The 124,240-nt window shown below is 37.7% G+C and overlaps 6 protein-coding genes and 1 long non-coding RNA gene across 7 annotated transcripts; 2 read left to right on the top strand and 5 right to left on the bottom strand.

Annotated features, from left to right (window-relative positions):
* Nucleotides 1-1,390: 1,390 nt before the first annotated feature.
* On the top strand, nt 1,391-3,052 carry LOC136247161 (uncharacterized). The gene has a single exon (XM_066038800.1). The coding sequence runs from the start codon at nt 1,391-1,393 to the stop codon at nt 3,050-3,052; it is 1,662 nt and encodes a 553-aa protein (XP_065894872.1).
* LOC136266255 (uncharacterized) lies at nt 3,052-6,533 on the bottom strand. The gene is made up of 2 exons (XM_066061268.1): nt 6,254-6,533; nt 3,052-6,151 (listed from the first exon to the last, which is right to left on the bottom strand). The coding sequence occupies exons 1-2, from the start codon at nt 6,436-6,438 to the stop codon at nt 3,163-3,165; spliced, it is 3,174 nt and encodes a 1,057-aa protein (XP_065917340.1). The 5' UTR covers nt 6,439-6,533; the 3' UTR covers nt 3,052-3,162.
* A 14,049-nt stretch (nt 6,534-20,582) lies between these two features.
* Nucleotides 20,583-40,862, top strand: LOC136266376 (serine-rich adhesin for platelets-like). The gene is made up of 18 exons (XM_066061396.1): nt 20,583-20,969; nt 26,277-26,343; nt 26,403-26,702; nt 27,940-28,221; nt 28,866-28,948; nt 29,368-29,605; nt 30,057-30,482; nt 30,718-30,843; nt 30,906-30,945; nt 30,998-31,067; nt 33,480-33,518; nt 33,576-33,602; nt 33,751-33,789; nt 34,538-34,576; nt 35,377-35,427; nt 36,971-37,012; nt 38,700-38,812; nt 40,662-40,862. The coding sequence occupies exons 2-18, from the start codon at nt 26,280-26,282 to the stop codon at nt 40,681-40,683; spliced, it is 2,001 nt and encodes a 666-aa protein (XP_065917468.1). The 5' UTR covers nt 20,583-20,969; nt 26,277-26,279; the 3' UTR covers nt 40,684-40,862.
* Nucleotides 40,863-47,213: 6,351 nt separating this feature from the next.
* Nucleotides 47,214-47,941, bottom strand: LOC136250721 (uncharacterized). Its single transcript, XR_010698681.1, has 3 exons — nt 47,532-47,941; nt 47,390-47,482; nt 47,214-47,340 (listed from the first exon to the last, which is right to left on the bottom strand). It is a non-coding gene; the product is annotated as an uncharacterized lncRNA (long non-coding RNA).
* Nucleotides 47,942-65,601: 17,660 nt separating this feature from the next.
* LOC136266433 (uncharacterized) lies at nt 65,602-74,306 on the bottom strand. Its single transcript, XM_066061455.1, has 7 exons — nt 73,914-74,306; nt 69,178-69,247; nt 68,802-69,098; nt 68,391-68,672; nt 67,661-67,737; nt 67,043-67,280; nt 65,602-66,545 (listed from the first exon to the last, which is right to left on the bottom strand). The coding sequence occupies exons 2-7, from the start codon at nt 69,242-69,244 to the stop codon at nt 66,535-66,537; spliced, it is 972 nt and encodes a 323-aa protein (XP_065917527.1). The 5' UTR covers nt 69,245-69,247; nt 73,914-74,306; the 3' UTR covers nt 65,602-66,534.
* Nucleotides 74,307-82,077: 7,771 nt separating this feature from the next.
* Nucleotides 82,078-88,405, bottom strand: LOC136266395 (tripartite motif-containing protein 3-like). Its single transcript, XM_066061414.1, has 5 exons — nt 87,898-88,405; nt 84,498-85,039; nt 83,131-84,176; nt 82,844-83,081; nt 82,078-82,790 (listed from the first exon to the last, which is right to left on the bottom strand). The coding sequence occupies exons 1-3, from the start codon at nt 88,354-88,356 to the stop codon at nt 83,321-83,323; spliced, it is 1,857 nt and encodes a 618-aa protein (XP_065917486.1). The 5' UTR covers nt 88,357-88,405; the 3' UTR covers nt 82,078-82,790; nt 82,844-83,081; nt 83,131-83,320.
* Nucleotides 88,406-94,695: 6,290 nt separating this feature from the next.
* LOC136266413 (uncharacterized) lies at nt 94,696-112,541 on the bottom strand. Its single transcript, XM_066061434.1, has 17 exons — nt 111,873-112,541; nt 111,351-111,736; nt 110,498-110,884; nt 109,574-109,699; nt 109,472-109,511; nt 109,156-109,225; nt 104,987-105,025; nt 104,894-104,920; nt 104,700-104,738; nt 104,517-104,555; nt 103,668-103,718; nt 103,051-103,092; nt 100,017-100,127; nt 98,929-99,045; nt 97,670-97,782; nt 96,166-97,617; nt 94,696-95,018 (listed from the first exon to the last, which is right to left on the bottom strand). The coding sequence occupies exons 2-13, from the start codon at nt 111,565-111,567 to the stop codon at nt 100,035-100,037; spliced, it is 1,170 nt and encodes a 389-aa protein (XP_065917506.1). The 5' UTR covers nt 111,568-111,736; nt 111,873-112,541; the 3' UTR covers nt 94,696-95,018; nt 96,166-97,617; nt 97,670-97,782; nt 98,929-99,045; nt 100,017-100,034.
* Between the last annotated feature and the right edge of the window lie 11,699 nt (nt 112,542-124,240).

Here is a 124,240-nt window from a genome sequence, read left to right on the forward strand (position 1 = left end):
TGGTCACGGGGCTTACCCTTGCTCTGGGACTTTACCTGTTCAGACACCCTAGCCCCATCTAATTTATCTACTTCTGCAAGTGGTGCCAGTCGGCTGGCAAACTCAGCAGAGTCAGCTAAGTGCAGAAAGTATTCTTATCTGATTCCATCATTTCACTTCTCCCCTTTATGTGTTGAGACCTTGGGTGCTTGGGGATCATGTGCATGCTCATTAGTGAGGCGGATAGGTTCCTGGGTGATGGAACAGTCTGGTGATAATAGGGCCACCCAAATTTTTGATTCAGAAGATTGCCAATGATATTCAACGTGGCAATGCTGCTTCTGTAATGGCAAAAATACCATCATCCCAGGACTGGGCAGAGTTTGCCTCTCTGTCCACTGTTTAAGTGTTTATTTATATTATCATTGTCTTAGTATCTTAAAAATTTGTGAATTGGGCATATTTACGGATTTTTCATGCGTCACGAAAATTTACGAAACTGGACCATGACTGGACGTATAAAACTTGGCAGTCAATATACAAAATGTGCAAAAGCAGCTCTGTCAGGTACTCTTATATATTAAAGAAGGTTTAGAATTGGTTGCTAATGTTTTTAAAAGCTTTCTAGCGACATATTTAGCGAGAAAATTCGATAAGAGGGTGGCTTTGCTCGTACTCATGCCTGATACGGACATTGGCATAACAGCCTTACCGTTAAAGCTTCGGAGCTCAAACTCCCGACACAACATTGCTGTGAGCTGGTTAACAACAAGACGTGTTCAGTTACAAAATCGCGTTACTTGTTCAGTAGAAATCTTGACTTCAATATCACCGTGCATTTCCAATGGCGAAATTGAAGTCGAGGTTTCTACTGAACAAGCAGCCCGATTTTGTAATTGAACACGTCTTGTTGTTAACCAGTTCACAGCAATGTTGTGTCGGGAGTTTGAGCTCCGAAGCTTTAACGGTAAGGCTGTTATGCCAATGTCCGTATCAGGCATGGGTACGAGCAAAACCACCCTCTTAGCGAAGTTTCTCTCTAAATATTTCGCTAGAAAGCTTTGAAAAACATTAACAACCAATTCTAAACTTTCGTTAATGCACAAAAGTAACTCATAGGGCTGCTTTTTCACGGTTTGTCCAGTTACCTCATAAATTTATACGTCCAGTTTTGGTTATGTTCCGTATACTTCGAGTATGCGCAAATCACGGAATAAAGGAATCGCGAGGAATCGCTGGCAGAATCAGAGGAATCAGAGGATTCAACGTTCGGAATCTAGGAATCAACTGGAATTACGCGGTGATTCCGAATCACGTCGATCATAATCCTGAGTGGCGGACCCCCCGGACTTTAATAGTTTCGTTGGATTAATTGTGTGTTTGTGAGAGTGAAATCGGACTGCATTTTGTTATGGATGCGTATAATTGTGTCTTATCTGATTCTACATCTGAGAAGTGTTTCGACGGAGTTCCCCAGCCGTTTTTGTGTGAGAATTCAACCGAAGAAAACAAGTCAGTTCCGAGCTCAATTCTCGACTCAGTTGAAGAGGGTCCTAGACCAGGTGTTTCTCGAGGTGGTCATCGCCACTATACTGCTAAGCAAAAGGCTTGGCGCGGACAATACTGCTGTGTGCCCTTATGCCATAGTTCTTCTGGGGAGAAGGCAGAGAGGGAGCGTTTAGGGATGCAAAGATTATCTTTTCATTCGTTTCCTGATGTCTCTAGCGACAAAGGGAAAATGTGGATAGCAAAGATTCGTCGAGATCCTGGACCAAATTTTGTGATAAATAGTAATACGAAAGTCTGCTCTCTTCATTTCACTCTCGATGACTACATTAGTGGTGACGTATTACACTCTGCAAGACGAGTATTAAAGGCAACTTCTGTACCATCCGTGTTTCCTTGGACTAGGGAAATGCAGCAGCGAACAACAACTACATCTCGCTTAGCTGCCTCTGTGTACCAAAGAGCAGACATGATTGAAACTCGTGGTGAAGGGCAAGGTACACCAGTGGATAGTGACTGGTCAGAAGAAAATTTCATGGAAGTTGGAGGAAATAGTATTGATGTTGCTGAAATGCAAAGGAGGATAGATGAACTTCAGGTAAAATTGTCCGAAGTGGAGAATGCTTTTCAAAGATCTTTATTCCGTTTGGAAAACATCTGTGACAATGACGAATTCGTAAAATTTTACACCGGGTTTTCCGATTACAACACTCTGATTGCATTTTACGAGGAGGTTTTGGAAAGTGATGCAAAGGTAATGCGGCAATGGGAAGGAAAGAACAGTAAAGATGATTATGATGATACAAAAACTGGCCGAACATGCAAACTTCCTCTTTTGGAACAGTTTTTTTTAACTTTAGTTCGCCTTCATTTGGGACTGCTAGAATTGGACTTGGCCAAGAGGTTTAGAATTTCAAAATCTTCTGTATCCAGAATTGTATCTACATGGATCAATTTGATGTTTCATAGTTTGAAAGCCCTTGAGCGTTACCCACGATGGCACATAGTCAAAAAATACATGCCAGAAGTTTTTAAGAAGGATTATCCTAACACAAGGCTGATCATTGATGCAACAGAATTTCCAATTGAAAGACCTTCGTCATTGCTATCACAGTCCTGTACGTTTTCCTCGTATAAAAACAGAAATACAGTCAAGGTTCTTGTTGGAATTATGCCAAGTGGAGTTGTAACATTTGTTTCTCCAACCTATGAAGGGTCTATCTCAGATAGGAAACTAGTGGAAGTTAGTGGGCTGCTAGATTTGCTTGAAACAGGTGATGAAATCATGGCAGACAAAGGATTTCAGATACAAGATTTATTGGCACCACTGGGTGTTAGATTAAACATTCCCCCATTATTGAGCTCGAATACACAGATGCCAGTAGATGATGTTTTCCACACAAGAAAAATTGCTCATTTACGGATACATGTAGAGAGAGCTATCGGACGTGCAAAGCAGTTCCATATTCTACAACACACTCTACCCGCATCAATGTGGGACTCAATAAATGAACTTGTGTATGTTTGCTTTATGTTAACAAATTTTAGTCCACCTTTGGTAGCATAGTGTATGTAGTTATTTATTATTCACAATATTATTATTGATCATGAGTTGTACATAAATAATGGATTTTGAAAGCAATGATGTAGTACTGTATATTTACATTAATGTTATATTTACATTGATAATGAAATAGTTGAATCATAATGATTAACACCATTGAATATAATGACTAACGGAGTGGGGGTCATAGTCCATTGTACGCATAATTCTTTACACTTGATAGGAATAAATATACCTCCCTTCATCTTGGGTAAAGGAGGTGGTTGGCATGGGAATCTTCTTGCGTAGCTGCCATCGCTGGAATTGTCAGTGATCACAATAACGTCTCGGTGTAGTGCAATGGCTAATAATCGCACTTCCATGTCACCACCCCATTCAGTTGGATCCATCACACGTTCCTTCTTTTCCAGCCATTGGACTACAGACAGACCTTCTTCCAAACGGACACAAGGATGCTCATTCATCGTTTTGTGCGCCACCTGTCTTAAATGCTTACTAACCAACTTGTCGCCACAACTTGACTTCGCAATAAAACCAGCCTGGTGTGCAATAGAATGGTAGAGGCAGCTACCGTCTCCATACACAGAGTGCCTTGCCAAATTCAGATTTTTAAGCACTGTATACAAGGGCATCCTCTTTTGCTTAAGTGAGTCAATTTTTTGAAACACTACATCATCACATACAGACTGCTCACTATCACACCGCTTCACACTAACAGATTGCTTCCCACCAACAGACCTCTTCTCACCAACAGACTGCTTCACACCAACAGATTGCTTTACATCAACAGACGGCTTTACATCAACAGACCTCTTCTCACCAACAGACTGCTTCACACCAACAGACTGCTTCACACCAACAGACTGCTTCACATCAACAGACGGCTTCTCACTAACAGACTGCTTCACACCAACAGACGGCTTCTCACTGACCGACTGCTTCTCACCGACCGACTGCTTCTCACCAACAGGCTGCTTCACACCAACACTCTGCTTCTCATCAACGGACTGCTTCACACCAACAGACTGCTTCTCATCAACGGACTGCTTCACAGTAGCTGATGATGGCTCATCATTGCTCGATGAATTCATAAGCTTGGAATTATCTGCCACCTGGACTAAAGTCAATGGTTCGATGTTTCCATTTTGTTCAATACTACTTCGTATGATTACACAGGGAGCCATTGCTGGCAAATAAGTATTGAAATAAAAAGAACGTGCTTTAGAAATAGCTGCTAGCATAAATTGCTCCTTGTACAGAATACGCTGCACAAACAACTCACCCACTGGTGACCAAACAACAAAGTCGCACCAAGGGAGCTTAGCCACATGCATTTGAGTCTGGATCTGATAATAATATGCATGAGATTCTGACAAACCAAATTTGCCATTCTTTTCTTGAATACAAAATGAGGTCTTCTCTCTGCAAACATCTACAATCGACTTCTGCTTACACAACATTGGACATTTCACTTCTAAACACCCTTTACTATAACCATTGCTCTGAGAAGGCTCAAAAATAATCCCATCAGGGCTAGCTGCCAGCCAAGGTTCAGAAGAATCCACAAACAGACCACATGGTTCAACAGTTGTTTCTGCTCCATTCAGTTTACGGTGGTTCTTATAGGATTCAATGGCATATTGTTCGTGCCTGATACCATAACGCATGGCTGCACTGATAGCAGCAGTAGGGGAAAGCTTCTTCAAAAGGAAAGATTTGCAGCTAGTACTATCTTTTCTATGGCAGACTTCCTTCATCATAGATGCAGTGATCCTAAGTTTGCGTTCACGGTGCCAAACTTCTGAGTCAGACTGAGCCCTTGTATCAATTTCCAGTTTATGTATAGCTGTCATATCAATAGAAACATGATTGTAGTACAACGACTTTGCTAAATGATTAATGTCGGCAGAATCATTATGCTTTTCAGTTGGGTGTTCATCCATACCACACAGGGAATATTTATGGTCATGCTGGACAAGCAGTTGCTTAGCTACAAGTTCTTCTTGAAATTGACGCTTCTTTTCAGCAGCTCGTGACAACCTCTCTTCCTTTTCCTTCCTAAGGAAGTCTTCTCTGCTCTCTAAGGGGGCAGGCTCATCATCAAGCATTTGCAAGTAACCGGAGGTCCCATACATGCTTATCAATGACTTGGTTTGAGCCGCCTTCTTCAATTCACTCAGTGTTCCTGCTGAATGTAGTGCTTTCTCAGCTGATTGTATCTTTTCATCCTCTATAACAAATAGTCTCTCTCTAAGGTGACGTGCCTTGTTTGGGTCAATCAGTCTTCTTGATGCTGGACGGCAGTCCCATTTATTCACAGAATGCAGTTTGGGTCTTTTCTCAACACCATAGACTTTCTTAGTTAAAGTCACTTCATCTGTAGGGCGTCCAACTACATGTTGTGGATTGGGTCGGTTCCACACTTGAAGCCGTTCTGTGCATCCTTTTTTTTCTTCTTCTTGTAAACCACTGCTTACATAGTCCTCCAAACAATAAAGTGTTGCGATTGCATGATTGCAACACCCAGAGAGCCCAGCAGGACAAGTACAATAAGCTGTCTTAACTGTACAAGATGACTTGCATGCAAGAATGGTAACATGGTAAAAAACCTTTTTCATCGATGCTAACACTCTAGATACAACACAAACACCATTTTCTAGATGTGGCATTGGATGAAACTTCAAGTCTTGAACATGGCCATCATGGAAAAATCTATAAGCTTTGTCCAGCGTTCTAGTGTACTCAGCTTCCATGTAGAGCTCTTCAGCAGACTCCTTACTGCTGTCTTCTTGCAATGACATATGGGCCCTAAAATCTGCTAAATTTTCCAGGTAGTTAACTTTCTTCCTCGGCACTTTCCTTTCAACTGAAAACTTGAAAATTGCATTGAATGAAATTTGTGGAATGTCAACTAAACCCTCTGTCCATTGAGGATCAGTGCTGCTTGGGAGTGACTCTAATAATGTCGTCAACTGGGATGAACCTGAGGGCTCTGATTCCATTCTTTCACCCGCCATGTTTAAAAGCTTTTTTCGAGTGTTCAAACCCTTGTCCGGGTCAACAAGCAGATGATCCCACCCAAACTTGATGTAGCATTCAACCCTACATAAAAAATACGGGTAGCTAGTAAACATGTACATTTGGAGCTGAGCTCGCCACTGTGGATGCAGCGAGCAAGCAGCTGTTTTACAAAAGCAGTAATACCTTTCTACTAGTTCCGGTTTCTTTCCACTTAAGGGAGCACCTCTACATGATAGCCATCTCTTTAGTTTAGCAACAGTTAGTTCGCTAGGTTTTTTTCCGTGCAAGGAAGCACCGGAAATATCGCCTTCCTCCAAAAGATACAAATCGCCGTCGTCACCATGGCCATTGGCGTTGAATTCTTTCATATCTTTGCCACTTGCCTTTTCTAGCTAGTTCAAAACCGAGCAAAACACAAATTTAACAACTTTGTAGTATAGCGAATACATAAGAGTCCCCCAAATAGAGGTCGCCATTTATATTGTGACGTCATTTCGGAACTCGCTCATTCCAAAAGGGATTCCTATAATTCCATATGATTCTAATAATTCCGCTGATTCCAAGGCTGATTCTGTAATTCCAAGTTGATTCCACGATTCCCTAGAATGGATTCTGTACTATAGGCGAGCCAGAATGGTGACTATCACAGTGTATCACTTTAGCTACCTCTGCTGAACCTACTGGTGAGTATTGAAGTCACGTTAAGTTCCACCCGGCATGGACTCGAGCCGCTGCGAGTCGCTAGAAATTCGCTGGCAATAGCCTATTTTTATTTATTTATTTTATCATTACTGGGCAGGAAGCTCTATATTTCTGCGTCTGGCAAAAGTGTCAGTGGACACCGTCACAGCACTAGCTAACCCTGATGAAAGACCTTAAACTGGATCACATCTTTCCTGACTGGACGTACACAGAGTGTTGTGTGTGGTGGTTGCACTTCCACCCCCTGTGATGTTTTGAGTGGTGTCCCACAAGGTTCTGTACTAGGGCCTCTGCTATTTTTTACATGCATAAATGATATCACTAACGAATTAAGTTCTATTTGTCGCTTATACGCTGATGACTGCATTCTAATAGGATAATTGATAGTTTAACAGATGTTAAAGATTTGCAAGATGATTTACAGATATTGGAGCTATGGGAGAAAAAGTGGAAAATGTCTTTCAATGTTGACAAATGCGTGGTTGTATCTATAACTCTTAAACGAAACCCTATATACTCCAGTTACCACCTTCATGGAGAACAACTTACTGTGGTTCAGTGTGCCAAGTACCTGGGAGTCTCAATTGATTCAAAATTATCTTTTAACCAACATGTGGACAGTGTGTGCAAAAAGGAAAACTCTGTATTAAGTTTTGTGAGGAGAAATTTTGCAAACTGCTCCTGTAAAATCAAAGAATCGACCTGTTTCTTACTTACGTCAAGCCCACAATGGAATATGCAGCTGCAGCATGGGCTCCTTACAGCAGATGGTCAAAAAACAAACTTGAGTCTGTGCAAAGATGTGCAGCTCGCTTTGTAATGAATGATTAATATCAAACCAGCAGTGTATCAAACATGTTATCACGTCTTAACCCGAGCACCATTGAAACTCATTTCAAACATTTAAGGCTTCAGATGTTCCATAAAATTATTCATAGCATTGCGGATGTATCACTTTCTGATTATATAGCTCATAGATCAAGGTATACCAGAAGTAGTGAACTTAAAGTTATATAGCCAGACACAGCTATTGATTCTTATAAATACAGTTTCTTTCCTGCTTCAATTTGATTGTGGAACACTCTACCTAGTGATATAAATTTTGACAATATAGATACTTTTAAGGAACTTCTGAAACATATTACATTGTAATTTATTTTTATAGCTTATATTTGTAGCCTCATGATTTTACATCTATATTGTAATATACTCACCCATATGAGTTCTGCAATAATTATAATAAGAATGTATTGCAACTCATTAACAAGCTAGTTAGCTAAGGGTTAGTAAAAGTCTCGTTGGGAACACCAGATCTGGGCCCCTCTAGACTCCAAGTAAAAATTCTTAACACCCCTAACTGGGTCTCCGTCTGTTTGCTTGAACTATATACTAATGCTGCGGCCACATCAAATGGGTGCAACTTGAGAGCTACTATATGCCAAATTCACTTGCTCCAGCTGCCAATAGCTAGTTAGCTTGAATACTTGCAAACCCTATTAAAAGACTTGAATTAAAATTTCGATCACTGCTCTACATGTACAGTGGCCATCACTGAAGGGCCAGGAACATGTGCTGCAGCCTTAGGATTAACTACTAAACTAAACTACATAATAATAATAAAATCCGAGCAAACTATCTGATTGTTTAAAGAGACTGAAGGTATTTCTGACTTAATTCATACAGGATTTTGAACTTCAGAGTATTCATGGTATTGCATTAATCTGTAGATATCTGACATTATACTACTGTGGAAGTGTTGCCAGGGCTTCTACAGGTGTCATTGCATAGTAAGTAAGTAGCCCTATAACCTAGGCCATTGTAATTTTTATTGTCAATAAGAAATCTGTAGTCTCATGAGTTCCACAACCACTTCCTGAGTCTATCCATGCATTTATTTTTCCCACCTACAACTAAATAGAATTTGCAACTTCACATTCTCATGTGCCAAACTGTTTATGTGGGTGGTACTCAGAGATAGTCTGGCACATGAGACTAGTTAAACTCCCACATCTATATAATACTGTTCATCCTGGAATGTGACATAAATTAGCATATTGATGTATACGTAATTGTATGTAACTGTTGAGCAACTGCATATAGTACTATAAGTAGCTAGTACATGCAGCGTAATTAATATATAATTCATTCACGAAGTATGATGTACAAAAATTCATTAGTAACTAGCTATGTAACTTGTTATTCAAGTGCGTATTAGGCAATCATAATACTTTGACAGTATAACTTAAAACTGTAATGTGATCATCTATAAACATTTGCTGCACATCCAGTCACTATCAGAGTTTATTGCAGCCTCTGCTCTATCTATGCATCCTTCATGGTACCATTCTTTACAATTCTCACACATGATCATCTTTGATCCATCTTCGCAATCAGGCAACCGGCACGAGCAATAAATATTACGTAAAATCTCCTTTGATATTCTTTTATTCCTTACTCTCCTTTTCTTTGAAACTGGAAACTTTTCCATTAAATCTTTCTCAAAACACTGCATCAGATGTATTCGAAGTTCTTGTTGGTTGTATACGAGTGTTGCAGGATCATCAGAGTGTGCAATGCTTGTCATCATAGCAATAGCATACAACCCACAATCTGTGCTGCCTGTCTGAACAGGTACATTCACTACTTTTATCTTGATGGATCTAGCGTGAGACCGAAGGTACTTAGCAATTGTTATCTGCAGCTCCAAAGACGGCGTGAGCTGCAATGAGTCATACAATTCTACTTCACCTTCTGCACAGTTAATTGTTGACATTGCTATCCAATGATCTACTTTTCCTACTAACTTTACATGAATGGCTTGTAAAGTATTGCTACATTCAAATGGTTTCAGTGAAGATGAAATTTGGAACAATGTATTCCTAAACCCACCAATCTTTGGAAACTGCTTTGCCAGTAATGCTTGAGCAGCACAAATATGAATGTCACTCAACAGGTGACCTCGATAGAGTTGAGCTTTGTGCACACTGGTCAGGGTATAGCAACCAAACTTTTTCCAAATAGGTGTAATTGTAGTATCATTGTCATTGCTGCTGTCTTCATCAGGTATAGTAATTACATTCCTTAGCTTATTTTCTAAGAATTGCAAAGATTCATCTGATAGTGTAACATATTTAGCACAGGCTAAATCAATCCGCAAAGAATTTTGCATCATTACACTTGGAATCACAGGTATTTCTTCTGTTTGCAAGATTACAAAGCACTTTTCTGAAAGGGTAAATGCATAATTATTTAAACGAAAGCTAGTAGCTGTAGTCATGTCATGTTCAGTAGACAGTGCATACGTTTGTAAGGAAAGTGGTGGATGCCAATTGAACATGGAGCAGACTACTGATGTGTTATCTTTGTTGCTATCTACATGCAATGAAGATGCTTTGCACTGCTGTGCTTTACTAGTTTTACCATTATGGTAAAAGAAATGCAATACTTTGCCCATGGACCATTCTGTACTACTTTTCCTTTGGAAAATGCAAACATCTCCAACTTGAATAATTTCATGCTTAGATGGTAAATCATCATCATTGCTTTTCATTTTGCTGACATTGGCTTGAGACTCAGATGAATTCAGTTGAACCATTCTAACCCTAAAGAGTCGATCACCAGATACTCTCTCATACTCCTGAAAAAGCCATACAGCTGTGGTCTTCCTGATGTAAACATTTCTTCCATTATGAGTTACCTGCACATACTCTGAATACTTCCTTTGCTGATTATTTGATACACGTTCCTTGCTAACTATCTTTTCAACATCATACAAAGCTATTGTACTTGAGGGTATCCGTTTCATCCTTTGCAAACTCTCAACTGACTTGACAGCCTTTTCATCTACAAATCCTACTGTATTCATACTTTTGATATCCTCTAGTTTTTCAGTACCCTCCAATTTTTCTTCCTCAGTGCTAAAACTGACTGGCTTTGGTTCACCTTTACTGTCACAAACAGGAATAGTATCATCGTCTTCATCATCATCATTGTCGTCATCATTTTCTCCATCCCTTGGTACAACTGGTTTCAGTGCTACTTCTTCCCATTTTCCTTCTTTTACTGACATTCCTAATTCTTTTATAGAACTGATTGCTTCATCTTTTGCCAGTTTTATTGTGTTGGCTATGTCCTTATCTGATATTCCTTTCAGATTTGAAGCAGCTGTTGTGGTACTCATGTCTGAAAATCCAATCTTTCTAGCATGTGCTAAAACTCGAGGATAGTGAATTCCAGTTTCATCTGCCTCCGATTCCAGTGTTGTTTGTATATGTAAACGATGCAGCCGCTGTAATAACCCATGCATGCTGAAGTTGACAATAGTTGAAAATGTGCTTGTCATGCTTCTGGCTGCTCTAAACGTTTGCTCGCATGGTTGTGACCCTAACAGCCATGGATTAAAAAGCTTACTTCCATCTGGCACCTTGTCCCTTAAAAGCAATAAAAGCAAAATCAATGCATGACCATTAAGCTCAATCCCCGTATGAGCATTGCTGGTAATAAAATTCTCTTTGACATTGCATGTCTTCTGTAGGGATAACCAGCGATGCCAGTACCGCAGAAAAAAGATGTTATACCACACTTTCTTAACTCTTTCTAATGGTGATAACTGTTTATTTAAAAACGAGTCTATAAAATTTTTCAAAATGCAGAGGTATTGATGTGTACCTTTTGCATCAGGTATCTGCTCAAGCAGAGATAGCACAGAGGAACTAGCAAGATGTGTGACTGCTTCAAAATTCTGACGATCTTTGTGATCTAAATCTCTTTGCCTGATTCCATGCTGGTCTTTGCAGTAATTGTCAACCACAATATGCAAATGCTGAGAACTGGCAAGGTATTTACCCATAGGTATAACCACAGATGGCTTCAGCAGTCGTACTTTTAGCTTTACAGCTACATGGATAAAATCTTGTATGTACAATACAGATGATGGTTTCTGCAACCAAAACCAAGTCCATTCTTTTGGAAGGACTATTCCTTCACCAATGAATGAAGGAGAAGAATTGTACAATGGCATGTCAGAGGGCGAAATTTTGAACTGGCAACTAATTTTCATTGCCCTGAGAAGACATGAGTCTCCATCTGCCCCAAAACTGATAATTCTTATGCTTCTTTCTTGGCACTGAGAATATATGTGAACCCATCGCTTTAAAACATCGGCAAAAGTAAATACATTATTAATCCCCACACATCCTAAACAAAATGAAGGTACGCCAGGTAAAACACATTGCGCTACATATACATAGGCCAGTTTAGACAGCTGCTGCGTTTTGAAGCATTCTTCAATAGCTACAAATGAAGTTGCCAAAAATGAATCAGCTAAGGGCAATCCTGCATCATCACATGGCAAGATGAATCCCACCATTCTGTTTGATTCATGATCGTATTCAACCCTTGATATAATACGAGTAGCATCTTCACTAATGGAAACTACAAATGGAGCTTTGTGTTTAGTCAAGTGAGATACTAAGCCATCAAATTGTAGTTCACCCTCAGAAATGTGGTGATATTCTGAATGAATTTGTCTTTGTATTGTACGGAATGATGGTAAAGCAGTTGGCATGTTCTGGTGTATAAGATTATATGCCATTGGTCCTCCATACAAATACAAAGATGTAGAAAAATTTTTAATTACGGAACTATGCCTTCTTGCTTGTGGCACTTTTGAGGCATTCTTTTCAGCATTTGACAATAATTGCTGAAACAATGACAATGTATCAGTGTGCAGCTGTGCACTGTCTACTTGTTTATTGTTGAGCCCTTTATGTGCATACTGAAACGAATTCATAATAGCGGGTTCTGATTTTATCAGCTGCTCAATTTGGTGTGCCAATTCATAGTAGTCTGTTAATAAAGTCTGTGCAGGATCATACTTCAACAAGGCTATTTGCTTTCTGGTTGGATAAGACCAGTCAAGCTTAGGTTTTTTAAATGCATGATCAAAGTCAGCCCCTCCTACTTCCTTTTCATAGGAGGGGCTAACTAAAAAACCTGACTATCACAATTGCGATTTTGCTTGGAAGCTATATGGAAGTTTCCTGGTGCAGTATTTGATAATGCCACCACACCTGTTTTGGCATCTGGTGTGGTGGATGCTTCAGAGTTGATGATGTCTGGTAGTGCTACTTCACTAGTGATGCCAGGCTCTGGTGTTTGTTCTGGTGACAATTTGTTAGGATCACTTGATACATCAGAACCTGACACCACTTCAGATTTTACAGAGATGGCAGTGGTGGTATCTAGGATTTTGCTGTCACCAGCTAATTTTGAAGATGGCTTTGTACAACTCTGTTTTAAAAAGTTGGTTAAAGCCAGCTGATTCCCATTGCTTTTCTTCGGATTTTGCACATGATCCTTTATATGTTTACTCCAATTGGAGAGTTTAACACTACCATTTTTGACATGAATAGGCTTTTTTTTCTGACATCGCATGCAAAAAATTGCTGCATTAACACCGATACCATTAGAGTGCCGTTCAACCTCAATTTTATAATCTGTGTGCTCCTTTACTTCTCTTAACTGAATATTTGTTTGAGCAGAAAGCCAATTCTTTATTTGGACACGAATTTTCGAGTGAATATCACTCAAATCTTCTGCTTCATATTCATGGACATCCATTTGTGCATTTACATGACTGCTATCTTTTGGTGGTAAAGAAGACTGAACAGCACCAGCATTGGAGCTTGTTTTAGGGATTCTAGAATGCACCTTATGCAAAGACTTGCCTTTGGCCACCTTTTTTTTTAATTTTGGATGCTTTGTACAAACTTTGAAATCAGTATTCTGTGTCCAGGAGGAATGCTGGCACTTGAACTGGCCCAGTTGTTACGAATAAACCTGTTAATTATATTTTAATGAAACAACAACCAATGTCAACAGAACTATATATTCACCTTGCATCCTGAGGAAATGTCTTGTTCACAAAATCAAGTATAATGTCAATGTCATTAGGATTTGTTGCTGGGCAAACATCCATGTCTGCAATGACTTCTAATGTGTCGTAGCCGCAAGCTAGAAACATGTTTTTGATATAACTGGGAAGTTGAAATTTTGTTGCATGACTACTAAATATGTCATCTGGTGCACTAACGTGCTCTGTTGAGCTTTTATCAGGACTGCTCATTATCTCTTTTATGCGTTCACACTGCAGCTATAACCTTTCCAGTATGGAACCTTGTACAATGCACAGCCAGGTTACAGGTAGCTTTCCTTGCTCACAATCTGTAGAGATGTAATTAAAGTTTTGCCGCTGCCCAAATTTTACTTCAACTACTCTGCTTGAGATGTGATCAAGATAACTATGTGATGTCAATATAACAACACTACAACACCTATATTGGTGCCTCACCTTAGCTGAAGAAATTGATGTGTGATAAATTATATGCACTGATCCTGATAGTAATGTTCCTAAATGTACGGACAATTATGCGAGATAATACACTGGTCCATGTATACTGTACATACATACTGAAAAACGTTCTGGGTTCCATTGGTATAGCTATAATGTATTCAAAGTGACAACAGCTAGGGCATAATAATAGTTTGCCACAACAGTATTGTTTTGCAAAAGGTGTCACATACCAGCTCTCATACCAGCTATAGGCTAGTCTATAGCTAGTGGCTACAATTACAGATAAAAGCATATGTGACAACAGCACATTGCAATTTTATAATATTGTTTATTAAATGTAGTACCCCAGGGTATTTACACCATAGTACAACATACACCATATTTATTTACACCAACCTGAGTATCTGAACCATGCATATTAAAAGCCCACATAGCTTGCCGCTACCATTAATGCACCAACACTGCTGTCCCTAATAGTAGCAACCATGCAGTACTAGCTAGCTAGCTTCAATTCAGAAGAACAATAGCATTGCAACAAATTTGTCACTGTATATATGGCCTTCATGAAGGTACAGCATAAAGCTTCTACTTTGCTTTAGTATAATTTTTGCAACCATGCACAACTATATGTAGGCTAAATGGCTGACGAAATTAACTCTAAGATCAGTTGTCAGCACTGAAAATAAAATTGACCAGCTATAGCATTTAGTAGTTACCAAGACATTCTTTAACATGCACACATTTAGTTACTATAACTCTATATAGCCGCTATATAGCTAGCAAAGGGTGTCCAAATACTACTATTCAAACAAATCAACGTACCACTGAGAACTTGTAGGAGCTGTTATTGAAAATTGTTAGATTAGAGGATGTTCTGGAATCCGGGAAACCTCGATCCAACAGCCAGCCGACGGAGAATTAATTAGCTGGTAGTTAGCTGCTTCTGCGATGGCTCGCACTCACTCACGAAGACTTAAACCTCACTAGAAACGCACAGGAACACTCACTGTAATACACGTAGGCGTATATACAAAGTGTAAAACCAGGTGCAAAACAGGTGAGAGTTAGCGTCTTTAGCTTATGAGTGTGTTATACTGTGTTAAACGGTAATTTACGATATAATTTTCATAACATTTATTTCAAAATATTTCTAATTACAAAGTTGATTCCGCTTCAGATTCCCATAATTCCATGATTCCTTGATTGATTCCAGTGATTCCTGAGGTCTTCGACGTGATTCCGAATTGTGGCGGACCCCTCGTTAAAGTCCCCCAAATAGAGGTCGCCATTTATATTGTGACGTCATTTCGGAATTCAGCTATTATGTGACTGGATTTTCAAAAAAGGGGATCTTTCACACACATCCAATTCCATGAACTTCAGATACCATAACTTAATACATATACCTGAACCATCCATTAAGTGATGTATATGTTGGATGTTCTCCTTTGCTTTTTGTAAGTTGCAAATCCAGTAGAGTGAAACTAATAAAAACCACTCATTAATCAATACTGAGCAGTTTTAGAAATGTACAAGTGATGGATGATTAATGGTGACAGTATAAAGGTGTCAATTGAGAGTATACATGCACTTTGGCTCCACTGGATATAGATGGTGCACTTTATGGCTTTGCCCTTAGGTGTAATTTTGATTGGTCATAAAATAATATTGTGTCAAACACTTGAATGAAAAGTACGAATGAGTTGATTGTGTAATTCTACCAGGATTCAGCTCACAGTGGAACCTTGGTGAGACACATCTGTAGGCAACTAATGTCCTCATGTAAAGGATGGGGGGAGGGGGTAAAAAGCTTATTCTACCTACCTAATAATGTGGTCTCCATATTCCTGCTAATTGGTGTTGTCACATCATTACACACCTTGGAAAGCCACTCAGCAGGGTTGTTTTGAAGATCATTGTGGTGAACCCCCTTGTTTACATAATATTGGGGAAATGTGTATCTGAGTTTTGTATTGTTTGTATATAGGTGTGAATATCAGAAGTAACCTCTCCAAGGTTCAAAAGGATAGCCAGCATACATAGATTATGACATTATTGAATTAAAGGTGCTCAGCATCCAAAGTACTGGATAGTGTCATGCATTGGTCAGTTCATCAAACTCCTCACTGATAATTTTATAATTTCCCATGACCATATAAACAAATCCCAGTCATTTCACCTGTAGAAATAAGTACACGTAATCTACATTATACACACGAGGCATACCATGAGCATGTATATCACCTAGTGTATGTGAGTATATCATAACTGGGAAGGGAAACTTATTCACACCTACAAAATTCAGGTTGGTGGGGACAAGGTTACTATACATGTGTTAATATGAATGGTGTCCATTAAATGATAATATAGAAGAGAAAAGTAGCTAGCCATATAAGGACTACTCATACTCAGTCTTGTGCAACCACAGTGACTACTAGATACTAACAAATCAGATGAAATTCCATCAATAGTATTTAAACACTGTATGTGCTGCAGAAATTGCACCTATATACTCCATGTAGTGGTGTAGCTAAGGTGGGTACTGGTAGGGCACAGGCCCAACCAATCAGTTCCAGTGCCCTACCAACACAGGTACTCACCGTACGTAGCTAGCTATAGCTAAATTGTGTGATACGAGGTGCAATATGAAGCCTCATACTAATAATAATTATTATGCACACAAAACATTCATACAGCTAGTGTCCTACTAGAGATGACAACTTTTAACTGCAAAATGTCACCAAATTGAATCTCAGCATTTAATTTTCTAAAATTTTCCTGGGGGCATGCCCATGCCAGACCCCCTAGCTGCAGCATGCATGCTGATTACTGCAACTTGTATGCCTACAATGGTGCCCAACCAATCCTTCTGTGTTAGCTACGCCACTGACTCCATGCATATCATCTTTACTTAATCTGTCAACTGGAACTGTTTCTATTGTGATTGCCTTACCTGCAGATGTTACACCAGTTTACAAGAAGAAGGGTAATATCCCATCATGATTTGCCATAAGATCAATCTGCTTCTATTGGTCATAGTTGTGTGAAATGTGTTCTACTACTGATACTAGTTGGGCCTCACAAGAGTAACACTGCTTAAAGCCATACTGAAATTAATTTAATATTTGATAGTGTTGAACATGTTAGTGGTAAACAATATGCTCCATAACTTTACAGCAAATTGAACTACACTAAAATGTTACAGAATACATTCTCCAATACTCACAGATTACTCAGGGCCGGAGGAAACAATTCTAAAGTGGTCAGGCCAAGGAGTAGGCACTATGAAATGCTGAGCACTTGTTGTGTGAATGCTAGGAGGGTCTGGGGGCATGCTACCCTTCTAAATTGCATGCTCTGAGATTAAATCTGAGACTATTTTCAGTTGTAAATTCCCTAGCATATTATTGACTAACACTTGTGTTAAACTCACTACATGCAGCTACATCATGTGATCACATTAATTTATTACATTATACAGTTGTAACACATGTAAATACAGTATTGTTACCTGTTGTTATAGCTACAGTATATGCATGCATGAGTCTAATATTTGAAACTGATAGCTATAATGTAACTTACAACTAATTTTAATGAGATGAAGCCACAACTCAGTGAATAGCTAGCTAGGCACTAAACTATATGCTTAATCTTACCCTATCATGCTATGCTGCAGTGCTCAAATATTCATCCAATTATGTACACTTCCATACAAAGCTATTTATAATTTATTTCGTATTTGCAAGCTTCATAAAGTGTCTGACTAATAAATCAGTAAGTGCCTGAATGCTCTATTAGGGTGGCTGTCCTATTAGAGTGTTTCGATCATCTCCATGGCTGATTGTCACAGGGAAGGATTAACAGTATGATATAAATATTCTACTGGCATTATAACACAATGCTAGCATGATGCTTTAGGTATCTATCATTCCGAATAACATGCCAGCATAACCGACCAATGCCTATCAGCGACTCGGAAATATATTTTAAAAATTAATGCTGAAAGTGGTCAGGCCGGACCGCTTCATCCGGCCCTGTTACTTCATTAAGACCAAGGACTAGAAAATGTGAAACAGCATCCTTACCAAGTCCTCACATTAATAAAATGCCTCTAATATTTCATCAAACTTAATTGCTCTTTGCAACCAAATCATAAATCTAGCTTGACCAACATGCAAGTTCTACACGGGATCCATAATAACAATAATCAATTTTTATAAGATCCAGCCTCTACATTGGTTAATGGTTACAATTACAACTATATCATATCATCCTTGTTGTATGGCCTACCTTGGAATAGAGTCATAACATATCAAAACTATTCTATACATTTCGTCAAATGTAGCCATTATCGATGGTATAATTTTTTTTCACTTAATACATAGTTTTACCCTTAATTCTAATCATTAAAATGATGTAATATCTGCTTTTTTTTCTTCCACAATCTCAGGTTGGTCAAACAAGCTGATTTAAAAAACCTTGTCATTCCCTTGTCCAATACAAAATACATGCTTTTTGCACTATACCATATAAGAGGAAACCTTGGCGGTGATAAACTTTGGCCAGAATTAATTTACATTTGGTGAAATAAACTTTGGCAAATTCAACCTCAATGTTTAGCTATAAAGATGCTAATCTGAGGTGCTACAAGTACTTGACAGGTTAAATGTTGGTGAATTTGTAGCAAATCGCCAAAGTTTCCCTCTATACAATACACAGAAAACACTAAAGTACAAACTAGCGTTGTAAGTGGGCCGGGTTATCCAGATTATCCAGGTCATTTGGGTCACATTTTGTCCGGGTCAAGTGGGTCTTATCCACTTCACTGAATATCTGGGTCTGACCCGGATGAGATCATATAGAGAAGTACGCCAAAAAACCAAAACCTTGTTTTCCCAGCATTTATTTACCCACCTGATGATGCGTAATTTACCAGAACAAGGCTCTTTTTACCATTTCCACTTGTCTCAGAACAAAATCTAATACACCACAGGATTCACCTGACATCAAGGAATCTGATAAACTAAACTGTGTTTCTGTATACTAAAGTATGTGGAAGTTATGGCGGCTTGTTTACAAGGTACTGTAATTTTCACCAAATGCGGGCAATGCCTAAAACAGAATCCAGAAAATTTGACATTAGTTTTAATATGAAAGGATGTGCCATTCCTATATATACAAATCTATTAACAATCTTACAGGTTTGAAATTTCTCAGAAACTTCCAAACTATTTTACAAGTATTCAACGAGGATTCACCACCAATAAACTGAACAGATGCCCACATGAACATGCAGTTTTCTTCCGTGAACCATCAGAGAATCCCCTCCCCCCACATGCTGTAGAATAAAATTTATTCAAATAGGTGTCTATTAAATTTGAATGTTCCTCTTGCTCGAAGGGGCTTGTACCAATTACGTTTGCACATTGTATTTCAAGAATTTCACTTATAGTGTCACATGAAATTAAAGCTCAAATGATAGTCATGACAGCTCAAGTGATAGTTTTGAATAATCAGGCCATACCAATTTGATCAGTTTCATGGATTGTTTTCCCTCTACTGGTAGATTGAAAAATAAATCAAAATATGTAGCTAAATTATTTGACTTATGTGGCTGCTTTATTAGAATATTTTACAGGTAAAGCACTTCTTGTGAGTGAGATAGTGCTCCATTTCACAATTACTACTAGTAGTATTGATATTACATCATGTTTTCTCCGCTGGCCTGCCATATTACATCATGGCAGGCCAGCGGAGAAAACACTGGCCTGCCACATTAAGATTAATTTGTCATGGCCTTTATTATGATCAAACATGAGTAAGGCCACTCCAACTAAATTTCCTGTTTCCCATCCTGACCTCAGGCATATTTGCATACGGGTGGGTGGTCCATTTCCATTATGAGATTGGCAGCTTTTCAAGCTTGGCACAGCTATAAAAAGCTGCACAAAAGCATGTTCCTTCCTTTTCAAGTCGGTTGCAAAAACAGTAACACAAACGTGAAGTTTGTGCCGACTTGCATTGATAGCACTACTGACACGTGAGCTAACACTGTTACAAGATGGCTTTTACTAATAAGCCTGTCAGTAAGTATGCAAAAATAACTGGAAAATAATGAAAGAATATGGAATATTTAGAGCTGACAGTAACCAGATGCAGGAGATTTTTTGGGACAAACCTAGTCCCTTGGGCAACATCAGCAGTGCCTGCCCAGTATCAAACAATCAAATCTAACATAAAATATATATAATACGCGCAGGCGCTTAGAGACTTGCCTTGATGAGTAGTCTAAGTGTCATCTTTGACTTCTAGTTACGGTCTGAACTTCAATGAATTGGTCCTCTAGATGCTCTCCGTAGGATAATATACATCCCCATGGTTCTCCGTAGAGCTTTCTGATTTAATAATATATTATAAGCACTCGTGGCGTTTATAAACTTAATTTCTAATTTTAGAAGCGCCACTGGGAAACTTGGTAAAGGATCTGAACTTTTGAAGGATCGTAGACGGCGGCTCGGACGGCGGTAGAGGGTCAAACACTAGTATGGCAGAGTAACAAAGCGGCAGTATGATGTGTACCGTACTAAATGACTGTAGTTTATCCCACGTGAGCGGAGATTACGTCTGTGCTGGACACGTGGTACTGACATGTGCAAATCAGCCTGGCGGGGATTTTCTAGCGCAAACAAAAACCATGATCACCACCACCACCACACCTACTGATTTAATAGTTCCCGCGTAACACGAGGCGCAATTTGCCGAGAAGAAGAGTAGTGCAGTCTTCCGGTAGAGCTAGAAACTACCAAAGCGGTGACGGAGGTTCAGCCTTGAAAGAAACCAGAGGTACGCTAGTTTTAAAAGGTTCAGTTGTCGTACAAATTGGTAGATTAATAGGACTTCATTTTAATATTTACTAGCTCATGCCCTTTTGAAGCGTTGTGACTACCGCATTTGTCTTGAAGGCAAAGCGGTACGTTACATCGTATCGTATAGATGGGCTATTGTCTCACGAAGCCAGACCGCTTTTTCTTCTATTGCTATTGGGTCGGAAACAAAAAGGGTCTGGTGAAATGCAGTATAGCAGTTTTGTTGTGGCAATTACCCCCAGATTTTGGGAATTTTACTGCGCGGCTGATAAAGGCTCACGAACGGCGAGAACTGCACACGATGGCTTCACAGTAGGTTTGGAAGCCACGTGTGTGATTCTCATCGATCAATACTGTACTGCATTCACCTTGCCCCTTTTCCCTACGATGTTCTGGCTGTGCAAGACTTGTATAAGAACAGACATGCATTTGGAACTATGCTGAAAGTGGCCACTACAATTACAATATGGTGGTCTTGTCTAGAAGTGATTGCTACGGTTTGTGCTTGAGTGATTGTTTCTGATCTCTGACCACATAATTTTCCTCACCACTGCTTCATTTATGAGAAAGATTGGCTATCTTTGTACAGCAAGTAGTTTGTTTAACCATGTGTAAGCATGTGTTGCCTTTGAGGGTTCTTTCCTTGGCTTTTATTTATAAACTTTATAGCACAGGACAGCCTATTGTTAGAATATGATTTTGTCTTTCACTAATAGGTGCCTCCCACCCACATGTAACTAGCTAAGCTAAGATGACACCTGCTGCAACATATTTATGGTGGTCTTGTTCTGTAACATGCTTAACTTACTGTGGTGTGAATTTAAAAGTCCAAAATGTTTTAGTAAGTTTTGTGCTTTTCTGGGCAACCACATCTGCAGTGGAACCATGTATTTCGCACACCTTGGCACCATGTCTGTAATAGAGACACATCTTGATTTATGAGGTCCAAATGCGTCTGGTTTTCTGAAATTGTTTCAGAAAAGTTTGTGTGTGTGTGTGTGTGTGTGTGTGTGTGTGTGTGTGTGTGTGTGTGTGTGTGTGTGTGTACCTTCCAGTCTACCCAGCTGCTTAAATGGGGACCTGGTGGCCTGGTGTCAACTGGGGAAGCAGCCCACCCAGCTGTTAACATCAATGGGTACCTGGTGTAAACTGGGGAAGCAAATGCCTTGTCTCGTTTAGTGGTGTTGGGGTCGATGTGGAACTTTAGATTCCGCGACCTCTCTCCATGAGACCTGGACAGTCCTCCTGCGGGTTACTAGCCTTGCCCCAGGAGGATTTGCCTGCACAAGGCTCAAGTGCCTGAGTGGTGCACAGGCATCCCAGTGCTGGTTCACTGGGCGGCAATAGCTATGTTTCGCATGGCTGCCGGAGGTTTGCTTTTGTTTTAGTGTGTGTACCTACCTATCTATCTATCTACTTATGTTTGTCTGTACGCACCCACGTGAGCAAAATCATTGGCTAAATGTAAAAGCAGCTTGCACGTAAGAAGTAAAAGCAAAATGAAGTCTGTATTAAACTTCCGCACAGGTAAAATTTGCGCTGAGGTGGTTTTTTTCGGCAGTCTGAAAAATGGATATGGCGACTCTTCATATACATATACTCTATTCTCGAACGAAAATGAAGGGCAGCCTCAAGGCTTTGTCTAAACAATTCGCATGAGAAAGCACGATAGACACACTATAAAACAGTTGAGAAGATACTTCTGTGCATAATTTGCTGTTTAAAGTGGTTTGTTATAGTTATGCTTCCTTAGCAGTGCATAGCGACGTAAGTACCGAATTACAAAATAATTCATGAAATATGCTAAATTACAGTATTTACAAATCTAATTGTCTAGCTGAATTAATAATAACAATAGCATGAATATAAACTGCAATTATATACATGGTTGATTAATTGCCTATTTGGTTAGAATGAGATAGTATTAACTGCATAGGCACCTGGTTTTAGAAGTAGCTTTAGCCAACTTCATAATAAGGCACATTTGTGTTATACAGTGGGCATCTATCCATGGTCCCATGTACACACATTTAAACCCTTGAAATTAGGACACTAGAAAACAGTGAAATAATCAGATCAATTGTTCACAGTCCTGTGTGTAAACAAGTTGATGTATGATTTAGAACATCCCTTTTTGAGTTCCGTTGTATAACCTTCCCACGCAAATAATATCTCCATTGTTCTTTTAAATGTTTTATGGTCTGAGGTGATTACATATTTGTAATATGGTGCCAAAAAGTAACCGCCTAAAATAAATTGATGGTGGGTAGTTGTGTTGTACAAACTGTGGTCAATAATTGTATGCAAATTGACTGATGTAAGAAACCATATATGCTTTGAAGTGGTAACTAAATACTATAGTGTATGCTCTAACATTATGTTTGTATATAAATTTGTCCTTAGAGTTTATATAAGTGGCACCTGTTAGTGTGGACAGTGAGGTCACCTATGTAATGGACATACTGGCATTGTTATGGTCCCAAAGTAAACAGTATGATGTGGGCATCTTCATAATAATCAGGACACTTTGTATTGGTTCTGAGGTATCCGTTTTATGTAGATTCCATTGTCAAATTTATGTATCCTGAAGGCAGGGCCTATTTAAAGAACGTGACAGTCCATTAATATCCTTTCACAATTACTGGAAGCTTGTTGTGTTTACTGAACCTTTTAACCATGTACTGAACCTTTTAACCATGTACTGTACAAAGAGTATACTGTTTCATATCACTAGAAATTGGCATTAATCTTTGCCTTGTGGTCAAATTGTGTGATCCTTCTACTGGCTTCTACCTGTTTCTGTTACAAGTTGTGTGTCCAGGTCAGTATATCTAAATCCTTCAAGGGTAATGAATAATGATTAGAACACTTGGTTTAATTGTACCTGTAAGTTGACAGTGTTTCCATTTTGAAGCTTATTTTCACCTGTACTGTTAGTACTGATTTGTACAGCAATTGAATGTACTCAAGACAGTTATCTGTTACAGTGATTAACACTGCTTTTATCACAATGTGTTGCTTTGTCTGAAGTTTACAGAAACATTACATACAGTTGTTATGGAGACTTTTTGGTAACTAAGTAACATGTGTAGGTGATAAAGGGTGTGTTTCACATACTTTCCAAACACAAGGGAACTGTTTGTTGTTAGCAGTGACGAATGTGGCACCCTTCCACCATGGGACTAGGACAAAGTGTCCTGATTGAGGTGTTCTGATTTCAGGGATCTGAATGTGTTTATTCTAGTAGCTAATACAAATGAGACCATGGACTAGTATCCTAATTATCAAGGTGTACTTGTTTCACAGTAGTTCCTTTAATGTTAGTCCAGTTCCATTACCATATCTGAATTCTCAATTCTCATATGACATCAATCCTGCATACCATCTGTAAACATGTTGTGAGATAGATGATGTTTGGAGAAAACATGTGTCTGGTGTGGTCTCAGAGAGCAGTTGTTTCTGTGTTGGTCTCACATGTTTGTACTGAAATGTGTTTGTTCCTATTGTTGATGTTACACCTAGAGCTAATTGCACTTTTAATTACTCTTTGTGTTGAGAGATCAAAGCATGTTTGTTGCTTAAGTATGTATGTGACCTTTTAAATCTCACAAAAGAATTGAAAGTTACCCTATAGCCTAACTGTTTGTTGTGCAACTTAAGAGATATGAGGTTTGTTTTGTAGAGATGAACAAAGTGGCCACATGGCTAGTGCACTACACATGGCACTACCTTGTAACACTAGACACTGTTTACTCAATTATACAATAGTTCTCTTGACTAATACAGCACCAATACAGCAATGTTACAATACGTCACTGTGTGGTATATTTAAGCTCTCAATCTCATACATATGTGCTTTATTCAACCTTGTAACAGTGTTATATTGTGTGTATTAAATACTATAAAAGTATTTTGTAGTTAATCTAATTCCATGAAAATATTTTTACCTGAAGTAATTTTCAGCTTACTGTATGTTATACAGAAGTTTCATGTCTGTCTGACATCTGTTGTTAACCACCAGAATGTGTTTCTTCTGAACTCCTTACATTAGTAAACAAGAGTGTTCAGCTGTAGTTTACCTCATGGCTCCACTGTCATATTCTCTACTAGACAATGATATAGTCTCTTAGAAATGACAGTTGAGTGTATTGTTAAAAATATTGAACAAAAAAAATTCAGCCTATTAATTTAATATTTGAATATGTGCTAATTAATGTTGGCTTTTCTCTGAAACTCTTGGACATGGTAGAGATAACCTCATTAAGGTTTTTGTCCCTCCTTGCTTGAAATGTTGCACTTGTTACATTCCCTATGTATGTAGTTTAGTAGGTGGACGTTACATGATTGTTTCCTTTATTTGACAACTAGGTGTATTGATTCACTGGACTGGACTGACATAGTTTTGGTTTTTACACATTCTATGATGGGATTTATGGAGTCTTGCTAGTAACTAGCACCCTTAGGGTACCTGCAGCCCACTCAAATGCTGAATAGAGCAATGGAATATGGAAAACTCTCTTTCACTGTTATTATCCACTATTACTTATTCCTTACCCTGTAATGCTGCAGGTAGTGCAGGGATTGTGATAGCAATAGTTAACCAGTGATCATCTTGCCAGTAACAATATACTCTGAGATATCCTTAGAGCAAGCTAGTCCCGTGTGGCCAGACCCTCTAGTTCAGTGCAGGCTATATTTTTCAGCACAGGCGCTTATGGTCTTTATTTGAAAAGCCTCTGCACTGAAACAGAAGTCTGGCAGCGAGACTAGCTTGCTCTAAGGATATCTCGAAGGATATTGTCTAGTGGCAAGTTGATTGCTGGTTAACTATTGCTGTCACATTCCCTGCATTGCCTGCAGCATTATAGGGTAAGGATCGAATAAGTGCTGTATAGTGGCATAATAAATGGTGAAATTCAGTTTTTGTATATTTCACTGCTCATCTTCAGCGTTTGAGTGGGCTACAGGTGCGGTAAGAGTGCTAGCTAACTAGCAAGACTCCATAAATCCAACCGTAGAATGTGCAAAAACCAAAAAGATGTCAGTCCAGTAGTCCAGTCCAATGTTCTGGTTCAGTAGTCCAGTCCACTGAATAGTAACCCCCATAGGATAGTTAGAAAAACTTGAGAATATATACAAGACAAAAGTCTGCTCACTTGAAAATTTAAGAAATTCAGTCTGCCAGCAGAAATTTTTGCAAGTTGAGCTTTGATTTGCAAAAATTTGGACATGCTATACGGTGTTATAGATTGTATTCTGTTATGTGTGTTTTTGTCATTCTCAGAAAATGGAAACACATTATCTACTTGTTTTGTTGTTATTGTTGATCACACTACACAACTCTGAACAAGGTGAATAATACACACTGTATTACAACTTCATTATTATTATTCAACGTGTTCATTTACAGTTCCTGTTATTACTAATCCGCCACAAGATAATGTAGTGTGTGTTGGAGATGAAGTTAACATCACTTGTGGATATAACTTCAGTGTTATAATACCACCAGTTTGGAGAATTAATCAAAAACCATATTCCCCTAGCGACATTATGAACCACACCATGTTTGAGTTACCAATGGTTACCAACAGTATGGACACAATATTAACGGTGTATACCACTGATGAAATGAGAAATCAAACAACTTTTCGCTGTGAATTTCAACTTTTGCAACCTGTATCGAGTTCTGTTGGCAAGCTTACTCTCATGGGTAAGATGTGTGTAGTATATTGATCCAAATTGTTGTATAAAATTTATTTATTCAAGGGACATAATTATCACAGTTGCTTAGCTCTTGAATAAATTAACAACCATTAAGATTAGCTCTACATAATAGGTAATCCACACAAAAAGCTGCTAAAATGTCAGTCCATGAAAATTATAAAGTACCACTTGATTAAGAAGCACTTTAGCAATCTGTATGACACTTGAGGTAGAAATCAATCCAGACCCTTTGTAGGTGTGTGGTCGAGAACAAAGATCTTTGAATCGAACAACAGTGATCTGTAAAATTCAAAACATGAAAATACTGACGAAGTACATAACCATGAAATATACATAACATAAAAATTTCCAGTATCCTATCTTATAATTTAGCCCAAATATGATCCACACTGTTTATTGTGATGGTCCATACTAGCTTGTATAATAAAATTCCTGTACACATGTTTATTGACTTTTACATCCTTTAGTGAACTTCTATAAGAATTGTACCATAAACGTGCACCCTATACTAATATTAAAACAGTGTGGCTATTTCCATTAGTTTGTGGCTCTACTACCTGTTACACAGAACTGCACACAGGAAATAATCTATAAAACTAGTCTAGAACCAATCTGCTTGCTTTGATGGTTTGAGGTGTGGCACAAAAATTACTGACAGTTTTTGTATTATGTACAAGGCCATTAATGTACTACCATGAATCAATACCTTGCACTACTCTGAGGAGGACAAAGGTTAAGTCCATGATGTATACATTGTACATACTGTAGTATACTAAAAGGCACCTGTTGGGCTTAATATTCATTTGTGGGAAGATGCTAACTTTCATAATCTCTACTATGCAATACTGCCGTACTGTATGATTAAGTGATGTTGGACCTGGGTGGTAATAGTTAACGTGATATTGGAAGTACTTATAAAATCTGCACATTTACCCAGTGTAGAGACTCTGAAATAACCATCCAATTTTATGTGCAATGTCAAGAAAGCTAAATATGTATGTAGCAGTAAGACTATGTATAAAAACATTTAATTTTGAGACTCAAATATCCTTTAATTTTAAATCAGTTATTTTATCTCTTTGCCATGTAACTCCCTAGCTCTTACTGACATTTATTTGCCTGTGGCTTTATATGAAGAAACACAGTATGCTTTGTGAAGTGGCACATTTATAAAGATTACTACTCCACCATATTTCATTCTTTGATTACATCATATTTCACAGGTCCCCCAACCCGACCAGTTATCAAGGTATTAGAAAGGAGACTGACCTCACTGGTAATATCATGGGACACATTCAGCCATCCCTTATGTGGTGATGTGACATACAATGTGACCTTATCTGATGGGACAGCAGAACTGGTGGAGGAGAAAACCACTACTAGTAATACTATCAGTTTCACTGATCTTGATAATGGTACTCAATATGAAGTGACAGTGTTGGCTATTAACAATGCTGGACCAGCAACTGTTGTTACTACTAATGTAACCACCTTAACTCCTTCAGGTTAGTGGATGTGTGTGTTTGTATGTATATGTAGTGTTGTTTGTTGGGAAATGAAAGCACAACTGGGCATGGCTCATTTAGCAGTGTTGTGTCCGTAAGACATAGTGTAGTCCTCCTGAAGGTACTACACCGTAGTCCAACAGGAGGGGATTGTATTAGTTGACTTGAGTACCTGAATGATGCACAGCTATCCCATTGTTGGTTCACTGGGTGGCAATAGCAGTGCTTCACACAGCCGCTACTGGAAGGTTTACTATACCTATTGTGTAATCTTTGAAACAGGAAATGCTTTGCATTTGTTATGACAGGATCACATTTCTTCGGAATTTTACATTGAAAGAATCTTCATCATACTCTGTTGACTGTGATGTGTCAATGATATGAAATACAGTATTGAAGTACCACTACCTCCACAAACAAAGATGAGAAGGAGGCTTAGTACATGTTGTAACTGTCATATCACCAACAGATACATACAGGATGTTTCTGCTAGCCACAATAATTGTTTGGCTGTAGTTATCAGTCCTCCATATGTGTGTCATGTATAGGGAATATTGTCATGTATGTGTGAACTTCAATTCACTTAACTTTACATATAATAATGTATGGTAATGCTGTGTGTTACATGTTTGTTAATCTTTTAGTACCGTCTCCTCCAAGTGATTTGGTAGTCAACTTACAATTTGTTGATTACAAGCCTGTTGTTATCATAACCTGGAATGTTAATGTGAGTGTGTGTTGTAAGTGTGTGTGTGTGTGTTGTACGTGTGTGTGTGTGTGTGTGTGTGTGTGTGTGTGTGTGTGTGTGTGTGTGTGTGTGTGTGTGTGTGTGTGTGTGTGTGTGTGTGTGCTGGCAAGGCTGCTTTGCTTAGTAAAGTTGCTGAGCATGAAACTTTACTCACATTGGAGACTAACCAGGTGGGGGTAAATTGGGAACAGTTTATCCAGCTGTATTAATTAGTAAACACCTGTTAACTGTGTGAAGCAAATATCAGCTGTCCATGTCTTACAATGATAGAACTTTTTGGTGTGCATAATCCATCAGCTGCAAACAACAGTATAGTGTATTGATTTTATCCTTATCCTTTTTCTTGCTTGTACACTGAATACAATGTGCATGCATTACTGAATCTTATGTGTCTATAGGCATCATCATTGTTACATAACATGACTGAGGTGGAGGCCTCAAACATCTCTTTGACTGGTGAAGATGATATGACAACTACCTTCCAAGTATCACCTAATACAACTACCTTCAAAGTGTCACATAATATGACATCGGATGATAATGTTTCCAGACATCTTGATGTTGGAACAGATTACATCATTTCTGTTTGTAGTGTGAACAGTGTGGGATGTAGTGAGACAGTTAGTACTTCATTAGGTATGTACTGTACAGGGGGTTGAGTGGAATAGCTACTTGTATAGAAAGGCCACCTCAGAATTTTATACAGTAATTCACCTGTACAAAAAAAGTTTGGCTTGAAGGTGACCAGCTTAGACCGGTTCTACTGCATGCCCATCTGTTTCAGACACCTTAAGATGTGTCCTGTGTAAATGTGTGTACATCAATACATGAGTAAAGTCTCATTATTGGTGAGGTGTCCAGATATAGGGGGTCTGTGTACAAATGAAACCTACACCCTGTAGGACTAGTGTCCTGGTTGTCAAGGTGTCCGTGTTTCGGGCCCTAGTACTACTTTAACTATTTTAATTGCACACTTTCAGAGGTACCAGCTTTGTATAATGTATAATCAGGTGGTCCCTGTATATAGCTGAGGTTCTAACATTGTGTAGCATTTCATTCACTGTTATGTTTTATACTTGTATTGTAGCTGTACGATGGCTCCAGTCAGCATCAGTTCAGTTACATCCAGACAACCAGTCCATCTATGTTTCATGTAATGTGACTGAGTCAACTCCAACAGTTAAGTGTTTAGCAAGACTGAACTGTTCTACATATGATGAGGTCATCACTTCTGAAGTGTTCACCAGACATACTGAAATATCAGTCATGACTGATACTGACTATCACATTTCTGTGCTGGTAGTTGAATCACAAAACAGTATGCCACTGGAGAATTACAGTATAGTAGAAACTGTCTCTGTACCAAAACTTACACCAGAGCCGAATCCCACACACCAACCACAGCCAAGCTCAACACAACAGCTGATCTCAACACAACAGCCAAGCTCAACACAACAGCCAAGCTCAACACAACAGCCTGAACCAACACAACAGCCAGAACCTGGAACATCCTGTAAGTTTTTAACTAGCTTGAACTGGTTAGAAGCTGCACAGTTATACCAAGGTTATACTGTACTGTATGCGGCTAACTGAATGGGTAACTGCAGGGTCTCATCATGGTATTAAATTTACAGGTGGTGTGTATTGTGTAAGTCTTTATTGAATTTATGTAGTGACAGCAAATTTGCTACAATGCACTTAAATATGATTTGTGATACTTACAGCGTATGTACTGTTCCCTCCTACAGCTTCTTCATTCCTTGATGAAAATGCTACAATATACATTGCTGCATTGTGTGCAGTTATTGGTGTTATCACTGTATTGCTGGTCATCGTATCTTGCTGTTTGTGTGTATTAAGAAGAAAGAGCCGAAGTATGATTATTTATGGAATGCTTTTGTTGTGAGTTTTATGTGACAATTTTACTTGTGTGCAGGAAAGATGAATTTCCTGTCATCTGACATGGAAACAAAAATGTGAGTTGTATGTAGATGTGTGGCATACATGAACTGCTTTCTATTAACCCAGAGTCCATCTTGACCGATCATCATCACCCAGCTCCAGATCTACTAGTGAATCTTTTAAGGATCAGAGTGATGTAATATTTTATGTCGTAAATTTGTGGGAGTGTATTGTATGGCTCCTTAAGTTTTAGCTACAGTCAAACCTGAGGACTTCCTTGAAAGCATGAGGATTGGTGTCATCTAGTACCATGTATATTATCCTTGTTCCATCAAATATAATCCTGGTTCCAAAGTGCCCATTATACGTAGGGAGGCTCTGCTGTGTATACGTTTCCTTTTTTTACTTGCTAAATACATACATGTTGTAGCTTTCACACATGTTCTTTGTGTACATTAACATGTAGTTAGAGAGCTTCCATATCACCTGCCTCAGTTAAGGTCCCACACTACCGTACTTAGTACTTGGACTAGCTGGACACCTTGATAATCAGGATACTATTGGTTGATGTAAATGTTCTGTATTATACAAGTTACATTGTGTTTTAATAATTATTACAATTTACAAAACTACTAAAAATTACCTCAAGCCCGTTGTTGGTTGATATTTCTAATTCATTGTAGAATGTCAATTATGGGCAAAGTATGCTTAAAATGTACTTTATTTGTACCTGTTCAACACAGCATAGAAACCAGGTCGGTCACATTTTACCCAGCTCTGACCCGGAGTCAATCTTGTGTGAAACGAATTAATTAGTTGGATGATTTGAAAGTGTATTAATGTGCCATAGTCTAGTCCTGCTGTTTCTTTTTTAAGCTACATGGATTGTTCTTTATTGAGCTACATGGATTGCTTTGCTGTCTGTACATAGTCATGTATACAGCCATGCCCATTTATCAGTAGTATTTTAGTCTGTACAGGTATGCACAAATCCTTATCTGTTGCTTGTCTGCAGGCTTACATGGAGCCATGCCCACTAATTGATTGTTGTTGTACAAAACATGGTCTAGTCTTGTGGTAGGGCAGCTTCTTTCATGGACCACTCTCACTATCGGGAATGTGTGATAGTATATGTGACCTGCTGAGCAAAAACCAGCCGTTTTTGCAAAATTCTATTTTGCTATAAAAATGTATTAAAAATAAACTGGGTAAAAATACATGTTCTACATGAAAAATACATATGTTTCAATTGTTTTGGTATGTACTAAAACAAAGTTTAAATCAATAAAACCTATATCCCACCAGATTCTTCTGCTCATTGGGAGTAAGAAAATCTTTGTTTCGTGTTTGTACAGCGTATGGTACGTGAATTATGGTCACTTGTTTGTGATGCGTTAGAAATAAAGTTTACTGTCATCATTTAATTGTTGAATTGGCCTTCTTCTTTGCTCACACGGAGATGTAGAGGGAAAACACTACTTTGATCGATGTACCAGTTCATGGTGAACAGACTGAGCCAAACCCCGTCTTCATAGCTTGTTTCAGTCTTGAGCTACAGGTATAATCGATTTAAATTAGCTCCTGTAATTTATTTGCCATATTTAGTGCTTTGCGATATATCTGTAATACCGTTTATCGTGATAAATTATCATAACCGATTATCATACTATGACAGCATTTGATAACCGATATATTGAAATGCCGGTATAAAAATGAATACCAGTATAGGATTGCTTTTAACCCAGCCTTTGGTGTTTAATTATCCAATTTGTTGATGGTTTAGCAGACACGCCCTAAACAAAAGTCACATTACAACACATACTTACTGTACTGAACTATATATGTTTTGGTTTTTGTTATGATACCGCTTCATACTAGGCCCAAGAAATGATGCAGTAGTTACAATGACAAGCTAACTATATACCGATATACTGTGATATTTTCTGTTACTAATACCGTGTATTCAAATTTCAATACTACCGAACTCTAGCCATATGGTTGCTGTACAAATTGAGTTTCTTTCTGTTCCAACTTTCTAGCGCTATAACTCCAAGACTATTCATCACAAAAGGCTGAAACTTTGGCCATCCATTCCTTTGTTACTATAGATAACAGAAGCAATAAAATGGATTTGAGGAATGTATGAAAATGACTGGTTTTTGCTCAGCAGCTCACATATGTGGAACCATGCTAATTTATTAGTATGGTGAATTAAAGTTTGCGGGTATACATAAAGCTACACCCACTTAGAGGAAACGTATCTTGCTGTCTGCAAACTTATGTGGAACTGCGACCACTGACTGATCATTACTTATAAACTTATATTTGTTTAGTTTTCATATAGCTAGCCTTGTACACGCTAGCCAAGCACCCAAAACATACAACTCTTGGTATGCCTGATTATGGTCAGTGGGTCATCCAGGTAAGCAGGTTTTGATGCTGGTTTAACATCATACGTACAGTCATGCAGTAATAAAGTGATGATGGCATAAGTGTATATTGTGATATCATGATGTTTATTCTATTGTACGTATCATGATATAAAAAGTTCTTTATGGTGGCATCACTAAATTACACACTTCTTTAAATGATTCATTCCTTATTGTAGATGCCAGCGTATACTGAAGTTGTAGAGTTGAAAAAACCAGTAAGTATATATATGTACCATATATGGTAGAATTAACTACTGGTGTTTTTCCTATAGAAAAGAAAATCTTCTAAAAGTGTAGAGGTGTGTGTGTATATGTGTACATTGTATTACTTACATGTAGAGATGACATAAAGCATGCTTACATTTTTCTAACTATGACTGACAACTGTATGGAATTGTGCTCTTCAAAGAGACATTGATATTTGGTTGTCCAACTATTTTTCTGTAGATACCAACATACAATGAAGTTTCAGAATTCAAAAGCCCGGTAAGTAATTGATTGGCACATATTGACTCAGCGCATGTACTCTTGGATTTTCAGATTTTAAATAGAGCTGAGCGATAATATCGGTAGTTCGATACTCGCGATCAAAAAGTCATTGTCGCGATACGATAATTACAGCTTACTATCGCGATATTATTGTAAGATTACTAGAAACATTGTTACCAAGTTTATTTAACTGTTTTGTAACTCTTTAGGCTTGATTATTCGCAAAAAGTTTGATTGCAAGGCTATAACAAGCTGTGTAGATTTATCGGTCGCCCACGCAATTAGTCAATCGCTTTGCTAACGGTCTAGAATTCCACTAAAAAGGCTGCTTGAGAAGCTGGCTTAGCTGTTTTATAACTGCTTGGCTTGCTTTATCATGGAAAAGTTTGGCTGCAAGGCTGTAACAAATATTGTAGAAATATCAGCTGCTCACGCAATTAATTACCTATTAAATTAATGCACTTACAAGAAAACAGTAATCTATGATGGTGTTAATTATGCTTAGTATGTTTATTTATGCATTAAATACTTGGAATTTAACTGAAGATCATTCAAAGTGTAATTATCTTGATATTATCGTATCATGAATACTACTTCAATATCTATCGTGATAGTGAATTTTCTAGTATTGCTCAGCACTAGTTTTAAATCAATGTCTTAAATCTGTTTAATAGTACACTATATAATAGTACACTATATAATTCTTTAGGTGAATGTTATTCACATTCTATTTTTTTGTGTGTAGTTGCCGACATACAGTGAAGTTGCAGACTTCAAAAAGCTGGTACGTATTGTATATTTGTGACCATCTCTCAGCAAAACCCCACCTACCATGCTTTTTGAGGAAAAATATTTTTAAAAACAATTGGTAAAAATACTTGTGCTGCAAACAATACAGTGATCAAGTTTTAGTCAGGCCATTACTGAGGAAGGTAGATCTCAAATCAGTTAAACCTATAATACCATCTTATTCACATTCTCATGGAGAGTTAGTTTTGTTTCTGTAGTCCCAATGGTATGCATGTCACATATAATTTAATTGTTGTCATTTCTTCACGTCTTTGTATGAGTACAGTATGTGCTAAGGCTAAAAAAATTATACTTTCATTAATTCATCGAGTACTTTTTTAAAAGCCAAATCCCAACTTTGTAGAACAAAAGCTTATGGCTGTGAACTGAAACTCCTGTGGTTTATCTTTCAGTATAGTCACTGTATAAATTATTTTCTTTGCTCTTCATACTGGCTAGGGCTATAATTCTTAAACTGTTTGCTACATACAACAGGCTGAAACTTTGCTATCCCATTGCTTGGGTACTGTGGAATAGCTGAGAAAAAAATTGGTGGTTATGCCAACTTGCTGAGATGGTCACATTTGTTGTTGTAATGTATGTGTGTTATAGTTAAATCAGTAGCTGAACTTTTAGTATCTTTTTGTGTGTGTTAACACATGATACATAAAAGTTGTACACATATCAATACACTGGTTAAAAGCCTAAAACTTCATTGTACATACTACATCAAGCCTTGCAAAGTTTATTGTGTTGTATTGTACAGTTTCCTTTCATTGAATATACACTGTATAGGGAGAAAAATCACCGACAAGAACTTCTAGTGAATCAACAGAACCACAAAAGGTATGTTCAGTGTGTTGTATTTCTACACACACACACACGTGTGCACACACACACACACACTACACACACACACACACTACACACATACACACACACGCTACACACACACACCCACACACACTACACACACACACACACACACACACACACACACACACACACTCGCTACACACACACACACACACACACACACACACACACACACACACACACACACACACACACACACACACACACACACACACACACACACACACACTCGCTACACACACACACACACACACACACACACACACACACACACGCTACACACACACACACACACACACACACACACACACACACACACACACACACACACACACACACACACACACACACACACACACACACACACACACACACACACTACACACACACACAAATTCTTGAGGTTTAGGATTATTACTGTAGCATCATGACATGAATTGTATACCAATAGTTTTATTATTTACAAGTACACAGAAAAATTTGGAATTTTCAATTAGAGTAGGGACCATAGCACATCAATAAAAAGTACTGAAACAAGTTGGAGTAGTGCACCATATTAAATCACAGTATAACAATAAGAAGTGTTATATGTTGAAAATTCCAAATTTTTCTGTGTACTTGTTTGTTAACTTCTTTTGTAAATAATTATTATGACTGGTGAACCCATGTATACCGCATCTGAAATGGCACTGCGTGTCACAATTATCATCTGAAGAGTGAAGTATCCATTACGCTTCATTGTCAGCTTTGTGCAACCTGTTATGCAGCATTTCAAATTAAGAACTGTTCGAAAAGCACCTCTGCAATCCACGCATACCGAAAGAAATGGTGCCGCGCACCCCGGTTATATCAATTATCGTCTGAAAAGTGAAGTATCCATTACGCTTCATTGTCAGCTATGTTCAACCCATTACACAGCAATACGAATCAAGAACTGTTTGAAAAGCACCTCTGCTATCAAAATAGCCACTATGACAAATACGGACAATTTCCGTTACGCGGAAGGAAAGGCATCATGTGCTATCGTCAAATCGACACTTTTCGCTGTCAGCAAAGATGAATGGGACACAAAGGAGGACACTGGTAAGTCCATGAAGAATGCATTGTACATACTGCGGTATGTCAAAAGGCACCTGTCAGGCTGAAGTGACGTTGAACAGTGAAAAAATCAAGCCCATAGCCTTAGCCATTATCGAGTTACACTTGTCTGAAGGCATCAGTCAGTCAGTCAGTCAGTCACTAGAAAATTCCATTAAATAAATAATTTTTTAAAAATTCCGTAGCAACTTGTTGAAAGTGTTTTGGATCGATCTGAAAGCTTTTGTTTGGGCTTAGTTTACCTAACCAATACTGCCTCATCGTCATCAGGAGGCTGTTTTTTGGGTGGTATTATTTCGTGGGCCACGTCTACTCTTTTGTGGTCCCTACTATACAGTTACTATCATAGTGTGATACACCTGTAGTATGTAAATTGGTATTGTATGCATAATGCAACTCATTTTATTTTATACAGCTGACAATACCAGACACTTATGCAGTAGTTGACATGACAAAGGTGAGTAATACAAGTATTAAATGTGGAGTAGTTTTGTAGTTTTATTGTGACTGGTCATGTGTGCACAATCACAATTCAAAGCTTATAGTGATGGACTCACTAGAATCATTCTTTTACAGTTGGTAGAACCCGACTTGTGCCATTTATCACTGCAGTGATATTATCATCATCATGTATATTTTACATAGACTAATTATAGGCATGGTCTTCAATCTTCGACAATAAACTTCTCTTAAAACTTTTATCTGATCTAACTAGTTTACAGCTACATGTTGCCTATTGCTATATATATATATAGCCCATAGGGTATTTCATGGAGTTAAATGTATCAGAAATCTTGTTAGAGTATATAGGTAAATCCCATAAGGTGAATGTAATTACAAGACAAAGAGATTCCGAAGGCAGAAAATGTTTGAATGATACCAACTCTGTTGCCAGGATAGAGCCACTAAAGTCAATGGGATTTTTTCTGGAGGTCATAACTCAGTCACATAAAATACTTGTAAACTGGATGTAGTATTGATACACCTCTTTGCCTGTGATATATTGTGGTGTTTGGTGCTCACTTGTCCAGTTTTCATGTGCCAAGTTACAATCGTATCACTTGTACACAAACTGTTGAGTATTGTGTAAAAATATTTCATTACAATGGAAAGTCAATTATCCTAGGGGTAGGGAAGTCATTCATTCATATACAGAGCTCTGTTAAACTCCTCTAATATAGCATACACCAGTTGTTAAAATACTCTAATGGACTGGTCATCTCGTGTTGTATGTTTCAGTTTATTGCAGGCCTTCAAACAACAATTGTCATATAAAGTATAGTGGATACATGTGCTTATAAAGGCCACACCATTTTTTTTCACAGCTTGGCTGTTTTTGTATGGGTTTCGCTTCTTTTATACCTTATAAGGTCCCAAAATCAGCTTATGAATAACTTTGGAGTTTGTATTTACAGTGGTCCCTCGATTATCTAACCCCCTTGGGATCAAGACGTGTTCAGAGGTCGTATAATCTCAAAGCCCATTCATTTTACAGAGCCCTGTTCAACTACTCCAATAGAACATACATTTTAGACTAAATACTCTAATAGAGCAGTCATTTCTACTGTTTGGATAAGCAAGTGTTTGAATAGTAGAGGTTCGGATAATCAAGAGACCACTGTTAATTCTAATTGCACAATCAATATAATTTTATGCGATTTGATTTAAGATAACCACACACACACGCACACACACACACACACATTCATATTTTCTCCACAGTTATTTAATTAATAGAATATCATATGCTTCACTGTTTCAGAACTGGCAATTCTAGTTTCTGTGGTAAACTTTGTGACAACCACTAGTAGATATAGACATTTAGTGCTGGCCATGGCATTGTTGGAATGGTGTTTATTATGATGGGTTAAGCCACAGATTGCTTATTTGGAGTCATTTGAGTACAAGAAGGGTCCACGGGGACCCCAAATTTGACCTCTGGTCTTCTGACTCCATTTTGTGTCTCTATACAAAACCCACCAATCTTACTACCCCGTATAAAGCAGTTACCAAAACAGGGCATACAATTACACCATACAAAGCTGTACTTACTTGAAGTCACAATACGATAATTAAAATCATCATATCTGTTAACAACACTTTGTGGCATGTTTGTTTATTTATCTTCTATATTTCACTTACAGAAACACAACAAGAGCAACTATGTGGAGTTGGCACGTTTTGATGACCAGAGACTCACAGTCATGCCTGTATCAGTACCAGAAGTGACTTATTCAGATGTGAAGGTTGACTTGAGGTAGGTACACTGTAGGATTCTAAATAAGGGTGGGAATGTGAATGGCTATTTTTAGAATATTGGCTAGTCACTAAAGTTGGGCAATATTTTGATAAATCGCCAGTATCTCCTAAGCAAGCGCTCGCAATACCATTATCGCATGTATTTAGCCGTCGCAATATTATAACATAGGCAATAATTATCACATTTATCATCTAATTTGTCTCTCTTCTAGGCCTCATATTTGATACACTTCATACATACTGTTGCTAACTATATCAATTGGTTAACTTGTTAGCAAAGAAATTATGTTTGTAAAACTTATTCTCAGTGAAAATAAGCAGTCATATGGACTTTTCGAACTATGTAGTTGTGTTTCAATTTTCACATGCAATATTGCAATAATCGCATTAAATGACTCATGCAATAATTGCATGTCACAAATTCAATATCGCCCCAACCCTACTAGTCACTCACTGAATGCTAGTATAGTAGATGTACATGGCTACCTTATATCAATGTCATGTGGCAGAAGATATCATGGAGCCCAATGTGTATTGTGGACGTGTTGGGACCATTCACATACAGAAGTAGCACAGCATCAACTTGTTCCTACAGAAAACAGTGTGACTGGATCTGCAAAAACCTGACACAATTGCACATTTTCAAATTCCTTTTTTAATAACCTATTTCGCCAAGTGTACCCTCTGGCAAAGTTTCAGCCTCATATGCCAATAACTTTCAGAGTTACAGCCCTACAAAGTAGCAACAACAGAAAGATCGATTTGTTCAGGGAACAGTTGCTTACTAAAACAATTGTAACTTAGAAACAGAATGACATACAGACTTGACGTCTGCACCATCATGTTTGCCATGAATAGGGGAATCGATTACTGGGTAAGTTTGTCCTTTTATCACCTTACTTCACTGCATATGAAAGCAAAAAAAGATCGATCGTGTATGATCGGCTTTGACGTGATGTAAACAAATGCCCATAGTTTGTGTGTACATGGGTCTACTGTAACGAAACAAAGATTTTCCAACTCCTCTTGAGTAGGTGAATATGATGACATCATTGTTAGTCCCTTTCTTCACTAAGAAAAAGACATTTAAAATTTACTCGATAATACAGTATTTCACCCATTGTATTCAATGCTTTTTATATTGTAAATTTAGGCTTGCACGATTGTGTCGGGTTTTCTCAGAATCGGTCACATTTGTAGCCCCATAACCATGGTCAAAGATACGTATACCCCCTGTGTGATAATCACAACTTCTTGTAGTCACACTGTGCATGACTCTTACTGATGAGTGTTATATCGGCGCACGTATTGGCATACCTCATGTGAAACACTCAGCAAGTAAACAATATTAAATTTTAGCATCAAACTAATTGTAAATAATAACACCCAACATAGCCATGAAATATATATTTGTTCATAATCGTTCAGCCAGACACAATCAAAATTATTTCAAAATTTTAGTATCTACAAGTATAGGCGTATGTTTTATTGGAGTATTTGAATGGCTCAGAGGCTTCTATTATCTGGCCCAGTACGTTCTTGTTTATCTAGTGTCCAGGTTAGCAAATTGTGAAGTATGTGGAGAAACAAGTGAATGTCTTTTGGTGTGTGGCCTGCTCTACTTGACAGGCAATTCACCATCCCATTTTTTAGAGGAAACCATTGACCTGAACTGAAGATGTGTAAACATACTGTTGTTGTTGTTCATGTTGGTAACACACTGGTGTGGCATGTTGGCAGCTTTATTGTCCACACAACACACTACATTGTGTGTTGATATTGTTGTTGTATACAAGTGTTGTATGTATGGATATGTTTGTTTACTTTGTGGTTTTCTTCCTTTACAGTAAAAAAGAGAACTCCTCATAGAGTATTAACCACTACCCAATGAACACTACTACTACTATTTGTAATAAATACTCTGTAAAGACTATAATCACTTAATTCATGCATGTTGTACACATTTCACCACTGGTAGTAGTTCATCTTAACTGTGTAGCTACAGGTTTGTGTTGTAATTGCCCTATCATCATAATAATTTAATTTGACGACAGTTGCCAAATTATTGTAAGAGTATAACCATTATACAGCCAACTAGTTGTAATCGTTGAGATGTATGGAACTTTGGTTTGTTGGGCTTTAAGAAAAATACCTAAACTCATTGAGGGATACACTGTAATATCCTTAGGTTAGCTGTAGTAGTTTCAGTTATGTATCTGTAAAAATAAATTTAAAAATTAAACATGGGAATAGAGATTGCTGAAAAAAGTAAAGAAACAATAGTCAAACAAGCCAGCATGTTAAACACACAGAAATCTCTATTTGGACTCAATGGATATGGTAGAAGCAGTTTCTCCATAAATCAGAAGTACTGAGAATGCTTCTGTATAAATGTATGTTTGAGTCCAAATACAGATCTCTGTTTAACATGCTGGCTTGTGTGACTATTGTTTCTTTACTTTTTTTCAGCAATCTCTATTCCCATGTTTAATTTTTTTATACTAGTTTCTTTACTTTTTATAATCCATTTATGGATAACATGATAATAAAACTATAAAAGGTGCTGGTGGTGGTGCTACTAATACATGTACCATTGTTGCCGCCACTTCATAGTAACACAACAATGTTATTCAGTAAACAAGATGACCTCACCCCTCATTAGTCTAGCATACCTCTTAAGGTTGCTAATAAGGTTTCCCCTTGTGTGTCAGAATTTTGTTGTCTTGAAATAAAACTTGGCATCAATGCACACATTTACTATGTATACCTACTCATTAATACTTCCACTTGTTTTAGTGGTTTAGCATGGTACATTGATTATGGTGATGGCTTCTTGGTGGTTAGTTTGTCAGGCAGTTATTATAGTGCATGAGGGAAGTACCATTGCTTTTTTTTTGACTGCCTATTATTTCTTTTTTATATGATACAGCTAGCTTTAGTATGATTCCTGCAGGCATGTTAGCATTAACACAATTCCTGTTTCCTTTGTTCAAATGATGATACATCTTTCATAGGATAGTATATAGGAATGGCAGTTCACATTAACGAATAATACAAATACTGATGTTCTGACTTCTTTAAAGGTGTCTATGCTAGCAATGTCTTGCCTATAATTGGTACTGACATTGCATGGACAGTGTAGCTTTCCTGAGGCAGAAATGAGCGACGATCGAGTCACCACCCGTCTGTGAAATTGTGACTCAGAAATCAACAACCTTAATGTGGTGACCTTTTGTAGACCTGAGTTAGAAGATGGCAGTATTCACGCTGAACGATACGAGTAGTTAAACCTTCGGTTAATTAGCAGAGGCTTGACATGTTTATCGATAAAGTTTTGTGTTCGGCCGTCGCGTGTTTACTGTACATCGTGTCCAGTATATTGATTGGCACCTCAACAATGCATCATTTCACCACAATGTGATTAGCTGGTATGTGTAGCTACAAGATTAATGTGTATTATATTGATTCATAGCGTTATTAATGTAGTTACAGCATTGAGACCTCTGGTGTGGGTGTCCCAAGAATCATGCCTATGTCATTTCTTGATATACATAGCTATATGCTTTGTATAGTTGTAGTTAGCTATGCATTATAAATTATGACAAGGCAGATCTTTTGCTGTGTGTAACACTGACAAGGCATTTGCTTGTACTGTACAAAGTTCGTATAATCAATTAGGCCGTGCTACCTTTATGGTGTGTATTTGTGTGGGTATATACAAACTGAGGTTGTGTATTGGTTGAGTTGGTATGTCACTGGTACATACCTAAATAATTATACTGGCCCATGGTAACCACACAGTGTACATTTTGACAACTAACCACCTTTTCTGTATAAACAATTCAACTAATGGTTTTCCCCATGTTATTATCTAATCACCACAGTTTCCTGGGCTTCTTCCTTGTTGATTCTTTAGAATGTGTATCCCTCAAAGTTAAAGAACTTTAGAGTGAAAGATCAAAGCGAAAAATAGTACTATACTCAGTACTATATTTGCCATGCAGAACAGTTTATGCAACTACAGTGCTATATACACAACTACAGTGCTATATTGGTGACCGCAGTGCTATATCGAGGTAGTTATAGCACATGCATGGTCAGAAGACAATAAGTTATGCAGCACCCCACCCTAAGGTTAAGAGGACAAGGATGATTAACTGGAGAAGAAAGCACCACAGAGTTGGAAGAAACAACGCTCCAAAGGGTTTTCAGGGTAGATACTTCCATATCCAGAGCAAAGTCGATTGTTTCACTGAAGAGCACTAGCTCAAAACTTTAAATCAGTTAAAGCATTGCCTTGTTCATGCTATATGAAAAATATAGCACTCAAAGAGTGGTCTCAAGAAGAAATATATCACTCAGCTTCTATATGTCTCTTTTCGCGCTATATTTTTTGTATAGCACTCGTGGCAATAATACCAAGAGTTAATAATAGTGGTATATGCCACTAATATTATTAACCCTTGGTAATACCTAGAAGATTTTCCCTTGCAGTGAAACCTTATTAATAGGAGCACCTCTGGCAATTGACCTCAATAGTAGTGTGGTCTTGTTAATGAGGTCATGAAGTACATCTTTAGCCACTAAATGTTACATACTAGTAAATATACTCTTGATACTAGTTAAAACACCACCGCAAGTGTGATAATATTATGGAAAAAAATAGCACAAGGGCGTGGGCGAGAGACTAATAGAGCACGAGGCAAAGCCAAGTGCTGTATTCAGCTCGAGAGCACGTCAGAGTGCATATTGCATAAGTGCTATGGTGCTTTAACTAGTTTATAGTGCTTTCTGGTTGTTTTTCTTTGTTTGGAGCGTTTCAGAACCACGTTGGTTTTCAAACCCCAAACAATCGGTAACTGTCTAACTATATAGTACAAGTTTCATAAAACAAACAGATAGCATTGTTCTGGTGATTTAAAATACTGCTCTAGTGATCAGCAGTGCTGTATTTTCTGTACGCAGTGCTGTACCTGTATTTTCCATTCAGTGCAGTATGGAAATAATAGCACTCTTATTCGTTTGATTTTCGTCCATGCTAGTGCTTTAAATGTATAAATTATATACATATCTAATGTGTTGCCTGGAATTACTGCTGGTCCCATACATATTACCTTTTTGACACGATATGTTTTGTTGACATATTTACTGTCACACTGGCACCCGAACAATGCACATAATTTAATCACGTATGTATCAATATAATAATGTTTCATTCATTGAGTTATAGTGTTAAATCATACCTATCAAATGGCTGGGAGGATCTTGCATTCAAATAACTGAAGTTCATGGCTCAAACAGTACATCTGGTTTAGCTGCTTCCAAGGATTGTAACTTTGTATAGGACAAACATAATGTTTGCTATGTGCAATAAAGTATACACAATCGTTTGGGCTGTGCTGTGGCACTAGTTTATACCAACTGTGGTTGTGTAGCAGTTGGGGATGATGGTTATATATAATTAACCATATTCCTTTTTGTGTTTAGTATGTTTTGAAATGCTAACCATAATTGAAATATTAACTGCCTTTTTTGTAAACTTACAGAATATGTGATTTTCCCATATAATCTTATAATGTACAGTAAGGTCAAAAATAAATGTATCATTGTTGTCACCACATATAACCACTTCTTAGTAACACAACAATGTTATTCCTCAAACATTTCTTGAGGTTGCTAAGGTTTCCCCTTGTGTATTAAAATTTTGTTGTTGTTTTGAATTAAAATTTGGCGTTAATGTTAAACTGTATGGCTACTCATGTAAGGTTACTACTTCCATTTGTTTTAGTGGTTTAGCATGGTACGGTATGCATGCTTATATTTCTTTGCTAGCTAGCTTCCGTATGATTCATGTTAGCATAACACATTTCTATGATTCTCACTTTCCTCTATTTATATCATCTTTCATGGGATACTAGGGATGACAGTTCACAGCAATGAATAATGATACAAATACTGATGATCTGGCTTCTTTAAAAGGTTCTATGCTAGCAATGTCTTGATATGGTAGACATTAGAGGTATTTACAATTCCATGTACAAAGTTAAATACTACTTCTTTATGTACATTCTGTTATATTTCACTAACAGAAACACAACAAGGACAACTATGTGGAGTTGGAAGGTTTTGATGACAAGACACTTATAGTCATGTCAGTACCAGTACCAGAAGTGACTTATTCACATGTGAAGGTTGACTTGAGGTAAGTACAGTAGTACAGTGTATACTGTAGACTTCAAGTGGGAAAATGAGTGGCCATTTTTTAACTTTGGAAAGTTTCAGTAAAAGTTTTTGTATGCCGGCCTAGCTACGCAAATAAATTATTCAGTTTTGTGTGGTCTACAGATTAAATGGTCACAGCTGTATGATTATAAGGATTGAGAGAAAATTAAATGAACTTTGTTGATGGCTTGTTTCTTTGCATAAGTTTGGTATGTAGCCTGGCCTGCCCACTTGGTAGGAAATCAAGTTCCACTATAAAATGGTCGCATTTTGAGAATTGACCGTGAAGTTACTTACACATGACAAAATAATTGTGCTTTTGTTTTCCCAGTTAAAAACACAATGATGTGGTGTGCCAGCTTTCTTTGGAGCAGTCCACTCCACTATGTGTCTTGTTGTACGTTGTTTGTGTATTCAGTGTCTACACATGTATGGATGTTTGTTTACATAATTTATTTTCATTTATTATAAACAAGAAACCTCCAGTTGCTTAGCTATTAATAATTTTAAACAACTGTTTAATGTGTTGTTATTTTTGTTGCACTTATCCTTGTCTTGTTGTAGCATTAAAATGATGGTGTGCTCTAATTGGATGATTGGACCAGTCATTGAACTGTGTCATTATTAAGATGTGGCAATTCAATTTCCTTTGAACTGATAATAAACCAATAATAGATGGAGTACGTCACCAGTCCACATCTACAAGACTATACCCACAAGATGTGGCCCTGTAACTAGCAAACTGTCAGCCCAGCCAATATTAATAATATATGCACGTGCCACTAGGTGTTGAGTGTGGGCTGGGAGTATTTTGATTGTTACAATACAACTAAAATTATAGTCAGTGTTTGTGGCAGTTCAACAATATAAAGTGTGGTTATCTAAAAAAGGCCATGGTCAGTTAGACAAATTGTAGTCACATGTCAACAGGAAGTGTATTTAATGGACTATACTTTGGGAAAGATTGTAATAACAAGTTAGTGTGACTTGACTCTTGATCCCCATTAGTTCATGATAAGGTAAACTGTTACAAATCATTTTTGTCTGTGTGACAGTTATACAACACTTGAAAGAAGGTTTCCACTAGTACTGCAGCTAAGTGACTGTTCTATTAGAGTAGTTAATGTTTACCAGACTACTTTATAGTATGATTTTCATTCAGAATAATATTATGCATGTGACTAGATCTGCACATGCAAGAACCCAAAATGTTAGTGCATTTTTGAATTTCATTTTATTACACTTACTAAAGGAATGGTCAACTGAAATTTCAGTTCTAGAAGCCAAGAAAGTTTGAAGTTATAGTGTGCCACAAAGTGGTAACAACAGAAAATTGTGGCTGGATTTGCAAAACGGTACCTTTTCCACACATTTTACATGTCAGCAAATGAAACATTATAACTTTTTACTCCTTGGACCAATTAAGCTGATTTTTATATCAAACAGTAATCAGATGCTGTGCCTTTTCTTACGGAAAATTTCAAACAGTTTTATGCCATGATAAAGAAGTTATAAAGTTTCAAAAAATGGATCAAAATTTGTGTGCGAAAAAGCTGCGAGGTACCTTTTCGCAAATCTGGTCACAATTTATTTTTGTATAGTGATGTAAATAAACCTCATTACTACCATGATATAAAATTTTGAGTTTGACAGTATAAAGGTTGGATGCTATTATTTTGGCAAATGCTTGTGCCATACTGCATCGTCTCCATTAATTTTACTTGGATAAAATTTGCTGTATCACATGTAACATCAGTAATGTACTATCCCTCAGTTAACTAGTTTATAGACTACTCATAAGTCACAAATCCCATAAAGGCTGTTTCCGTATAATAATTATGTACATGAAAGAAAATGATTCGTTCAATTCTCAAATACATTTGTCCAATCAGTACATTAGTGACCACACCCACCTCTACAGGAGAGTAGGATCTGGTGATATTGGTCAGTATTGGACACTGATGTGTTTAAAATACATTAAGCCAATCAAAATGTCTTAGGATTACATCATCTACTACATGTGGTAATGGAGAACTAATAAATTGACAGATGATCCAAAAATCCTAACCATTATCACCAGACCCTATACCCTAGTGTGGAGGTGTGGTGTGGGTGTGAGTAGTCCGTTGGTAAATAGGAGAACATGTTGTAACACCTCCTGAATTAAACACATTTTAATGACACATCCAAATAAGGTAGTACACATACCTTATTAAGGTGAACTGACTGATTTAATCACTTGACAACCACAACAAATCCCTCATGTAGACGTCAATACACTGGGTGGATCACATGATCAGGACACTAGTGATTTATAAAGTTCACACATTGTCAAGTTACACATTTTGATTACTTTATTCTGTACACACGGTACAATCTGATTGGCTAAAAGTCCTCAATGACATCATTTCAGATGATCTTCATTGTACACATCTACTTTTTCCACCTGTATAGAAAAGACACTTGTATACCAGCTCTTCATCACCAACACTTACTGGTCACTTTCTGGTAACAGTGGTTGTGTGGTTGTCATGGCTACATAGTAACAACACAAAACAACCACACCATCACCCTTCACACACTAATAATGTACCAATCAACCTCTCTAGTTAGAATAGTGTAAACAAGTAGTAACCATGGTAATAATGGATTACATCATACAAACACACAAAACAACAATTTAACTGATAACTTGTAGTCTCTCGTTGCCATACTCCACAACATAAACACTACCAGTAGAATAGTTTATTGCTATACCATTAATACCCTTAAATTCTCCTTGTTGAGATCCCTTCTTTCCAAACTGTCCTATTAACTGATGGGTGGGGCTCCATACTCTAATTTTATTGTTATCACCATCACAACCAGCTATGATGTGACCATCAGGGCTAACAAAAATGGCCCGTAGCCTTAGCCATTATCAAGTTACGTGCTTTCAACAAGTTGCTATGGAGTTTAAAATTATTAAATGGTATTTTCTACTGACTGACTGTCTGACTGATGCCTTCAGAAAAGCGTAACTTGATAATGGCTAAGGCTACGGGCTTGATTTTTTCACTGTTCGGTATCGCTTCGGCCTGAGAGGTGCCTTTTGGCATACTGCAGTTCATACAATGCATTCTTCATGGACTTACCAGTTGTGTTCCATTCATCTTGGCTGACAGTAAAAAGTGTCGATTTGGCAGTAGTATGTGATGGCTTCCCTTCTTATGGAAATAGTCCTTATTTTTCATAGTGGCTGTTTTGATTGCAGAGGTGCTTTTCGAACAGTTTTTGATTCATAATGCTGTTTAACGGGTTGAACATAGCTGACAATGAAGCGTAATGGGTACTTCACTTTTCAGACGATAATTGGTAGCTGCATGGGGTGCACAGTGCTATTTCTTTTGATGCAGTATGCGTGGGTTCAACAGTCATAATAATTTTATTGTACAAAAAAAGTTATCAAACAAGTACACAAAAAATGGAATTTTCAACTATAGTATGTTCACGTTGAGCTGAATCCTGAAAAACAGCTAAAAATTAAAAGTGGATTTTTTTCTCAACAGAGTTAACATTTCAGTCAACCAGATGATTATTGGTAACAGCAAAGGTGCCAATAACAGTCACGTACGGTTTGGCTCCATTACAAGTTTGGGAAAGGACTGTAATGGACACTGTATTTATATGGCTTCCACATAGGAAATGTATTGTGAAAATTTTGAATGGCCATAAATATTATGTCAAACATTTGAACAACAAGATTTTAAATATTTTTAGCGGGTCAAGCAGTACTACAAATGAGCCAAATTTCAAGATCGTGTGTAATTGCATCGATGAGTTATTAAATGTTTTTGAGGATTCAGCTCAACGTGAACATACTATAGAGTAAGGACCATAGCACATTGATAAAAAGTACTGAAACAAGCTGGAGTAGTGCACAATATTAAATCACAGTAAAACAATAAGAAGTGTTATATAGGGCTGAAATGATCATGGCTTTTTAGTATTTGAGTACTCTCTAGAGTTAACGATCAAGTACTCACGAATACTTACTACTTGTAGTCATACCCATTTGACATGTTAATACTGACCTTTAGCAGTCTTTTCAAGTAACACTATACACTGTATAAAGTATTGATGTTACTGTCCCTGACAAAAAATTATGCCAGTCAAATTTTACAACCTTCATCGTATCACTCCCTAATGACAAATACATCATGTAAGCTGGGTCATGTGATCTTAACGAGTACTCTAGTACGAGGTTTACTATTGGGGTACCAAAATCCTTAACGAGTACTCACTGAGTATTGCTATTGTTTCAGCCCTACTGTTATATCCCTACTGTGCTCAAGATACCATAACAAGAGCACAATATAGATCAATATAACACCACTTGTTGTTTTACTGTGGTTTAATATCATCCACTACTCCAGCTTGTTTCAGTACTTTTATTGATGTTCTATGGTCCCTACTCTAGTTGAAAATTTCAAAAAATTTTTATCTAATATTTTATACTATTATCAGATCATCTATGATGATTGTCACAACAAATTATATCTTATGCTGACAAGTGGTTGAACACTTTTTTATTATTTCATGTTCTACAATAAGTTAAAAAATGAAAGATCAAGAGAAAGTAGTGCTATATTTGTCATACAGAGCAGTGTATACGACCACAGTGCTATATTGGTAACCATAGTGCTATATTGGTAACCACAGTGCTATCTATATTGGTAACCACAGTGCTATCTATATTGGTAACCACAGTGCTATCTATATTGGTAACCACAGTGCTATCTATATTGGTAACCACAGTGCTATCTATATTGGTAACCACAGTGCTATCTATATTGGTAACCACAGTGCTATCTATATTGGTTACCACAGTGCTACCTATATTGGTAACCACAGTGCTATCTATATTGGTAACCACAGTGCTATCTATATTGGTAACCACAGTGCTATCTATATTGGTTACCACAGTGCTATATTGGTAATCACAGCGCTATATTGGTAACTGCAGTGCTATATATGCAACCACAGTGCTATATTGGTATATAACCACAGCGCTATATTGGTAACCACAGTGCTATCTATATTAGTAACCACAGTGCTATCTATATTAGTAACCACAGTGCTATCTATATTAGTAACCACAGTGCTATATATGCAACCACAGTGCTATATTGGTATATGTACCACTCTGCGTGGGCAGTTCAAAAGCACCGCCAGTGCCATAATTTATATATTGCACTGCTGCACACCGCAGCGAGTGCATTATAGCAGCGAGTGCATTATAACTTATAACGCACTGGTTGTGGTTTTATAGACCACAACGAGTGCATTATAAGTTATAATGCACTGACCGCAGTGCAATATACAGATATTGCACTGGCTGCGGTTTTGTGCAGCATAGCACAAGTGCCGGGGGCGAAGACCACTACGACACCTCACCTAATAGGTGGAAAGACACTACACAGATCACTCGAATTCTTTTATAGCCTGACATGTAAGGGTCGATTGTGGGCCATAACGTCACCAATACGTATAATGTTTACAAGCAGCCAATGGCGATCGAAAAAGCCAACGCGGGTGGCCACAACTCTAATCTACATATATATAAACATACTTATACACCTTACTAGTCTGGTGCCATCTTAGCCCAGATTAAACTGTAGTCCACTTCGACAATGACTCAATAAAACAAATATATTCTAAATAATATTAACCTTTACGTTCGATTGTGGTAACCAGTTTTGTCATGCCACCAGATTCGAGTTTAGCCAGTGTGAATAGTAAGAATTAGACTAGTATCGTTTAGTAGTTAGATTTTGTTTACTTAAGGTTACAGAATAGTTTTAAATGCGTGGGCGGAACAAATTACAAAACCTGCTTTAAACCAAGCAGGGATAAATAATTTCAACAACTGTGTTGTGTTAGCAATACAACTAATTGTGCTTGTTTGTTTTTACTACAGAACAACGACTGTTCTTGGGTGTGTGGTCTACAATAGAGCGATGTTTTATAAAAACCCGCCGCCAAAAACCAGACTAACAGATTAAGGTAAGTGCGCCTAATTCCGGACAGTTCCTAACTCCGGACACTTCCAATGTTTGGCATCATATCTCCAAAAGTATCTACAGCATTTACTTGAAAATTTAGGTGATTAATGCTTCATATACAATGATGCTGTGGTCCTAAAATCAGCTTGAAAGTCCGGCTAGTTTTTCTAAACGAGGTGATTATTTATTGCAGTGTGTAACAAAATTGTCAAAAATTCTTCGATTATCGCTGCTTATCCCCAAACTCAAAGAGCTATCTGGCTGATTTTAATACAGTGTAGAGGGACAACTATGATGTACCACTGTACCAAGTTTCGTTTGCAAACAATCAGCCAAACACTTGCTATGGACGATTTTGTAAGAGCCAGTCTCATTGAAGCTGCATAAATATTTGCGTAAATACACCTAGATTTGAAATACCCATAACTCGGCAACGAAAGGTACTATGACTCTCAAAATCGAGTATGAGGTGGGAAATAGATGCAAGTTTAATGTGGCGGTGTTTAAAATTCGAAATCAACTTCGGTAGTGCTGTATCAGGCATGATAAAAAGTGTCCGGAGTTAGGAGCATGCGCGAAATTTACACATGGTTGAATTTTGGAGCGCAGCTCCTCGACGGATGAAGATATTTTGATGAAACTTGCAGGACCAATGCACCATAGGATAGGCTTTATCACCATATTTTAAGGATCAAGTAATTTACTTGCATGGCGGAGATAGAGCACCGAAAGCAAAAACTGTCCAGAGTTAGGTGCACTTACCTTACTGAATCCTTATAATTTCAACACAAGTGGCTAAACAACTAAAATATCTAGGTCCTGTGGAAGCGATTTTTTAAGTTACTGGTAGTATAGACGTTTTATTGAACTTTTAGTAGTTTTTTCAGGTGAAACAAGCTCTTTGAAGGCTTGTATCCGAGTCACTTGGGAGAAACACGCCAAAAACGCTTCCACAGGACCTAACAAATTTAATATACAGTATCACTATGCCCCAGAAAAGCCAATAGAGCCTACAGCTTTTGCTGTATTTGGCGGCGGAAAAACATGGTAGTGACAGCTGGAGCTGAGCGATGTACGGGCTGGCTTACTTGTGTTACTACAACAAATTGTAGTGTTCCACCTGCCTCAAACTACACTGTAGCTACATAAAAACATTAAATATGAAGGGCTTCATCTTCATTTAAAACTTTTCACGCTGCTAGACTGGTTTTATGGGCTTCTCAAAAAGTATCGATAGGCATTCAAAATTTTGAATGATTGCCCGTGACTATACCGTAACTTTAGTCTATTTAGCTGCTTTTTTTCGCTCGAGAGAATCACTATGGCGATTAGTCTGGTGCTTAGTCTATATGGCACACTGGCATGCTGAGCACTACATGATGAGAGTGGAACAGCGAATGCAGGTTAGTGATATAATTATCCCATAGCATACTAGCTTTCAATATCTCAGGTGGCTGCAGTACTGCAGGAGGAACGTCATCGCAACGTCGGCTTGGTTACCCACAATCGATGTTAGAAACCTGGCCTTTATAAGTGTTACAGCTGTCTTCTGATACTCTCCCCACCTATTAGGTGAATGGTACATAACAGTTATACAACGTGCACTCGTGCTCTGCCTGTATAAACGCACTTGTCTTTGGGCCTGACGGCCCTCAGGCTCATGCGTTTATATCAGACAGAGCACTCGTGGCCATTGTATAACTATATAATAACCACAGAGCTATATTGGTAACTGCAGTGCTATATCGAGATAGTTATTTACAACCTTAACGGACGTTTTCCATAAGAAGGGAAGCCATCCATGCTCTATTTCTAAGAGATTTCAGGATTTTTTTGGAATTTTTGAATCTTAACACAGTAAATATCTACTTATTACAGAAGACAGCTCTATTGGGAACCGCAACTATCTTAAGAAATGTATGGGTATGTTTGTCACTTTGTGGTTTTCTTCGTTTACAGTAAACAAGAAAACTCCTCATAGAGTATTAACCACTACTACTACTACTACTATGTGTAATAAACATTTTGCAGAGACTGTAACCACATGATGTTGTGTTTAACTATGTACTTGCTTTGCAAAGCTTCCTTGGTCATCATTGTATGACAGTGATTAATGTACTCTATGAGAAATGTTATTGGCAATAAGTGTATTACATGTATGTGTCACTAATATGGAGAAACTGAATAGACAGGTACTTAACTTGATGTTAACCTTTTATTAAAGACCACCAAAATACAGTGACTGGTGTAAGTGGAGATGATGGAATGATCAAAACTTCAGTAAAACTAGTGTGGTCTATTAACAACACCTGACTACATGTCTGTCAAGTGTAATGAGGTCCTACATCACTTCATCAAGAGCTGCTCCAGGAATTTTAGTGACAGGTTACCAAATTTATTTTCTGTTACATACACACTGAATATCTAGGGGGGTCTGGAGTCATGCTCCTCCTGAAAATTATGAGTACTCAAATTGAATCTGGTAACAAATTTCACCAAGATAATCTTTCAAGCTGACATTTAAACATGTTAGGAATTGATTAGGCTACTTATGCTTGGTATAGTTTGGCTAAGGGTGGAGCTATACATGTAAAGTTTGAAGTGTACAACAGCCTTAACATAATTCTGGGGGTCGGGATGTCCCACGTCAATTGATAAATCTAATCTAAGCCCCTAGGAAAATTTTCAGGTCTTAGAATATACTTAACAGTTTCTGGAAACCTCAGAACACCTCAGCATCCATCCCTGCTTCATGACATCAATAATAAGATTAAGAGGCTAACTTATGAGATATACCACATTCATAGTTGGTAACTGAAAATGTATGGTGGTTATATGGAGCTTTGTCCATGTAGGTGACAGTGGTGTGGCAGATCTGGCACAGTGGAGCGTGTGTCCCCCCCCCCCCCCCTAAGAAAAGGATACAACATCCAGATTCTCTAATAGAGCAGTCAGTCAAAATACTCTAATAGAACAGTCACCTCACATATATAACACTATTGAGAATACTCCATAGTTGCTGAGTTAAAATCTACACATATAGTGTCTAAGTGTACCTCATGCATGAATACACTTATCCTACTAAGCACATGGTCTTGTGTATGCCATATATAGCTACATGTATAAAGCTAGCTGAACTACTCATGGTGGTCACCAGGAGCTTATAAGTGCCAAAGGTGCAAAGGAGTGTGAAACTTCCATGAGGTTTTGTGGTAACAGTACTGAAATCTGAAATTACCTTATATAGAACACCACTAAGTGTTGAAACCTCACCAACCACACAGGCCACCCTACATGCCTGCTTAATGGGCTTCTGTCATTATAAACACATTCACTAGTGCTGTGCAGCATGAAATGAGCAGTACCAGTTGTGGATCAACAGTTTTAGCCTGTTTAATTTACTAGGCTGGTTAGCAACACTTCTCTTGTTGCTGTCTCCCATCGCTATTGTTATCGATATAAGAACTGCATTGCAAATGCATCTTACTAATTGCTTATGTAACAAACCACCAACTGGTGGCCTGTGGTGTTCCAAATAAGGCATTAGTTTCACACTCCTTGCGTCTTCGGTGCTTATAAGCTCCTGTAGTCACTTATCCCTGTACAACTCTCACTTATGATTTAGATTTTTAAACCAATTCAATCTACATTAAAATCTGAAAGCTTTGCACCCCCAAACTTCCTAACGTCTACTACCCACCTTGCCCAACCCTGAATTCACTCAAGTGAAGTGTTGTTCACTATACAAAACCTCAGTCCTACTGTATGAAGGTATGTTAATAAGGTCATAATACCACAAAGGGTTCCCTGTCATTTACACATTAAGTTGTGTTATATGATTGTTGTTTTAATTTACACAGAAATTATAATACAATTGTCCAATTAGTACAGCAGTGACCACATCCACCTCTACAGGAGAGATGAGGATCTGGTGATATTAGTCAGTATTCTTGGATGTGTTTAAAATACATTAAGCATGTCTTAGACATGTGGTACTGGATTATAGACAGATGATCCTAACCAATATCACCAGACCCTATACCCTAGTGTGGAGGTGTGGTGTGGGTGTGAGTAGTCTGTGGAGATAATGTTGCAATGCCTCCTATATAAAAAAATGTTTTAAATGACAGATCCATATTAGGTAATACACGTACCTTATCAGGGGAAGTCCCTGATGTGATCACTTGATAACCACAACAAATCTTTCACTTCAGTAGATGTCACTATACTAGGTGGATCACATGATCAGGACACCTTTGATACTGTGCTACCTATAATAAACCAGGTGTTAACTGGACACCAACTCTTTCTAAAGCTACAGAGCCATACTATGACACACAACATTACAAGTCTCCCTGCTATATTATACCACCTTACCACAATAAGCTCATCCATATAATTATGGGCTAACCACAAACACAATACCAGGTTCTTACATTACAGTATGTACCAATAGTTGCTGTTCTGGACATTTGAAAAGTATAGCATAATATTAACTATTGTAATAATTAGTGCATAAACGAATCTAATGTATTCGTTCAATGGTTCGAAGGGTGCATCATTCAAATGACAAAACTGAAGTTCGAATTTTGCGCAAGCGTAACCTGGCCATATTAGCAAGCAGAAGAACGTAAGAATCCAACTGCTCAACACGTCATGAATAATTTCACCGTGGGCAGTTACACTTGAGACACTAGAAAGCAATGGAAGGTGGTTGTGCTAGGTGTCTGACAAGTTAATTAGCTCACACCACGAGTGGCCACACCCACCGCTAATCATGAAGTGTAGTTGGGACAAGCTGTAGAGGAAGAATATTGGTGAGTTGTGTACTACTGTAAGGTCTTATAGCAGCAGCTATACATTTTGTTTTGTGTTTTCTCCAGCTGCTATATCCTGTTAAACAGATAAGTAATAGTGTCAACGTGAGAAATTCCACTTGCCAAAGGGAGCCAAAACAAAAAGTGGATTTAGCTATAATACACTCAAAATTATTCCACCTACATAATAGTAGCTAAATATTCATCAATCCTTCGAATATTGCATTCAAATCTTTGAAGCATAAAATCGACATCGATTTATGTACTAGTAATAATACATGTAAATTACTGGTAAGTTATTAAAATTTAATGTATTTCATAATTCACCAATTATTTTTGTAATTCATTGTTTACATTAATTGCTAGTAACGAGTGAGACACCAAATTTTTAGGCAATCTATAGCATTGTCTAACTGAACAGTCATTTTTGATTTTAAACACTAGATAATCATTGTGTACTATATGTGAGTGATCCCAACATGTCCACAATACACATGGGGCTCCATGATATCTTCTGACACATGACACTGATATAAGGTAGTCATACACATTTACTATACTAGCATTCAGTGAGTGACTAGCCAATGTTCTAAACATAGCCATTATGTTCCCACTCTTATTTAGAACCCTACAGTGTACCTACCTCAAGTCAACCTTCACATCTGAATAAGTCACTTCGGGTACTACTGGTACAGGCATGACTGTGAGTCTGTGGTCATCAAAACGTTCCAACTCCACATAGTTGCTCTTGTTGTGTTTCTGTGCATGAATTATAAAAGATAAACAAACATGCCAATGAATTTGACAACTATTTTATGCAGGTAGTGAGATTGGTGGGTTTTATATTGAAGCACAAAATGGAGTCAGATGACGAGTTAAGGCTAGAGGTCAAATTTGGGGTCCCCATGGACCTTTTTTGCACTCAAATGGCTCCAACTAAGCAATTTGTGGATTAACCCAGAGGAGGATGGTCATGCGTTATAAGCCTACGAGGTAAAATTATGCAACCAAGCATTGTTCTAGGTGTCAAGGCTTGTTTAGCAGCTAGGAAAGCAGTGAGAAGGTTTGTAAGGATGCTGGGATGCTCTGCTATGGATATACAATTTTGACCTTTAGAATATTAAGAGGTATGAATGTTGAATTAGTTCAACACTTTCTTCTTTACTGGGTAAGTTTGTCCTTTACTTGTCTTTTTGCACTGCATACAAAGGAGAAATTGGTGAAGAAAAATCAATTGTGTATGATTGCTTCGACGTAACATAAACAAACGCTCATAACTTGAGTATCCTTGGGTCTACTGCAACAAAACAAATATTTTCCAACTCGTCTTGAGCAGGCGAATAAGATGATATCCAGGTTGTTATTGTTAGTCCCTTCCTTCACTAAGAAAGAGGCACTCAAATATTTATGAATTTTTCAATAATAAGCAAGTATTTCTCTCATTGTAATCAACGTTTTATACTGTAAATTTAGGCTTGCACAATTGTGTTGGGTTTTCGCAGATCCGGTCACATATACTCTAAGAAGATTTCTGATACTTCCAATTTCATGTAATAACCTGTGGGCCATAGCTAGGCTGTAAACCAGTTACACTAAATGGAAGTTTTAACCCTTAAACCTGTAAAGAACTTTAGCAGAATGTGTGTTTACATATTACTGGCATACTTGGTGACTTAAAAAGGAGAAACTTAACTCTTTGTGGTTAAAACTTAACATTGGTTAAAACTCTGTTAACTGGGCTACTTGGAGAAGTTTAAATGAACACTGCAGCTACAAAGGCTTATTTGCTATGAAAAGTGTCAAAGGATTCCAATGCACTAGTCCATCATTGCGTGTTCTTGCCACATGTATAGTTTTGATTGTGGGTTTAATCACACGAGTAATAGATGCCCTGATGGAGAATTCAATGACACAAATTGCAAGTTGATAGGAGCAACCATTGTTAAGTTATAAATAATTTTGTAAAGGTACAGTATATAACGTTTTGTGTGTTTCTTTACCGAAAAGCTGCTTACATGGCAGGTTCTGGCCTTACAGTTTCATGTTGGGGTAAAACCCTGGGTACCATTTTACTGATTATTACAGAACAAGTAGAATAGCATAAATTGCATAGCAATAGGAAAATTACAGCACTTTGTCTTAGGCATGCGTATTAGGACCAGTTTTCTGGCCTGTGTGGGTTTAAGGGTTAAGAGCAGTTTATTACTGAAGATAGGAAAATGTGACAAAGAAGATATGCAGATTGCAATGCAAATTCATTGTGGTGATAAATGGCACAAGTCGAGTTCTATCAACTACAAATGAATGATTCTAGTTAGTCCATCACTATAAGTTTTGATTTACAACTTATTGTGATTGTGTACACATGACCAGTCATAATAAAATTACACAATAAGCAAAAACTACTTCACATTATAGCCTGTACATGTAATTGTAGTAACTGTATCTAGAGGTGTACCGATAATCGGATCGGCCAAAATATCGGCCACCGATATGGCATTTTCTTTACCAACATTGGTATCGGTACAGAACAGTAGGAGGACCAATATCGCTACCGATATTTATACAGCAATAGTTTTGTACATAAACAGATTAAAATATTGGTTTTCTATGTTATCCATGTGGCTGTTTAGTGGCAGTGCCTCTACAGCAAGTGCTATGAAAAGCCATACAAATACACACAATTCTAGTGTTCGTTGCTGGAAAGTTTATCAGTCTTAAATAAAAGAAGCAGTTATATATTTGCATATAGTACCTTTATAATATATTAGACAATGGTATGCAGCGTTTCGTTTGATGTGTGGAGGTCTCTTATTTGCGAAGAAACCTGGTATCAGGTGTCTTACTGGTAAGACACCCCACAGTTGTTTACAACCATAATGTGGCCTACAGTAATGCAATTAGCCTTTTGTGGACAATTAGTATTCCGCACATCAGTAAACACCAAGCGATTGCGAGCAGGTTATTACAAAGAAATTACACTCAGGTACGCTGTTATCGTGAGTAGCTCAGCGGATTTATAGACCATCATGGTACAAGCCATTAATTCAGTTTGTGGCCTTCGCCATATTAAAGCACACTCTGTAGACCATGCAAGACAGCTATGTTGGCACTGGCTATTCCCATTTGCTGCCATTCACACGTATCTATAATGCCTCAAACATACTTTTTCAGTATCGACTTTACAAACCTTCAGTTATTCGCGCTTCATGGCTTGCGCGCGAGCTTGCGCGACCTCACATCTTTTGCTCGCTGAAATACCCTAGGTGTTTACAATGGGAACTCTCTATACCAACTCACTGCTTCTACGCCATTGTCTAAAACACTTAGACACTCACAATAGGCGTCTTCGAGGATTTAAAAACCATCGGTGACGTCAATAATTACCTCGGCTGCGCCTCGGTAATTATTGACATCGTCGTCACCTCAGGTTTTTAAATCCTCGAAGACACCTATTGCGAGTGTCTAACTATTACAAAGAACAGTCACAGGATAACCAAGGAAACCTACTGTACCAGCCTTCATACAAACCAATAAAATGCAGAGTAATGCAGAAATATCCATTTAAGGCTCTGTGGGAGTATGTATAAAAATGTCTGTGGGTGCCTAATTGTCTGGAGTGCACAATAGAAACCCAAGCCAATATCACCATGGCATGGAGTGAGCAATGAATATGTCCACATGTTGTTGTAGAGTAGGTAAATGTACACTTTGCATAGATTAACTATGACTTTTGTTTGTAATGCAAATATCGGATCAACTATCAGATCAACTATCGGTCATCGGCTTCTTTTGGTGGTATCTATACCGGATATTGGTACATGCCAAAAACCCATATCGGTATCTAACTGTATCACTGACCTTTGTCATGTCAACTACTGCATAAGTATCTGGCATTGCTGGCTGTATAAAATAAAGTGAAAATAAGTTAGTGAATAATACATGCATACAATACCAATTTATGTACTATAACTATTGCTGCATATGTCATGATGTTGGAGTAATGAGAATTGTAAACCTGTCCTCTTAAACCACCGGAATGTAGTGTGTGTGTGCGCTTGTGTGCATGGCGTAGGCACATGAAACAGTGATTTTACTCTATTTCACTAATAAATTCAGAGGCCCTTACAAAACAAAGTAGATGACCTTGATGTTTATGCAAAGTGCTAACTAAATATCCACGAAGCCCCTCCCCCCTTTGTTGGTTTGTTTTGTACTGTGAATATTGAGACTCACGTGATGGTAGTAAACAATTTAATCAAGTGGCATGCAACGCATATCCTACCCCTTCTGGTGTGTGTAATACTGTGTATGTGTGTGTGGTGTACATGTGTGTAGTGTACATGTGTGTAGTGTACATGTGTGTAGTGTTCGTGTAACAATACAACACACTGAACACAAGTACATTTTGTGGTTCTGTTGATTCACTAAAAGTTCTTGTCGGTGATTTTTCTCCCTATACAGTGTATATTCAATGAAAGGAAACTGTACAATACAACACAATAAACCCTATAAGGCTTGATGTAGTATGTACAATAAAGGTTATATGACATGTGTTATCACACACAAAAAGATATTATAAATTCAACAGCAAATGTGACCATCTCAGCAAGTTTGCATAACCAATTTTTTCTCTCAGTTCTCAGTGTAGAAGCAATGGGTGAGCCTATTGTGGTGAGCAGTTTAGGAATTATATTAGTCAGTATGAACAACAAAGAAATTAATTTGTATGATGACTACACTGAAAAATAAATCAAACTCACATCATTTGCATTGGTCTACAGAGTTGGAATTTGGCTTAAAAATGATCACCATGAACTGGCAAATCAATTAAGATAAGTTTTTAGCCTTTGACATATGTAGATGTATGAAGGCATTTTAAATAAGAAATGACAACTATTTTGCATATGTCTACTGCATCACATGTGAAATACATAATATGATTGAGGTTAAAGAAACGAAACTATCTCCAAGAACATGTGAATATAAAATGGTGTATAGGTGTAATTGATTTGAGATTTACCTTCCCTGAGTCTAAAACTTGTACATTGTTTTCTTTGTAGCATGAGAATTTGGTTTTCTCAAAAAGCATGGTAGGTGGGCAGGTTTTTGCTGAGACGGTCACAAATATAAATATCATCAAATACATTTGAAGTCTGCAACTTCACTGTACGTCGACAACTAAACACACATAAAAAAATACATTCAAAGATTTGATATAGTGTACTATTTAACAAATCAAGACATATATTTAAAAACTAAAATTCCAAGAGTACAGTACATGCACTGAGTCAATATGTGCCAATCAATTACTTACCGGGCTTTTGAATTCTGAAACTTCATTGTATGTTGGTATCTACAGAAAAATAGTTGGACAACCAAACATCAATATCTTTCTGAAGAGCACAATTCCATACAGTTATGAGTTTGAAAAAAGGAGGCAAACTTTATGCCATCTCTAACGTACATATTTAAATGTACACTATGCACATATACACACGTACCTCATATGTGCTTTCAGAAAAATTTCTTTTTCTATAACCAAAACACCAGTAGTTAATTCTACAATGTATGGTTACATAGATCAAAATTACTTACTGGTTTTTCAAGTATACAACTTCAGTATACGTTGGCATCTACAATAAAGAATGAATCATTTTAAGACACATGTGTAATTTAGTGATGCCACAATATAGAATTGTATATCATGATACAATATGATATACAGTGTACACTTATGCTCATCATCACTTTACTGCATATTTATGTATGGTGTTATTGAAACCAGGTCACTGTATGACCTGCTGACCCTAATTAAACTGAGGTTTGCCAAGAGCTGTATGTTTCGGCATAGATAATAGAGTACATAACAGGATAAGAAATGTAATAATGTGATGTCACTAAATATGCACATTTCTATTGGAATTCATGTACATTGTATTACATCACAAACATACTGGTTGCACTTGCTATGCTTGTATCAACAAGAAACAAATTGTTGTAATGACAGGATTTTGTAACCAACGATTGTGAAACTTCATTACAATGAACTCAAATAAGTGATTGAAGGAACTAGGATGGTACCAACCCTCAAGGAAGTTACATGTACAATAAAATAAGAAAAAAAATGGCTTACTTTAACCCTTAAACTCACAGAGAACTTTTGGGGAATGCATGTTTGCACAATATGGGAACACATGGTGACACTAGTTGGGGGAACTGAATTCTTACAGCCTACAACTACACATTTATTAAAGGTATGTTCACTGGACTACTTAGAGAAGGTTAAATGAACACTGTAACTTACTTGTTATGAAGCAATGAACAACTGTGAGTTGCGTCTCCGTGTTTCAAAATTCTTGCCACATGTATAATTCTGTTTACTCATGTGAGCTGTATATGGCCTAATAGAAAATTTATCAGCGAATCAAATGGAAGTTGTTGCAAGGTGATAGGAGCAACCGCCATCGAGTTATTGACCATTTTATAAAGGTATGTAAAGGATTTGTGTGTTTCCTTAGCGAAAAGTTATTTTCATGGCCAGTTTTGGCCTCACCATTTAGTGTTAGGGTAAACCCCTAGGTACTGTTTAATTATTGTTACATCAAAAGTAGAATGATGTAAATTGCGTAGCCATAGGATGGACGTTTCAAAAGTTACAGCACTTTGTGAAAGGCGTGCGTATTTATTTTTAAATCCAGTTTCCTGGATTATGCGGGTTTAAGAGTTAAACCCCATAACTTTCTTTGCAAATATATGTGACCATCTCAGCAAAAACCTGTCTAGTTCACACAAGTATGCATTTTGAGAAAAATGAAATTTAAAAAAATTGGTGAAATAATGCGTGTTACAAAGAAACTTTTATGTAAGTTTTAATTGAGCCATTACTCAGTGAAGGAAGACTCAAATTGATTAAACCTATTATACCATCTTATTCGCCTACTCCTGGGGAGTTTGAAAATCCTTGTTAAATTTCTGTAACTCCAATGGTTTGCGTGTCACATGCGTTCGTTTATGATGCGATAGACGTAAGCGAAACCGTTGCCATTTCTTCAATAAAACTGCCTTCATATGCCTATGCGGAAGTAACTGCTGGGCAAAAACTAAACCTTGGTCGATCTGCCAACCCATGGTGAACATTGTAAGCCAAATCCCAAACCTGTAGACTAATCCAAACGGAAGTTATGACTGTGAATGTAAGCATCTGTAGTATATTTTTAGTATAATTACTGTACAAATCGATTTCTTTACTCTTCCTACTGTCTAGTGATGTAATTCCAAAACTACTCACCATAATCGACTGAAACTTTGGTGGACCATTCCTTGAACAATGCAGATAATGTTGAGAAAATAAAAAGAAATTTGGAAGTTGTGCGAACTAGACGGGTTATTGCTGAGATGGTCACATATTCTATCCTTTTAGTATGAAACTTACTCTAGCAATTTAACCACATTTTAAAACACAATGATTTTTCACCAGCAAAAGGCTATGTTGGTACTATATCATTACAGAACCACAAGAAGGCTACAGTCTGTAACACAGGGCTGCTATGAGCGAATTACAGTAAGTATTCAATTATCCAGACACTCAAATATCCAGACTCTCGATCATCCAAAACAGTACGAATAACTGTTCTATTAGAGTATTCTAACATTTACCGTATGTTCTATTAGAGTATTTTGACATTCACCGTATGTTCTATTAGAGTATTTTGACAGTTACTGTATGTTCTATTAGAGTAGTTAAACAAAACTGTGCATAAAAATGAATGAGATTCACTTAACTCCAGACAAATTCACTTATCTGAACACGTTTGTAATTGAACCGGCACAAGGTGTTCAGATAACAGGGAACCCACTGTAACTTTAAAATGTAAGCAACTTAAATTTAAAATGTAATGACCATTCATACTAGTATATTCATTGAAATTATAAATCTTTTGTCAAATAGTCTTTTAATGTTAGTAATCCCAGGTATTCAAATCACACTGGACACTAGTTGGCAGTACTGGACATGTGAGGCATTCCCCATTGTGATGTGCATTAAAATGAAATGATGTTTTATATAATTCTATTCGCCTTTTGTTTCAGCAGGTTGTGGGCGTGTGCCTGGTTTACTGAAATTAATTTCATAATTAAGTCTGTATTAAACTTCCACACTCATAAATTTTGCTCCGAGACGGTTTCTTTTTGGCGGTCTGAAATACAGGTATTGTGACTCTTCATATACTTTGTGAATGGTCTTCCCTTTTGGTTTTATAGAGGTTTAACAGTTTTTAAAACAACACTGAAGGCCTTAGGCTACCAGAGATATCGTATCCTTCAAGTTGAAAGGGAGGCATTACTCGTGCTTATGTGAACAAAAATGAAGGACAGCCTTGAGGCCTTTTCTAAACAATTCGCATGAGAAAACATGATAGACACACTATAAAACAGTTGAAGGGGTCATGAAAATAAGGGACACATGTGCCACTTTACATTTTTAATTTCTTCAACATTGGAATGGCTTGATTTAGCTATGTGAATAATGTTGTCACTAAGTAAACAATAAAACTTAAAAGTTCATGGCAGTATCAAAATAATTTTAAGCAAACATTCTAATTCAATTATGTACCAAAATTTTGTTTAATGGCCCACCACCATGGTCGCCTAAATTTTCAAATGGTGCTTGTCCCATTTTGCAGCTGACCCCTTCAATTGAGATACTTCTGTGCATAATTTGCAGTTCAAAATGGTTTGTATTATGCTTCCTTAGCAGTGCATAGCAACGTAATCAGCGAATTATTCATGAATCATGAAATACACTAAATCACAGTATATTTAACTAGCTGAATAAATAATAGCAATATACCATAATCACTTGATTTGTTGTGCCGCGCCCTTGAATAGTACCACACCATACTTTTGTAATTACTCTTTACTAGTGCTCTCATAACTTTAGTATTAATCTCCATCTTGATATAAGAAAGGCATTGTCCTGGTAAAACTTAAACGGCTGTCACATAATCGAAATTCCCTTTAGTAAATTGACCACGTAGCACGAGGCGTGACATGGTTGTGCTACAAGGACTTGAGTGAAAGAAAGGTCTTGTATAGAAGTTAGTAGCAACGTGTTGTGATTGTTTCATAAAACTAGCTATAGTAGTGGTTTAAAGTGTTAGTAGTGCACCCTCGAATAATACCACAGTGAGGCACTATTTGAAGGATTTTATCTTCATTTTTTGGGACAAAAAACGTACCTCTTTACCCTATTTATATAGCTGTACATCTAAAAAGTTTCACACTAACACACAGAACTCACACGCTGTGAAGCAAATGGAATAGGGCTGCTTCTTCTTCGTCACACGAAATAAAAGTTGTCCCACCATTTTGTTGCTAAGTGTGATGATATCATACTATATACCAATCGAATCGCCATCACGCGAGGAATCAATTAATCTATATTAGAATAGTGTACCACCACCGAGATGGAAGTTATGGCCTTTTTTTCATAGGTATGTAAATATTATGTGTGTTATATACTTCTTGTGTTTATTCTAAATGATGTTCGTTCCCTGGATGGTTTTCTTGGCTACACATGATACACAATTCAAAATGCCCCCCCCCCCTCCTGAATAAAATGACAATGGAATCAGCCCTGTAATCCCTGGACCGAAGGCACTACGAATGGATTTCAATAGACATGCGTCCATGGTAACAAAGGGTTAAGCATAGTGCCACTGTATCTAATTTACCATCACTACATGAATTCAATAAAGAATTGCACAACACATCCCACCTGTAAATTTAAGACCATGATGTAGACCCCACAATTACTATTAAAAATTACAGCAGTATGTAAATATGGTAAGTTTATAAGCAAAACCATTCAGTTAGCTACATACAGTACAGTGTAACTGTGTAGCTTCTAACCAGTTCAAGCTAGTTAAAAACTTACAGGATGTTCCAGGTTCTGGCTGTTCTGTTGGTTCCAACTGTTGCGTCAAGCTTGGCTGTTGTATTGAGCTTGGCTGTTGTGTTGAGCTTGGCTGTTGTGTTGAGCTTGGCTGTTGTGTTGAGCTTGGCTGTTGTGTTGAGCTTGGCTGTTGTGTTGAGCTTGGCTGTTGTGTTGAGTTTGGCTGTTGTGTTGAGCTTGGCTGTTGTGTTGAGCTTGGCTGTTGTGTTGAGCTTGGCTGTTATGTTGAGCTTGGCTGTTGTGTTGAGCTTGGCTGTTGTGTTGAGCTTGGCTGTTGTGTTGAGCTTGGCTGTTGTGTTGAGCTTGGCTGTTGTGTTGAGCTTGGCTGTTGTGTTGAGCTTGGCTGTTGTGTTGAGCTTGGCTGTTGTGTTGAGCTCGGCTGTGGTACATGTGTGGGATTCGGCTCTGGTGTAAGTTTTGGTACCGAGATGGTTTCTACTATACTGTAATTCTCCAGTGGCATACTGTTTTGTGATTCAACAACCAGCACAGAAATGTGATAGTCAGTATCAGCCATGACTGATATTTCGGTATGTCTGGTGAACATTTCAGAAGTGACCTCATCACATGTCGAACAATTCAGTCTTGCTAAACATTTAACTCTAGGAGTTGACTCAGCCACATCACACGATACATAGATGGACTGGTCATCTGGATGTCACTGGACTATTGCTGACTGGAGCTATCGTACAGCTACAATTTATAAAACATAACAGTGAATGAAATGCTATGCAATGTTGGAACTTTAGCTGTCCAGGGGACCACCTGATTATAAAAAGCTGGTACCTCTGAAAGTGTGCAATTACTGTAAAATGGTTTTTTGTACAAGGGCCTGAAACAGGGACACCTTGACAACCAGGACATTAGTCCTAAGGGTGTAGGTTTCAGTCGTATTAGAGTAAACAGACCCCTTATATCTGGACACCTCATAAAGAGACTTTGACACATATTCATGCATTGATGTACACATTTACACCTCCTGACACAAGGACACCATCTTAAGGTGTCTGGAATATAGCAGTGGAACCTGTTGAAGCTGCAGGCCAATTTTTTATGGCCTAAGGTACGGTAGCGTTAGACAGTATAAACTTCTCACTTGGGGAATTTAAATGAACCATTTTAGATGTACAAGTGGCCACTAAGACAGGTTCCACTGTAATTCACCAGTCAACCCCCTGTACAGTACATACCTAATGAAGTACTAACTGTCTCACTACATCCCACACTGTTCACACTACAAACAGAAATGATGTAATCTGTTCCAACATCAAGATGTCTGGAAACATTATCATCTGATGTCATATTATGTGACATTTGGAAGGTAGTTGTATTAGGTGATACTTCAAAGGTTGTTGTTATATCATCTTCACCAGTCAAAGAGACATTTAAGGCCTCCACCTCAGTCATGTTATGTGACAATGATGATACCTATAGACACATAAGATTCAGTAATGTATACACATTGTATTCAGTGTACAAAATGTACAACAAGAAAAAGGTTAAGGATAAAACACTATCGACTCTATCCTCACTATGCTATCCCAGCTCGAAATATTGCACATCTCCTAAACATGCATGCACACCAAAAACATGGACAGCTGACAGCTACAGTTAACAGGTGTTTATTAGTACAGTTGGATAAACTGTTTCTAATAATATAACAGGTTGGCTTGGTCCACATGTAAACAATTTGAGTAAAGTTTCATGCTCAGCAACTTCACTTAGCAGAGTGGCCTTGTTACCAGACCAGTGATCTATAACTACACACACATGTACACACAGACACACGCACGCACGCACACACTCACATTCCAAGATATGGTAACAATAGGCCTGTAATCAACAAACTTCAAGCTTACTGCCAAATCACTCGGAGGAGAAGGTACTAAAGATTAACAAACACATAACACACAACAATACCATACATTATATGTAAAGTTAAGTGAAAAATGAAGTCTACACATAAATGATACATACAGAGGACTGATAGCCAGCCAAACAATTATTATGGCTAGCAGAAACATCCTGTATGCATCTGTTGGTGATATGACAGTTACAACATGTAGCCTCCTTCTAATCTTTGTTTGTGGAGGCTTCAATACTGTATTTCATATCATTGACACATCACAGTCAACAGAGGATTATGAAGATCATTTCAATGTAAAATTCCCCAAATATGTAATCCTGTTACAAAATGCAACAAATTTTCAAAGTGTTTCTTGTTTCAAAGATTATGCAATAGTCTACATAAGCATAGCAAACCTTCCAGCAGCTGTGCGAAGCACTGCTACTGCTACCTAACACTGGGGTACCTGTACACAACTCAGATACTAGAGCCAACTAATGCAAGCAAGTCATCCCCTCCTGATGGACTACAGCGTAGTAACCTCCACGAGGACTGCACTATGTCTTATGGAGAAAGGATATTAAATGAGAAGTTTCAGAAGTCCACAACAATCCCAACACCGATAAATGAGCCACTCAGTTGTGCTTTCATTTCCCAACAAACACCAGTACATATACAAACACTCCACTAACCTGAAGGAGTTAAGGTGGTTACATTAGTAGTAACAACAGTTGCTGGTCCAGCATTGTTAATAGCCAACACTGTCACTTCATATTGAGTATCATTATCAAGATCAGTGAAACTGATAGTATTACTAGTAGTGGTTCTCTCCTCCACCAGTTCTGCTGTCCCATCAGATAAGGTCACATTGTATGTCACATCATCACATGAGGTATGGCTGAGTGTGTCCCATGATATTACCAGTGAGGTCAGTCTCCTTTCTAATACCTTGATAACTGGTAGGGTTGGGGGACCTGTGAGGAGTGAAGCAGTTAAAGTGTATAAACAAAATGTTCAGAGAGACTTTAAACCAGGCATGTGAACAACAACATAATAAAATGAGAAATCATTGCTTGTTGAATTGTATTCAGTTACTAACTTACCCATGACTGTTAGAATGCCAACTGAACTCTGTCCAGGAGGTAGGAATGTAAATTCACACTGAAATCTAGTTTGATTCACTATTTCATTTGCAGAATACACTGTCAATACTGTGTCAATATTATCAGCTACCACTGTCATCTCAAATGTGTTGTTAGTCCCAATTTTACTACCAGAAATTGCTTGTCCATTTATTCTCCACAGAGGAGTCAACGATGCAGTATAGTTATGTCCACAAGTGATATTAACATCATCTCTAGCACATATTGTAACATCTTGAGGTGGGTGGATAATAAGACCTGTAATACATGTATTGGAGTACAGTGAATGAATTAGAGTGAAACCCTCTAATAACAAAATACAGTGTGTATTATTCACCTTGTTGTTCAGAGTTGTGTAGTGTGATCAACAATAACAACAAAACAAGTAGATAATGTGTCTCCATTTTCTGAAAATGATAAAACACACAATAAGACACTTTAGGAGTATTAGGCCTTTTACTAGAGGTCTTCCTCTTTGAGACTGCTCAAAATGTGAATATACTACAAGTACAAGCTATCAACGTCAACATGCATGTGTACAGCAGGTCCAATTATTATTATTATTTTTGTGAATCAAAGTTTTAACTTACAAAAATTTCTGCTAGCAAACTGAATTTCTAAAAAAAATAATGAGCAGAACCATCTATAGATTCTTAAGTTTTCATAACTTTACCATGTTATAGTGTCCAAGAGATCTGTAGTTACAGAGAAATTGTTCATGTCTCATAGATTTCATAATTACAGAAATTTATGCTGGAGGCTATTTTAATAGCTTCACAAAAACTTGGACCTCACAACAATAATCTGCTATACTGATGTTTGCAGTCCAACATGCACAACATGCACAAACACACATGTAACTGACATGTTATAATAAACATGTATAGGGAAGATAACATGTAAAAATGTTTCAAGCAGGAGGCCCTGTTGAGACAAGTTATTTTAATGAGGTTGTCTAAGAGTTTCAGAGAAAAACCACATTAATAATTAGCACACATAATTACTAAAATTCAGATGATATAGTTTTTTGTTCAATATTATTATCAATACACTATGCTGTTATTTATACCAGACTATATCATTGTCTGGTAGAGAAATGACAGCAGAGCCATGATGCAAACATGCTGGAAACTCTTGTTTACTAATGTGAGGTGGTTAACAATGAGTCAGACAGTCTATGAAACTTCTGTATATAACATATGGTGAAAATATTTCCAGCTGAAATATTTTCATGGAATTAGCCACAAAACACTTTTTTTATAGGATTGACCTACAATAATAGCACTGTAATAAGGTTGAATAAAGCACATATGTATGAGTGGGTGAGTTAGAGAGCTTAAAGACAGCATGCGATGAAGCATTGTGGTAGTGTAACACTGCTGTATTGGTATGAGAGCACTTTTGTACAATTGAGTAAACAGTGTCTAGTGTTGCAAGGTAGTGTCATGTAGTCATTTTGTTCATCTCTACAAATCAAACCTCTTTACCTTCAGCCATCTCTAGTAAAGTGTGTAGACAGTCTATGTTAAGTTGCAGAACAAACAGCTAGGATTGCTTAGGCTAGAATATCTTTCAATTCTTTTCTGAGATGTAAAAGGTCACACACATACTTAAGCAACAAACATGCTTTGATCTCTCAACACAAAGAGTAATTGAAAGTGCAATTAGCTCTAGGTGTAACATCAACAATAGAAACAAACACATTTCAGTACAAACATGTGAGACCAACACAGAAACAACTGCTCTCTGAGACCACACCAGACACATGTTACTCCAAACATCATCTATCTCACAACATGTTTACAGATGGTATGCAGGATTGATGTACCACAATTGAGAATTCAGATATGGCAATGGAACTGGACTAATATTAAAGGAACTACTGTGAAACAAGTACACCTTCATAATTAGGATACTAGTCCATGGTCTCATTTGTATTAGCTACTAGAATAAACACATTCAGATCCCTGAAATCAGAACACCTCAATCAGGACACTTTGTCCTAGTCCCATGGTGGAAGGGTGCCACATTCGTCACTGCTAACAACAAACAGTTCCCTTGTGTTCAGAAAGCAAGTGAAACACACCCTTTATCACCTACACATGTTACTTAGTTACCAAAAAGTCTCCATAACAACTCTATGTAATGTTTCTGTAAACTTCAGACAAAGCAACACATTGTGATAAAAGCAGTGTTAATCATTGTAACAGATAACTGTCTTGAGTGCATTCAATTGCTGTACAAATCAGTACTAACAGTACAGGTGAAAATAAGCTTCAAAATGGAAACACTGTCAACTTACAGGTACAATTAAACCAGGTGTTCTAATCATTACTCATTACTCTTGAAGGATTTAGATATACTGACCTGGACACACAACTTGTAACAGATACAGGTAGAAGCCAGTAGAAGGATCACACAATTTGACCACAAGGCAAAGATTACCGCCAATTTCTAGTGATATGAAACAGTATACTCTTTGTACAGTACATGGTTGAATGGCTCAGTAAACACAAACAAGCTCCCAGTAATTGTGAAAGAATATTAATGGAATGTCACGTTCTTTAAATAGGCCTTGCCTTCTGGGATACATAAATTTGACAATGGAATTTACATAAAATGGATGCCTCAGAACCAACAAAAAGTGTCCTGATTATTATGAAGATGCTCACATCATACTGTTTACTTTGGGACCATAACAATGCCAGCATGTCCATTACATAGGTGACCTCACTGTCCACACTAACAGGTGCCACTTATATAAACTCTAAGGACAAATTATACAAACATAATGTTAGAGCATACACTACAGTATTTAGTTACCACTTCAAAGCATATATGGTTTCTTACATCAGCCAATTTGCATACAATTATTGACCACAGTTTGTACAACAACACAACTACCCACCATCAATTTATTTTAGGTGGTTACTTTTTGGCACCATATTACAAATATGTAATCACCTCAGACCATAAAACATTTAAAAGAACAATGGAGATATTATTTGCATGGGAAGGTTATACAACGGAACTCAAAAAGGGATGTTCTAAATCATACATCAACTTGTTTACACACAGGACTGTGGACAATTGATCTGATTATTTCACTGTTTCCTAGTGTCCTAATTTCAAGGGTTTAAACGTGTGTACATGGGACCATGGATAGATGCCCACTGTATAACACAAATGTGCCTTATTATGAAGTTGGCTAAAGCTACTTCTAAAAACCAGGTGCCTATGCAGTTAATACTATCTCATTCTAACCAAATAGGCAATTAATCAACCATGTATATAATTGCAGTTTATATTCATGCTATTGTTATTAATTCAGCTAGCCTTGAGGCTGCCCTTCATTTTCGTTCGAGAATAGAGTATATGTATATGAAGAGTCGCCATATCCATTTTTCAGACTGCCGAAAAAACCCACCTCAGCACAAATTTTACCTGTGCGGAAGTTTAATACAGACTTCATTTTGCTTTTACTTCTTATGTGCAAGCTGCTTTTACATTTAGCCAATGATTTTGCTCACGTGGGTGCGTACAGACAAACATAAGTAGATAGATAGATAGGTAGGTACACACACTAAAACAAAAGCAAACCTCCGGCAGCCATGCGAAACATAGCTATTGCCGCCCAGTGAACCAGCACTGGGATGCCTGTGCACCACTCAGGCACTTGAACCTTGTGCAGGCAAATCCTCCTTGGGCAAGGCTAGTAACCCGCAGGAGGACTGTCCAGGTCTCATGGAGAGAGGTCGCGGAATCTAAAGTTCCACATCGACCCCAACACCACTAAATGAGACAAGGCATTTGCTTCCCCAGTTTACACCAGGTACCCATTGATGTTAACAGCTGGGTGGGCTGCTTCCCCAGTTGACACCAGGCCACCAGGTCCCCATTTAAGCAGCTGGGTAGACTGGAAGGTACACACACACACATACACACACACACACACACACACACACACACACACACACACACACACACACACACACACACACACACACACACACACACACACACACACACACACACACACACACCACACACAAACAAACTTTTCTGAAACAATTTCAGAAAACCAGACGCATTTGGACCTCATAAATCAAGATGTGTCTCTATTACAGACATGGTGCCAAGGTGTGCGAAATACATGGTTCCACTGCAGATGTGGCTGTCCAGAAAAGCACAAAACTTACTAAAACATTTTGGACTTTTAAATTCATACCACAGTAAGTTAAGCATGTTACGGAACAAGACCACCATAAATATGTTGCAGCAGGTGTCATCTTAGCTTAGCTACAGCTAGTTACATGTGGGTGGGAGGCACCTATTAGTGAAAGACAAAATCATATTCTAACAATAGGCTGTCCTGTGCTATAAAGTTTATAAATAAAAGCCAAGGAATGAACCCTCAAAGGCAACACATGCTTACACATGGTTAAAAAAACTACTTGCTGTACAAAGATAGCCAATCTTTCTCATAAATGAAGCAGTGGTGAGGAAAATTATGTGGTCAGAGATCAGAAACAATCACGCAAGCACAAACCGTAGCAATCACTTCTAGACAAGACCACCAAATTGCAATTGTAGTGGCCACTTTCAACATAGTCCCAAATGCATGTCTGTTCTTATACAAGTCTTGCACAACCAGAACATCGTAGGGAAAAGGGGCAAGGTGAATGCAGTACAGTATTGATCGATGAGAATCACACACGTGGCTTCCAAACCTACTGTGAAGCCATCGTGTGCAGTTCTCGCCGTTCGTGAGCCTTTATCAGCCGCGCAGTAAAATCCCCAAAATGTGGGGGTAATTGCCACAACAAAACTGCTATAGCTACTGCATTTCACCAGACCCTTTTTGTTTCCGACCCAATAGCAAAAGAAGAAAAAGCGGTCTGGCTGCGTGAGACAATAGCCCATCTATACGATACGATGTAACGTACCGCTTTGCCTTCAAGACAAATGCGGTAGTCACAACGCTTCAAAAGGGCATGAGCTAGTAAATATTAAAATGATGTCCTATTAATCTACCAATTTGTACGACAACTAAACCTTTTAAAACTAGCGTACCTCTGGTTTCTTTCAAGGCTGAACCTCCGTCACCGCTTTGGTAGGTTCTAGCTCTACGGGAAGACTGCACTACTCTTCTTCTCGGCAAATTGCGCCTCGTGTTACGCGGGAACTATTAAATCAGTAGGTGTGGTGGTGGTGGTGGTGATCATGGTTTTTGTTTGCGCTAGAAAATCCCCGCCAGGCTGATTTGCACATGTCAGTACCACGTGTCCAGCACAGACGTAATCTCCGCTCACGTGGGATAAACTACAGTCATTTAGTACGGTACACATCATACTGCTGCTTTGTTACTCTGCCATACAAGTGTTTGACCCTCTACCGCCGTCCGAGCCGCCGTCTACGATCCTTCAAAAGTTCAGATCCTTTACCAAGTTTCCCAGTGGCGCTTCTAAAATTAGAAATTAAGTTTATAAACGCCACGAGTGCTTATAATATATTATTAAATCAGAAAGCTCTACGGAGAACCATGGGGATGTATATTATCCTACGGAGAGCACCTAGAGGACCAATTCATTGAAGTTCAGACCGTAACTAGAAGTCAAAGATGACACTTAGACTACTCATCAAGGCAAGTCTCTAAGCGCCTGCGCGTATTATATATATTCTATGTTAGATTTGATTGTTTGATACTGGGCAGGCACTGCTGATGTTGCCCAAGGGACTAGGTTTGTCCCAAAAAATCTCCTGCATCTGGTTACTGTCAGCTCTAAATATTCCATATTCTTTCATTATTTTCCAGTTATTTTTGCATACTTACTGACAGGCTTATTAGTAAAAGCCATCTTGTAGCAGTGTTAGCTCATGTGTCAGTAGTGCTATCAATGCAAGTCGGCACAAACTTCACGTTTGTGTTACTGTTTTTGCAACCGACTTGAAAAGGAAGGAACATTCTTTTGTGCAGCTTTTTGTAGCTGTGCCAAGCTTGAAAAGCTGCCAATCTCATAATGGAAATAGACCACCCACCTGTATGCAAATATGCCTGAGGTCAGGATGGGAAACAGGAAATTTAGTTGGAGTGGCCTTACTCATGTTTGATCATAATAAAGGCCATGACAAATTAATCTTAATGTGGCAGGCCAGTGTTTTCTCCGCTGGCCTGCCATGATGTAATATGGCAGGCCAGCGGAGAAAACATGATGTAATATCCATGATGTAATATCAATACTACTAGCAGTAATTGTGAAATGGAGCGCTATCTCACTCACAAGAAGTGCTTTACCTGTAAAATATTCTAATAAAGCAGCCACATAAGTCAAATAATTTAGCTACATATTTTGATTTATTTTTCAATCTACCAGTAGAGGGAAAACAATCCATGAAACATATGATCAAATTGGTATGGCCTGATTATTCAAAACTATCACTTGAGCTGTCATGACTATCATTTGAGCTTTAATTTCATGTGACACCATAAGTGAAATTCTCGAAATACAATGTGCAAACGTAATTGGTACAAGCCCCTGCGAGCAAGAGGAACATTCAAATTTAATAGACACCTATTTGAATAAATTTTATTCTAAAACGTGTGTGGGGGGGTGGATTCTCTGATGGTTCACAGAAGAAAACTACATGTTCATGTGGGCATCTGTTCAGTTTATTGGTGGTGAATCCTCGTTGAATACTTGTAAAATAGTTTGGAAGTTTCTGAGAAATTTCAAACTTGTAAGATTGTTAATAGATTTGTATATAAAGGAATGGCACATCCTTTCATATTAAAACTAATGTCAAATTTTCTGGATTCTGTTTTAGGCATTGCCCGCATTTGGTGAAAATTACAGTACCTTGTAAACAAGCCGCCATAACTTCCACATACTTTAGTATACAGAAACACAGTTTAGTTTATCAGATTTCTTGATGTCAGGCGAATCCTGTGGTGTATTAGATTTTGTTCTGAGACAAGTGGAAATGGCAAAAAGAGCCTTGTTCTGGTAAATTACGCATCATCAGGTGGGTAAATAAATGCTGGGAAAACAAGGTTTTTTGGCGTACTTCTCTATATGATCTCATCCGGGTCAGACCCAGATATTCAGTGAAGTGGATAAGACCCACTTGACCCGGCAAAATGTGACCCAAATGATCCGGATAATTCGGATAACCCGGCCCAATTACAACGCTGGTTTATACTTTGTGTTTTCTGTATATTGTATAGAGGGAAACTTTGGCGATTTGCTACAAATTCACCAACATTTAACCTGTCAAGTACTTGTAGCACCTCAGATTAGCATCTTTATAGCTAAACATTGAGGTTGAATTTGCCAAAGTTTATTTCACCAAATACAAATTAATTTAGCTTGCTACTGGCCAAAGTTTACCCCCGCCAAGGTTTCTCCGTATATGGTATAGTGTAAAAAGCATGTATTTTGTATTGAACAAGGGAATGACAAGATTTTTTAAATCAGCTTGTTTGACCAACCTGAGATTGTGGAAGAAGAAAAAAGCAGATATTACATCATTTTAATGATTAGAATTAAGGGTAAAACTATGTATTGAGTGAAAAAAAATGATACCATCGATAATGGGTGCATTTGATGAAATGTATAGAATAGTTTTGATATGTTATGACTCTATTCCAAGGTAGGCCATATAACAAGGATGATATGATATAGTTGTAATTGTAACCATTAACCAATGTAGAGGCTGGATCTTATAAAAATTGATTATTGTTATTATGGATCCCGTGTAGAACTTGTATGTTGGTCAAGCTATATTTATGCTTTGGTTGCAAAGAGCAATTAAGTTTGATGAAATATTAGAGGCATTTTATTAATGTGAAGACTTGGTAAGGATGCTGTTTCACATTTTCTAGTCCTTGGTCTTAATGAAGTAACAGGGCCGGAGGAAGCGGTCCGGCCAGTCAGGCCATAGTCTGACCAATTTTTAAAATATATTTCTGAGTCGCTGATAGGCATTGGTCGGTTATGCTGGCATGTTATTCGGAATGATAGATGCCTAAAGCATCATGCTAGCATTGTGTTATAATGCCAGTAGAATATTTATATCATACTGTTAATCCTTCCCTGTGACAATCAGTCATGGAGATGATCGAAACACTCTAATAGGACAGCCATCCTAATAGAGCATTCAGGCACTTACTGATTTATTAGTCAAACACTTTATGAAGCTTGCAATTACGAAATAAATTATAAATAGCTTTGTATGGAAGTGTACATAATTGGATGAATATTTGAGCACTGCAGCATAGCATGATAGGGTAAGATTAAGCATATAGATTAGTGCCTAGCTAGCTATTCACTGAGTTGTGGCTTCATCTCATTAAAATTAGTTGTAAGTTACATTATTGCTATCAGTTTCAAATATTAGACTCATGCATGCATATACTGTAGCTATAACAACAGGTAACAATACTGTATTTACATGTGTTACAACTGTATAATGTAATAAGAAATTAATGTGATCACATGATGTAGCTGCATGTAGTGAGTTTAACACAAGTGTTAGTCAATAATATGCTAGGGAATTTACAGCTGAAAATAGTCTCAGATTTAATCTCAGAGCATGCAATTTAGATGGGTAGCATGCCCCCAGACCCTCCTAGCATTCACACAACAAGTGCTCAGCATTTCATAGTGCCTACTCCTTGGCCTGACCACTTTAGAATTGTTTCCTCCGGCCCTGAGTAATCTGTGAGTATTGGAGAATGTATTCTGTAACATTTTAGTGTAGTTCAATTTGCTGTAAAGTTATGGAGCATATTGTTTACCACTAACATGTTCAACACTATCAAATATTAAATTAATTTCAGTATGGCTTTAAGCAGTGTTACTCTTGTGAGGCCCAACTAGTATCAGTAGTAGAACACATTTCACACAACTTTGACCAATAGAAGCAGATTGATCTTATGGCAAATCATGATGGGATATTACCCTTCTTCTTGTAAACTGGTGTAACATTTGCAGGTAAGGCAATCACAATAGAAACAGTTCCAGTTGACAGATTAAGTAAAGATGATATGCATGGAGTCAGTGGCGTAGCTAGCACAGAAGGATTGGTTGGGCACCATTGTAGGCATACAAGTTGCAGTAATCAGCATGTAAAGCATGGGGGTCTGGCATGGGCATGCCCTCCAGGAAAATTTTTAAAATTAGATACTGAGATTCAATTTGGTGACATTTTGCAGTTAAAAGTTGTTAGGACACTAGCTGTACGAATGTTTTGTTTGCATAATAATCATTATTAGTAGGAGGCTTCGTATTGCACCTCGTATCACACAATTTAGCTATAGCTAGCTACGTACGGTGAGTACCTGTGTTGGTAGGGCACTGGAACTGATTGGTTGAGCCTGTGCCCTACCAGTACCCACCTTAGCTACACCACTACATGGAGTATATAGGTGCAATTTCTGCAGCACATACAGTGTTTAAATACTATTGATGGAATTTCATCTGATTTGTTAGTATCTAGCAGTCACTGTGGTTGCACAAGACTGAGTATGAGTAGTCCTTATATGGCTAGCTACTTTTCTCTTCTATATTATCATTTAATGGACACCATTCATATTAACACATGTATAGTAACCTTGCCCCTACCAACCTGAATTTTGTAGGTGTGAATCAGTTGCTCTTCCCAGTTATGATATACTCACATACACTAGGTGATATACATGCTCATGGTATGCCTCATGTGTATAATGTAGATTACATGTACTTATTTCTACAGGTGAAATGACTGGGATTTGTTTATATGGTCATGGGAAATTATAAAATTATCAGTGAGAAGTTTGATGAACTAACCCATGCATGACACTATCCAGTACTTTGGATGCTGAGCACCTTTAATTCAACAATGTCATAATCTATGTATGCTGGCTATCCTTTTGAACCTTGGAGAGGTTACTTCTGATATTCACACCTATATACAAACAATAGATACACATTTCCCCAATGATATGTAAACAAGGGGGTTCACCACAATGATCTTCAAAACAACCCTGCTGAGTGGCTATCCAAGGTGTGTAATGATGTGGCAACACAAATTAACAGGAATATGGAGACCACATTATTAGGTAGGTAGAATAAGCTTTTTACCACCTCCCCCCCCCCCCCCCCCCCCCATCCTTTACATGAGGACATTAGTTGTCTACAGATGTGTCTCACCAAGGTTCCACTGTGAGCTGAATCCTGGTAGAATTACACAATCAACTCATTTGTACTACATGACCCTCCGAAAACATTTTAAAATCTTTTCATTCAAGCGTTTGACACAATATTTATGACCAATCAAAATTAGACCTAAGGGCAAAGCCATAAAGTGCACCAAATTGCACATGTATACTCTCAATTGACACCTTTATACTGTCACCATTGATCATCCATCACTTGTACCAGGGGCGTAGCCAGGGGGGGTTCAAAGGGTTCGGACGAACCCCCTTTTCAGAGTTAAGTTTTTTAAATCGTGATACTGGTTAACTAGAACTGAATTAACTTACACAAATCCACTGAAATGGGTAGCTACAGGTCTTCAGGCAGAGGAATTCAAGTACCTCTACTTGCTATTGCGAATGAATTTATAAGAATACACATGTTTACACGTGTACACGGCCCCAGACCCCCGCTGTGGAGATTCTATACTTAGGGTAGAACCCCCCTTTTGGAAATCCTGCCTACGCCCCTGTGTACATTTCTAAAACTGCTCAGTATTGATTAATGAGTGGTTTTTATAAGTTTCGCTCTACCGGAATTGCAACTTACAAAAAGCAAGTGAGCATGTCCAACATATACATCACTTAATGGATGGTTCAGGTATATGTATTAAGTTATGGTATCTGAAGTTCATGGAATTGGGTGTGTGTGAAAGATCTCCTTTTTGCAAATCCAGTTATGTGACCATAATTTGGTAGACATTAGAGGTGTTTGCAATTCCATGTGCAAAGTTAAACACTACTTCTTTATGTACATTCTGTTATATTTCACTAACAGAAACACAACAAGGACAACTATGTGGAGTTGGCAGGTTTTGATGACAAGACACTTACAGTCATGTCAGTACCAGTACCAGAAGTGACTTATTCACATGTGAAGGTTGACTTGAGGTAAGTACAGTAGTACAGTGTATACTGTAGACTTCAAGTGGGAAAATGAGTGGCCATTTTTTAACTTTGGCAAGTTTCAGTAAATTTTTTTTGTATGTTGGCCTAGTTACGCAAATAAATTATTCAGTTTTGTGTGGTCTACAGATTAAATGATCACAGCTGTATGATTATAACAATTAAGAGAAGATAAACTTTGTTGATGGCTTATTTCTTTAAGTAAGTTTGGCATGCAGCCGGGCTTAGTAGGAAATTCCACTGTCCCATTTTGAGGAGTGACCATGAAGCTACCAATGCAAGACAAATTATGTTTTTGTCACTGAATACACAAACAACAACAAGACATATAGTGGAGTGGACTAAAGCTGGCACACCACATCAGTGTTTTTAGTAGGAAAAACACTGTATGGATGTTTGTTTACATATTTAAATGGTTTATAATATAAACAAGAAAACTCCACTTGCTTAGCTATTGTATTGATGTTATGTTGCATTAGAGTAATTTTAAACAACTGTTTAATGTGTTATTATTTTTGTTGTACCTATCCTTGTCTTGCTGTAGCATTAAAATGATGGTGTGCTCTAATTGGATGATTGGATCAGTCATTGAACTGTGTCATTATGAAGATGTGGCAATGTATGGAAAGTTCAATTTCCTTGGAACTGATAATAGATGGAGTACGTCACCAGTCCACATCTACAAGACTACCCACAAGATGATGGTGGTATTATGACCCTGTAACTAATAAACCGTTCAGTTTGTTAGCCCAGCCAATATTAGTAATGCATGCACGTGCCACTAGGTGATGAGTGTGGGCTGGGAGTATTTTGATGTCTATGATACTAGTATACAACTAAAATTATAGTCAGTGTTTGTGGCAGTTCAACAATGTTATCTAAATAAGGCCATGGTCAGTGTAGACAAACTTGTGGTCACATGTCAACAGGAAGTGTATTTAATGGACTATACTTTGGGAAAGATTGTAATAACAAGTTAGTGTGACTTGACTCTTGGTCCCCATTAGTTCATGGTAGGGTAAACTGTTACAAATCATTTTTGTCTGTGTGACATTAATAATGGCAATGATTGTGTAGCCACCATGTATATTAACAAGTATAATAATGACTAAGTAAATATTGTACATAATTATACAACACTTGAAAGGTTTCCACTAGTACTACAGCTAAGTGACTGTTCTATTAGAGTAGTTGATATTTACCAGACTGCTTAGAGTATGATTTTCAGTCAGAATAGTAATAATAATATTATGCATGTGACTAGATCTGCACATGCAAGAACCCAACATGTTAGTGCATTTTTGAATTTCATTTTAGTACACTTACTAAAGGAATGGTCAACTGAAATTTCAGTTCTAGAAACCAAGAAATTTTGAAGTTACAGTGCTACAAAGTGATAACAACAGAAAATTGTGGCTGGATTTGCGAAAAGGTACCTTTTCCACACATTTTACATGTCAGCAAATGAAACATTATAACTTTTTACCCCTTGCACCAATTAAGCTGATTTTTATATCAAACTATAATCAGATGCTGTGCCTTTTCTTACGGAAAATTTCAAACAGTTTTATGCCATGATAAAGAAGTTCTAAAGTTTCAAAAAATGGGTCAAAATTTGTATGTGAAAAAGCCACGAGGTACCTTTTTGCAAATCTGGTTACAATTTATTTTTGTATAGTGATGTAAACAAACTTCATTACTACCATATGATATAAATTTTTTTACTTGGATAAAATTTGCTTTATCACATGCAGCATCAGTAATGTTTCCCTTAGTTAACTAGTTTATACAGTGGAACCTCAATTATCCGAACCCCTTGGGACCAGGAATGGTCCATAAGTCTGAAAAGTCCGTATCTCCCAAACTGTGTCTCAATAACCTTAAAATATATAGCACAAAGAAAAATTTTAAAAATACTTGTATTTTTTAATTACCCTAATAGAACAGTCACTACTCTAGTAGAACAGTTATTTCCGTAATTCGGTTAACCGAGAATCCGTATAAGTGGGGTCCAGATAACTGAGGTTCCGCTGTAGACTACTCATAAGTCATAAATCCCATTAAGGCTGTTTCCGTATAATAATTACGTACACGAAATAAAAATTAATGATTCATTCAATTCTCAAATATACAGAAATACAATTGTCCAATCAGTACATTAGTGATCACACCCACCTCTACAGGAGAGTAGGATCTGGTGATATTGGTCAGTATTGGACACTGATGTGTTTAAAATACATTAAGCCAATTAGAATGTCTAAGGATTACACCATCTACTACATGTGGTAATGGAGAACTAATAAATTGACAGATGATCCAAAAATCCTAACCAATAGACCATGTTCCAAATGACATCATGAAATAAAATGGCTGTGGCTATTTGGAGGTATTCTAACAGTTTCAAGTGAGAGTTCCAATGGGGCTTAATAAGATTTAAATTACTATTCAATCCTGGAAGAAAATATTGACCTGAAACTAACAGGTACAATATAGGGATATAAAATCTATTTTCTAATGGTAGCGTTAGAATTTTTCAGTTGGTTTTCAAAGTTTAGAAGAAATACTATTGTTTCTTTGCTGTAATAACCAAACCTGGTAGTTTCACTTCGACATCTTGTTTGTTAGGCCTCTATATCAATCTTCGAAATCTTGATTGCCATTGGTGGTAATAATAAGAGTCCCCCAAATAGAAAATTCCTGTGATGTAATTTGGATATGGTCTATATCACCAGACCCTATACCCTAGTGTGGAGGTGTGGTGTGGGTGTGAGTAGTCCGTGGGTAAATAGGAGAACATGTTGTACCACCTCCTGAATTTTTAAACACATTTAAATGACACATCCAAATAAGGTAGTACACATACCTTATTAAGGTGAACTGACTGATTTAATCACTTGACAACCACAACAAATCCCTCATGTAGATGTCACTACACTGGGTGGATCACATGATCAGGACACTGGTGATTTATTAAGTTCACACATTGTCAAGTTACACATTTTGATTACTTTATTCTGTACACACAGTACAATCTGATTGGCTAACAGTCCCCAATGACATCATTTCAGATGATCTTCATTGTACACATCTACTTTCTCCACCTGTATAGAAAAGACACTTGTATACCAGCTCTTCATCACCAACACTTACTGGTAACTTCCTGGTAACTGTTGTTGTGTGGTTGTCATGGCTACATAGTAACAACACAAAACGACCACACCATCACCCCTCACACACTAATATGTACCAATCAACCTTTCTAGTTAGAATATTATCATATTGTGTAAACAATTAGTAACCATGGTAATAATAGATTACATCATACAAACACAATAACAGTTTAACTGATAACTTGTAGTCTCTTGTTGTCATACTCCACAACATAAACACTACCAGTAGAATAGTTTATTGCTATACCATTAATACGATAAAATTCTCCTTGTTGAGATCCTTTCTTTCCAAACTGTTCTATTAACTCATGGGTGGGGCTCCATACTCTAATTTTATTGTTACCACCATGACAACCAGCTATGATGTGACCATCAGGGCTAACAGTAATGGCCAATGGTCTATCACATGTTATCCTACTAATAAAACTGCCAGTATGACTGAAGAGACTAATATGATTACCATGAAGGTCACTAACTAACACTCTATTGTCAGTATCAATTGCTATTCTAACAGGATCCTGAAATTGTCCAGGGTTGGACCCTTCACTGCCAAATGTAAATGCAAATTTATCATCTTGTTGGAATACCTGGACCCTGTGATTACACCCATCTACAACATACAACATTTTATTACTACTGAAGACTAGTCCCCTAGGAACACTAAACTGGCCATTGTTGTTCCCTATATTGGTACCAATTATTGATAAGAGTTTTCCTTGCAGGGAATACTTCTTCACTTGATGACTACTACAGTCGCTAATAGCTATGATGTCATCCTTACTGACTGCTACACCATTAGGACTGACCAATCTGTTGTCACCACTTCCTTGTCCAATCACTGCTAATAAGGCAAAGTTACAGTCCAGCACAATTACACACTTGTTAGTATAATCAACAATGATGACTTCATTATTAACTCCTATAGCAACATCATAGAGTGTACCAAACTTGTTCCCTCCATAATGAGTCATCACTTGGCAGTGTCCTTCTCTCATCTTGCTGTAGTCTCTCAGTACAACTGATATCCTATAGTAACATGACAGGATCACATGATCTACTGTACATTAATAATACTGGTGACATCACTTCCTGGAAATGAGATAACATTATAGTGGAAAGTTTGAATGATAATCACTTGTATGTTTTGTATGTATGACACATTGTATGGGAAAATAATACATGTATAGCTATTGTATAGTAGTGTGACTGTATAGACTGACTGTGTAGTAGTGTTAATATGTATAGTCATTGTGTAACATTAGTATACACTAACTGAATAAGTATAATACAATCACACCTCACATGTTATCCACAAAACACTCTAATAGAACACACACTATTCCTTACTTGTGAGGACTGCCTGGGATGTGTTGTCCATCAACTACAATTGATATCATGTAATCTCCAGGTGTCCTGGGAGTGAAGGATACTGTGTAGTTTCCACCATTAACATCCTTGACTGGTCCCACTACTATGGCTTCTCCAGTTTTGGTGGTCACGGATGCATTTACCTCACTACTGCCGTATTCAACAATGTCACCATTGACATCTCTAAGTGTTACCATTAGTGACGTCTCTTTGTTCATTACTGTCATTGCTGTAGGGAAGGTCACTTCACACTTGCTGGGGTCTAGTGGAAATCCTCCCAACTTGGTCACCTCCTCACAAAGATGATCCACCTCTCCATACTCAACTTCTCTTTGTTCCTTCATTACTGGTTCCAGTCTTGATCTCTTCTTCATCATCATCAGGTGATCTTGTCGTCGCTCCAGTATCTTCCTCCTCCTAACCAGTTCAGTGGTAGTCACTTTGTTCTCTCTTGTCTTCTTCAATAGCTCCAGACAATTCTGTAGTTGTGTCCATAGTAACAACAACCTCTCCAGCTGTAGCTAATATTAAAACAAGAACAACAATAACTGGAGACACATCTTTACCGCTACCAATCCCAGGAAGAACTACTTTGTAGCATAAAATTACTGATATGATTTAGCTTTGACTGTCAATTTTAAACCTTTAAGTCAGTAAAACAGATGACGTGTTTGCTTTTAATTTCTCTAATAGAGAATTCTAAATGGTAGGTGGGAGGGGCTCATCTATTACACAAAATCATGTGAATTGGTTTGGTATGTAAACCTGTATGGGATTATAAATAAACTTATAATTAAAAGACCTTGCATGACAACAACACATGTTATTTGCAGTAATTAATATCTAATCCAAAACAGCCAAACTGTAAAAAAAGAGTGCAGCCCTGAGAAAGGCTATGGTGAAAAAAGATGTGAACTCCAAGGTGGCAGCCAAGAAATGACTGTGATGGTAGGTTAATGGTAAAAATTTTAATAACGACAATTCAGGTGAATTTGGTGCCGCTTGGTCAATTGGCACAAAATTCACCTGAATTGTCGTTATTAAAATTTTTACCATTAACCTACCATCACAGCCATATTTCTTGGCCGCCACCTTGGATTTCACATCTTTTTTCACCATAGCTTTTCTCAGGGCTGCACTCCTTTTTTACAGCTTGGCTGTTTTAGATTAGATTTCACTTCTTTTTGTATTTGTATACACCAAAGCCGGCCTATGGCTGGCTTTAGGGCTTTTAACCTATCATTTTTTTCTTTACTACAGGAAGAAGAAAAGATGAAGCAGGGTGATTTCTTTGTAGCTGACCTCTCTGCAAGGTGATCCTTCTAGCTGATCTCTCTACCGGATTACTTGTTTGTAGCTGAACTCTCTACAGGGTGATTTGTTTGCAGCTGAACTGCTGAACTCTCTACAATGTAACTTCTTCTAGCTGAACTCTCTACGGGTGGCTTGTTCTAGCTGAACTCTCTACAGGGTGATTTGTTTGTAGCTGAACTCTCCACAAGGTAACTTCTTCTAGCTGATCTTTCTACAGGGTGATTGTTTGTAGCTGAATTCTCTACAGGACAATTTGTTTGCAGCTGAACTCTCTACATGGTAGTTTCTCTGTAGCTGAACTATCTACAATGTAACTTCTTCTAGCTGAACTCTCTACGGGTGGCTTGTTTCTAGCTGATCTCTCTACAGGGTGACTTGTTTCTAGCTGAACTCTCTACAGGGTGATTAGTTTGTAGCTGAACTCTCTACAAGGTAACTTCTTCTAGCTGATCTTTCTACAGGGTAATTGTTTGTAGCTGAATTCTCTACAGGGCGATTTGTTTGCAGCTAAACTCTCTACATGGTAGTTTCTTTGTAGCTGAACTCTCTACACTGTGACTTCTTCCAGCTGAACTCTCTACAGGATGACTTGTTTCTAGCTGATCTCTGTACAGTGTGACTTGTTCCTAGCTGAACTCTCTACAGGTGATTTGTTTGCAGCTGAACTCTCTTACATGGTGGTTTCTTTGTAGCTGAACTCTCTACAAGGTGACTTCTTCTAGCTGATCTATCTACAGGATGACTTGTTTCTGACTGAACTCTCTACAGTGTGATCTGTTCATAGCGCAACTTTCTACTGGGTGATTTGTTTGCAGCTAAACTCTTTGCATGATTGTTTCTTTGTAACTGAACTCTCTACAAGGTAACTTTTTCTAGCTGATCTTTCTACAGGGCAATTTGTTTGTAGCTGAATTCTTTACAGGGTGATTTATTTGAGCTGAACTATCTACATGATGGATTCTTTGTAGCTGAACTCTCTATTAGGTACCTTCTTCTAGCTGATCTGACTACGGGTGACTTGTTTGCAGCTGAATTCCCTACAAAATAACTTGCAATGTAATATAACCGAGCAAATTATAAATGCAGCTGAATGCTTTATTAGGGTGACTGTTCTATTAGAGTATCTCGATCTCACATTTGCTGCACGTAGTTGCCTTTCGAATCATAACTCAGTGATTTGTACTTCGATTCTTCAGTACTACTGCAACAACTTTCTATGATGATTATTCCAGTTACATACTGATTTTCAGCTCGTTGCTCTAAGCGGTTTGCCTGGTAGACACGAAAACTAATAGTTTTTTTATTCATAAAAATCGATCGCGTAATTTTGACACAGTTTGGGTTTTGTGTCATATTTTCATAGTCTTTATCCCCATTCCTTTCAAACCACAAAAAGGTACTCCTATGATGGTTGCTCCATCTAGATGTCAATTTTCAACTGATTCCTCCAAGGGGTTTACCCTATAGGCGTGACAGACCTTCGACCTTATTTTACGCAAATAATCGGTCATAACTCCGTGAATGTGCATCGGATGCCTACAAAAGTTGGTACGAAGATCCGCCTTAATGAGCCCTTTAAGTGTGCCAAATTTCAGCACAATCCGAGAATGCATTCGTGTTTTATGGCGAACTTTGCAAAGTGTGCAAAATGAAGATGAAGAAAAAAACGAAGAAATTAAAATGAAATTGTGTTCGCTCGTATCTCGGAAATGGTTGGAGCGATTTTCTTCAAATTTGGTATATAGACTCCCCTAACTGGGCGGTACGTCTCTAGCAAATTTGGCTCCAATCGGATAAGGGATCACAGAGCTACACAGGTGTGAAAATTGCATTTTTTTCTTCCTGTTAATATACTCACGGTGTGGCGTGCCGACCTCTTGGGCCGCACGACACACTACTGTGTGTCTTGATATTATAGTTTAAACATAAAAATGACTTGATTTGATTGGTCGAAATCTTGTGCACGTGATTTTGCTGGTATTTGTTGTCACACAATATCTATTAGAACTACTGTATTATGTTACTGATACTAACTTTGTGTGGCAGATTAACTACAAAATAATACCTTTAGTGTGTTCTCCCTATTGTCTGCTCCTTTGGTAATATCTGTTATGACTTGTTCTTCTCGTTCATCGATGACTTTTCTAAGAGCATTAAACACCTCCCTTGTCCTCTCCATGTTGTGCTCCTTTCTGCTCCTAACACGTTGTCTCATTTCCTTTACAACGGACACTGCTCGTTTCGTCTCTTCCAGTAAACCCGTCATGTGACCCATAGCTTCTCCCAGTCTCCTGGTTTCTTCATCAGTCACACTTGTAATGCTAATACGCTGGTGCGTTGAGTGATCAGGACAATATTTAGAAACGGGAGTGGTGGAGGGATACTGCAACAAAGCGGCGCATTCTTCGCTACAGTTAATAGCATCTTGAAGTTGGTCTGGATTATCAAAATGTTCCATCAACACTTGACACTTCGCCACAGAAGCTCGCACAGAAGACACGGAAGGAAGGAGAGCAGAAGCCATTTTGACGAAACGCACGGCACACCCTTTGAATAAGCAGCTACTAGGCGCGCATAAGAAAAATTGAAGTTAAAGAAGTCCGGTCATCTATGGTCGCAGCAACTGTTATTGGTCACCAGGTCGTGTTTAATGGAGTGCTGATAACGGAATGACAGTTTGTGTGTAAGTTTTTAATGTGTATCTGTACTCATTGCGAGACTGTGTGGTATTTATTTATTTTATTTGTGTATATTATATGCTGTGCAAAACCACTTAGTGAATCCACCACACCCGGCTACACCTTTGGTATTTATTTATTTGTGTGTGCTGTGCAAAAATCTCAGTAAATACATAGATACTATAGCTTAGGCCACTTCAACTTAATTTCATGTTTCTCGGGCCCGACCAACTCATTTAATTTCTTGGAACAATGTATATGTTAACTGTTAAAATCACGAGTTTGGCCACATGAGTGGAAGGAAATGGTGTCGATGTATTGCTGGCCTTCCGTATCAGTAAAGCGCGGAGCGAATTTGGTTATTGCAAGAAAAGATTTAGCTATTTTTACTTTTGTTGTAAAATAACTTGGCACATGAAGCTATTTACTTTATGGGTGTGTATATAATACTACATTAAAATATGTATTATTCTTTTGCATGGTTTTATTATACTGTGAGTGACATGTTTAGCTTGATAATAGCTATGTATAGTTTTTGATTGTGGGTTTTGAACCTTCTGTATCGTCTTGACCCTTGACCCACTGTAAGAGAAATTTTGTGGCCTTGACCATTGACTTAGAGTTTGACCGTGGTCGCAGATCAACCTACACAGCAAGAGCCTGAGTGACACCCCCTTGCCATTCCAGACCCTTTTTCTGAGCAGGCGCTTATAATTCCAATTGATAAATGCTGTGCAGAGAAAAAACGGTCTGGCCATGCGAGACTAGTATCTGTGCTCATTGCTATGTACTGTATGTGAGACTGTGTTTGTTTTGTTACTTACAGTATGATTAAACACAACCCTGACCCTATACACCACCATAATGTAGCACACTTATGGCAGTCATTTACAGCCTACCAACCTAGGAAATAGTCTGGTAACACCCACCTCTTTGTATTATAGCGGAAGGGTCTGGTGACCATAGTATATGGTACTTGTGCTACTATCAGAGCCAATCAAATCACATTATCCAGTTTAAATAAGCATGTGACTTAAACCATGTAGTTGTGCCATTAATAACACAATAACCATGATGACCAAATTAGAAAGCAGTGGATAATCCCCAAGTGAGACTCTGAGATGCACACGCAGTAAAGACTTTTGTTAAGAAGTATAAACTTTCGTGCTTTCTTTGCCAAGTTACAAACTAAACAAGTAATACTATTATTACTATTATAGAGTTTCAGCTTCTATGATAACTAATGCAAATACCTACACCTCTGTATTATGCTAGCATTATGCTCAATGTTTTTGGCTACCTATTATGCCCCAAATTATGCTTGCATAATCAGCACAGGCCTAAGCCAGACACATGTCTTTTTGCATGATTCTTCATGGACTTACCAGTGTCCTCCTTTGTGCCCGTTCATCTTTGCTGACAGCGAAAGATGTCGATTTGGTGGTAGTGTGTGATGGCCTCCCTTTGTAACAGAAATTATCTGTATTTTTCATAGTGGCTACTTTGATTGCAGAGGTACTTTTCAAACAGTTCTTGACTTGTAATGCTGTATAACAGGTTGAACATAGCTGACAACAAAGCGTAATGGATACTTCACTTTTCAGATGATAATTGATAGTAGGGCATGCGGCACCATTTCTTTCTTTTGATGTGGTATGCATGAGTTCACCAGTCATAATTATAAAAAAAGTTAACAAACAAGTACACAAATACACAGTAGAGATATAACACTTCTTATTGTTTACTGTAATTTAACATTGTACACTACTCCAGCTTGTTTCAGTACTTTTTAGCAATGTGCTATGGTCCCTACTCAAGTTAATAATTCCAATTTTTTGTATACTTGTTTGTACTTAGAGTATTTATTTCCCTTATTATTCCAGAACAAATGTGCAAATAATGGTGCCAAATTGTAGAGAGGCTCTACTGTATGTTAATGTGTAATATTCATGTCACTTACATGCATTCTTTGTAAACCACAATTTCATACGGTTAGAGAACTTCCCAGTCACACTCATAATCTACTTAGTTGTTATGGTCCCAATTACCCCTTAATTGGTTTAGGACAAGCTGGACACTTTGATAATCAGGTTAGTTACAAGTGTCTGTACTGGTCCCATCTATTTTGTGTACAGTTTAGTAGACATGAGGTCTTAAAATGGTTAATTTTTTTAATTGTAGATGCCAACGTATTCTGAAGTTGTAGACTTGAAAAAACCAGTAAGTGATTTTGATTAATGTGCATACCATACATGCTAGAATTAACTACTGGTGTTTTTGCTTATAGCTACTAAAAGCATAGAGATACATATGTAAGTATGTACTGTTCATTGCTTACATACAATGGAACTGCTCAGTGAAATGTGGACACTTTTCTATCAGGACACTCGTCATATTCACACATTTTTATCCCTGAAATTGGGACACCTTTCCTGTGAGGACACTTTGATAATCAGGATACATGTCCGTGGTCCAATATGTACATCAACATGAGTACTGCTTACTTTGAAATTATCCTGGTTGAAGTGGCCATGGGTAATAACCAACTACAGTATTTGTAAGACATTTACATTAATTTCTTCCACTGTAAAGAAAAAGTGACCTTATTTACCTGAAAGAAAATCAATACATAGATCACTATGTGATAGGGATGCACCGATACCACTTTTTACCAGCTGATCTGATACATATTTGGTGAAAATTGGCCGATACCTGGTCAATACTGATACTTTGCCATAGAGGCATTATTTACAAGAAACAGCCACTAGTATTTCCACTCTGTTTAATAAGCAACTTATTTAAATACAGTTGCTAATGCCTTATAGCACTGCTTGTTGGTTTTGTGGCCATCAGGCATCTGTAAGATGATCAGTCATCACTTATCACATATGGCTTCAATGAATCTTGTTTTGTGGCTTACTGGCTAACAACCATAATCACTGGCTTCTTTCAAGTAATTTATGGTTATAAAATTATGTTCTTCTTAATACCGTATAGTAAAAACTTTGGCAGTAAAATAGTGTGACGAAACTCCTCTGTTGAAAAAATAGGCGGAAAAAACTTTGGCGATTGAAATAATATTCACCAAAGTTTTTTACTGTACAGTACGTAAGGTTAACGACAGGGTGTCAGCTCATCAGTTAAGTAGTGTAGTAAGTGTATAGGTAGCTAGTGTTTTTATGTAGCAGTACTTTTGAAGCTACTGATCTAGCGACGTGCTAGCAAAGGCGTTTTTCGCTATCTCCTGCAATGCCTAGTGCAATGCCGAGAGCGACTGTATTTTACTTTTTCAGTAGCAGAGGTTATCATGTATATTAATTTGGCCAAATCCATCACAAGACGATGAACTAGCTGACGTGCGAACGGGAAGCCAGTTGGAGATGCTATCCCAAGGAGTGCGAACACATTTCGAAGATCTCCACCAAAGTCAGCTAGATTTTTATTGCATTAGCTGACCTTCATCTCAAGTTCTAGCCACTCATTGTGCTCATGTGATCATCTAAAATAATTGGCGAAAAAATACTTTTGCAAATTGAATGCTATTTGTCAAATTTTTTTACCGCCAAAGTTTTTTATTATATGGTAGTCCATTCCACTCACTGCCATCTTGTAAAACAATTAAATGATGTCATACAAAGTATCAGTTATGTCATACAAAGTATCGGTTATGCTATCGGTCACTTAAACCATAACCAATACTGATCTGATACCACCCAAAATGGCTGACACTGATAAAATTGTTGGTATTGGTACATTCCTACTATGTGATGTAGTACTGTATTGTGGGGACATTGTTGAAATCATGTTTTATCTCATCCTATTTGTGTCCGTTAATGTACATAGATGTTTGTTTGCTTCAACTAATGATATTGTGTTTTGTATAGATACCAACATACAATGAAGTCACAGCTAGTGTTCAAAAGTCCAGTAAGGAATTGACCTGTGTTTAATACTTGTAAATAGGATTCAAGTTGACCATTGTATGTACTTGTTTGAATTTATTATGTCATGTCAAGTATTTACGTAGTTTTGTGTAGTTGCCGAGATACAGTGAAGTTTAACTAATTAAGACTTCATAAAACTGTTATATATGTGACCGTCTCAGCAAAAACCCAACTTGTTTGCAATTAAGAAAAATAGCATTATCTGTAGTATTCAAGGAATGGATCACTAAAGTTTCAACCTTCTGTGGTGTGTAGCTTTGGGATTATAGTGCTAGACAGTAGGAAGAGCAAGTCAGCAACTATACTGAAATAAACTACAGGCACTTACATTCACAGTCATAATTCCTGTTTGGATTAATCTACAACGTTGCAATTTGGCTTAAAATGTTCATCATGGATCAGCACATCAGCCGAGGTATAGTATTAGCTCTGTAGACACTTGTGCATATCGAAATGAAGGTGATTTGGTAGGAGAAATGGTGTTTATGTTTACCACATCGTAACAAACGTATGTGACACACATACCATCGAAGCTACAATCAAAGATTTTCAAACTCCATGAACAGGTGAATAAGATGGTATATAGTTTTAATTGATTTGAGATTTCCTTCTTTAAGTACTGGCTTGATAAAAACTTGCGTATTTTTCTTTGTAGCATGCGTAATTTTATGAATTATTTTTGATACGCATGCAAGTTGGGTTTTTGCTGAGACGGTCACGTATTTGTCGTACAGTATTTGTAAACATGTTTTTTAAATGATGGGTTTTATGTGTAACAGTGTTTTGATAGGAAATACAAATAGTTGAATTTCATATTTTATTTGTATAGTGAGAAAAGTCATCAACAAGAACTTCTAGGGAATCAAAAGAACCACAAAAGGTACTTGTGTACTGTTTACACATGTACAGGATATTGGGGGTGGAGGAATGGTATATCATAAAGTTCATCAATGTACTATAGAATTAAAGTAGTGTTGTGATATAAGTATTGACCTGAAAACTATTGAGTTTTACTGACAGTATGAGCTATGGATTAAATGTCTGCTGGTACGTACATTTGCAGTTGTAGGCCACCTCCCTTGTATCATAGCTTTCATTGAGCTTAATTTTCCTTGTACTTGCCTGTCAATTGTTTTGGGGACATAATTACAGGTATGACAGGTGAACTCAGACATACCACATCAAAAGAAAGAAAGGTGCCAAGCATATCATAAATTACATCTGATCATGAATCCCAATCTGAAACGTGAAGTGGCCACTTGGTGTTCAGCTATGTTCAGTTACATACAAGGTGTTACAAATGAGAACAGTACAAGAAGCATCTCTGCCAGCAATCCAGTCACTATGGAAAATAGAGATAAATATAACTGAAATAGTAGACAGCACAAGGAAACCATTATATGTACTAGTGAGTATTAACACCTTGCACTGCCAGCAAAGAAAGATAAGACACAAACGAGTACAAAGCCAAAGGCAAGTAGTCCATGCAGTGATCATTGTATGTACTGTGGTGTGCCAATAAATATCTGCCAGGCTGAAGCAGCAAGCCTGTAGTCTTTACTGTTGTACTGATCTGAAGGCATTAGTAGGTAGAATATTCCTTTGAATGTAATTTTTTAAAAACTGTAGTTACTGGAAATACTTTGGATTGCACTTACTTAAGACAGTTGTGGGCTTGATTATACCTAACCAATACATGGAGGTGTAAGGTATTGTGAGGATGGTTTGTGGTTAATATTGTGGGGAAGTTCAAACCTCCATGATCCCTTTTATCTCTATGATGGGTGGTAGTGTATGATATTTACATGTGTTCGTTCATTTGGTTGTAAATAATCATTTTATGTATCTCTTTATTAGCTAACAATACCAGACGCTTATGCAGTAGTTGACATGACAAAGGTGAGTATTACAAGTATTAAATGTGGAGTAGTTTCGTTTATTTTATTATGCACATCTAGATATTGTACACTTAACTAAGCTTGTTCTAATTTATAGTTGGGCTATGTGAGAAACCAAAACTCCCTGATACTCTTGTGAATAATATTGTCCATTGATGCAAAAGCCCTTAGTGGTAAGATTCACTAGTGAAATGAGTTGAGTAGTTATTTATCACATACAGTAGAAACTTATCCATTGCTTTGAATGATGTTCAATTAGAATGCAGATGTGTGTTCTATTAGAGTATTTCAATAGCATGAAGTGGTTCCATGGAAGGAACCATGGAGGTGCACATAATTGATATTGGTGTGTTTGTTCTACTTATTGATAACACATTAGTGTAGCATGTCAGCTTTATTATCCACACAACACACTACATTGTGTTTTGATATTGTTGATGTATACAAGTGTTATGGATGTTTGTTTACTTGGTGGTTTTCTTCCTTTACAGTAAACAAGAAATGTCCTCATTAAACTTCACTTGATGCCGACCTTTTACTGAAGACCACCTCAGTGCAGTGACCAAGGCTATTGGAAACCAGAAATGAAAAGGGAGAACGGAAATGGTCAAGGCTTCTTCCATGCTACAGATAAACCTCACTTTATGATCACCTCTTAAAGAACACCTGTAGTAAAGAATCAAGTATAATTATGTAGGTCCTACACACTTTGTGACATCATGCAATAATCACCCTAGTCACCTATAGTGTTCTGTGATACAGTGAATTTTGTGTATCACATATCACCGTCAATAAACTGTTCGATATGATACTGTATCATGATACCATAATGAAGTGGTCACGGCTAGTTATGACTGACATACTAGCTAATAATTGTAATAATATCCAATTTATCTGTACCTTAAGAGCTGCACTGATTTTACGTACATTCACTGTGAATTCTTTATTTAGTGAAACTACAGTATTATACTGATGTGACATATAGCTAGTGTGTTCTGATATTTGAAAACAGAGTTGCTGTTAAAAAGTACATCTCTACCCAGATGCCTGCCTCTACCAGACATTTATCTACTGCAAACATTTTAATGCATGCTCTCACAAAGGCTTGTCTGGATTACTCCGCATTTTGATGAGTTGTCAAGATGGCTACAGCAGGTTGTTTACTGCAGCTGCTTGGTGGTGCAGTTCTTTATACTTAAATGTAACAGCTACTGTTTTTAAAAGACCCGAGTAAAAATATTTTAGCCATAGTAGCAGCACTTATACACACGTATTTATATGGCTTCTCGTAACGTTGCATTTTATAGCACAAGTAAATAGAGAAGCTTTCTAATTGAGTATCTAGATCACTGTTACAGTAATAGAGCAATCACTGACTGTTCTGCTATAAAACTTCAACATATAGATATTTTCTAAGTACAGTATCGTGATACTTATTTGCTGTATCGATATGTATTGCAGATCCCTAGTCACCTAAGCTGTATGAAAGATAAAAATTCTTATCAATCAGATGTCCTATAACTAGCTGTTTTCAAGCCGAGCTATGTGATGTTTGGGACTTAATTGTAAAGAGGTGACCAGCATAATGGAATGGTCTAATCAACGATGTCATTAAATAGCTATGCCTCAACTATCTTTGGGACCAAAGTCTTTGTAAAATGGTGGCCACTATGTGAGGATTTGCTTATGCATGCAGTGTAGAGTATTTCCATTTAGACTATGGTACACATAGTATGCTTTGAAGTTTAGTCGTTAATGAGGTGATTAAAATCCAATAGATACTTGTGGGTAGGTATCTATACTGGTTAGGTACCTGTGACAAATTTTTTGTCATGTGTGTGTGACATGCTTTACTGGATTCCAGTCACAACAGCCATCAGAAATCATCGCAAGCTAGAGTGTAAAAGAAAGCATCACTGGATCATCAAGATGATTGTTGTATTCATCTAGGAAGCCCACCAGTAAGTCATTTTAGCACTAATTTAATCAGGAAGCCATGCAGTGACCAGAGCTGCACAAGCCACAATCACCTCTGGTGATATTCCTCAGGTCTCTAAATAGCAAAGATACTGTACAATAATCTATACTTAGATCAGTACTCCTGTATATTTTTTTTCAGTTTTTATCTTGCTCCACCAGCTATACAGGGGCGGATCTAGAGGGGGGGGGGTTTCTGAGGTTTCCAGAAACTAGTCAAGTGTATTAAAGTAATCAAAATTATATTTTACAGTGATTTGCAATGGCACAAAAGTTCAGATCGAAATACTCTAATAGAGCAGTCAACCACTCTAATAGAACAGCCACATTTTGTATTTCTCTTAAGAACTGTAAGTAGCTAGCTAGCTACTTTATTTACCTGTGCCAACACAGTAAAAAATTTCTCTGTCCCTTAACTATTTAGTTTGCACCTGATACTGTACCAGAAGCAAGCACAATTAAGCAGCCTACATTATACCTAACACAATTCTATTTTTAAACTGTCAATATTGCTACCAGATTCAATTTCAAATTACACAATTTCTTGCCCCCATACCTCCTAGATTTAAATTTGCATATAGCAAAAGTTTGGAAACCAGTCACCAAAATTCCTGGGGCCGCCCTTGGCTATATAGGTCCCAAAACTAGCAAAGACAATAATAGTAATGAACTCATGCATTAATATGGCCACCTCTTTAATGAGACCAGTGATGTTTTTGCTATCAATAGGCACTTTGTCAAAATTTTCTCACATTAACAACATAAGTTATGTGCTATTAGGTCCCTTACTTTAACAGCTGTAGTTCTAAGATTTTAACACTTCTCATAAGAAATACTCATAATGGAATAAAGGTTACCCTACTGTATGATATTGTTAAAAATCAATTTTATTTCTTAAGATATCACGTAGGAACACATTTGTCCAATCAGTACATTAGTGACCACACCCACCTCTACAGGAGAGTACGATCTGGTGATATTGGTCAGTATTGGACACTGATGTGTTTAAAATAAATTAAGCCAATCAAAATGTCTTAGAATTACATCATCTACTAGATGTGGTAATGGAGAGTTATAGTGATTTGCATGTCGGTTGTTTCTCGTACAAAAATTCTGAATGGGACTCACATGAAAACCAACTGATAAGTGACCAGACTTTTTCAGAAATACAGTATCTGATTGGCTATTTTTCAAGTGATATTACCAGCAATATCACCAGACCCAATACCCTAGTGTGGAGGTGTGGTGTGGGTGTGAGTAGTCTATGGAGACCATGTTGTAATGCCTCCTAAATTAAAAAAATAATTAAATGACAGATCCATATTAGGTAATACACGTACCTTATCAGGGGAAGTCCCTGGTGTGATCACTTGACAACCACAACAAATCTTTTACTTCAGTAGATGTCACTACACTGGGTGGATCACATGATCAGGACACCTTTGATGCTGTGCTACCTATAATAAACCAGGTCCCCAGTTAATACTATCCCTTGAATTAATTAACTAACTCTTTCTAAATTTTATTTTCTAAAGCTACAGAGCCACACAGGTGAAGTCCATACCATGACACACAACATTTCAAATCTCCCTGCTATAGTACCACAAACACAATACCAGGTTCTTACATTATAGTATGTACCAATAATTGCCGTTCTGGACATTTGAAAAGTATAGCATGCTTGTTATAGTAATATATACAAACATTGATAATAGACACCCCATACTGGATTGGAAACTTCTAAGCGCCACCTAATCTATCTGCACTTTACATCCCTTATACCGTACACAGTACTGGGATTATAGTTTATAAGAATGTGTTTTGCTTACTGGTGAGTAGTAAACATAACACAATGGAATATAAGGTTTGGCCTGCTCATAGTGGGTGTACTGATGTGTATTAGCTAGAAGTTTGACAAACACGAAAGGTTAATATGAGAGGCGGGATTTGTGAACTTGTAAACATCAGCCTTAAACTAGACTTGCTCACCTCACCATTTTCACAAACATGTTCAAATACTTTGTATATGGAAAGTGCCTATACCAGTAGTAGGCCAATCACCACCCAAGAAACAATCTACTAAACTTACTAGTTAAAGTAACTGAGCTGTATCCAGACAGTAAAACAGAATCTTCGAATGAAAAACAGTGTTTCAAAGCTTCAGGCACAAACCGTGGATAGTCGCGTAGTTTCATATAGGCACTATACGTGTGCTTCCAATCCAGCTAGGGGTGTCTACTATCTATGATGCAAATTACTGGTAAGGTATTAATTTCATAATTCACCAATTATTTTGCAATTCATGGTTTACATTAATATGCATTGCTAGGGACATGAGGAGCAAAATTTTGGTTAATCTATAGCATTGTCTAACTGAACAGTCATTGTTGATTTTAAACACTGGATAATCATTGTGTACTATATGGAGTGGTCCCAACATGTCCACAATACACATGGGGCTCCATGATATCTTCTGCCACATGACACTGATATAAGGTAGTCATGTACATTTACTATACTAGCATTCAGTGAGTGACTAGGCAATGTTCTAAAAGTGGCTACTCGCATTCCCACCCTTATTTAGAACCCTTCAGCGTACCTACCTCAAGTCAACCTTCACATCTGAATAAGTCACTTCTGGTACTGGTACAGGCATGACTGTGAGTCTCTGGTCATCAAAACCTTCCAATTCCATGTAGTTGGTCTGGTTGTGTTTCTGTGAGTGAAGAAATATAAAGTAGATAAGTAAGGAAACATTATGTGACTGAATTTGACAAAGTACACAAAACATTGTTAGAGATATGTGACTGGGTCTGCAAAAACCTGACACAATCATGCAAGCCTAAGTTCACAGTATAAAGCATTGAATACGATTGGTGAAATACTTGTATAAAATCTGTAATTTGTTCGTATGCTTTGTCCTTAGTGAAGAAAGTGCCTAACAATAAAATCCTGGATATCATCTTATTCACCTACTCTAGAGGATTTCATAAATCACTGTTTCATTGCAATATACTAAAGGATACGCCAATTAATGGTGTCTGTTTACGTCACATCAAAACAAAGTATGCGATTGATCTTTCTTCACTTTGTAAAGGGAATACGCAGTTAAGAAAGGTAATACAATGAAACTCTTACCCAATAATTGATTCCCTACTCATGGCAAACATGACGGTACAAATTTCAACTCCGTATGTCAATCTGTTTATAAGTTACAGTAAGCAGCTCTACCTATACCTTGATGTACAAATTGGATTTTCTGTTGGTGCTACTTCGTAATGCTGTAACTTGAAAGTTATTGCCAAAACTTAGCCAGAACATATGCTTGGCTAAGTAGATTAATAAACAGGAATTCACGAATGCATCAGGCTTTAGCAGATCCAGTAATTTTAAGAACAGTGGAACCTCGATTATCCATTGAAGGGAAAGGGTGTTCATATAATCAAATAGTATGTAAAATCAAACATCCATATATTTAGCTTTGCTCAACTACTCTAATAAAACATACACTTGTTAACAAACTACTCTAATTGAGCAACCAATTTGGCATTCGGATAATTGAGAGTTTGGATAATCGAGAGTTCGGTTAATTGGTGTTCAGATAATCGAGGTTTCACTGTATTACACAATCATTGTATTGTGACTTTCTAGTCTGTAGAGCTGTAACAGTATGTAAAGTGTAATAACCTTCAGGTCCTTCACATCTCAATAAGTCACTTCTGGTACTGGTACAGGCATGACTGTGAGTCTCCGGTCATCAAAATGTGCTAACTCCACATAGTTGCTCTTGTTGTGTTTCTGTGAGTGAAATATAAAATCAGATAAACAAACATGCCAATGAATTCGACAAAGCACACAAAGCGTTGTGAACAGATATGATGATGATTTTAATTACTGTATTGTGACTTTCTAGTACGTACAGCTATGTATGGTGTAATTGTATGCCCTGTTTAGGGAAGTACTTTAAGCTGGGTGGTGAGATTGGTGGGTTTTGTATAGAAACACAAAATGGAGTCAGAAGACGAGTTAAGTCCAGAGGTCAAATTTGGGATCCAGATGAACCCTTCTTGTGCTCAAAAGGCTCCAACTAAAATGAATAACATCATCCTGCAATTTGTGGCTTAACCCACCACATTATAAACACCATTCTAAAAATACCATGGCTGGCTCTACTTGTTGTCACAAAGTCCACCACAGAAACCAGAATTACCAGTTCTGATAGAGTGATGCATGATAGTCTACTAAGCCAACAATACAATTTGTGTGCAGTGGGTGTGTGCGAGTGTGGAAACTGGGTTATCTTAATAAAATCATTAAAAAGTTATATTGATTGTGCACCTATTCAAACATGTAATATTGTATGTAATCAGGATCTACAAAAACTAGACACGTAGCACAAATAAGCCTACCTTTTTCTTCCACGAAGTATATGTACTATTGCAATATTCAGCCTATAATAAACTACAAAATGGCTTTGTAAACACAGTCAGTGCTGCACATGACTTGTTATGTGATGAGGTGTAGACTGTGCCCACATGTCTGGATCATACACAAAATATTGGAATTAACATCATCAAAACAATTTTAATGACTTTGCATTGCAGTAATAGTAAACTTTTTGGTCATGTATTGTATAAACATTCCACAAACAGAACACAATAGTGTGTTACACTGTGTATGGGGCCAACAAAGCCAGCATGCCACACCGTACATATATTGACAGGAAGAAAGAAATGGAATTTTCTTTCACACATGTATACAGTAGCTCTATGGCCCTTTCTCCAAAACACACCATTTTTGCACTATAGCTAACTGCCAGGTTGGATAGGCTGCAGGGAAAATTAGACTAACTTTACACCAGTCAATTGCGAGATATTAACAATTAAAATATTTTCCTTTATTTTTCTTCCTTCTTAAGCTGTAGGAGATCTACACTGGTGGGCGCCTCAATTTCTAGTCACATACTTTGCAAAAATTGCAAACAAGTAACTCGATTGCTGTGAACTCTGGCACAAATGAAGACTGTATGTATGAAGGAGAATTAACATTCTAATTTTGCTATGAATCTGGTAATCATCCAGAGTTATGAACATGTATTCGTGTAAAAAGATTGAACTTTGCTCACAGCTACATGGTAAACTGAGCATGAGAATAACTTGGAATTGGTGTGTACATAGGTTGATCATTGTAGCAGTTAGTAGTGGTTCAATGGCTAAGGACGTGGATGTTAGGTACAGAGGTCCCTGGTTCGAACCATGGTGAATATTCTTTTTTGAAATTTGTGACCGGATCTGCAAGAATCCCATGCACTAGTGCAAGCTTAATTTTACAGTTTAATGCAATAAACACAATGGGAGAAATATTTCCAAAATCGAAAAAAATTCCATAAGTTTTTTAAGCACTTGTTTCCCAGTGAAGGAAGATCGTAACAGCAAATACCTTGGTACCATCGTGATCCTTGAAGCAAGAGAAGTTCAGAAATCTTTGTTTTGTGTCAGTGCTCACAAGAATATGGAAGATATGAGTGTTAGTCTGCCTCACGTTGAATGAGTGGTTTACTATCATTTTTACCTCACATTTTGCCTTCACCCTGGTCATAGGAAAGGCCTGGAAGGCAAAGCTTACCCGGCAAAGAATTTGCCTTTTCATGGAGAATCTGATGGTGCAAATGTTGTATTGGTAGAGGACTGTTTATGACCATTTAACTGAGCACCTGTAGTTTATTTTCTGTATTGTCACTGTACAAACCAATTTTCCTGTTGTTGCCATTTTGTGGCACTGTATCTTCAACACTTCAAGGCTTCTAGAGCTGAAACTTTGGTCAACCATTCCTTTGGCTATCTAGACAAAGAAAATGTAATAAAATGGAATTCTAAAAATGCACTAACATATGGGATTCTTGCAGGTCTGGTCACATTTTTGTGTACCTTTTTACCCTGCTGTATTATAGTTTCTTGATCACGTGATTTTAGTTTTTGCTTCATAACTCTGTAACTGTAACTCCATTTTATTTTCCACATCAGACTGGTAAACACATTTATAATTTAATAGATCTACCAATGAAAATTTAGAAATTTTATGTGCGTTCTATTAGAAGTCCTTCCACGAAGCTATTCATAAGCTGGTTTTGAGACCTTTTAAAATACTAAAGGAGTGAAACATCCAACATGAGATGATTGCTCTATTAGAGTATTTTAGCAACTGGCCTGGTGTGTGGAATTCTCTGTACATATAAATGAATAACTTTTACGAACACCCTTCCCCCGGATAATAGACTCTCCATTGTAACAAAAAAACTAATCAGTTTTACTCAATACTAAAAAGGCTTGTGTACAAGTGAAATGATTACAACTTGGCAAATGTTAACTGGACACCACTAGATAGTGAACCACAAACACCACTATCTAGTGAACCACAAACACCACAATATATTGTTCAAGGGGTGTATCATTACTAGGTCCACAATGTAAAGACGAGTATTTTATGTGACTGAGTAATGATTTCTAGAAGAAATCCCATTGGCTCTAATGGCTTTAAATATACATGCAGACGACAATATAAATTCATTGTGGTGATAAATGGTACAAGTCAGGTTCTATCAATTGCAAAATGGAATGATTCTAGTGAGTTTATCACTATAAGGTTTGATTACAACTTATTGTGATTGTACACATGACCAGTCACAATAGAATTAGCAAAACTACTTCACATTTTTACTGACCTTCGTCATGTCAACTACTGCATAAGTGTCTGGTACTGCCAGCTATATAAAATAAGTTGATGAATATTATTTATGCATATAATATTAATCTACGTACTATAAGTAAGTACCAATAATAAAACTATTGCTGCATATGTCATGATGTTGGAGTAATAAGAATTGTAAACCTGTCCTCTTAAACCACCAGTATGTTTGTGTGTGTGTGTGTGTGTGTGTGTGTGTGTGTGTGTGTGTGTGTGTAGTGTGTGTAGTGTGTGTAGTGTGTGTGTGTGTAGTGTGTGTGTAGTGTGTGTGTAGTGTGTGTGTGTGTAGTGTGTGTGTGTGTGTGTGTAGTGTGTGTGTAGTGTGTGTGTGTGTAGTGTGTGTGTGTGTGTGTGTGTGTGTGTGTGTGTGTGTGTGTGTGTGTGCGTAGTGTGGTGTGTGTGTGTGTGTGTAGTGTATGTGTAGTGTGTGTGTGTGTAGTGTGTGTGTGTAGTGTGTGTGTGTAGTGTGTGTGTGTAGTGTGGTGTGTGTGTGTGTGTAGTGGTGTGTGTGTGTGTGTGTGTGTGTGTGTGTGTGTGTGTGTGTGTGTGTGTGTAGTGTGTGTGTGATGTGTGTGCACGCACGCACGTGTGTACCTTTTGTGGTTCTGTTGATTCACTAGTAGTTTTTGTCGGTGATTTTTCGCCCTACATATTAAACGAAACAACACTGTTCAACACAACACAATAAACCATACAAGGCTTGATGTAGTATGTACAATAAAGTTTTAACCATTTAACCAATGTATGAGATATGCATGTGTACAACTTTTAAGTCACACAACAAGATATTAAAATTTCAGCTACTGATTTAACTGCAACACACATACATACGTACATTACAACTACAGTAACTGTGACAGTCTCAGCAAGTCCACACAACCGCCTTTTTTCTCTCAGCTATTCTACAGTATAGGTTAGCAAAGTTTCAGCCTATTGTGGTGAACAGTTAAGGACTTAAAAGTCCTAGTCAATATGAAGAGCAAAGAAATCAACTATATAGCAACTGTACTGAAAAATAAACCACAGGTGTTTAAATTCACAGCCATACTACAGAGTTGGCTTAAAGTGTTCACCATGAATTGGCAAATCGATCAATCAAGGTATAATTTTTTAGCCTTGTAGTCACTTTACACATACATGTACACATATAAAGGTGTGAAGATATTATGACAATTTTGTTTATGTCTAGTGTATCGCATGTGATGTGCATACCATTGGGACTACGGAAACGAAACTAACTCTCCATGAGGATGTGAATAAGATGGTATATAGGTTTAACTGTTTAGAGATTTACCTTCCTCAGTAATGGCCTGACTAAAACTCAATCATAATTATTTCCTCTTAGCACAAGCATTTTCACCATTTTTAAATGTTTTCCTCGAAAAACGTGGTAGGTGGGGTTTTTTGCTGAGATGGTCACAAATATACAAGTCAGGTACATACCGGCTTTTTGAAGTCTGCAACTTCACTATATGTCGGCAACTACAAAAACAAAAAATAGACTGCGAATAACATTCACCTGAAGATTTGATATAGTGTACTACTTTTCAAATAAGATGTAAGATTTAAAAACTAAAAATCCAAGAGTGCATGCACTGGGTCAGTATGTGCCAATCAATCACTTACCGGGCTTTTGAATTCTGAAACTTCATTGTATTTTGGTATCTACAAAAAAAAAAAAATTGTATTAACAGATGGTCAACCAAACATACAATGTTTTTCAGAAGAACACAACTCCATACAGTTATGAGTCATGGTTTGAAGAAAGTAGGCAAATTTATGACATCTCTAAATTATAAAAATGTACAGTACACACATACCTCTATGCTTTTAGAAGATTTTCTTTTCTATAGGAAAATAACCAGTAGTTAATTCTACCATACATGGTATGTACATTAATCAAAATCACTTACTGGTTTTTTCAAGTCTACAACTTCAGTATACGTTGGCATCTACAATAAAGAATGAATCATTTAAAGACATGTGTGTAATTTAGTGATGCCACAATATGTGATCCAGTCTGGGAAAACCGGTCTTATCGCCTATTTAAAAGTATCGAGAAGCACCAGTTTTAAGAATTTAGTGTGTTGTAGCTCGCCAATGGTGTACCAAATTTTCACACATTTTACACCAATTCCTTACCTTTCGGAGCATCCACTGTGCAAGTAGCCAACAACTAAGTTTCCCACCATTTTAGATAGTTTTTGAGCTGAGGTTGACTGCATCAGGCGAGCTGCAAAATGGGTGGGATGTGGGGGGGGGGGCTGGAAGGCAGGCAAGATGGTGTTCAAAAATTAGAAGGAAGGCATAGGGATGAATTAGGCCAAGTTTTGGACCATTCAGGTCGCTAAATTGGCTAAAATGAAAGGAAATTCACAGCAGAGGTACTTATTCAACACCAGAGCTGTACAGCCACATACAGTCATCCCCAGGCTGACCAGAGCTCCACTAAGGCCCCACACCGCACGTACGGATCGCCACTGGGCTTGGGAAAAGCAACCAGCAAAACCAGACCACTCAAGTCTAGCTGATTTTGATTGTGGAATTAGATAGTTTATTCATGTAGCTTTGTGTCCTGGGTGAAAAATCGAATCTGTTGACATGGGCGATAAGACTGGTTTTCTCAGACTGGGTCACATATAGAACTTTTCATATCATCATGATACAATAGAATATGTACACCTCAGATTAAAGGAGCCACCTGGGCTACATTTCGTATATAGCCCAGCTAGCCAGGCTACATACAAAAAAGTAGCCTGGGCCACAACTGGGCAGTGATGGATGTTGAGGCCGAAATCAATTGTGGGGATTGATTAGTACTCACGTGATTAGGATGCACGACTTGGATTTTGCCATGAAAACCACTTAGACAGAGTTTTGTTATCCTTGCCATCCTACGAGTTGAAAAATGTTGGGCTAAGGTGAGAACTAGTGCTATAGCTTATTCACCAATTGTTTTCGCAGGTTTATAAATACAGATATGCCGCCATCATGAAGCTACCACTCTGTACGGAATAATCATTCTACAAGTAAGCTTACCTATCTAGGTCTTTAGTAAACTTCGTAATTTTTCCATAAATGATTCAATAGCACTGATTAAAACATTAAACTCGCGTAAACGAATTCTCGGTGATATCCCTAGGATATGTCCGTTCATTGTAACCGAACGTACTAGCTGCTGACCCATAATGGAAAATTTTAGGTGTGCATAAATAATACATCCAGTGGCTGCATTCGTATTGGCTTGGGTGATTGATAGCCCTGTACAGGCTATCAGCCTAATAAGTGTTACATATTAGCTGTAACACGGGTTACAACTATTACAAACATCATGATAATCACAACACACATTTATGCTCATCATCACTTTATTACTGCATATTTATAGTGGCAAACCAGTGTTGAAACCAGTCACTACTGTTGACCTGGATGACCCACTGACCCTAATTAATTAAATTGAGGTGTGCCAAGAGCTGTACGTTTTGGGTGCTTGGCTAATGTGTTAAGATGAGTACAAGGGTAGCTATATGAAAACTAAACAAGTTTTATAATTAATAATCAGTCAGTGGTTGTGATTCTACGTAAGTTTGCAGATGGCAAGATACGTTTCCTCTAAGTTGGCATGGCTTCACATACCTGTAGGTTCTTCCTTAAAGAGTGGTAGAGTGGTCCTGTACCACTCTACTAGTGGTGCTGTACCACTCTACTTTGTTCAAAATTCCTTTCACATGGTAATAGGAATGTTTATACAAAAAGGTTTTGATTTTGGAAGCAAATGATACTTTTATTGCTCTACAGTGCTTTATTTTTCTGGGCGCACGTACATATGCTTTCAAACTGTATCACACATTTTCAATATGTGACCGTCTTAGCAAAAACCCGACTTGTTTACACAATTAAAAAAATATATATATTCACTCAGCAATATTAGCAGTGTCCAAGGAATAAACCACCAAAGTTTCAGCCTTCTGTGGTGTGTAGTTTTGGAATTATAGCGCTAGACAATAGGAAGAGCAAGATAATCGATTTGTACAGTGACTATACTGAAAATAAATTACAGGCGCTTACATTCACAGCCATAACTTCCATTTGGAATAGTCTACAACGTTGTAATTTGGATTATAACGTTCACCATGGATCAGCACATCAGCCGAGGTATAGTATTAGCCTTGTAGATACTTGAGCATATGGATATGAAGGCGGTTTGGTATAAGAAACAATGACAATATTGTTTACGTTTACTGCATCGTGAACAAACACATGTGACACACATACCGTTAAAGTTAGAGAATAGATTTCAAACTCTCCATGAACAGGCGAATAAGATGGTATACAGTTTTAATCGATTTGGGTCTTCCTTCTTCGAGTACTGGCCCGATAAAAACTTGCATAGTTTTTTTTGTAGCATGCATAATTTTACAAATTATTTTTAAATTTCGATTTTCGCAATGCGCATGCTTGTGCGAACAAGTTGGGATTTTGCTGAGACGGTCACATATTAAAGTTGTCATGGCTCACAAAGGAAGCTGACCTATCACAAGACTAGACCATGTCTCATACAATAACAATAAATTAGTGGGCGTGGCTCCACATAAGTTTGCAGACAGCAACATACATCGATTTGTGCATACCTACAGACCGTAATACAACTGATGAATGGAATGGGCATGACTGTATGTATGGCTACAAGGCCGCCCACAGGGAGAGGCAACTGGGGCATTTAGCCCTGGGCCCCAGCCTGAAAGTTGAATACCTGGTAGAAAGATTGATATACTCTACTAGAGCAGTCAAGATCTAGATATTCTAATGTAGCAGTCACCATATTCTTCAGAGCAGCAGTATAGCAAGCTATGTATGTAGCTATAAATAAGGAGATATAATTGGAGAGGGGCAGCTATTGCCATTGTTGGCACATAATGACCTTTTTTTAGTCTTTAACTTACAGCTAGGCTGAAGTTGTGACCCTGGGGCCCCACTTTAATACTTTGTCCTAAGCCCCTTAGTTGCTCTGGGCGGCCCTGTATGGCTATGTACAGACAGCAAAGCAATCCCAATAAGTGGGTGTGGCTCATGAAAGAAGCTGGGATACAGCAGGACTAGACTATGAAGCATTAATATACTTTCAAATTGTCCAACTAACTAATTCGTTTCTCACATGATCCAATCCAGGTCAGTCCCGGATGACCTGGTTGACCCAACCAATGCTGTGTTAACAGCTATATACAAATCAAGAATAGAGACATTTTGTCCATAACTGATATTCCACAATGAATTAGAAATAACAACCAACAATGGACTTAAGGTCTCTTTAGTACAGTTTTTGACTACATGTGCAAACTACAAATTTTGAATAAAATTCCATAGGTGTATCATGATAATATGTACTGCTCAAATGTAATGTTGTCTCGTGAGAGTGCGAGCAATTAAAAAACTTGCTAATTGAAAGGCGTGGCACCCATTTTACTCTCCAGTATTCGTCCCAAACGAAATGGAATGAATACTCGCAAGTGAAATGGGTGCAACACCCTTTAATTAGCGAGTTTTGTAATTACTTACACTGTTGCGAGACGACGTTACATTTGAGCGGTACTGTATATTGCACTATTGTATTGATCACCACAATTTATATATATGTACGTATAATATTTATAGCAATAATTGTGGCATCACTACTGTAATATTACAACATGATGGAACTTGTATAATACGGAACATTTACATATATTAGGACCAAAGTACAGTATTGTGATTATCAAGGTGTCCAGCTTGTCCAAGTATTAAGTACGGTACTGTGGGATCTTAACTGAGGCAGGTGATATGGAATTTCACTAACCAAACACTAATGTACTAAATGTATACAAAAAACATGTGTGAAGGCCATGACAATAGTACAGCATAGCCTATTTATAGTGGACATTTTGGGAGCAAGATTTTTTGGCATATAATGTATTTGTTGAAACAAGGATGGTAAGCATGGTTACAGAGCTCCAAGGAAGTCCTCAGGTTTCACTGTAGCTAAACATTATGGATTGAACCACACAACAAATTCCTCTACGAACAAATTTACAACACAAATTATTACATCACTCTGATCCTTGATAGATTCACTAGTAGATCTGGAGCTGGGTGATGATGATCGGTCAAGATGGACTCTGGGTTAATAGAAAGCATATGAAACAGTTCATGTATGCCACACATCTATGCAGGGTTCTGCCCAGAAATTCCTGAGTGGTGGCCTAAAGTTAATATGAACTGATATGTTGTGTGTTATATTAGGGTATTTTGCAGGTGTATCAGTGATATATGTAAGAATTGTACTGGTCGGATTTAAGAGGGTACTGGTCGTTTTGAACCACTGCCGACCAGTGTGGGCAGAACCCTGTCTATGTATAACTCACATTTTTGTTTCCATGTCAGATGACAGGAAATTCATCTTTCCTGCACACAAATAAAATTATCACATAAAACTCACAACAAAAGCATTCCATAAATAATCATACTTCGGCTCTTTCTTCTTAATACACACAAACAGCAAGATATGATGACCAGCAATACAGCGATAACACCAATAACTGCACACAACACAGCAATGTATATTGTAGTATTTTCATCAAGGAATGAAGAAGCTGTAGGAGGGAACAGTATGTAGGTATCACACACTAAACATTGCAGCTATTGGAACTGCTATCGCAGTAGGGACCAATCCTTGAGAAGGTTAAAGCCTGTCAATACAAGGAGTAGGTACAAAAGTGCCAAACGCAGAAAGTTAAAAACCCAGACACAGTAGTGACTCTATCCTCCAGTCTTAGCATGCCCTAAAGGAGCCACAACCCTCCACCGATTTAACCACATTTTAAACCACACCAATTTCTCACCAGCAATAGGCTATATTGGATGTAGTATGTACATATGTCACTAGGGACAGTCTGTAACATACAGGGCTATTATAAGCAAACTTCGAAACTACTATCAACTATTCAAAATGGCATACACGTATATAAACATGCATTTTGGTACACAATTTCTTAGTGTTTGTAATCCCAAGCACTCAAATTCCACTGGACACTTGTTGGCAATACTGAACATGTGAGGCATTCCCCCATGGTGCATTAAAATGAAATGGAAGTTTCACAATTTATGGATCCTACACAATGACTAAAGTTATTAGTCTCTTGTTCACACTGATGACACCGACGCCTTCCTAAAACAAATGTTTAACCATATAGCTAGAGCACTGTATCTAATTTGTTGTCACTACAATTTAAGACCATGATATAGACCTACAGTTACCATTAACAATTGCAGCATATAATCATCCAAGTATGTCAATAGGAAAGTGCACAAGTAAAAACCATTCAGTTAGCTACATACAGTACAGTGTAACTGTGCAGCTTCTAACCAGTTCAAGCTAGTTAAAAACTTACAGGATGTTCCAGGTTCTGGCTGTTGTGTTGGTTCTGGTTGTTGTGTTGAGCTTGGCTGTTGAGTTGAGCTCGGCTGTGGTTGGTGTGTGGGATTCGGCTCTGGTGTAAGTTTTGGTACTGAGACAGTTTCTACTATACTGTAATTCTCCAGTGGCATACTGTTTTGTGATTCAACTACCAGCACAGAAATGTGATAGTCAGTATCAGCCATGACTGATATTTCAGTATGTCTAGTGAACACTTCAGAAGTGACCTCATCACAATCAGAACAGTTCAGTCTTGCTAAACACTTAACTGTAGGAGTTGACTCAGTCACATTACATGATACATAGATGGACTGGTTATTTGGATGTAACTGAACTGATGCTGACTGGAGCCATCGTACAGCTACAATACAAGTATAAAACATAACAGTGAATGAAATGTTAGAACCTTAGCTATACAAGGGACCACCTGATTATACATTATAAAAAACTGGACACCACGACAACCAGGACACTAGTCCTACAGGGTGTACAGTAGGTTTCATTTTTGTTTTGTATTTGAGTACACAAACTCTTTATACGTATCTGGACACCAAGGAGACTTCAGACACACGTCTGTGCATTAATGTACACACATTTACATTCCTGAAATCAGGACACAAGGATGCCATCTTAAGGTGCATGAAACAAATGTGTATGCAGTGGAACCTGTCTAAACTGGTTAACTTTAGGCCAACGGACAGGTGAATTAGTATATAAACTTTCCACTTATGGAATTTAAAGTTGACCTTTTCAAGGTGGCCTTTTTTAGTGGCCGCTAAGACAGGCTCTATAGTATCTCGCCAGTCAACCCCCTGTACAGTACATACCTAATGAAGTACTAACTGTCTCACTACATCCCACACTGTTCACACTACAAACAGAAATGATGTAATCTGTTCCAACATCAAGATGTCTGGAAACATTATCATCCGATGTCATATCATGTGACACTTGGAAGGTAGTTACATTAGGTGATACTTGGAAGGTTGTTGTCATATCATCTTCACCATTCAAAGAGACATTTAAGGCCTCCACCTCAGTCATGTTATGTGACAATGATGATGATGTCTATAGACACAGGATTCAGTAATATGTGCACATTGCATCAGCGTTCAAAATATGTAGCACGCACGCACATTCCAAGTTATGGTAACAACAGGCTTGTAATCAACAAATTGTAAGTTGACTACCAAATCACTTGGAGGAGAAGGTACTAAAAGATTAACAAACATGTAACACACAGCATTACCATACATACGTACATATACACGTAAGTTAAATGAATTGACATTCACACATACAGGACAATATTCTCTACAAATGACACATATAGTGGACTGATAACTAGCCAAACAATTATTGTGCCGCCTAGCAGAAACATCCTGTATGTATCTGTTGGTGATATGACAGTTACAACATTTAACCTCTTTCTAATCTTTGTTTGTGGAGGTAGTGGTACTTCAATACCGTATTTCATAGCACTGACACATCACAATGAATAGAGGATTATGAAGATCCTTTCAATGTAAAAATTCCCCAGACATGTGATCCTGTTACAAATGCAACAAATTTTCAAAATGTTTCCACAATCATGATCTGCATAGCAAGCCTTCCAGCAGTTGCACAAAGCACTGCCATTGCTGCCTCTGGAGTTAACTGGTACAGGGGTAACTGTCAGATACTAGAGTCAACATATACAAGCAAGTCTGCTGGACTACAGTGTAGTAACCTTCAGGAGGACTGCACCATGTCTTATGGACACAGGTTACAGAATTGAAAGTTCCAGAAGTCCACAACAATCCCAACACCCAAAAACGAGCCATGCCCAGCTGTGCTTTCATTTCCCAACTAACACCAGTACATATACATACGAGCACATCCACTAACCTGAAGGAGTTAAGGTGGTTACATTAGTAGTAACAACAGTTCCTGGTCCAGCATTGTTAATAGCCAACACTGTCACTTCATATTGAGTATCATTATCAAGATCAGTGAAACTGATAGTATTACTAGTAGTGGTTCTCTCCTCCACCAGTTCTGCTGTCCCATCAGATAAGGTCACATTGTATGTCACATCACCACATGAGGTATGGCTGAATGTGTCCCATGATATTACCAGTGAGGTCAGTCTCCTTTCTAATACCTTGATAACTGGTCGGGTTGGGGGACCTGTGAGGAGTGACATGTGAATTAGTTCAGAATGGACAACAAGCATAATTACAGAGACACACACTGTCTATAAACGCGATGCTCTGCAAAAGCCATCATAAACATCACTTATGAGCATTGTGAAGTTTGGTAGGAGGTATGGAGGAAAATTTCAGTCTCTGTCTTGCTGTTACCATTAACTTTTGCAACATCGAATTTTGAAGCATGGGCTCTAGCTTACTACTAAGGATTCCCATGTTCATCAGTACAAAGATGTCGATTGTACAGAGTAACTGAGTTATCAGAAATAATTACCCCACCTTGATTATAAGGGAAAAAAGATACCCTAATGTCTACTTCATACAACTGATCAAAAAGATAAACACAATAATCCTTACCCATGACTGTAAGTGTACCAATGGGACTCAGTACAGCTGGTATGAATGTAAATTCACACTCAAATCTAGTTTGATTCAATATTTCATCAGTAGAATACACTGTCAATACTGTGTCAATTTTATCAGCTACTGTTGGCACACTAAATGTGTTGTTAGTCCCAATTCTACTACCAGAAATTGCTTGTCCATTTATTCTCCAGAGAGGATATATTGGTGCACTATAGTTATGTCCACAAGTAATATTTACATCATCTCCAGCACATATTGTAACATCTTGAGGTGGGTGGATAATAAGACCTGTAATACATGTATTGGAGTACAGTGTATGAATTAGAGTGAAATCTCTAATAACAAAATACAGTGTGTATTATTCACCTTGTTGTTCAGAGTTGTGTAGTGTGATCAACAATAACAACAAAACAAGTAGACAATGTGTTTCCATTTTCTGAGAATGACAATGACATGTATAACACATATTACAATCTATAAAAGATATTTTTGACCAAGAGCTTTTAAAGAGGTCTTCCTTTTTTAGAGCCTGCTCAAAATGCACATGCTTACAAAAATTTCTGCTGGTAGACTGAATTTCTTAAATTTTCAAGTGAGCATACTTTTGTCTAAACTATTTGTATATTTATAAGTTTTTGTAACTTTGCCATAGTATCCAAGAGATTCATAGAATTATGAAAAATTATTTGTGTCTCATAATCGCAAAAAATTATGCTGGAGGCTATTTAACACATTCGCAAAAAAATTTCGACCTTATAAAAATCTGCTGTACTGATTAAGACACTTTCCCCTTCATGTTATGAGAACTCTGACATGTACTAGTTGTCTACTAAAGGAAACATGTCATGTAACATCCACCTACTAAACTACATGCATAGGGAATGTAACACGTACAACATTTCAAGCAAGGAGGGACAAAAGCCTTAATGAGGTTATCTCTACCAGTCCAAGAGTTTCAGAGAAAAGCCAAAAAGTCAAATTAGCACATGTCCAAATATTAAATTAATATGCCGAATTTTTTTTGTTCAATATATTTAACAATACACTCAGTTGTCATTTCCAAGAGACTATATCATTGTCTAGTAGAGAATATGACAGTGGAGCCATGAGGTAAACTACAGCTGAACACTCTTGTTTACTAATGTAAGGAGTTCAGAAGAAACACATTCTGATGGTTAACAACAGATGTCAGACAGACACAAACTTCTATATAACATATAGTAAGCTGAAAATTACTATTTTCATGGAATTAGATTGGCCACAAAATACTTTTATAGTATTTAATACACAACAGGGGTTAATCTAGGGGGGGGGGGGGGGGGGCACAGGCCCCCTCTGGGTTAGCTATTGCCCCCCCTAGGTTTATACCTAAAGCCTTGAGAAATGGAAAGGTTTAATTGATCCCAAAGTTGTATAATCCAATGGTCAATATTCAATGGCATCACAGTAAAATTTCACCAAAATTGAGTATATTTACAACTAAATTTTCAAAATTTTCCTGGGGGAGCATGCCCCCAGACCCCCCTAGAATCTGAAGTGACTTACTTCGCCCCCTCTAGGTTTATATTCTGGGTTGAGCCCTGCACACAATATAACACTGTTACAAGGATGAATAAAGCACAATCATATGTATGAAATTGAGAGCTTAACTATACCATGCAGTGAGATATTGTAACATTGCTGTATTGGTGTTGTATTAGTCAAGAGAACTATTGCATAATAGAGTAAACAGTGTCTAGTGTTACAAGGTAGTGCCATGTGTAGTGCACTAGCCATGTGGCCACTTTGTTCATCTCTCCAAACAAACCTCGTATTCTTCAGATTTGCCCAGAAAATTGTAGACAGTCTATATTGAGTTGTAGAACAAACAGCTAGGCTAGAGAGTAACATTCAATTCTTTTGTGAGATTTAAAAGGTCACACACATACTTAAGCAACAAACATGCTTTGATCTCAAGAGTAAATGAAAATGTAATTAGCTCTAGGTGTAACCATCAACAATAGAAACAAACACATTTCAGTACAAACATGTGAGACCAACACAGAAACAACTGCTCTCTGAAACCACACCAGACACCTGTTATCTCCAAACATCATCTATCTCACAACATGTTTACAGATGGTATGCAGGATTGATGTCATACCAAAATTGAGAATTCAGATATAGCAATGGAACTGGACTAATATTAAAGGAACTATTGTGAAACAAGTACACCTTGATAATTAGGATACTAGTCCATGGTCTCATTTGTATTAGCTACTAGAATAAACACATTCAGATCCATGAAATCAGAACACCTCAATCAGGACACTTTGTCCTAGTCCCATGGTGGAAGGGTGCCACATTCGTCACTGCTAACAACAAACAGTTCCCTTGTGTTCAGAAAGCAAGTGAAACACACCCTTTATCACCTACACATGTTACTTAGTTACCAAAAAGTCTCCATAACAACTGTATGTAATGTTTCTGTAACTTCAGACAAAGCAACACATTGTGATAAAAGCAGTGTTAATCATTGTAACAGATAACTGTCTTGAGTGCATTCAATTGCTGTACAAATCAGTACTAATAGTACAGGTGAAAATAAGCTTCAAAATGGAAACACTGTCAACTTACAGGTACAATTAAACCAAGTGTTCTGATCATTATTCATTACCCTTGAAGGATTTAGATATACTGACCTGGACACACAACTTGTAACAGATACAGGAAGAAGCCAGTAGAAGGATCACACAATTTGACCACAAGGCAAAGATTACCGCCAATTTCTAGTGATATGAAACAGTATACTCTTTGTACAGTACATGGTTGAATGGCTCAGTAAACACAAACAAGCTTCCAGTAATCGTGAAAGATGATTAATGGAATGTCACATTCTTTAAATAGGCCCTGCCTTCGGGATACATAAATTTGACAATGGAATCTACATAAAACGGATGCCTCAGAACCAACAAAAAGTGTCCTGATTATTATGAAGATGCCCACATCATACTGTTTACTTTGGGACCATAATAATGCCAGTATATCCATTACATAGGTGACCTCACTGTCCACACTAACAGGTGCCACTTATATAAACTCTAAGGACAAATTATACAAACATAATGTTAGAGCATACACTACAGTATTTAGTTACCACTTCAAAGCATAATTATATGGTTTCTTAAATCAGTCAATTTACATACAATTATTGACCACAGTTTGTACAACAACACAACTACCCACCATCAATTTATTTTAGGTGGTTACTTTTTGGCACCATATTACAAATATGTAATCACCTCAGACCACATAACATTTAAAAGAACAATGGAGGTATTATTTGCGTGGGAAGGTTATACAACGGAACTCAAAAAGGGATGTTCTAAATCACAGCCAACTTCATAATAAGGCACATTTGTGTTATACAGTGGGCGTCTATCCATGGTCCCATGTACACACGTTTAAACCCTTGAAATTGGGTCACTTTACTAATAAGGAAACAGTGAAATAATCAGGTCAATTGTTCACAGTCCTGTGAGTAAACAAGTTGATGTAAAGCTACTTCTAAAAACCAGGTGCCTATGCAGTTAATACTATCTCATTCTAACCAAATAGGTAATTAATCAACCATGTATATAATTCCAGTTTATATTAATGCTATTGTTATTATTAATTCAGCTAGACAATTAAATTAGTAAATACTGTAATTTAGCATATTTCATGAATTATTTTGTAATTCGGTACTTACGTTGCTATGCACTGCTAAGGAAGCATAACTATAACAAACCACTTTAAACAGCAAATTATGCACAGAAGTATCTTCTCAACTGTTTTATAGCGTGTCTATCGTGCTTTCTCATGCAAATTGTTTAGACAAGGGCTTGAGGCTACCCTTCATTTTCGCTCGAGAATAGAGTATATGTATATGAAGAGTCGCCATATCCATTTTTCAGACTGCTGAGAAAAAACCACCTCAGCGCAAAGTTTACCTGTGCGGAAGTTTAATACAGACCTTCATTTTGCTTTTACTTCTTACGTGCAAGCTGCTTTTGCCATTTAGCTAATGATTTTGCTCACGTGGGTGCGTACAGACAAACATAAGTAGATAGATAGATCAGTTAGATAGGTAGGTACACACACTAAAACAAAAGCAAAACCTCCGGCAGCCATGCGAAACATAGCTATTGCCGCCCAGTGAACCAGCACTGGGATGCCTGTGCACCACTCAGGCACTTGAGCCTTGTGCAGGCAAATCCTCCTGGGGCAAGGCTAGTAACCTGCAGGAGGACTGTCCAGGTCTCATGGAGAGAGGTCGCGGAATCTAAAGTTCCACAACGACCCCAACACCACTAAGCGAGACAAGGCATTTGCTTCCCCAGTTTACACCAGGTACCCATTGATGTTAACAGCTGGGTGGGCTGCTTCCCCAGTTGACACCAGGCCACCAGGTCCCCATTTAAGCAGCTGGGTAGACTGGAAGGTACACACACACACACACAACACACACACACACAACACACACTTTTCTGAAAACAATTTCACGAAACCAGACGCATTTGGACCTCATAAATCAAGATGTGTCTCTATTACAGACATGGTGCCAAGGTGTGCGAAATACACGGTTCCACTGCAGATGTGGTTGTCCAGAAAAGCACAAAACTTACTAAAACATTTCGGACTTTTAAATTCACACCACAGTAAGTTGAGCATGTTACGGAACAAAGCCACCATAAATATGTTGCAGCAGGTGTCATCTTAGCTTAGCTACAGCTAGTTACATGTGGGTGGGAGGCACCTATTAGTGAAAGACAAAATCATATTCTAACAATAGGCTGTCCTGTGCTATAAAGTTTATAAATAAAAGCCAAGGAAAGAACCCTCAAAGGCAACACATGCTTACACATGGTTAAACAAACTACTTGCTGTACAAAGATAGCCAATCTTTCTCATAAATGAAGCAGTGGTGAGGAATATTATGTGGTCAGAGATCAGAAACAATCACGCAAGCACAAACCATAGCAATCACTTCTAGACAAGACCACCAAATTGCAATTGTAGTGGCCACTTTCAGTGTAGTCCCAAATGCATTTCTGTTCTTATACAAGTCTTGCACAGCCAGAACATCGTAGGGAAAAGGGGCAAGGTGAATGCAGTACAGTATTGATCGATGAGAATCACACACGTGGCTTCCAAACCTACTGTGAAGCCATCGTGTGCAGTTCTCGCCGTTCGTGAGCCTTTATCAGCCGCGCAGTAAAATTCCCAAAATCTGGGGGTAATTGCCACAACAAAACTGCTATACTGCATTTCACCAGACCCTTTTTGTTTCCGACCCAATAGCAAAAGAAGAAAAAGCGGTCTGGCTGCGTGAGACAATAGCCCATCTATACGATACGATGTAACGTACCGCTTTGCCTTCAAGATAAATGCGGTAGTCACAACGTTTCAAAAGGGCATGAGCTAGTAAATATTAAAATGATGTCCTATTAATCTACCAATTTGTACAACTAAACCTTTTAAAACTAGCGTACCTCTGATTTCTTTCAAGGCTGAACCTCCGTCACCACTTTTGTAGTTTCTAGCTCTACCGGAAGACTGCACTACTCTTCTTCTCTGCAAATTGCGCCTTGTGTTACGCGGGAACTATTAAATCAGTAGGTGTGGTGGTGGTGGTGATCATGGTTTTTGTTTGCGCTAGAAAATCCCCGCCAGGCTGATTTGCACATGTCAGCACCACGTGTCCAGCACAGAATTAATCTCCGCTCACGTGGGATAAACTACAATCATTTAGTACGGTACACATCATACTGCTGCTTTGTTACTAGTGTTTGACCCTCTACCGCCGTCCGAGCCTCCGTCTACGATCCTTCAAAAGTTCAGATCCTTTACTAAGTTTCCCAGTGGCGCTTCTCAAATTAGAAATTAAGTTTATAAACGCCACGAGTGCTTATAATATATTATTAAATCAGAAAGCTCTACGGAGAACCATTGGTATGTATATTATCCTACGGAGAGGACCAATTCATTGAAGTTCAGACCGTAACTAGAAGTCAAAGATGACACTTAGATTACTCATCAAGGCAAGTCTCTAAGCGCCTGCGCGTATTATATATATTCTATGTTAGATTTGATTGTTTGATACTGGGCAGGCAGCACTGCTGATGTTGCCCAAGGGACTAAGTTTGTCCCAAAAAATCTCCTGCATCTGGTTACTGTCAGCTCTAAATATTCCATATTCTTTCATTATTTTCCAGTTATTTTTGCATACTTACTGACAGGCTTATTAGTAAAAGCCATCTTGTAACAGTGTTAGCTCATGTGTCAGTAGTGCTATCAATGCAAGTCGGTACAAACTTCACGTTTGTGTTACTGTTTTTGCAACCGACTTGAAAAGGAAGGAACATGCTTTTGTGCAGCTTTTTATAGCTGTGCCAAGCTTGAAAAGCTGCCAATCTCATAATGGAAATGGACCACCCACCCATATGGACCACCCACCCAAACTTTGGCGATTTGCTACAAATTCACCAACATTTAACCTGTCAAGTACTTGTAGTACCTCAGATTAGCATCTTTATAGCTAAACATTGAGGTTGAATTTTCCAAAGTTTATTTCACCAAATGCAAATTAATTTAGCTTGCTACTGGCCAAAGTTTATCCCCGCCAAGGTTTCCCTTATATGGTATACTGCAAAAAGCATGTATTTTGTATTGAACAAGGGAATGACAAGGTTTTTAAAATCAGCTTGTTTGACCAACCTGAGATTGTGGAAGAAAAAAAAAGCAGATATTACATCATTTTAATAATTAGAATTAAGGGTAAAACTATGTATTGAGTGAAAAAAAATTATACCATCGATAATGGCTGCATTTGATGAAATGTATAGAATAGTTTTGATATGTTATGACTCTATTCCAAGGTAGGCCATACAACAAGGATGATATGATATAGTTGTAATTGTAACCATTAACCAATGTAGAGGCTGGATCTTATAAAAATTGATTATTGTTATTATGGATCCCGTGTAGAACTTGCATGTTGGTCAAGCTAGATTTATGATTTGGTTGCAAAGAGCAATTAAGTTTGATGAAATATTAGAGGCATTTTATTAATGTGAGGACTTGGTAAGGATGCTGTTTCACATTTTCTAGTCCTTGGTCTTAATGAAGTAACAGGGCCGGAGGAAGCGGTCCGGCCTATGGCCTGACCACTTTCAGCATTAATTTTTAAAATATATTTCCGAGTCGCTGATAGGCATTGGTCGGTTATGCTGGCATGTTATTCAGAATGATAGATACCTAAAGCATCATGTTAGCATTGTGTTATAATGCCAGTAGAATATTTATATCATACTGTTAATCCTTCCCTGTGACAATCAGTCATGGAGATGATCGAAACACTCTAATAGGACAGCCATCCTAATAGAGCATTCAGGCACTTACTGATTTATTAGTCAAACACTTTATGAAGCTTGCATTACGAAATAAATTATAAATAGCTTTGTATGGAAGTGTACATAATTGGATGAATATTTGAGCACTGCAGCATAGCATGATAGGGTAAGATTAAGCATATAGTTTAGTGCCTAGCTAGCTATTCACTGAGTTGTGGCTTCATCTCATTAAAATTAGTTGTAAGTTACATTAGCTATCAGTTTCAAATATTAGACTCATGCTGCATATACTGTAGCTATAACAACAGGTAACAATACTGTATTTACATGTGTTACAACTGTATAATGTAAGAAATTAATGTGAACACATGATGTAGCTGCATGTAGTGAGTTTAACACAAGTGTTAGTCAATAATATGCTAGGGAATTTACAGCTGAAAATAGTCTCAGATTTAATCTCAGAGCATGCAATTTAGATGGGTAGCATGCCCCCAGACCCTCCTAGCATTCACACAACAAGTGCTCAGCATTTCATAGTGCCTACTCCTTGGCCTGACCACTTTAGAATTGTTTCCTCCGGCCCTGAGTAATCTGTGAGTATTGGAGAATGTATTCTGTAACATTTTAGTGTAGTTCAATTTGCTGTAAAGTTATGGAGCATATTGTTTACCACTAACATGTTCAACACTATCAAATATTGAATTAATTTCAGTATGGCTTTAAGCAGTGTTACTCTTGTGAGGCCCAACTAGTATCAGTAGTAGAACACATTTCACACAACTATGACCAATAGAAGTAGATTGATCTTATGGCAAATCATGATGGGATATTACCCTTCTTCTTGTAAACTGGTGTAACATCTGCAGGTAAGGCAATCACAATAGAAACAGTTCCAGTTGACAGATTAAGTAAAGATGATATGCATGGAGTCAGTGGCGTAGCTAGCACAGAAGGATTGATTGGGCACCATTGTAGGCGTACAAGTTGCAGTAATCGGCATGCGAAGCATGGGGGTCTGGCATGGGCATGCCTCCAGGAAAATTTTTGAAAATTAAATGCTGAGATTCAATTTGGTGACATTTTGCAGTTAAAAGTTGTCATCTCTAGTAGGACACTAGCTGTACGAACATTTTGTTTGCATAATAATTATTATTAGTAGGAGGCTTCATATTGCACCTCGTATCACACAATTTAGCTATAGCTAGCTAGCTACGGTGAGTACCTGTGTTGGTAGGGCACTGGAACTGATTGGTTGGGCCTGTGCCCTACCAGTACCCACCTTAGCTACACCACTACATGGAGTATATAGGTGCAATTTCTGCAGCACATACAGTGTTTAAATACTATTGATGGAACTTCATCTGATTTGTTAGTATCTAGCAGTCACTGTGGTTGCACAAGACTGAGTATGAATAGTCCTTATATGGCTAGCTACTTTTCTCTTCTATATTATCATTTAATGGACACCATTCATATTAACACATGTATAGTAACCTTGTCCCCACCAACCTGAATTTTGTAGGTGTGAATAAGTTGCTCTTCCCAGTTATGATATACTCACATACACTAGGTGGTATGCATGCTCATGGTATGCCTCATGTGTATAATGTAGATTACATGTACTTATTTCTACAGGTGAAATGACTGGGATTTGTTTATATGGTCATGGGAAATTATAAAATTATCAGTGAGAAGTTTGATGAACTGACTCATGCATGACACTATCCAGTGCTTTGGATGCTGAGCACCTTTAATTCAACAATGTCATGATCTATGTATGCTGGCTATCCTTTTGAACCTTGGAGAGGTTACTTCTGATATTCACACCTATATACAAACAATACAAAACTCAGATACACGTTTCCCCAATGATATGTAAACAAGGGAGTTCACCACAATGATCTTCAAAACAACCCTGCTGAGTGGCTATCCAAGGTGTGTAATGATGTGGCAACACGAATTAGCAGGAATATGGAGACCACATTATTAGGTAGGTAGAATAAGCTATTTACCCCCTCCTCCCCATCCTTTACATGAGGACATTAGTTGTCTACACATGTGTCTCACCATGCAAAGTTCCACTGTGAGCTGAATCCTGGTAGAATTACACAATCAACTCATTTGTACTACATGACCCTCCGAAAACATTTTAAAATCTTTTCATTCAAGTGTTAGACACAATATTTATGACCAATCAAAATTACACCTAAGGGCAAAGCCATAAAGTGCACCAAATTACACATGTATACTCTCAATTGACACCTTTATACTGTCACCATTAATCATCCATCACTTGTACATTTCTAAAACTGCTCAGTATTGATTAATGAGTGGTTTTTATAAGTTTCGCTCTACCGGAATTGCAACTTACAAAAAGCAACGTGAGCATGTCCAACATATACATCACTTAATGGATGGTTCAGGTATATGTATTAAGTTATGGTATCTGAAGTTCATGGAATTGGGTGTGTGTGAAAGATCTCCTTTTTGCAAATCCAGTTATGTGACCATAATTTGGTAGACATTAGAGGTGTTTGCAATTCCATGTGCAAAGTTAAACACTACTTCTTTATGTACATTCTGTTATTTCACTCACAGAAACACCACAACAACAACTATGTGGAGTTGGCAGGTTTTGATGACAAGACACTTACAGTCATGTCAGTACCAGAAGTGACTTATTCACATGTGAAGGTTGACTTGAGGTAAGTACAGTAGTACAGTGTATACTGTAGACTTCAAGTGGGAAAATGAGTGGCCATTTTTTAACTTTGGCAAGTTTCAGTAAATTTTTTTGTATGCCGGCCTAGCTACGTAAATAAATTATTCAGTTTTGTGTGGTCTACAGATTAAATGGTCACAGCTGTATGATTATAACAATTAAGAGAAGATAAAACTTTGTTGATGGCTTATTTCTTTGAGTAAGTTTGGCATGCAGCCGGGCTTAGTAGGAAATTCCACTGTCCCATTTTGAGGAGTGACCATGAAGTTACTAATGCAAGACAAATTATGTTTTTGTCACTGAATACACAAACAACAACAAGACACATAGTGGAGTGGACTAAAGCTGGCACACCACATCAGTGTTTTTAGTAGGAAAAACACTGTATGGATGTTTGTTTACATATTTAAATGGTTTACAATATAAACAAGAAAACTCCACTTGCTTATAGCTATTGTATTGATGTTATGTTGCATTAGAGTAATTTTAAACAACTGTTTAATGTGTTATTATTTTTGTTGCACTTATCCTTGTCTTGTTGTAGCATTAAAATGATGGTGTGCTCTAATTGGATGATTGGATCAGTCACTGAACTGTGTCATTATTAAGATGTGGCAATGTATGGAAAGTTCAATTTCCTTGGAACTGATAATAGATGGAGTACATCACCAGTCCACATCTACAATACTACCCACAAGATGATGGTGGTATTATGACCCTGTAACTAGTAAACTGTTCAGTTTGTTAGCCCAGCCAATATTAGTAATGCATGCACGTGCCACTAGGTGATGAGTGTGGGCTGGGAGTATTTTGATTTCTATGATACAAGTATACAACTAAAATTATAGTCAGTGTTAGTGGCAGTTCATCAATATAATGTGTAGTTATCTAAAAATGGCCATGGTCAGTGTAGACAAACTTGTGGTCACATGTCAACAGGAAGCGTATTTAATGGACTATACTTTGGGAAAGATTGTAATAACAAGTTAGTGTGACTTGACTCTTGGTCCCCATTAGTTCATGGTAGGGTAAACTGTTACAAATCATTTTTGTCTGTGTGACATTAA

The sequence above is a fragment of the Dysidea avara genome, chromosome 1 (assembly GCF_963678975.1).
Source record: "Dysidea avara chromosome 1, odDysAvar1.4, whole genome shotgun sequence".
Lineage (NCBI taxonomy): Eukaryota > Metazoa > Porifera > Demospongiae > Dictyoceratida > Dysideidae > Dysidea > Dysidea avara.

Bases quoted from the DNA above. Each gene is read 5' to 3' on its own strand.
- LOC136266433 (XM_066061455.1), bottom strand. From the start codon at position 69,244: ATGGAGACACATTATCTACTTGTTTTGTTGTTATTGTTGATCACACTA. The intron at 69,099-69,177 runs GTGAATAATACA...CATGTATTACAG, and splicing joins ACACAACTCTGAACAACAAG to GTCTTATTATCCACCCACCT. The intron at 67,738-68,390 runs GTTAGTGGAGTG...GTTAATCTTTAG, and splicing joins AACCACCTTAACTCCTTCAG to TACCTTCTCCTCCGAGTGAT.
- LOC136266413 (XM_066061434.1), bottom strand. From the start codon at position 111,567: ATGACTGAGGTGGAGGCCTTAAATGTCTCTTTGAATGGTGAAGATGAT. The intron at 104,921-104,986 runs GTAAGTGATTTT...ATTTTCCTATAG, and splicing joins TTGTAGACTTGAAAAAACCA to AAAAGAAAATCTTCTAAAAG. The intron at 104,556-104,699 runs GTAAGTGATTGA...TTGTTTTTGTAG, and splicing joins TTTCAGAATTCAAAAGCCCG to TTGCCGACATATAGTGAAGT.
- LOC136266376 (XM_066061396.1), top strand. From the start codon at position 26,280: ATGGAAACACATTATCTACTTGTTTTGTTGTTATTGTTGATCACACTA. The intron at 26,344-26,402 runs GTGAATAATACA...GTTCATTTACAG, and splicing joins ACTACACAACTCTGAACAAG to TTCCTGTTATTACTAATCCG. The intron at 38,813-40,661 runs GTAGGTACACTG...CTTCCTTTACAG, and splicing joins GATGTGAAGGTTGACTTGAG to TAAAAAAGAGAACTCCTCAT.
- LOC136266255 (XM_066061268.1), bottom strand. From the start codon at position 6,438: ATGAAAGAATTCAACGCCAATGGCCATGGTGACGACGGCGATTTGTAT. The intron at 6,152-6,253 runs GTATTACTGCTT...TTTTTTATGTAG, and splicing joins AAACCGGAACTAGTAGAAAG to GGTTGAATGCTACATCAAGT.
- LOC136247161 (XM_066038800.1), top strand. From the start codon at position 1,391: ATGGATGCGTATAATTGTGTCTTATCTGATTCTACATCTGAGAAGTGT.
- LOC136266395 (XM_066061414.1), bottom strand. From the start codon at position 88,356: ATGGCTTCTGCTCTCCTTCCTTCCGTGTCTTCTGTGCGAGCTTCTGTG. The intron at 85,040-87,897 runs GTATTATTTTGT...TTTTAATATTAG, and splicing joins ATAGGGAGAACACACTAAAG to CTACAGCTGGAGAGGTTGTT. The intron at 84,177-84,497 runs GTAAGGAATAGT...ATGTTACTATAG, and splicing joins ATCCCAGGCAGTCCTCACAA to GATATCAGTTGTACTGAGAG.